This window comes from Amblyomma americanum, chromosome 2 (assembly GCF_052857255.1).
Source record: "Amblyomma americanum isolate KBUSLIRL-KWMA chromosome 2, ASM5285725v1, whole genome shotgun sequence".
In the NCBI taxonomy this organism is placed as follows: Eukaryota; Metazoa; Arthropoda; class Arachnida; order Ixodida; family Ixodidae; genus Amblyomma; species Amblyomma americanum.
This window is the reverse complement of record NC_135498.1, coordinates 64,155,908-64,299,144: the sequence shown is the minus strand read 5'-3', so window position 1 is coordinate 64,299,144 and position 143,237 is coordinate 64,155,908. Positions and strand designations below refer to the sequence as shown.

Below are 143,237 nucleotides of genomic sequence, written 5' to 3'. Positions count from 1 at the left end.
GGCAATTCCAAGGATCGATCGTTTCAAAGTATGAAGATTCGCGTGAGGGATAGATTAAACGTCATCATTCTGAACAGCCTGGTCAGCACCACGCCAAGAAAACTTAATATTGCGCCGCCAGTGAGTTAATCGTGAAAGCAAAACATAGCAGGAAAAAAAACGACGAGATGGACGTTCCCAACATGCGCCTGTCTTGTTCTTTCTGCGTATGTGTTGTTTGCACTGGGATTTCTTCAATCGTTGCTATGTTTTCGCACGAATCATATTAACTGACCGACCAGCCAGGCTATATACTGCTCCATCTTGAGAGCTGCCCTAGATAACTGCTTGGCAGCACGTCAGAAATTACCGCGCAAAAGACGGGAATTGCGATGAAGACGCTACGAAGCTGCAGAAAGCCAGTACTGCACTCACCGAGTAACAACGCGTCTTCATAAGATCAAAAACTTGCAGAAAAGGTGCGTCGTTTAGCTTTGTGACTCCGAACCAGCAGCGCGATATTCTTATTCTCTTCTTCTTCATCTTACTCTCCGCGCACTGGGGAAAAGGATACCGACGGCGTTAAAAGTGCAGAACAGCAAACGTGATAAATTTACCCTGGAAGCTGTTCGCGCAGCTGTTCTAGAGGATATTCAGTTAGCTGATGAGACGCGTTTACCAGTCATTCCATAGCACTGAGATAATTGTGCAGTTCCACAGCACAGTTATATGCATGCACGAGAGGCGAAGACTAAATGTCAACGGGGCATATACCTAACATGCGCCGACACAGGACCTTCTGTTCTGCTCATGCTCAACGGTGCAGCCCATCAAATTCTGGTTCCGTCCTCCGGCTAGTCTCAAAGCTTTTTAAGCGGAAAATTTGGCTTCAAGATATATCAGATTCCAACAAAAAATATAACGCACGTACCAAGGGTGAGGGTAAATGATTTTCGTGCCGCTAATGGTTGTTTTGTGGTGGTGGGAAGACGAGTAAAAACTGATTTGTAGCGAATGGCTTGAGCGGCGATTTTGAGTAAAAAACATCTCAGAAAGCAACATAAAGGGAATCACACTTCCAGGGGAAAATTCAACAACAACGTGTTGGTCGAATGTTCAAGTTAGGAGAATCCCGCAAGGTGCAGTAAATTTGTAAATAGGGAGCTCATTGGCATTTACCCAAGCGCGGCCCCAGGACGAATTTTTCTTTACGAAGTTTCTTTGGAAGCTGTATTGGTTTCCTTGTAGCCGTATGGCTGTGCTTGGGTAGTTGCCAATGAGCAATTTGGTCCCTTAATACAACAGCGTGCTCTTAATGTTTTGTTAAAAAAAACAAGGAAATGTAAAAATATCAGTAAAAAGCGGATTGGAACCTTTATCCCTTCCCTTACGGCGCGGTTCAGGTGTCCAACGATATATGAGACAGATACTGCGCCATTTCCTTTCCCCAAAAAACCAATTATTATTATTATTAACCGCCGTCTTACGGGAGCAAGGTATATGGATGGGTGAGGTGGTTGGCATTTATCATTGTCAGAAAGGCAATGCTGACGGACGACGGACAAGAAGAGGATACAACTGTGGTCACAAAGGGGTTCAGATAGACAACACCAGTTCATGGCGCCACAGGAACATCCTTTTTATTGCGTCATATTCATTACACGCGTTTATGTACAAGTACAGGACAATATACAATGATTGTTTACAAAAGAAAGTTATGTAGTTGCTGCGCTGCACTAGCTTAACCTATATCAGAACCACACACAACTAACGCTACAGAAAGGGCGAAAAGGACGTTCACATACACAATGGAAACCAATCCGGTTGGAGGTCACTTTCCTCACATTCACATGGAGCATCGTTTGACTGAAATGTGTTCCGGGGGAAAAGTGTAAGTTCTTCGTTATAGTGCAACATGTGTGGAGTCCAATTATAAAAATTATAAAAATTCTGTCATAGGGTTCGTAATCATGCCGACTAACCACAAGGTGTCGCACACTGGAAATTTCATTGAAGTTCTTATTTAGTGTCCTTTGCAGCCCGTCTCCAAAATGAAACTGCATCTTTGCAGTTAATGTAGAAGTTTTCGATCGTTTCCGGCACTGTACAAAGGTGAAAGTTCAAGAAGAGGCAAAAATATTCCCTATTTTTCCTATGGAACCACATCTTCATGGGTAGAGCATGGGTGTATATAGTTTGCGGTTTAATACCCACTACACTTAGATTAACCCACTGCAGGAATACATCATCATGATCATCATCAGCCTGACTACGCCCACTGCAGGACAAAGGCCTCTGCCATACCTCTTTAATTAACCCTGTCCTGTTCCAGCTGCGGTTAGATTACGGGAATATGTGAGTTCTCATCAATATCTTGTTCTCATCCATAAACAAGGAACAACACAAGGAGGATTGTCACAAACGAAACCTTTATGTACACTTTTCGTCACCTCACTTGAGAGCGCCCAAGTGCCAGCAGCGATGACGCGCAAGTCAAGAAGGCAGCAGCAAATACCCCTCAAAGGAGGCCTCCAGCCCACGGTGTCGACCAGTCGTCAAGACGTCTCGGTTTATCCCATTTCACGGACTTGCCAGTTACCTGCGACTTCACGCAGGTGCGACTTCACGATTTTACGGTGCAGTGGGGAGTGCGTTGTTCGGACTAAGGGTGCAAAGAGGAGAAGGGGGTAAGTTGGAGAGACGGCCCTTTTCACAAACAGGTCCACGTACAGGCGCCGCCATATTGTTCACTGGACTGTGCTCGTAGTGCTGGAAAGAGTTGAGGATTTAGCTCCCCACGTTCTCCCCACAGCCCGGAAAACCAGCTTTCACGAGGTTCGTGAAAAGGTCTATAGCTGTGGAGCCGACACCTTACCACACGGGGACAAAGAACCGTCTACTTTTCTTGCCTGCCTGACGTCTTGTGCACTGCAGCCGCTACGTCATCAGATCCAGTCGTTGCCATGGGCTGAAGGGCCTCCTTTGAGCAGCATTCGCCGCTGCTCTCTCGACTAATCGTTTTATCGTTATCTTCTTGACTTATTGTTATCGGCGCCTCAGCACAAGCATTTGTTTTTAATTCCGTTTCCTTTCCACTATAGTCGGATATGACTTAAGGACACAGCGGCTTTTCCCCGTCAAAGGACCCCCTTCCAGTCAATGGCGTCGGCCGATTCTCATGACCCTGATAGTGTGTCAAAGCAGGGAGTGGCGCCGCTCCCTGCACTGTCACACTAGCAGGGTCATGAGAATCAGCCAACGCCATTGGTTGGAACGGGGTCCTTTGACGGGGAAAAGCCGCTGCGTTCTTGAGTTGTATCCGACTGTAGCACCTAGCGTGCCAGGTGATATCGGTCTGGCGTATGTAACCCACCATGGTGGATCAGTAGTTAAGGCGCTCAGCTACTGAACCAGAATACCCGGAATCGAACCCGGCCGTGGAGGCCGCGTTTAGATGGGGTCGAAACTCAATTTCTCCGGTGCGCTGTGCGATGTCAGTGCCCAGGAATTGGTCAAGGGGAAGAATAAGTAGACGCCATTGGCTGGAGGGACTTCTTTGAGGGGTCATTGGCCGATTAATTTTAAAGGGAAGCTGAACCACTTTTAGAAAAAATTGAGTTCTATGCGGCGTTTTATAGTTTTTAGTCCGCTGAAACCGAATATCACATTCAAAAAGGGCGGAAATAAACGCAAAAAGGTGATTTTTGGAAGAAAACAGGCACCAGCGCCCCAGGGCGCCGAGCGAACGCCAGCGATTGGCCGGGATCGTCGTGGCGTCATTTACGGGGACCTCCGGCCAGCACCGACTGTGTTGCTGCGTAGCGCGTTGCTTTACCTGGCTTAAGAACTGTGTTTTGCAAATTATGGATGATTCAACATGCGTTGAACAGTTTGGTGTCTCACTATACATGTTCGAGCCATCAGCGTGTCCAGAAAACGGCGGAACCGACGACGCCGTGGAATGCGCCGACAGCGAAAGTGAGGTCGCGACATTTTCCCGTGTTGGAAATCTCAACTGGTACGTATGTTTTGCGTACGTGCGTACATAGCGTTTGAGTAGGTGCATGTGCGTACATAGCGTTTGCGTAGGTGTGTGTGCAAGTGGCAATAAAAAGCAAATCGCGTCAAAACGCTGTGTACTCGCTGCTGCATAAAAGCCGTGGACCACAACTTGTAACACGTGGAAACATGATCGAAATCATATCGCATGCATGCTTACACGAGTCGCACGAGGTAAAGCGTTTGTGTGTTCATTTATTTATAGTGACGTGTCTAATTACACCCGAAGGCCTTTTAGAACTACAAAGCAATGCCAAACTGGATGAGTTCGAGTGGGTTCACTGCTGTACTGCACCGCGAAGGGACGAGACGACGGAGGAAGCTCCAGCCTGCTCTATTCCTTCTGCCGTATGTTCGTGCTACGGTTCAACCACAAAACTTCTGCACTTAACCCTGTACATTTTTTTTTCGCATGCTGAACACGCTTTTGAAAAATAATTATGGCTGCGTTTCGGAGCTCGCAGTGCTGGTCATCAAAACTATAGTGTGCACTGCGAAATACATTTGCTCCAGTTGCGCATCGAGGTAACCAGTACAATTACTTGTGGCAGATATATGCGTACCGCGACTCGGCGAATTTGCCGTTCTAACTCGAAAAACATTTGCATGAATTCTGACGCTATTGCCGATCGTCAGCCATGAACAAGCGCTCATGAATGCAAATGTTTACATTGCTCTGGTATACTAGGTCGATATAATCGTTTTTTTTTTATTTAGGTGCAGCTCCATGTGCTGCGCGCTGATGATGGATGAAAAGGATTGTTTATGCTGCCAGGAAGTGCAAGAAATCGGGAAGAAGCAAAAGGCACACAGTGCGTAACGAGCTCAAAAGAGTTCAAGACTGTGTGCCTCAGTAAGGCAGTGCTGGAAGTGAGTTTAGCTCAGCATGGATGCAAACCAGCTGGAAAAGGCAAAAAATTTACGAACAGGTAAGAAAATAATACAACGAAAAGATAACTATTGATGCAATAACATATTTTTTTACAGGCAGTTTCGGTATGCTGCGTACCGTCAGTTTGGTTAACGTGGAAGAGGCTGGGGGAGAACAACCGACGGATTCTGCCAAGCTGTGTGCTGAGCGCAGTTCGAAAGAAGTATCCGGCTAAGAATGCTATATATATAGGCTTCAAGCATTTCTGGGATTCCATTTAGGTAAGTGCAGAAACATGGTTACGCACAAACAACTGCTGCACAGTATGCATCGGTGGCTCATTTACTACTTTAAACATCTCGAGTTTTGGCACAAGCATGTATTGAAAGTTGTTTTCTTTCAGTTAGCATTCATTACATTACGGCTTTACTTATTGCATAAACGTCATGCAACAACATCAACTGTAGAAACTCGAAATTTCTGTCAGTTGCACTTTGCAAGATGTGCACGGCTTTTTTTTTTCAGCAAGTTGTCCGTGTATCATTCTATTAACGACATGTGGACTAATACTCTTATCTTGCACAAACAGCTTACACATTTTTGCTTTCAATGTAACTAATATAAATAGGCAAATATGTTAATATGCACAGGCTAAACTCTGAAAGCCGATTTTAAAATAGAAATGCAGCTCCAAAGAAAAAAAAACAGGATTTACTTGATATTTATTTTGCAACATATACATGAAGTTGCTTTAAAAAATCAGTATTTTCCACAGGTAAATAAATGAAGACAGCAACATAAGGACGCAAACACTGAAGTTCAGCATAATATTTGCTGGCAGCTCAGCAGAGGAACGTGCGGCACACGGAAATCTTTTTGTATTGCTGAGTGCTAACTCAGTGTTGCGGCTGAAGGCAGCATTCTGAGAGGCGTTGGTTGAAACACACATGGAGTTTATTGTGACATTCGAATGGCATGGCTGCTAGAGTGCGCCTACTTTATGCGTTCCTCACACGCTCCGATTCTTCATGCTTGTTGACGACAGCATTCATATGGATCTTGCACGCGAGAGCCAGGACTCTGAAGACAATACGCACTGATAGGCGGACTGATTTCCTGCTCTCAACAAAGGAGGAGCCTACATTACTTATTGAATCGTGTTTTCCTTTGCTTTACAGCTTTTTCCTTTGGTACCCTTGAAAACTGACTGCTCAGCGGTGGTGGGGTCTGCATGAGTGCAGTCTTCTTGGCCTATGATGTCCTGCTTGCCTCTACCATGACCATGTTCAGAAGTGTCTGTACGTACCCTAAAGAGAAATTTGAGAATGACATGAAGCAATGCTGCTTTGATAACAAGTAAAACCATTTGCACGTACCATACGTTGGTTGTTCCTTTACAGGGCAAGCAGTTGCTTTTCCTCCCGTGGCCTTTGGGTATTTCAAGTTCCAACGGGCTGCACCGTCCAGTCGGCAGGCTTGGCTTCGTGCACATTTTTCATTGTAATGCATGACGGCCAACTGGGTTCTGAAACAATGCTCAGTGATCAAGAGTACAGTAAGTCATTACATGTAACATTGCTTGTCTCTTGCGCAGGTCATATATTAAGGCCTGTACACTGTCGCCCCATAAGGTAACCATATTAGTACAGTGTAGCAAACTATGAATATGTGTGGAGTAGGAATTCTTGTGTATAACTAGTTGCCACCGCAGGTGATTTGTTGTTTGAGAAACACTGTTATTATAATAAGGATGTTGACCTTTTGGTTATTTTTCAAAAATGTGAGAAATTTTGGTGAATGTTTATTTCAGAATGCAGCTACTTTTTTTTCATTGGATCAAATATTCTTTCTTTTTCCGTAGCATAATACAGTATTTCAGTATGCTCACAAGTGGTTCGAAGTATATCTTGACCTTTTTGCAAGCACACACAGTCCATTCTGGTGCATTTAAAAGTATGGTTCTAGTCTTGCAACAAAAACAAAATATGGCACTGTCATTCTGAAATGCAAGCGGTCATATATTTCTAAAAACCTGGCTGCCTAAACACTGTTTACGTACGGCGCTTGGCTAACCAAATGGCTAAGGAATCATGCGGTGTCTCTATTGCTCACAGTGATGGAACTGCTGCTGGCCTCATGCGTAGCCAAAATATATTTTCTTATCCACGGTCATGCATGCCTTCACATCAGTGTGTTTACATGGATATATGTAAACACACAAGCAAATTAAACAGACCTGAGATGTTGAGATTTACCTTGCCTTCATACCAAGGTATTAGTACTGGCAGTTCTTTGGGGCAAAATGCAATAAAAGGCTATGAAACGTTTCCAGACCGTAAGTCTGGTGTTTAGTTGATAGCTTCGGCATGTCTGCCAATAGGACCTTTGAGGTAGCTATGTTGTTTAGCTTTTCAAATGCTTTCGAATCTGAAAAACAGGAGAGAGAGTGAAACAAATCAAAGTTGAGTAAGCAAATTGAGTACTCTTGGTGAATTCCCACTGGGCAGACAAGTCTCACATTGATCAAACAGTGCTCACAGTGATCAAACAGTGAAGACTCGAAGTCAGATTGGAAAGGTTCTGCCTGGCTTTCTGCTCTTGGCAAACAACTTCGTGTCAATAGAGCAAGGATGGTACAATGGCATGGTTTGATGGCATAGAAAGAGTGAAAAAACATTCGTATGCAAAGCATAACATTATGAGAAAAATGCTGGGCTATTTATGTTAACGATCCTGCTTGACTCAGGGCAGTCGCATACTGGTCAGAATAAATCAGTTCAACAATACCATTTCTGCTCAGACAGAAATAAGAGACTTGATATAAAGATTAATGAATTGAGTTAAGAACGTTTACACTATCTGAGCAAACAGCAACACGAACGAGAGAGTGGGTGCAAAAAAATTTTCTGAAATATTACATTTCAGAAAAGGTTGAAATGCTCTTTGTTATCTTTTGATGACACATGTCAGCTCACTATAAGGAAGTCTAGGTGGTCTCCACTATGGTCTTTTTTCACAGATTGAGTTATTTAAAGACTTTAGAGCTCACAGTTAGCAATGTACAAATTTTCTTTGATGGAAGAAATATTGAACACGAAGGAAGCACGTGTACAAGTTTTCATTTTGCCTCGTGTATTTTTACACATAATGAGCATCACCACCTTTCCCAGCTTTCGATTCTAGCAAAGTGTTCAAGCAGAGTGTTCCATTGCTTTCCAACATGTTAAATTTTCCTATATTTTTTTCTGCTAGGCCTCTACTTACCCTTTTTGAGCCACATCCGGCACTCAGGCTTGTCATGGAGGCAGGCCGGAAACAGTGCATCATTGTGCACATGCACATCCCTAATGTGGTTGAGAAGCGATAACCATTTGGGAACAATGTGGTCACTGTGCCCGTGGCTGGATGCAGCTGACCAGTATAGATGGTTCTGAATGGACTTAGCCCAAAGCTGCAGGTCCTTGCAATCACGCCTCTTAGATATGGCAATCACTTTCTTGAAGACACCTAAAAGGCATAATGCAAGAGCTAATAATCAGTGTTCACATTTTATTACAAAACACACTGAACAGAAAACATTGCAAATGACGATATTTTCACCACAAAATGTGCTGCTTCAAAGTACCTTTTGCAACATGCCAAACGTCAAACTTGTGCTGGATGCCTGGTCTTTCTCTTCGCATGTGTGCCTTGATCTGAATATGTCGGTCTGTCACAAGAGCTTTCACAGTGATGCCTTGGTTTTCAAGAAATTGCAGGCCACGTTTGAGGCCTTCTACTTCCATGTAGCAACTGCCTCCTACTTCATTGGACTGCAATATACAACATATAATTGTTTTTCTCATGATAAAAAATGCCAATATAGAGCAGAAACAAAAGTAGTCATAACTTCTGCAGCAGACGGCATTTAGCAGTATGGAGTTAAGAGGCCTTCCCAGAATGCTTAAGTAAAAGGAAAACAAACCTGGACAAGCTCAAAGTTCAGCAATTTGTTGTTTTGGACGTCCAACAAAGAATATGTGCCAAATTTAGCACTGAAGCCAGGTGAATCGGCTTGCCCATCCCCGGCAAGGACGACTTCTTTGCCCCTGGCATCCTTCAACAACTGCTCTTGCTGCTGCCTCCAAACCTTCAAAAAAAGATTTTTGAAAGCAGTAAGCACTTGCCGTGAAATCTTTCAATAAGCATAACTTTTTCAAAACAATTGCTTGCTCTGTCGATTGCAGGCCAAAGATGGATCTTCTGAATGTTGAAGAATATTCTGTCAGTGACTACCTCAACACCAATTGATGACAACATTCTCAAAGATGCAGTGGGGTTATTGCCTGAAAATAAAAGGGCAGCACAAAGTTGCAAGTTTAATCCTGGCTGTTGTCTCACAACATCCTGATTTTTCCAGCACAGTTGGTGCCTTGAAGGACAACAAGCACATATTTCAATCAGAGTTCCTTCGCAGTGAATGCTGCACGTGCAAGGTGCAAGGCACGTGTGGCACACTTCAAACAATGCTTTCAGGTTCTTTTTCTGAACTAAAACTATTCCTCTCTCAGAATCATCTATGGCTGACTGCTGCTGCAAACATAGGTGCCCATCACAATTGTCACACCTGAAAAAAAAAGCAAGATTCTTATAGTGAAAACTTGTGAAGCAGTGGCATGGAGTTTATATTATTTGTGCCATCCCATAAGCTCCATAAAATGGTACCTCAAGCTAAAAGGTATGCAGCAGTAAGAATAGCAAAACATACTCATGCCAGGAGTCACTGTCAGGGCTTTAGTCGTCGTGATGTTCGGGCTCAGGCTCATAATCAGTATGGCTGTCATCCTCTTCGTATGGCTCTACCATAAAATTCACTTGGGTAGCTGCATCCACCAGGAAGCTCCCAACCTGGACACCTTAAAAGAAGGGAACATGTATTCAACTAAATATTTTAGAGCTCATTGTCATAATTTTCATTAAGAATAAAGAAGAGATCAATTCGCTTTAAAATATTTTGAAGCTCACAACTACAACTAAAATATTAAAGTGAACATTCCATATGTGCTCGATATGAAGACATGCACAAAAAACATGACAAGATTACCCCACCGACTGAAACACATTGAGGCTGTGTCTGCGTTTTTCGTGATGTTATCGGTGCTTTCACATTTGCTTGCAATCCTTTGCAGAGTGTTGGTGGCCGCACCACAACTTGGAAGCTTTTGTCAGTAATGTCAGGACCATTATTTGCAACATCATCTGCCTCTGCCACACTTTTTGCTACAAGTGCTTCGCTTGGGGATGGTGGTAGTGATATGGCAACTTCTTGAGGAGCTATGTTTTCGAGCAGCTGTACAAGGACCTGAAAGAGCATGAAATGCGGGCAACACAAATGCAGGTTTATTATGAAAAGACACGCATGCATCAAAATGCATGAAAACCACAGACAAAAGCTTTTCTTTCTTCAGTATTGATGACCTCATTGTCTTAGACCACATCCAAAGAATAGGAGCCTCGCAGAATTTACTATACACAGAAATGCCCCTTTGTGCACTCTGCTCTTTTGCATCCTGAAAGATGCGACACTATATTCAAAAGAAGTTCTAACACTACGTTCAAAAGAAGTCAAATTTATACCAGTTAAACAGCACAGGCTTGAATTGCTTGAATGTAAAGCACAGAGAAAACTACTTCCATTGCACTGATGTGGTGCGATTTAAAGTACTGGAACATGAACATTTCAATAGATATATGGTAAAAGGGTGAATCAAAAACTCTGACGAAAGGTGCCGATTCTATGCTGCACAGCTAAACTTTCATTTACTGCAGTGCTGCTAGCACGTATTCCAAACCAAACAAACAATTTTTTGGTGGACGCCTAGGCTTGAAAAGTGGGAGGAGACAGCGTGTTGCAGCGTTACGAAGGAGTCGACTGAACGCCATCACCTGTACGGCTGTTCGGCGCGACGCCTTGACCGTTGGACAATTTATGGAAAGGAAAGGACGCCTGTCTCACATATCTCGGTGGACACCCGAAAGTAATATTTCCGACGCGCGGTGCCGGCAACTACAACTACTACTACGACGACGCCGACGGCGTTTCGAACGAACGAGAAATACGCTGCTACGTAAAATTGCCCCGCCGCGATAGCTCAGTGGTTATGGTGGTGGTGGTGGTAGTGGTTTTATTAAAAATAATAGTAAAAAGGAAGGAAAAGATTTTTGCTAGCCCCGGCCCCAGGGTGCCGATTTCTAGCACGCTGATTTCGATGAAGGGTGACCTGACCCGGCCGTGGCAGCCGCATTTCAGTTTTGGGAAATGCATGATGTAAAAGCGGGTAGGCGAGCCCTTCGCTACTGCGTCCTTCATATGGCTACACACGGTTCGCAGAACGCTGAACCACAGAAACAAGGAACCGCTAAATACACAAGCGTGCGTTAAAACACTTACCTCACGCCGCTTTCTTTTGGCGAAGGCCGCTCTTGGAGGTGGCGAAGTGCTTCTGTTGTGTGGGAACACTGACGGAACGACTCCGGGTTTCAGTCGCGCCGATTTAATTGAAATACCGAGTGCCCGCATCGTTCCCAAGCTTCGATGATAGTCACTGTCGCGGAAATGGTCGGAGCACAACACAGTTGATTTCGTAGGCACGAAGTTTTTCCTTTTCACGGCAGTGACCCACCGCGCAGAAAGTTTCCTGTCCTTTGGGAACGTGTGGAACACCACGTCGTCTCGGCCGCCAGTGTTCGCGCAACCGAACGCTGCGCAAAACGAAGGCATGACTACGACTAGTCGCTGCACGCACTCGGAACAGACGCCCAAACCAGAGAAAGTAATCGGCACTGGCAGATGATTGCGTTGAACCGTCGTTCACCAAAGCGGGACGGCCGGCCGGCCGACTACCCGTGAATGGCGTCACTTCCGCCAGTTCCCCTTTTCTGCCGTGGCCCCATTCGGCGCTTCCGGAAGCGAAGAGGGCGTGTCGGCGGCGGGTTTTTAATAAGCGATTGCGGCTCATTTTTCGAACACAATCGAGAAAAAATTTACACACATGATTTTCAAGGTCCTTTCTTCCCAACCACAGCATTTCATACGATTTGAAAACTGTTTCAGCTTCCCTTTAAGTTGTATATGTGGGCATTGCTCGGGCTAGGGTTGCGGAGGGGTGAAGGAGAGGGTGGAGCAGGAGATATTGGACAGTGTCGGTAGGGCTGAACTAGTCCACAGCGCGCTGACAAAAGCTCGTCTCCTCCTCTTTCTTGCTTCACAGCGTTGCTAATCGCTTTAAAGTAGTCTAGCAACCTTGGTTCGCCCAGTGCGTCGTCTGCTTTTTTGGTCCGCAACGTGCGCTTCCCAGCATCGGACAGCAGTCCAATTCGTAGTGACGTGTGAACACGTGATGCGTCGGCCGCGAACCTACGGTCCGTTTTGTGAATCAGCCTTCAATGCGCCTTTCATTTCCTCAAAACCTGTTTTCAGTTTTTTAGAGCGCCGCTCTTAAGCGCCTGTTCGTGAGTTGAGCAGCGGCACCATCACCGCCTTTGGTGTAACCTAAGGTCCCTCTATAATTTAGTGCAACCGAGCAAACCAGAGTACTCCCGCTCGCTCATGGATGGCTCTGAGTGGTGAGTCCACTAGTGTTCCTGTGCACTAGTGACTCTAGCGCACTAGACACGTTGCTCTAGCGTGCACTCACTGGATAGGTTTACAGAGCACCGCGAACCTCCTCTCCCCGCCACCGTATTTGGAAGCTTCATGGCTACTCGCCGCTGTGGCTCAGTGGTTAGAGCGCTCGGCTACTGATCCGAAGTACCAGGGTTTGAACCCAACCGCGGCGGCTGCGTTTCGATGGAGGCGAAACGCTCGTGGTCGTGTGCTGTACGTGCGTTGTCAGTGCACGTTAAAGATCCCGAGGTGGTCGAAATTATTCCGAAGCCCTCCACTACGGCACCTCTTTCTTAGTCCCTTTTTATCCCTTCCCTTACGGCGCAGTTCAGGTGTCCGCCGATATATGAGCCAAATACTGCGTCATTTCCATTCCCCAAAAAAAACAATTGTAATTTTTATGGCTAGCCCTGACGTGTTCACAAGCACCTTCGCAGCGTAGTTATAATAAGTGACAAAAGAAACCTCTGCGTAATTGGCACTGCTAACTTCGGAGATAACGTGAACGGACACCCACAATAAACGGGAAACCATTACTTCTGTAAGGCCAGAACTTCGGAAGCCCGCCGCGCTACGGAATTCCCTTGCTAAGTACAGTACTGTGCATTTTTATCGTGAAGACTCAAAAGTTTCCCCGCCTCAAACACTGGCTCATTTGCGGTGAAAGTGCACACAGCGCTTGCGTATTATGGTAACTTTTGTATCTTAGCAAGTCTGACAACTGTACTTACTTAGTTAAGCCGTGCATGATGCGAAAACGTAATCGTCTACGTAGAGATCGGCGAACCAAAACCCGTAAACGAGGATTTTTCGCGAAAGGGCGGTAGTGGCGCCATCTGTTTTCGGTAGTCGAAAGCGTAATGACTAGACACTTTCCTCTGCCGGAAACAGATGGCGCCACTGTCGCCCTTCCGCGGAAAAACCTCGTCTACGGGTTTTGGTTCGCCGATCTCTGCGTAGACTATTACGTTTTCGCATCATGGACGGCTCAACTAAGTAAGTACAGTTGTCAAACTTGCTACGATACAAAAGTTACCATAATATGCAAGCTCTGTGTGCACTTTCACCGCAAATGAGAAAATATATATAACTTTTAAACTTTTTAAAGCCGTCACGATAAAAACGCACAATAATGTATATGTGTGCGTGTTCGGTTTAGAGCACGTCTACGGGCTCTCAACGACCCCACTGCACGTAACACTAGAAGTCCGACATGTTTAGTGTGAGCTAAATATAATGTTTAGTGTGAACTAAATATAATCAAAGTGACAATGCAATCTTTCTTTTGATTCAAATAATAGGCCCCACCCAAACGGGCAGGGCCTCCCAAAAATTCGCCTATAGGCTCATTGGTAAGCCCCTCCACACGGCAATCTTTAGTAAAAGGCGAATCAAGAGAAGTTTACTGTACTGTGAGACAATGGATACAAAACTGACAGGAAATCCAGATGTACCTACTGTACATCCATACAAAGATTGGGACGAGTGTAGTGAAACCTGAGCGCAACATAAGGGATGAAGCGACCGGCACCCCATTATCCGCATGATGCCAAGGGATGCCACTTACTCCCTTTCATTTGAACAAAACTATCAGAATAAAAATGATCAAACCCAGGCCAAATTTGCAGAACCCGGATCACTGAATTCCTTAGCATGAGACCTTTAGTGAAATTTAAATTCCGTTTGCTCTCTTATTTCGTAAGTTAAGTTTTAAGGTTTTGGTGTGTGCTGCGGTTTACTGACACGTCGCGTCCTCCGCAAATCACCGTGCTCTCTATCCTCGACAAAGCGTGACAGAGGCGGGTTCTCGACGCCCAAAAACATGATTCCCCTTTCCTTCTAAGGACAATGTTTCATTTTACCAATGAAGGCATAACTCAGATAACTAATTAATTAATTAATTAAATTGTCTATATCGCCGAAGCCACCATCTTTCACTTTTTTTATGTTCTACTACTTGAGGGAAGCACAAAAGGCTGGGCGTAGCATAGCATCGTCGTATTTTTTTTTTATGCCTATATATTTTCTCGTCCAACGAAGTTCAGTCTTTCGCCTCGTGTCGTGTGTGGCTGAGAACATTGAATCTAAAAGCCTCTAGATTCTATCTCGCGACGTCCACAGCGTACGAATGACGGGGTTGCCGCCGTTTTGAAGTGAATGGCGCTGTAGCGCTGTCTTCAGGAGCGCTGATACTATGCTCTAAGCAGCTCTAAATTCGCCATGCACAATTATGCGAGGGTAGCAGTCAACATATTGGGTAAAACAAAAGATTTAGAACAAGTGAGTTCATATGGGTCGCGGCTCACTCAGGGAACCCTGGTAACGAAGCGGCGCGCATCGAAGCTCCGTTATTCGTCAGCCGAGCAGGGAAGGTGGTAGTTACTGAGAGATTCTCATTACTAATCATTTTAAACTAGAAAGGAGGGTCTTCCCCCAACCAGATGAAACTTTAGATAACGAGCAGGAGACCACCCGGAGGCGACTCCAGACGCGATCCTTCATGACTCCTTACTTACTATCAAAATTCCGTCTCGGTGATTACGACTCGGATTAATGTGCACTATGTGGCCAAATAGCCACTTATGATCACATATTCTGGAACTGTGAAAAGGAGCCGCCACCGAAATCTCTAATACAAATTCCTACTCGCGAGCTGCGCTGTCTCAGGGATTAGGGCGCTCGGCTACTGAGCCGCAGTTCCCGGGTTCGAACCCAACCGAAATGCCAAAAAAAAAATATACAATTGCACTTGTCTGCTTATGAGCGGAAAAGCCAAAGCCTTTAATAGTCCTCTCTTTCTCCCTACAGCCCGCCGCGGTGGCTGTGGTTAAGGCGCTCGTCTACTTAGCCGGATGATCATGAAATAACTGTACTGATTATTATTATTATTGGTTTTTGGAGAAAGGAAATTGCGCAGCATCTGACTCATATGTCGGCTAACACCTGAACCGCGCCATAAGGAAAGGGATTAAATGAGGGATTGAGAGAAGAAAGGAAGAAAGAGGTGCCGTATTGGAAATAATAATAATAATAATTGGTTTTTGGGGAAAGGAAATGGCGCAGTATCTGTCTCATATATCGTTGGACACCTGAACCGCGCCGTAAGGGAAGGGATAAGGGAGGGAGTGAAAGAAGAAAGGAAGAAAAGGTGCCGTAGTGGAGGTCTCCGAAATAATTTCGACCACCTGGGGATCTTTAACGTGCACTGACATCGTACAGCACACGGACGCTTAGCGTTTTTCCTCCATAAAAACGCAGCCTCCGCGGTCGGGTTCGAACCCGGGAACTCCGGATCAGTAGTCGAGCGCCCTAACCACTGAGCCACCGCGGCGGGTACGTATTGGAAATCTCCGGAATAATTTCGACCACCTGGGGATCTTTAAAGTGCTTCCGCAGGGGGTAATCTCCTCCGCGGCCCGAGCCATTCTATGCAAGTGCAAGCCTCCGGGAAGAGCCATAGAGCTCGTTTGGGTCCCGGCTCACTCGCAGGTAGCAGGCAACATCATCGCCGACTACCATGCCCGAGAAATGTCAATCCGGGCAGAGCACGAGCCGAAAGAGCTACCGCACCCGGTTACCAGCTTTCGGGACATTACTCGGATGTACCGCGAGGAAAGGTGCAGACTGCCAGAACCGCACCCAAACTCACCAGGCAACAATAGACGATCCTGCGTCGAGCGCAGGCGGGATCGCTTGCGCATCCCGTTCTGATGAACCGCATGTACCCAGCGGAACACGATATGCTCTGTCCTTTTTCCAAACGAGAAAAGGGCACCCTGCCGCCCGTCTTGGCAGAGTGCACAAAACTCAAGACCCCCCCTCCTCCCCTTCCCGGCGACACCCCCAATCCCCAAGCGCTTGAGCGATGGGAGACCTCAATTGTTATCCAGCCCCGCCCGGCCTACCGACTCAGCTCGCACTAACGGACAGGGGCCAGGAGCTGCTGGAAACATATGGGTCCCGTAACTAGGGAACCACTCCGTCTGGTGCCTGCGTGCACCACCGATTTATTTCGGGCTTAATAAATGTTGATTCATCGTCATTTAACTTGCGCTGACATCGCACAGCACACGGGCGCCTTAACGTTTCGCCTTTATCGAAACGCATCCGCCGCACCCGTCAAGGAATCAGAGGGCGATGAAGACTTGAGCCTTGACCGCCGTAATCTTCCTCCCATTTCAACAGCCTGGGATCCCTTGGGATTAAACGGTATCCAGGGTGTCCAGGAGATAAAGGCGGAAGTAGAGCGGAGATGGTGGTGGTAGTGGTTTTATTAAAAATAATAGTAAAAAGGAAGGAAAAGATTTTTGCTAGCCCCGGCATCTGCCATCGATACTGAAGCACCTGAGCTGGGGCAGCGGAAATAAAGGACAGCAGGCAGAATGGAGAAATGAAATGAAAGAGGTGAGGGGACAGGAATAGAGGACAGGGGGAGAAGTAATATGTACAAACTATTTACACAATAAGTAATGTGTCCAGGTTGTGCGCGTGATTAGTTCATTTTAGAGGAATTAAATCACACACGCGCACAGCACTGTGTAGGCTACAACTGGAGTGGGGCGTCCAGTTATTAATCGTTCAAGGTAGAACTCGCGGAGCGTTCGGTCACTGCGTGTAACTACCTGACGGAGAACAGACGGGACGTCAAGCCCGTGTGTTCGAGGAATGCACAGAGGCTCACCAAAGTTCGCTCACGAGTGCGCGCACTGCCCTGCGGCCACAATAGCGTCTTGATGGAGTCTGGTAGTATGCCCTGCGCCCTATAGGCCGCGCTCATATCGCGACGAGCATCGGCGAACGCGGAGCAGCGAAGGAGCAGATGTTCTAGTGTTTCCACTGCACCGCATCCGTCACACACATCACTCATCGCGATTCCGTGCCGCACCCGTCGTTCCCCGGGCCACACGCAGCCAATGCGCGCACGGAGGATCATTGCACGTTGCGACCGTGTAAGTGCGCGACAGCCGGTGACACTGTCGATGCGCTCACCTCCCGCGATGCGTGGGTCGGGGTGCTGCTTTCGGAGATGGTCGTGAATGGCCGCACGCACGTCCTCCAGCGCAAGGGGCAGATCGCTGGCAGGTAGTTGGTGTGCAGCGGTCGCGAGGTCGTCAGCTTCTTCGTTGCCGGCGATGCCGCAGTGACCGGGCACCCACTGTGCACGCACGGCACAACCTCTCTGCGCGAGGCGCTCGATGCGCGAGCGAATTTCCCGCACTAGTGGGGTACCGCGGCCGTTAGATTGCAGGCGGCTGAGGGCGGCGCGGGAGTCGCACCGTGCAGAGCACTCCTGTAGAGCGGAGGAGAAACGCAAAAGGAGACCGTGTGAGGTGCGATGTCAGTGCACGTTGAAGATGGAAAACGAAAATTGGTTTTGAGGAGAGGTAATGCCGCAGTGACTGTATCACATATCTCGGTGGACACTCGAACCACGCTGTATGCTAGGGGATAAAGGAGGGCTCAGTGAAAGAAGAAAGTAAGCAAGAGGTACCATCTAAGGAATAATAATAATAATAATAAAATAATAATAATATTAATAATTGTATTTGTAAAGGAAATGGTGCAGTATCTGTCTCGTATATCGTTGGACACCTGAACCGCGCCGTAAGGGAAGGGATTAGGAAGGGAGTGAAAGAAGAAAGGAAGAAAGAGGTGCCGTAGTGGAGGTGCTCCGGGATAATTTCGACCACCTGGGGATCTTTAACGTGCACTGACATCGCACAGCACACGGGCGCCTTAGCGTTTTGCCTCCATAAAAACGCAGCCGCCGCGGTCGGGATCGAACCCGGGAACTCCTGATCAGTAGCCGAGCGCTCTAACCACTGAGCCACCGCGGCGTGTTCTTAGGAATAATTCGATCACTCGCCGCACACCACACGGGCGCATTTTGCGCACGGGCGTTAAAGGTCCCTACGTGGTTGAAATTATTTCGGAGACTTCCACTACGGCACCACTTCCTTTCTTCTTTCACTTTCTCCGTTATTCCTTTATTACGGCGCGGTTCGGGTGTCACCGAAATATGTGAGACAGTTACTGCGTCATTTCCTTCCCTCAAAACCAATTTTCAATTTTTCCAGTGGCAAGGAAGGTGCCAGGCAGCTCGAGCTAACACGTGCGCATTACACGCCTTTCCTGAGAGAGCATCTCGTTTGTGAAGCTTTATACCAGGTGTTACCCGCCGCGGTGGCTCAGTGGTTAGGGCGCTCGGCTACTGATCCGGGGTTCCCGGGTTCGAACCCGACCGCGGCGGCTGCGTTTATATGGAGGCAAAACGCTGAGGCACCCGTGTGCGGTGCGGTGTCAGTGCACGTTAAAGATACCCAGGTGGTCAAAATTATTCCGGAGCCTTCATCTACGGCACCTCTTCCTTTCTTCTTTCACTCCCTCCTTTATCCCTTCCCTTACGGCGTAGTTCAGGTGTCCAACGATGTATGAGACAGATACTGCGCCACTTCCTCCCCCCCCCTCAAAAAAATTTAATTATTATTTACGTAGTGTTAAAATTACAATGTTATTTTATTATATTAAGTGACTTAATTTTCAGTTTTTTTTATTCATTGAACAATTTTTATTGCCATCAAAACAGGCGTTTGTTCCCTGCTCCTGGCACGTAAGCCTGGAAGACGGGGAGTTGCGCGTCCGCGGTTAGAGACTGGCTGGCAGTCCTTGACAGTTGATTCCAGTTGATTCCCAGTTGACTGCAACGGCAATTAATTAGCTGGGAACAAACTGGAATCAACTGGTTCTTGGGGAAAGGAAATGGCGCAGTATCTTTCGCACATCTCGGCGGACACCTTTTCCAGATTTTATATATATATACATATATATATATATATATATATATATATATATATATATATATATATATATATATATATATATATATATATATATATATATATATATATATATTATCGCCTCTGTACAGATCCTACGACCCGAATGGCAGGAGGTCCTGGCTGCTTCCGAAGTTCCGTATAACTGGGCCGGTCGGCGGTGTCTATTTCGTGCTGGTCTCATCCTGTAGCAAGGTAACGGTTTTAGGGTGTCACGCTCGCGTTACTTTAACTTTTCATGTTTTCTACTCCGCGCTGGAAAGACCACTGCCGAGTACTTTACAATCATGGTGGCGCTAAATATTCTGTGATTTAGTAGTGAGCTATAATGGAAGTGCTGACTCTATCGAAGGACGCATCTATAGTGATTCGAGCACAGGTGGAGAAGGAAACACGCCCTACTTTTTTCGACAAAAATTTTGGGGATTTGAAAATTGTAAGGTACGTACTGTTATTCTTGTAAACTAAAAAAAAAAACATTTTATGTGGTCAGCACAACGGCGCGCTTACTTTTCGCTTGTATTAATCGTAAAATAAAGCCACAATCAAGTAAATACGCAATTTGTTTTTCTTTGTTCTGAAAAAGCTACTTCCAGTGAAGGAAACACTTGTGCTGTTGTCTTCCATTAATCACTTGGGGTTTTTGGGCTGTCGCGATCGAGTAGGGTTTAGCACCCACTCCAGAGGAAAGTAGTAGTAGTAGTAGTAGTAAGTGTTTATTTAAAAATAATAATAATACTAGAAGTTAAAAGATTTTTGCTAGCCCCGGCATCTGCCATCACTGTGGCGGCGGCACCTGAGCTGGGGCAGCGGAAATAAAGGATAGCAGGCAGTATGAAGAAGTGAAATGAAAGAGATGAGGGGACTGCAAGAAAGGACATAGGGAGTGGTCATATATACACTATTTACAAGGGTAACAATAAAGTTGTCCAGGTTGTGCGCATGTGCAGTCAAGAAAGAAAATATAAAAAATAAAAACGTGCGCAACACTTTGCACACAACAGCTGGGGTGGGGCGCCCAGCTGTTAATACTCTTAGGTAGTGCACGCGGAGCGTTCGGTCACTGCGTGTAACTACCTGGCGGAGAACAGACGGTACGTCAAGCCCGTCTGTTCGAGAAATGCACAGAGGCTCACCAAGGTTCGCTCACGGGTGCGCGCACTGCCCTGCGGCCACAATAGCGTCTTGAGAGGGAGGGCTCTTCAGTGTTTTCGGCATGAACAAAACAACGGCAGCAGTTCGGAAGCAAAGGAGCGCACTAGTACGGAAAGCAAATGATTTCAGGGCCAACCTTGGGGCCAACGCTCTCCTGCAGCTCGTGGACAACCACCTCCCTTTGCACTCATTGCACTACGAGATGGGACCAGACGGTGATCGTGTCTCCACCTGTCGGACCTCGGCGCAGGCTTTTCTGCGTCGTATTGTCATTTTTATAAGGAAGATGGCGCTACGACGCTACAGATCTGTTTGGAGCAAATTTTGAGGGACCATCCTCCATGGGAGGGACCAACGTTTGGAGGGACTACTGGGATCTCGCACCTCAATTCTTTTCTTACAAACAATGCCGAGTGAGAGTGCGATATAAGTATATATTAAGGCTGGAAATTTTAAATCAATACACAACGGCAGGAAGGCGCGTCGGCACTGATCGTCATATACTTAGAGCTGAGAAAATAAAGGACACTTCTCCCTGTCGCATTTTTAAAAAAGAGCCACAAAAGGAAGGATAGAGAAAAGGCTAAAATATGTTTTTCAGCACAATTCGCAGTTGCCAGTTCATATTTATTTGAGCACTTAAAAAAACATTCCGTCGAGCCGGATTCGAACCAGCGACCTATGGATGTCCGTAGTACGAAACCTCTACAGTCCACCGCTCTACCAACTGAGCTATCGACGGAGACGGGACTGCACGCCCATCTTTGCTGGGTGTATGCCGGGGTAGACATGACGGAGACTAGCATGCTCTTTAAATATTGCATAATGCATTCTTTGCCATTTCCGACATCCTGTTTTCTTGACTGACGATCGATGCGTCGCGTGGACATCGTACTGGACCCTGTAACCTGCGTGTTCATTTGATTAAGGGACGGGGGTGTTGATGCATTCCAAAAGTGTTTTTTTTTTTTTTTTTGTAGCCAAGAAGTGCCTCTATGTGCACTTCGCCAAATATATGACCATATTAGAGGCGCTCAATTCCCGCCGGCCGCTCGTAATTATGGTTACCATTTATTAGCATTTTGTGCCAACCGCGGCCGTTACTTCGTACTATTTCCACAGCTCGTCACTCCATCCAACTATCGGCCGCCCTCGCGGTCACGTCTTTCTTTTACTACCCACTCCAACAATTGATAGTTTTACGCTTTACACGTCGTACACGCTTGTACAATTCTTCTTTTTCAACTCGGCTCCAACCTTTTTCTTTTCATCATTCGCTGCGTTATTCTTGGTGTGATTTCTGGCCTTTTTGTTAATTAGCATCCAAATTTTGGCAACATGAGCCAGGATACCTCATGTTGCCAAAATGCTTTTTTGCAGTATGTCTAAGTTTCTTAATATACGTTTCAAATTTTCTGAAAATAAGTATGAAAACTACTATGAACTTCTATTGTGTAGGCATGCACCAAAAATTTTCTTTGCCTACTCTCTCCATTCTCCCTTTTCCTGTTACCTCACATGGTTTGTCAGTGTTTTTAAAGGTTCTTTCTGGCGAAGTAACGATTTTCCAGTGGGTAGAGTTGCTGCACTAGCCATAGTACTTTCCCCTACTCTGCAACAGGCAAGCAGGTATGTTTCCGTCCCTGCCAAGATAGCTTTCCACTCAAACTAGATCCAACAAGGCCCTATGTTTACGTATCCACCAAGCAAGGCTATGCCTTCTTGCTTAATGCGTCAGCTCGTTTCCCTTTTGTGTTCTGCTCCTGTAGTATTTTTTTTTCAAGTGTTGCTTGCACCATCCTTCGCACCAACTCTTCATTTCACATCTCAGTTCTTCCACACTTCTTTAATATATATTTACAAGTTCTTGGAGACTACCACTAAGTCCAAGTTTACTGCCTCTTATGTCAGCAAGCGTAACTAGCAAAAGTTTGCCTGGTTTCCTGTATATAAAGTTTTGACTGTTGACTCTTCATTACTTTTTCTAGTTCTGAGGTGAGCATGTGCATCTGTTCATGCTGTAGATGCCATTGACCAGTGACATACCTCACTGCCAACTGCAGGCTTATTGTTTCATAATATCCTTTTCACCATGGTGCCTGCATGATCTACAATAAACTTGCAATCAAACCCTTGTGGTTGGTTTGTTTTGTTCTGGAGTACATTTTGTAGCTCCTTAATCGTGCAGCATGTCTTTGCCAGCTCTCTAGGGCATTGCTGTATTGCTGCTGTAGACAGCTGAACTTAATCCTCTTCTTGCTGTGAATCGTCAAAAAGCTGGTGGGAAGTGCTGGCAGACATGACTTTGAGAACCTGAAGTGCTAGCAAGCAATAAGTTCCTCCTTCACATGCCTGACACAGCGGATTGTCACATGTACGAACATTGTGGCTCCTTGCTGTAGAAGCTCTCCCTTTACACCATCATTACACCACACCCTGCATGAATTCAACATTATGCAGAGAAAGCAACAAACTATGTATGGTTTGACCATAACACAGCAGTATTACACAAAATACCTACCCAAGTTTGCATAATTCATGTCAAATTTCCAATAATATACAATAAAGAACCCATTTTCATTGAGCCATACTAGAACTGGAAGCATACTGGAAGCATCTAGTACTTTCTGTGACAATTAAGGGTACAATACTATAAAAGCAACCTTTGTAATAACACTTTTATTGGCATTTGTTGGGGTCATGCATAGTTTGCACATTGTATGTTGGCTCCTCTTTTGGCACAGAAATAGTAAAATACACTTCAGTCACTTTGGAGACTTTTCATTTCCAGCAATGCTCATCATCAGCAGCAGTTCAGCTTGCTCCCTCATGATGTTGTCATTGAAGTGCACTGCAGCCAGCTGAACCCTGAGAAGAAGTGATCAAGTCTAGTGTACTAAACATCAAAGCTTATGTACCTTGCTTGAATTCCATCCTTTGAGAAGCCTGACTAGGCAGCAAACTGTATCAGCAGGCAATGACTCAGTGCCTGAACATCAGGAGACAGTTGGAAAATGTCATGTAGCAGCTACAGGCAGTCCATAATTGCCATCAGGTGCAGCAAGGTTTTTGAACCTGGAAGATATGTCATCAGATCAAGGCCAATTATTCTTTCATTACCACAGCCAGGAATTCAACATCCCACAAAAATGCCACCAAACACCATTCAACACCAGTAACATGGCCACTCCCATTGCCAGCTTTCAAAGGGAGCATGTAGGCATTTTTTATAGAGTCCCAATGGCCTTCATGCTTGCACAATTAAGCTATGATTAAGTACTCCACAGACTGACGACAAGTTCCCATTGCCTAAGCTCATAGCAGCCTCCAAATGCAGGTCACTGAGGTTACCATCAATCCATTTTTGAATGATACAGCACTTCCAGCTTCCTTGTTAGGCAGTTGCATCAAATGCCGCTGATCAATGTGGCTCCACTGCTGTCGACTCTCAAAGGCAGCTCTTAAAGGCTACAAACTAACGTTAGAACGTAAAAGCGCAAAAAACACAAGGACACAGACTAAGGCAGACAACACGAGCGCTTTGTTGTCTGCCTCGTGTTGTCTGCCTTAGTCTGTGTCCTTGTGTTTTTTGCGCTTTTACGTTCAGAATGGAAAACCAACTCGCCCAAATGCAGCCATTACTAACGTTAGACTTGAAGACATAGTCAATGAAAATAGCCTTGAACTAGTCTCCCATTCCTGTGTACTCATCTGAATTTTTTCATGCAATATGAAATGGTAGGAATGTTTTCATCTTACTCTTGTTTGAAATATTTGCAGTAGACTGTGTTTGAGTATTTGCAGTAGAATATGTGCAGTAGCACAAAAGGGATATGTCATGAAAATAGAGGGATACACTCCTGGTGACCTGCAGGTATCTACAAGGCCAACAAAGCAAGAGAAGGTCACGAGAATGGCTTTTAGCTCGTAGAGTTCCGCGAAACATAATTAAAAATACATTGAAGCCCTGCTTGAAGTTTTCACTATGCTGCATGCAGTGGAGAACAGTGACCGTTATAAAATCAATGTAATTAGTGAAGTTATCACTGCATTAATTACAAATTTTTGATGTAGCAAAAAGGCACATATAAATAAGTGTGGGGTTGGCAAAAGTTAAAAGTAAATGACATGCCATCTTACACAGAAACGTTACCAGTATTTTATGATACATTTCACAGACATGCCAAAACTTGTCATTTTGGTACATATAGTGTCGCACTGCACAGGTAGCTGCCCATCATCTTCCTTCCGATCAAGACTGTCCTCTGTCTCTAGTGGTTGTAGCGTTGAGGCAGCCAGTGCACTGAATCTAGGTCGTATATGGGGAAACTGGTCACGCGCTCTGTCTGCATGCACCTTGGACGCACCCACAACTTTCGGGTTCAGATGCACCTAGGCGCCATGATTTTGAGCACTTTTTACAATATCCATTTATCACGAGGGTAGTAGCCACTTGCTCTTTTCTCTTGTCCACTACTTACCAAAACACCACAGTATGTGCAGCTGCTCGCTTCAGACCATTGCCTTGCAGTATGCGTTGAGACAGTGTGCCGTACGTGCGGAGAGCGCAAGAACTTATTTAGTCTATCCTAGAAGAAAAGCACATGCAATAATCTAAATGTTGGCAGCTTATGACCCGCTGAATAGTCTGCGATTTCTAAAGAGGAACAACAGGTATGAACATATATAGTTTCTTATGCTGTACTAGAAACACTATAGAATGCCCACATCATTTACCTTCCTACTAGCTAAGAAGCAGCGCTGTCATCCCTTGTACACACCACAGCAAACTTTTTGAATCCACCCAGCATCACCCATGGGTAGGAAACGGGGACCGGCAAAGCTTTTTTAAAGTTCCAGCGACTTCAAGCAATACCACCTAGTTATCACCTAGATAGATAACTAGGTGGTACTGCTTCAAGCGTAGTAGTAGCTCTATGCTTCAAGCCGTTTTGAGAGGCTGCGCCATCTGGGGAGCTGCGAAGCACAGCTCCGAACTCACATTGGTTGCCTTGCAGTACGCTAGATGACGCAGCCTCTCGAACCAGCTGCGTCGCTCGCCGTGACGAAAATTATGCTGCGGTTGGCTGCAATTTTCTTCCGATTCTGGAGAATCCAGAAAAGTTCCGATGTAAAATTGTTTATCTAAAAACGCAGACTATCATAAGCCACCTTGTAGTCACAGGTGAAGCCCAAATAGCCGGTTCAGGAGAGTGGTGTAATTAAATTGTTATTACCACGATGAAGGCTCGTTTCAGCTCCGAATAAACACAAAGTACGCAAATGGCTGCCGGATTTATTCAATACCGCCTTTGAGAGCCACACTTGGCTTTCAGCGGCAATGCACTGGTCGCCTCAAGAGGCCTGAAGCGATGGTGGCAGCGTCTGTCTAAAGAAACCAACCGCAAAGATGCATGCGCGTGGCGACATTTTCGGAATGGGCTCGGAGTCTACACTTTTACCATGATTTTAGGTGCATCAACACCTGCGTGTTGCAGATCTCGCGTGGCGGACGATTCGTTGCGGTCCCTTCCTGCTGTCCTAGCGCTTCAGAAGTGTAAGCAATCGACGAAGTTTGATGGCGCGACTTCCGCTGCTCGCCGATATGAATATGCCCTTCCGCTGTTTCCGCGGCCGCTCAGATTTCCCACCGAGTGTGGGCAGTAGCAGTAAAGCAGATTAGAATTTCATTTTTCGAACGTAGGGGGCGGTTCTGAACAAGGGTGAAACTCGAAGTTGCTTGAGAAGGACCTAACGAGAATTGGATTCGTCGCATTTCGAACGTAGGGGATCCACGGTTCTGAAGTACGGTGAAACTCGAAGTTGCATGAGAAGGACCCAACGAGAATTGGATTCGTCGCATTTCGAAAGAATAAAAAAGCCGATTCTTGATAATTCGCTCTAGAAGGGGACGAAATGTTAATTCGAATTATGCGGAGCCCAAATGAAGAGGGAAGTTTTTATCCACGATATGCTGTTGGGACCAAAACACACCAGCCGTTCAAATTAAGATAGTTTGAATTATCGAAAATCCACCATTTGAAAAGTGCGCACGACCGGAATAAATAAAATGAAACGGAACATCTTGGAAGCGTTTCGTTGAGCTCCGGCGCGGCCTCCGGGCCGCGTCCCATAGAAGTGGCAGGACGGATTCCATCTGTAAACGGACCTTTAAAAAACCGTAGAGACATTTAAGGAATTACAGGAGGTTTGAAGAAAAAAAAAGAGCGAGAGCTAGCTGAAGGTCCCAGGCAACGTAGGCTGGGATGGGTAAATTGTGACCATTGAAGAGATAAATGCCGGGATTTTTGTTTCCACAGTTGTGGGCAAAAAAGTATGTGCCACCAGCGCATTCATTTATCGATGGTCTCGAATAACGTAGCTAGCAGCTACACAATCTCCATCCAAAATAAATAAGTAAAGCGCCCAACGTGGGGCTCGAACCCACGACCCTGAGATTAAGAGTCTCATGCTCTACCGACTGAGCTAGCCGGGCGACACGGGAGATTTGCCTAAAAAGACCACGTGAGGGATGGGAGCAAGAAGTGAAAGGGGAGAGGATGTGTTGTGAGAAAGCGATAGAACGTGATGTTGAAGGGGAGAGGCCAGTGGCGTCACGCATCAAGGCGTCACAGCAGCCGGCCTGCAATCTTCATCCGAACTCTCCATGTGGGAAGCAGTGCGTAGCGTTGCCTCTCGCGTTTTTCACCATTTCATTCTGCCAGCCGTCTGCAGCAAGAAATGTGAGGGCCCGCGGACAGTCTCGCCGGGCGCGTCGTGTCACCGCGCTATGGTGGCCACCACAACCGCGCGTAGGGTACGTGCCGCTGGCCCCAGCGGCACATCTGGTCACGCGGCCTCGCCAGGTCTTGCGCAGGAGTGTTGAAGCGAACAAACTTCGCCAACACATTCGGTTGAAGAGGGCAGGGAAGACGACACACAGGATGTTTGAGAGCTTGCGCTGATGTTTAGCGCACTTTTTTTTTTAAATAACTGAACGGAAGAAAAACACCATTCCCCATTTAGCATCAAAATGTTACACCAGTATATGCTACTATTGTGTTTTGGTCAAAAATAAATTGGCTTTTCTTAATGTCCTTTTTTCTCTCTAATTTTTTTTATGTTTCAGGTAAACGGTGGAACAATGTTTATTACCCTTGTAAACAACATAAATGCAGCCTTCTCAGAAATTGCAAAGCAACCCTGTACGAACATGCAAGCCCGCAGTAAAGTGAACTAGACCCGCCGCAATGCCTTCTAGAACATGCACTGTAACCGCCGGTTGTGAAGGTACACAAAAACTTAATCAACGCTATCAATGGCAAGCACACAAAGTGAACGGATTTAGTTGCAAAATATACTGCTAGTTGAAAAACATTTTTAATATACAGTGGGAAAAGTTCTCGGAGCCAATGCTACTTGAAAAATATTTGTGATGCTGCTTTATAGTTATGATTAAAAACGTTTAGAAGACTATATAATAAAACGATGTTTATTGAAACGTAATATTTGTAAAGCAACATGTAACATTATTTTAAAGTTTCAACATTATAATCACGCTTAAAAGGCAGCATGGCAATAACGATTACTTTCAATGTTAAGCTAATATGTTCTGTATAACATATAACGTTTTATGTCAGTTTTAAAAATCCACCGTTCCAGTTGAAACATATAACGTTTCTGCAGCTTACATAACATTCTTATAACACTATTCTAATAATGGTCGCTACCTTGGCCATGAATTATTCGCTCCAAGATAATCGTCTGTCCGCATCGTAAGCGGCGTAATCGTTAACTAGAGTGGGATCGTTATCGTTAATTGGGTTAAGGATTGTTTGCTGTACGCCCAGGCAGGAATATAACGTCAATTCAGTCTTTGTCCATTCTTGGCTGTCGTCGTTCTCGTCCTCGCGATAAAAGCTCCTTGAACAATGGTTTAAATATTTGTCACTCTACTTCAAAACTTCATTGCTGCTTTTTCAAAACAAACACTTCCTTTCGATTTTCCACGCATGCACAAAGCTATAGCTCATGTCTGCTGCATGCTTAATTGGAACGTATTCTACGTGCCCCTATCTTCAAATCCTTTTTGTGCCCTCACGACGAGCCCTGTGCGCGCTCATCTCGCACGTGGGAAGAATTAAACAGCTTAATGATGGATATTCTTTCATTATTGGCTAGGATACGTTAGCTAGCGCGCGGTAAAATGGCAGGACTGTCAACTACAACGTTGTGCAGAGTCGGAAAAAGTAATAAGTGACGTAATATACCAGAAATGTGCCCCTATACTTTCAAAGTTCCTCCCCACCAGAAACTGTTCATAAACGCCAGGTAGGGTGGGAAGTGAAAGGTGCCGTTAAAAAGAGCAGCGCGCATTAGTCAATTACCATCATTTCCAGCTTTCTCGGGCAAAAATTTTGAAAACTGGAAAATTGTAAGACACTGTTATGGAAATATTGAAGGTACGTAATGGCCCATTATTCTGATATATAACAAAATCTTTCTTCTAAAGTGTTTCCATCGATTGCATCGCACAGTTAAGACTGCCATAGAAAACCAATGGGGAACGCTTTTGACGATAGCAAAAGCGTTAATAGAAAAAAAAAATACAAGACTGCCGTCGGGTGATCTGCGGATATATTGATATTGATACTGACATCTTAAATTATATGAAAAAAGTCCGTTCATAAACGGTTTTCCGCTCAAAAATGATTTTGTCCAGAATTGCTGGGTATGATGGCGGCCTGTATAAACCGTTTGAATAGATGGGTCGAGCTGGAGATGTGTCTGTAACGCTACGCTGCGTTTTACAATTCATTTCTTGGATTCATTGTTGAAGAGATAGAGACACCAATTTTTTTTTATTGTCCCTATTTACCCTGAATTGTGCGTAGTGATGCCATAAGCATGGAACACGGTTGAAAAACCAGGAACACGCATTATATAATTTATCTCAATTGCTCCATCATGAACTAATCACGCGTGCAACCTGTGCACATTTGTTATTGTGTAAACAGTTGTAAATAAATGTAAATCCTCTCTTCCTGTCCCCTCACCTGTTTCATTTCATTTCTCCATTCTGTCCGCTATCCTTTATTTCCGCTGCTCCAGCTCAGGTGCTTGAGTATCGATGGCAGATGCCTGGGCTAGCAAAAATCTTTTACTTCCTTTCTATTATTGTTTTAATAAACCACCACCACTACTACTACTACTACTACTACTACTACTACTACTACTACTACTACTACTACTACTACTACTACTACTACTACTACTACTAATTTATCTTATTGCTTGTGTTAATTAAAACTGCGATTTGGGCGAATTGGTAATGATTCATTGTTAAACAGCGCGGGAAGACGGGACGCAAGAAAGAACGAAGCGTAAAACAAACGTTTATTATAGTTGTAGTTGTGGTACGGCCTGCAGTGTGACTAGTCTGCGACACATTTACCGATCAGGGCCCTCGTTTCGAACCCGGCCATGGGGCCGCGTTTCGACCAAGGCGAAACCCAAAAAGCCGCCCGTGTGCTGTGCGACGTCAGTGCACTTTAAAGATACCCAGGTGGTCGAAACTATTCCGGAGCCCTCCACTACGGCACCTCTTTCTTCCTTTGTTCTTTCACCCCCACCTTCCTTACGGTGCGGTTCGGGTGTCCACCGAGATATGTGAGACAGTTACTGCGTCATTTCCTTTCCTAAAAAATTCAAATTTTCCTTTTTCCCAGCCCCGCAGCGGTGGCTCAGTGGTTAGGGCGCTCGACTACTGATCCGGAGTTCCCGGGTTCGAACCCGACCGCGGCGGCTGCGTTTTTATGGAGGAAAAACGCTAAGGCACCCGTGTGCTGTGCGATGTCAGTGCACGTTAAAGATCCCCAGGAGGTCGAAATTATGCCGGAGCCCTCCACTACGGCACCTATTCTTCCTTTTTTCTTTCACTCCCTCCTTTATCCCATCCCTTACGGCGCGGTTCAGGTGTCCAAAGATATATGAGACAGATACTGCGCCATTTCCTTTCCCCAAAAAAACCAATTATAATTATAATTATTATATACACTAGGGACCTAAGTTTGCTTGGCGTTAGCTTGCAGGTTTGCCGCCGACTGTAGCCTCAAACAAGATTTAGGAACCTGGCTTGAGCCTAGCCCGATTATATTATAGCCACGTTTACATGAATGCGACAGAAGTCGACTCCAGTGCCCATTTTGAAGGAAAGAGCAGGCTTTGAGAAGGAAAGGCTTGACCCGTCCTTGATTTCCTTCCTCCATATTTTTGCACTCCCCCTCAAAAAGGGGACTGGAGTCGACTTCTGTCGCATTCATGTAAACGTGGCTCATGTGAGCCGTTCACTTGCCCACAAACTGCCAGTCTTGCTAATATAAAGTGCCGCATAAAGTTCACATGCTATGTGCTAACGGCTTTCACTCACAGCCGTTTTCAAATCGAACAGAGGCTGTCCGAGTGCACGTGTCCATGCGTACACAGTGCATTGAATGGATGTCAAGTTGTCGATTATAAAGGAAACAGGCATTTTTATCGGGCGCTTAAACGTCCCATATTATTTGATTGTCTTAACGCGTGTCATTCCCCGGAGGCGAAATTTAATCTCCTCCTCCTGTTTGACTCCTGCGCCTTTTCATGAAATTATGGTCACGCTGACGTCTGTCTGATCTTCAAACGGCCAAGTTCGGTTGCATAAGCATGCCCTGCGGTCCTGTAAACGCATTCGAGGTACGTCTTCCTTTGTGGCGAGTTTGGGCGCGAGGCCAAGCTTGGAGGTCCTTGCAAATGCCGGGCAGTTTTCCCGCTAGGTACAAAATTAACAATAAAAACGGAAAAAGATGCAGACAGGAAAATGTGAATGGCGGAAGCTTTATCAGCTCAGAATAATGCCGCGTCGTTTAGGGAAGGGGGGACACTATAGTTTAATAACTGGGACGAGTTTGCGCATCTATCTCAAAAGCTGGCGATTGGCGATTGTCCGGACCCTGTAGAGTATCTGCTACGGGTCCAATTGGACTTATTTTTGGAAATGTGGCGGAGAGTTTGAAGGTTGCTTCACTCTCGCCACCGGTTGGCCCGGTATTGCACTGCCTCCGGGATCGGCCTTGTCTTTAGCGCGTCTTTACTATCCTATGATCCATAACAGCGCGACAGACGGGACAAAGAAGAGGAGACACAACACACAGCGCTGACTCACAACTAAAACGTTTATTGGCTGCCAGCCAGTATAAATACTGGCCTGGTGGCCGGGAAAAAATACAAGCACGCTTGACTTGCGTGATATCAAAACATCGCCAGTTCATCAGGCACGTGTCAACATACAAGAGTCATCAGTGCAAAATATCACCCCTACAGCAGGCACGAGTTTTCATTCACAATCAAGGTAGCGGGTTTCCTTATCCGACAAGGCTACAGAGGGAGTGCTGATACACTGATCTGAAGTCCTAGCTATCAGGTGGGCTTCCATTATTTCCCTAGTTAGCGAGTCGCGGTTCTTACCTAATACAGAGCATTCCTTGTAAAGGGGAAAACAAGTTTTTGAGTCGTCGTTGTCTTCCTCGTCATCGTCATCTTCGTTGTCTTCGCAGTTTCTGCAATGTTTTGCTACGTGGCCTGTGATAGCGACACGAGAGACATTATATTGGTGCTCCTTTAATCTTTCGTTAACACATCGGCCAGTTTGGCCGATGTAACATTTGCCACATGACAGAGGTAGAGAGTAGATGACCCCTTCCCGGCAAGGCACGAATTGTTTCGCGTGCCTTATCAAGCAGCTGCGTGGTTCCCTTCCTACTGAATTTACTTTTTTGACCATGCTAGACAGTCGCTTAGGCGCCGAGAAGACCACTTGAACGCCAGCATGCCTCCCAATTCTTTTCAAGTTATGCGAGACTTGGTGCAGATACGGTACTACGGCAATCTTTCTTTTATTTTCCTTCTGTCTCGCTTCACCTATCTTCACCTATCGTCAGCACCAACTCGCCCAACAACTGGTTTTGTTTACTATCCTGTCTTTCTATCCCATATTTCAACTCTCCTACTATCTGCACGTGGTAGCGATTGTGGCTCGGCTTGGGCCAGTGGGCAGGCCTGTGCACTTTCCTTCTCTTTCTTCCTGGCAACAACTTCTCTCTCTCTCTCTCATCTATCTCAAACGGCTTTACACTTAGCGCCTGTGTTCTTGCCAGCATTGCTCATGCGTCTGACTGAATGTAGGTAAATGTTATATATATATTCTACACGATAGTGGTGACCGCGTTGAAGCGCTCATTGCCATTACGAATACTTACTTTTGAGACGTCCCGGTTTAATTAAAAATTTGATAACTGCGGCTTTTCAGTTTATTTGCATTAATGTTATATTAACGACCGAAGCGTGATTATCATACCCAAAAATTCTGGGCAAGCGCATATTTTCAACCGCGAGTTGTTTCTGAACGATATTTTTTCGCACATCGTGAGACTGCACCTTAACAGTCAATATATATCCGCAGATCCCTACTCGGTACGCTTGCAGGCTTCTGCTTTTTATTGTCAAAAACACACTCCTTTGGTTTTCTACGGTAGCCAACTACTGGGTGCGAGGGAAGGACGAACTTTAAAAGCAAGGTTTTGATACTCAGTCGAAGATATTAGACCACTCCCATCAATGAGTTCATAACAGTATGTTACAACATTCCACAGTTGCCTCACAATTAAAATTGGTGTCCAAGAAAGCTGAACTTCATGGCAGTTTTTGTGCGCCTCGTGTGATCTCAAACGCACCTTTGACGTCACAATCGCATATCACTCGCTATTGAAACCGAAAATTATTGGGAGGAGAAACTCAGATATGAATTATTCAGCGTGGCCGAAATCCACGTGGTGACCCATTTTGTTGCACATATCACACAAATGCAGTTCATGAAAATACATGCATGTCAGCGAGTTTTCCGAGTTTTCCCCTTTTGAAGGTGTGAAAGAGCAACTCATAAACAAATGGAAGAGGCAACTCAAGTGGCTACATTCTTCGCAGTCCAAAATATACAGAGCTGTCAGATTTGGTCTGCATCAGCGTACTTCAGACCACGTGTCTCGACCATCGGCTCCAGATGCTCAGACACTTCAGTCGTTGGAGTGGCTGTTATTTGCAACTCATCTGACGTGTGAAAGACAGTGCACTACTACAAAAATATTCTACTACCTGCCTGTCCCTTCATTTATTTTTTATAGTTCGGGAACCGAGATATTTTTCATGATTGGAATAGATAATCATCGTCAGCAGCCTCAATGTGCCAGTGCAAGTCCATGACAAAGGCCTCCCTTGGCCTGTGCCAACTGCGGTACCCTAATCCCCGCAAACTTTCCAATCTAATCAGTCCACGTTAATCTCGATCGCCACCCCCTGCTCGCTTGAAGAGTGCTTATTAATTATATCAATGCATCCTTCTTCGATGAAATTTCCTGCTCAAAAATATATTCCGTGAGAGATTTAACTCAAATAGACGCTTTTGGATTGTCAGGAATTATGTTTGCTTTCCTTTATTGTAATTTTGCTGAATGAAAAGAGTCCTGCGAAGGTTCCGTGCTTATTTGCGCGTGTTGTGAAGTCTGCCATTAACGGCAAAATTTTGCGGCGTCACAAAAAGCCGGTATTCAGCAGTCTTTTCGCGCCCTACTCTGATGTGCTTATCCGGCGAGCGGCAGCGCACTACGGCGCATGCAAAAAGCAGAGATAACTAGCGCGCGCGAGTGTATCTTGCGCAAAGACGCGAAAACACAAAAGCTGGTGAAGAAGCCATTCCAACATGGCAGCGGTCTATTCTACAAATGATACACTTTCTACGCCTAACTTCGCAGAGCGCATGGGCTTCTCGAAACGTAGGCTTCAGAGCAGATTTCGAATGTTGCGCCAAATCCTTGTCACAACCCGTTCGTGTAAGAACAAACATTGCGGCTTAGCGCAAGTGCATTCCACGTGCGGTGCGCGAGCAGTTGATTTCCGCATCGGATGATTTCGGTGGCAAGATCAAGCAAGCTGTGAAAGAGTTGTATGCCCATATATGTCTTGACTTGTTTACGCTGCGTGTGGGTTATAAATTGCATGACTGATGACGCAACTGAACACGCGTTTCTCCTATTTCCTTCTCAGGTCCGGCACAGTAGAGCAGGCACATGACGAAATGGAAGGAGCGGCGACTGCGGGAGGCGGCAAATTTTATGCGAGTTTCGCTGTCAGCCGAAAACGTAGTCTGTGGAATGGGCCGGCACAACTCACAAGGGTAAAGCTGTCAGCGTCACTTAACGCACGGCGGCGGAGCTACGAGTCGTGTAGCAGGCGACACACTGCTAACCGTACTGGTAACGATGCTAGCGAGATACTAAACCGGATCTCGGGCAGCACTACCAGCTTGTAGGCCCTGTAGAACCGTTCGGGGGTGTAGCTCAGATGGTAGAGCGCTCGCTTAGCATGCGAGAGGTACGGGGATCGATACCCCGCACCTCCACAGATTTTTTTCTTGCGAATTGTTTTCTTTTTTTTTTCATGGTTATTGCCAAATCGGGTATCAACCCGCAGCTCCTTCACGACGACCTATTTTTTTTTGTTCACAAACCTTAACGCACCACTTCGTCTTCTTTTCGCTTATCATGCCAGCTGTAACAAACGGCCTGATCTTGCTCCCGTTAATAGTATTTCATACTTATATTGGCTTGAGAAAGGCAGGAGCAAAGCGTTCCCTGGATCCTATGCCTCGCCATCCAGGACGCGAACTTATTCTGGCCGCCAACCTCTAAACCCGTGATGGCTTGCAAGAAAAAAGATAATGCAACATAGCTGTTAGAGTGGGAAGAACGCGGGCGACGTCGGACACCCTCAGTTGTTGCATTTACATGTGTTACACTTAAAGCAACTGTACGGGCTCGGGCTTCAGGGTAATTCCACGAGTCCGACCCGTGACCGGACCCGACCCGACTGTCCTCCGGCGCGCTCACCCTGACACATGCTTGCTTGCTCCCAGATACCTACCCGATTTGCATGAACACTTGCAGAAAGTGAAGCTCGCTGTGACTTCTCTATAACAGAGTCGACTAGCAAGGCAAGATGCGTGGCTTGAGCCAAGATGTGAGCACGAGGTGGAACTATGAACTTACTACGATAAAGTCAGCCTTGACGCTATTCGAAGTTGTTGAAAGACTTCTTGGCTCCAGAGGCAATTCAGAGATGGAAGGCATCAGTAAAGTAGCCCTGAAATATGGCGTGAACTTTCAATCGTTCAAGGAGGCCAGTGGCTGTATTAGTTCGAGTATATATGCCAGACAAGTAGCCAACGCTGCAACTTGTTCTCTACTACGCAAAGCTGAGAAAACACCTTATGGTGAGTCCAATAAGCCCATTGACGGGCACCACATTGCAGAGGAGAGGATATAATTTTTCGAAACAAATATGCAACTTCACTGCGCACCACTGCAACATTTCTGTGGCGCTTTTCTGCTATAGCTTCGCGCGTTTAGTGAAGCGCACCAAAGCGCAGACTGTCGACGACATTGTGAGGAAAATGACGCTAGAGGTGGCCGAACTTATTCCCAAAGACAAAAACTATGATAACCAGTCCTCTTGCGCGAAAGCGACGAAAGCACAGGCTCGTGAATTAATTCCAAGCCTCACACGACAACGCGGAAACTGAAGGTGATGAAGGCGAGCCAGGCAGCTGTCTTAATTCATGTTGCTGGCGCCTGCCAAAATATTGACATCTTGATACCGTGGTAGATGGTTCATACCAAGAAGTTTCTGCACCTTTTTGTTGTTGTCGAGAAAGTTTCCTACATATACTAGCTTCAAGTGCAAGTAGTGAGAGAAGCTTCAGTGCCCCTGATTACATATTTCAGGGGCAGAAAACCTGTTTCAAGCCAGGATCTTTGGACAACCTTTGGTTCTTGCACAAGAACATGTCGGTTTGTCGCTTTTGAATAAAGACCGCGTGTGGGAGCTATACATGTGTTGTCCTTGCTTGTATCCCGGCATCTGAGGGTTGTAACGTCCAAAATGTTGCATGCGCACTTTGTGCCCCCACAAGATGCTCGCATTTAAGCAACAGCAGGGCCTTGAGTCCTCTGACCAACATTTTAGCACTTCAAGGAGTCAACAACAGGGAGACCACCAAAAATTTGTAATTTTGAATTGCAACCGTGAACAGGTCAGTTCGAGTGCGAGGCCCGGCATCTGCGATCGTGACTAGAATCACCTGAGTTGGGGCCAGCGGAAAGAAAGGGACAGCGAGTTGATAATGAGGGGAAAATAAAGAGGTGGAGGGATAGGGATAAAGGATAGCGGTAATGACTGACTGACTGACTGACTGACTGACTGACTGACTGACTGACTGACTGACTGACTGACTGACAGACAGACAGACAGACAGACAGACAGACAGACAGACAGACAGACAGACAGACAGACAGACAGACAGACAGACAGACAGACACACAGACACACACACACACACACACACACACACACACACACACACACACACACACACACACACACACACACACACACACACACACACACACACACACACACACACACACACACACACACACACACACACACACACACACACACAGCGCGGTGTTTCCACCAGATTGTCTATATCGCACGCGACACGACACCATCAGCGAGAGAAAACATAGAACATGTAAAAATGAACACTTCCATGAGATTACATTTCAGACTTCAAATGGTGTGGCTAGCGTTTTTATTCTTGCGGGAAAGGCCAATACGTCACCAGGAGACAGTGAGCGACACAATCGAAGACATAGAAAACCAGTATGGTGCGTTTTTGACAATAAAAAGCAGAAAATTAGAAGCGTGCCGAGCACGGAACTGGGGAAATATTGATTGCTATGGTGCAATCTTACGATATGCGAAAAATGGCGTTTGTAAACAACTTGCCTTCGAACAAAATGCGCTTTTGAACAATTCCTGAGTATGTTTTGTTTGCAAGTCGACATTGCAAAGCTACGCCATTCCAGATGAGTAGGAACAAGTGGTTCGGGTCACCAGCTGAGTGCCATAACCACTGGCGCTCAGCTGCTGACCCGAAAGACGCGGGTGCCATCCAGGCCACGGTGGCCCGTGTACTGTGCGCTGTCGGTGCATGTTAAAGAACCCGAGGTGGTCGAAATTTCCGGACCCCTTACTTCGCTGTCCCCATAGCCTGAGACGCCTTGGGACGTTAAACCCTCATGAACCAAACCAAACCAGTTAAAGGAAATGAGGGGCCCGCCCGTTTGACAAACTTACGAAGGGAGCCAACAGTCACCGAAACCAAGGTGCATAGGGGAATGCTTTTTTTATGTGTTGTGCTTATCAGTGGGATATTATAGTACTTAGATTAATAAACCGCTTAAAGAAAATTACTTACAAAGCAGCCGAAAAAACAACTATGCCGCCGGTGGGATCCGAACCCACGACCTCCGAATATCGCGTCCGGTGCTCTTACCAACTGAGCTACGGCGACGGCTGTCCAATGTGCTGCTCTCTTGGGTATTTATGTTCATTGGGTGTAAGCGAACCTTGAGAGTGTTCACCAGCGCCACCCTCGACCATAGCGGCGGACGCGGACGTAGCACGTCCTGTAATACCGCGAGCGTGACGTGGAACGTCATCTAACGGCGAGGGCACCTATGGCATCAAGACTGCCAGAACCGAGACCCTCGTTAAGCTATTAGCAGATAAGTTAAAGGAAATGAGGGGCCCGTTTGATAAACTTATGAAGGGAGCCAACAGCCACCGAAACCAAGGTGCATAGGGGAATGTTTTTTTTTCTATATGTTGTGCTTATCAGTGGGATATTATAGTACTTTGATTAATAAATCGCTTAAAGAAAATTACTTACAAAGCAGCAGAAAAAACACTATATATTGCAAGATTTCCCTATAACGAAGAATAAATTCACATATCTCCCCTCGGCAGGCTTGCATTTTAACGCGAAAGCGTTAGGGCTCCGTGTCGCACAAAAGCCGGTGTCGTCGGCGTCGGCGGCGTTGGCCGTGAGCAAAAATCCCTCCTCCTCCTCCTCGCAATGTACGCCACTGCCCCAACAGATAGCGCGCGACGGCAGCGCCTCCTTTAGCGCCTACCGCTCGTCTCGTTCGGGCGCAGTGGGGCCGTGCGGGGACCCAGGAATCATGCGGTGAGCGCCGAACAGCGCAGCTCACATCCAAGGTGCGTTCACCACGAAGCTTGCGGCTTGCTGCCCGTGCGTTAGGCGCTGAAGCTGTGCTGGCGTTCGTGGCATCGGGTTTTTCGAGAACTATATGCCGACGAACTACGACTGCAACTTGATTCCCGCGCGTGTCGGCAAGGCGCCTGGCAGCGCTTCTACGTGGTTTGCCTCTCCGTGCGTTCGTTTCACCGTACGTAGCAGAGCGATTTCTCCAACGGGCATGGCGTAGCGCCGAACGAGCGATGGCGTTCCGTGGACTCCCTGGCAGTGCTGCAACACGCTGTCGCGTTCCACTCTTAAAGGCGAAGCTTAAGCGTCCTCCGATTTTTTTTTCGGCTAACGTTCTTGCTATCCTCAAAAACGTTCACCTTTGGTTTTTTATGGCTGTCTTAACTATTCGATGCGAGCGATGGAAAAACTCTAAAAGAATGATTTCGCTATTTCACAGAAGAATGAACCATAATCTAAACCTTTTCCTTAACAGTACGTTACAATCTTCCTCAGGTGCCTCGCAATAAAAACAAGAACCTGGTCTCCAGGCATTAGGCGTTCTCCGAAGAAATGAGTCAGTACTTTTATCTGTAGCATATGTCCCATGGTGCACTAGCGCGAACAGAGAAAGAAAATATTTTCTTTTCCCCCCTGTTGCGGTAAACTGATGGACGGAGCGTTTTCTCTGATAACACAACACTATCGAGTCTTTTAACACTTACTGCCATATCGTCAAGAAGGACCCTATGACCGGTCCACTTCGTCGCCCGGCTAGCTCAGTCGGTAGAGCATGAGACTCTTAATCTCAGGGTCGTGGGTTCGAGCCCCACGTTGGGCGTAGTTTTTTTTTTCTGCGCGCAGCCTGTGTTTTTTTTACTGTGCATAGATGTGTTCATAACCTTATGGACCGTTGTACAGGACTATTTCAGTGCGCAAAAAGTGACGAGAGGGAAAGGCGCCAAGACGGGTAAATTCAAATTTTGACTACAGATAACGTCAGTTTCCACAAAAAGCATCTTAAAAATTTTTGCTGGAGGATATTTGTGAAGTGGCGTCCTTTAACCATACCGCCACTCTCGGAGCCCCTTCAAGGTTCATTCACACGACGCATGAAATCGGTTTCGTCCGGGCGCGGACACAGCATTACGTGGCTCGCCGTCACTGGCTGCGCCGAGACTGCGCAAGCCACAAACGGGATGCGTGGGTTGCACACTGCTGCTTGAGCTGAAGTCTGCTGCGCTTCGAAGTACAACTCTTGAGAGTGCGCCCTCATAGCCGAGCGAGCTCCACGAAAAGCCTCAATTACTGTAATTTTCGCTTATTCTCTCTTTTACTAGGTTGGGGGCGCTTTTGTGTGATTAGATCGGTGTGGCTGGCGCGGTTCTGTGGCTTGCCCATTTCGTTTGTGCTAGTGCAGTTGTAGAGTGCGGCACTTGCTCGCTCCTGGGAGGGAAGTGCGAGGATGACAGCGGAAATCAACGAGAGGGTGATGGCGCGGGAGAGAGAGGCTTAGCTGTATGGTTTTTGGGGGGATTTGGTGAGAGGGAAGTTGGTAGGAAGAGAGGAGGAGGAGACGGAGGAGGAGGAGGAAAACTGTATTAAAGTGAAGGGGAGTTGGGAATGTGCAGCCCGGTAACTAGGCTTACCACAACTCATTTCCCCGTCCGTCCGCGATGTCGTCTACTCTCGCTGTCCGCCATATGTGACGTCGGGTGACGTGGTGCTGTGTCCGGGGTCGGAATCAGTGATTACATCCGTCGAGTGGATCGGCCTTAACAACAATATTTTCGAACTGAACGCCTTCAGACTTCCTATGTCTTGATGCCGCGCTGCACTTGCGGAGAGCCCCGCGGCACTGTTGCCGCATAAAATGGACGGAGATGTTTCCGGGCACCGTGCTGTTCTTAGCAGCGTTTGCTTTGGGGGGCTAGTTCGCTGAACTAGTAAAAGGAACGACTTCATAGCGCAACACACAGCTCATAAAGGTAGATGGAACTAGCGTTATTACAGCAATATGTCTGACTATATACGAAGACTGAGGGATCGCTATGTATGGATATCAGTATTTTGCCCTCCCCAGTGTATCGCAGCAAAGGTAACCTCGATAGAGCTGCGCAGCTTTCTTTTCCGTCTTCTAACATTAAATAATCTCTCTGTTCTGCTCGCAGCTGCGATGGTGATTGTTGTTGTTGTTGTTGTTGTTGTTGTTGTCCTCAAGAAGATAAGGGCGCATAACCACTGCGGGGGATTTGCCAAAACACAGGCGGCGACTGACAGGTGTTCAAAGCGTTAAAAAACATTTATAAAGTAAAATTAAAAATAAGAATGCATATTTGTTGATTGAAATTAAAAATCAAAGACTGTGAGATGGGTGACTGAAAAAGAGAGCGGGGCTAACCGTGCCGCGTTTAGGAAGCTTCGGAGAACTTTGATAGGAATTGTGAACACGAGTAGCCAGGTGACGAAACTCGAAAAAAATTTAGGATGGCTGCCGTTTCGTGTCTGAAATGTAAGTTTGAATGGCGGAGAGCCGATTCCTGTTGCTGCTCTCAAGGGGGCATGCACCACGAGACAGAATAACCCTAGCAGACAGGCTTAGACCGAGCCGTCGTAACGGGTGCTCTAGCAGGAGCCTCCGTAAAGACAGAAACGGCGGCAGGTCAAGAAGTTATCTATCGTCTCGGGTTTCGCGCAGAGCGGGCGCAATGGGAAGGCCGCCAGACCAGACCTATGTTGGCAGAAGTTGAACTGAGGCACGAGACAACCTAGACGCGTGAAAGAAGCCTCAAGCTTGCGCGATCGCCATCCTTTACTGCACCACCGCGTACGCGCCAGGGGAAACGCGGTCATGGTGAAACCGTGGGAAGCTGCCACTATCAGCTTACGCTGTAAATAACATTCAGTTTATATGACCTTAGCAGGAGGATATATTGAAGACTTAAGACACAGCGGAATAGGGATTCATCTCCCTAAATAAAACAACCTCCTCTGTGCCGCCGTCTTCTGAGGCTAATCCCACGCGGATATTGTGAAAGAAGAAGAACCCGCAGGCTGGTGAGTCCTCGGGTGAAGAAGAAGAAGAATCGTCGTGCTTTCCGTGGGCTGCTGTCCTCGAGCTCCTGTCGTTCTCTCGTTCGGCTGTCCGTCAGAAATTCCCAGCCCCCTTCCATACATCTGCTGTCAGTCTTCGACCACGCGTCATAAAAAAATGTCGCGCAGCCCTCCACGTGTCCTTCCGGACCAGGACTCGAAGATATCGCTCGAAGCGTCGCGCACGTCGCGGGCCTTCCGGGCATCGCGGTCCGTCGTGCGGGCGCTGCGTCAAAGCATCGCCACCGAGCTGACGGTGGCGCTGAGCGAGGCGACCGGCTCGCAACGGCCTTTCTTCCAGGCCGACACCGAAGTGGACAGGGAGCCGCGCAGCTCGGCCACGTTCTCCTGGGACGCCTCGCTGCTGGCGGCCAGCGCCAGCGTCTTCTGGGTGCTGCTGGACGTGCTCGTCAAGCTGAACCCGTCCATCCCGACGCCCAAGCTGCTGTTCCACTTCTCGGAGGGCATCTTCGTGGGCAGCATGACGCTCATGTCTGGCGTCGCCGAGCCGTACGGCCCGCTGTCGGCGCAGCCGCTGCTGTTCATACGAAGCATGGGCGTTTCTGGTGCCCTGTTTGCGCGCATCTTCTCGCTGCGCTTCCTCACCGTGTTGGACGCGTTCACCGTCAGCAGCCTGGGGCCCGTGCTCTCCGTGTTGCCGAAGTGCGTGTCCCGAGAGGGCGCCACCGTGGGACGCGTCCTGCCACTGTGCATGGGCGTCCTGGCGCTGACTCTGCTGGGCTACGCGCCGCACTACGGCAGTGCTGCCGACGTGATGGCGGCGCGTCGCTTCATGGCTGGCTGCGTGCTCACTATGACGGCGTCGGTGCTGCGCGCCACGGTGCGTCAGTTCAACGACGCCGTGTCGGAGGTGCCGAGCGTGGTGCAGGCGTTCCACTTCTCATTCGTCAGCCTGATCGCGTCGTGCGTGCTCGTCGTCATGTTCGACAGAATGAGTAGTCTGTACGACGACATCGACATGGGCACCATGGTATTCCTGGCGCAGGTGAGTCGAAGCTCTGCTCCGTCACTGGCTTGGAGCGATTCGCGGGTCATTGGTGCACTCAGCGAGGTGTTCCCTATTGCGCTCTTTCTGCCTTACCGGCTACCTGCAGCTCTCTTGATTATACGGTATAAGGCGCCAGCTAAGACCCTATTATTTACTCTCACATTAGGCGGCCGGCAGTAGGCTTCTGCGTGACAATCCTGTACCGCTCCAGCCGCCATACGCAAAGTTCTCGAGTTCCAGAAGACGATGCACAAAGGGTAATATAGGTAGAGAGCGGATAGCGAACCCCGCTTCTCTACTATGTGTACCGACGGGCGCTGGCAAAAGTCCCCCCAACCAAGCTAGGCTTGGGGCGTGGGTCATTATCGTATTTGTCGGGAAACAGGATTGCGTCGCTCGTGTGGCCGTGACGCGATGTGACCTCCATGTTGCTGCCCGCCATGGTTGCCTACATATGCGCGCCGAACAACTGCCACCACATGAATAAGGTCTATGCGGCATATGTTGGTATACTCAGTATATAGTGCACGATATGCGATATATGGTGCAGACGACGACGACGAAGCTGTTTACACTGGAAAAAATTTCCGCGTACAATTATCAGTGCAAAGCAGTGTGATATCTTGCTCTAATAAACAGGGCATTGAAATGCTGGAGCCTGCAAGAATACTGTCTGCGACTATTGACTTTGTAAATGAAAAAAAAATTAATATATGCCGAGTACACACTAAACAATTTCTCACCCTTTAGGGTGTAAATCAGCTGTCCCAAGAATACCCTTTTCCGATTGTTCGGTGCTAAAGAAGGGTGCAGAGATCAGCACCCTTAAAGAAGGGTCACCTAATGATACTTTAGAGGATGTAATGGTTGCACCCTGATTAAAGGGTACTATTTTTCCATAACACCTCTATGAATGCATGTTGGAAGGGTGCTCCACATTGATCCACCCATGAAGAAAAAGTCTAAGACTGATGCGCGCTCTCTAAACTTTCATGCTGTGCACCATTCCTGAAGGGTTCTGATCTCTGCACGCTTTTTAGCCCCCAAAAGGGTGCTCGTCTGGGGACAGCTGATTTGCACCCTTAAGTGTGAGAATTTGTTTAGTGTGTAACCATAAGCCTATAATATTGCAATCCACCGGGTGTTTTTTTTTTTCTTTTTAACAGTCAAGAACACAGCACATTTGAAGACGCGTGGTGTAGACACACTATGCCGGTGCTTGTCCCATTTCTCTCTGTACACCATCGGGCACCGTGTGCTCTGGGCGCAGGTGAGCTTCGCGTACCTCTTCTCGATGACCAAGGCGCGTAACCTGGAGAACTACGACATGGTGAATGTGTTCATGTACGTCCTGGACGCCTTCCTCTCCATGGTCGCGTCGCACATCGTGCTCGAGGAGGGGCCCAGTCGCTACAGCTACTACGCCGCCCTGCTCGTCATGGCCGCTGTGGTGATCGTCGAGGCCTGCAGGTTGGGGCAGCTGCACCTCGACGTCTGCAAGCGCCACAGCTGGTGGAACCTGCTCAACATGCCCATTCTGCCCCGCCCGCGACCGCCGCCCTTCCGCGGCATGGCCAGGGCTGCCACCTAGGTGTGACGTCAGGTGCCACTCACGACAGGCAGGACCCCTGAAGACTCAGTTGGGTGAAACGTCGCCTGCTTCACATGCCAGTCACCATTTTACTCGAACAAATTTTTCATTACTGCTAGCGGTCATGTTTTCTGCATCACTACGCTGCCGTTTTGTCTGCTCCGTCTGAACGATTTTCTGTTGCAGTGAACTCCCAGATGAAGCCGAGTGCACGAACAGTTGCAGATGAACTGATTTACTCGCTATCGATTCTGTATCGAAGCTTCGATCTCAACGCGTATTTATATCTTTTCCAGGAATACAGGACAAGCATTTCTAGTTCCTTTGGCTGCCACCATGGGGCGCATGTCATTGAACATTTAAAGCTAGCGCGTTGACACTACCCGTTATGTAAGAAAACAAGGGAATGACTGAGTGGCTGAAAAGCAAAAACCTGATAGGCGACCATGTTTAAAGGCACTGGCTAGGAGCTGCCCCAAATTCCTGATAATGGTATACCGTCAACAGTAATATGGGTGTTCAGGGTAGATGACAACGAAGTTTGTCGAACGTGGTTGGTTTCACTGACTATCAGTGCGCGGCGAAGTGGCGTCCGCGTGTCTAGAGGATAAAAGCTTCAGGAGGAAGAGGAGAGACTATTATAAGAAAATAACAAAGCATCCTCAAGGGTGGGCTCCTTTGTCCAAGGGTCTACGGGCCTGGGCTTCACGGAGAGCTCTGTCCACTCGCCATGTTTGGACAACTGGTTGAACAGCTCGCAGGGCAACCTCCCATGAGGAGGGGGATGTGCTGGGTATGGGGGAACTGTCATGGGTTCGGGGAATTCCCATAGGTAGCGCATGAATGTACGGTGCCTAGGGGAGTGCACATGCTTGTGCATGAGACTGGGTGAGCGGAAGCTCACAGCTTTCGTTTGCAAATGAGCGATCCTGCACACCTTCTGAAGGCTCCAGTATAGTTCCAGTACTTCCAGGGACGAGTGCGAACCCAAATATTTCGCAGTTCATCGCACATTGTTGGAACGGAGGCTGCTGGGATCGACAAACAAGCTGTCCACCAGCAGACGCGAGGTGTTGACGAAGGTAACGCTCCATCACCATTTGGCGGCTCGCCATCGCCAGTAGATTTCATGAACATGTTGAAGGAGGTGATTGAAAGTGAACTGTAGGAGGGGTTGGAAGGCGGCAGCATCATTCAACACCCGCAGGTATACTGTTTGTCACTGTTTTGTTATGTTCTATTCTTCATGATTTTCAGATATTTTTCACAAACGCCATATAAGCATCTTAGATAAGTGTCCAACATAGCAAGACACTGAAACGGAATCACTGCGATCACCGCAACTACTGCATTGTGGTTTAATTTTAGGTTGTGAATTTTAATCATGCGGCTTAACTCTACAGCTTTGTGTAATGTTGAAACACGTGGTCTTCTTTATTTTTTCGCCAGGAACCACTCCTTGGCAGTGTGAACAGATGGGAGGAGGCGGGATGAATGCATAGCCTTACTGCTGTGAAATTGCTTATGCAGTTGGGTCGGCTCTCGTTTAAACGCGATGCTCCCGTATATAGTTTGCAGTGTGTGCTGCGCAAGAGAAATTGTTGAAAAGGCAACAGATTTTTGCATATTAATAGTCGCGCTACAGTGCTTTTATTTGTATCGTGAAAAACTGATTACACCTGTTTTAACTGCAGTGACCTGAGATAAGCCACTGTATAGAAATGAACCGAACGCGTTTGATTATGCACTTGTAGAACAGCTTGTGTGGCGCCTCTGCCATGGGCTCAGCATTCAGGCTTCTTGGGCGGCTGCACCTTGAGCGAGAAGTCGACAGTTGGATAGCCCTGGATGAGCAAACTCGAGGATATGATGTCGATGCCCGGCACAGCGTACTGGGTCACGTTCTCGGGCGTGATGCCCCCCGATGCCTCGACCAGCACGCCCGGGAACTCGGTCTTGAGCTTCTGCGCGGCCGGTGCCAGGTCCTGCAAAAGAATGTGAGCGGCGTTTACTGCGCGTGGGACTGCGACACGGTGGCGCAGCCGCTGACTACATCAGTGAGGGATCGAGCGTGTTAAATCCAAACACACCCGAATAGCTGACTGTGCATTGCACAACAGGATGCCTCCGCCTCGTATGGCGTCGGCTATGACGTCTGTGTATCTGATAGTCGGGGCAGTCTCGAAATATCGCGTAGGCCTGCCGGGCCCATACCAGCGCCGGTGTTGCATCCGGACAACTCATCAGAACCTCTTCAAACATGAGGTTCAGCCTTGGTCAAAAGTGCTTGGGCGCATGGTCAGCTTTTCAGCCGCATATTGGAGCACTCAAGGTACCCGTAAGCCTACAAAGGCTCCTTTTGCCTTAGAGAAGTTGTCTGGAACCTTGAACGCTCCGCTATCCAACTGAAAAGCAAGCCCTGTGGCCCAATGACTTTTGATGGCGGGTGTGCATGACGAAGTAAAGGGAAACGTTTCGTAAGTATAGCGTCATGCGGTTCATATATTGTGGATTCTACAAGAATCGGCGGTCGTGGCAGAGCTTTCCGCAAACTGCGTGTATTGGAAGTAAAGCGTTATATAGTCGCCATGAAAGCTTTGCTGCAGCCCTGTTTCGGTTACGCGGTAAACCAAGCAGCTGGGCTTTTACACAAGCTGCACTCCAGCGAGAGTGCGGTGCATTAACGACCGTACGTATACGGCTTGAAAGGCCAGTATACATCGAGTTGTTGTTGTTGTTGCCTGAAAGATGATGGCACATACCCACGGTGGGGGATTGGCCAGGATACATACATTCTCTCATACATCGAGTGAGAGAATATATGACCGCGAGAGATGCGGCACGTTCAGTGTGAGGTGAAAAGAAAAAATAAGCGCATGATAAAAGACGGGACTGGCGTCGCTTTCTTTCCGGCCTCTCATGCTGCGGCTCATCGTTCCTTGCAAAGTTCTGATTTACTCTTCGTAGCAATGCACTGTGATGTTGGCATTTTTTAGTCCGAAAGCACTATTGCCCTCATAACCTGGAAAATGCCGGTGATGCGTGATCACACGATGCGGGAAATGGCAAGAGGTAAACAAGATTTGAATGCGGCTGACTTGGCCAACGTGGAGAATTAAAATAACTGCCACGACTGGGTTTAGAACCCGCGGTGGCGCGAACAGATCAGCTACGCCGGCCGCTGCATGCACGCGAGCACTCTGCCAGCGCCTCCTCTATTTTTACAAAGAGGAGGCGCTGACTCTGCTATCGCTGCAGCTGATCACGCATCGAGTTAAACTGCGACACCCTATCGCAACGCACGTCGTCGACTTTATCAACTTCCATCTATGCGCAAGTCACGAAAGGAAAGGAAACGCGCTTTCAATCGCTCTTTCAGGTACGTGGTGTTGGTATCCACCTGGAAAAACCTGGTTTCGCACAGTGTTGCATGGTTAGCAATGCTAAACCACCAGCAATTTTTTAACGCAAAGACCACGGTGCTGCAGGACGTCAGCAAGACGAGCGCTAGCATTCTGCTGCAGACGTGCGCAGTAGCGCTCTTTATCATTACGCAGTTCGTGATGCCTGGTAAGACGCTGGAACAATGATGCCGCACCGAGTGCCTTTAGAAAAACGTCTAATTGAAAATGAGGGAGGGTTGGTCATTGCGGGTGTATTTGACGGGTGGTGCGCAGAAAAATTCGACCCTTGTCTGCCGTCGCCGGTATACCACTGACTGCAATCGTATACATCGTCAAGTTAATTTCACCGCATACTGACCTTTGCCTCAAAGTTGTCCAGCATGATGATGTCTCCTCCGGCTCGCGCGGCCTGCTGGGCTTCTTCAACCGAGCGGCACTCGACCTCCACCTTGCGGGTGAAGCCGCCCATCTTCTTGGCGATGCGGACAGCCTGCGACGCATACACGCCGCATGTCTCAATCCTCCGGGCTTCTGAGTGCGGTCAAATAGCTTGCAGGGTTAGAAAACATCCTTCAAGTAACACCGAGTCTGGTGTATCAAGCCAGGACAGCTTTCAGTCAGAGCAGAATCCCAGTATGTGCAAAGAAGCTGAGGCGGTGCAGTCAGCCAGTCCGCGCATGAAATAGTGCGGCTCCGAGGTGGGGCAAGAGACAGGGCGGTTTGAATCTGTGGTCAGTTCAAGGATGCATGAGTGAATTAATAGTTCGAGTAACCAACTGCGGCGACACCAGACGTTCGCAAGAAGCAGATGGAAGCTTCTGGTGCTCAAACTGCTTCTTGAACAGGCACGTTGATGTTACGACCGTCGATATCTCATTGTCGACATTCTAAAGGTACACTAAAGGCGTCGGTCGCCGAAAGAAAATGTTGGCAGAATGTATGAGCAATTCGTTCAAAGCAATTCGTCCAATCGCAGCAAACAGTCCAGAGCTCAAAGCTAGAGTGGCGTACGGGCACGCTCCGTCTACGGTACCTCCTCTCTCTTCCTTTAGTATCCGCATTCGGTTAAAGTCCTCCTGAACAATGGTTTGGCCGGGAAGCGCCATTTTGTTCAAAAGGATTGCGCAAAATTTTCTTCTCCAGCTTTCTGTCTGAAACCGTACTACTATGCAGTATAACGGAGAGTTGAGCTAGTTCGTACATTGTTTGAACTTGCCGCGGTGCTGTGTTTGTAGTCCAATTTCTATGCCTGGCAGCTGCTTGGACTACATCTCATCAACCAGACAGCCGAACCGCGGCCATTCAGAATAATAAAACAGGGACTCAAAATTGAGTCCTGACTTAGAATGACCTAGTCTTTGTCATCGCCTTAAAAAGCGGATCTCAGCATCGCGAGGCTCCGTCAAGAACCAAGAGCCTCGCACAGCGCGCGTACCTTCTCGATGGATCCGACGGCGGTCAGGTGGTTGTCCTTGAGCATGATCATGGAGGCGACGTCGTAGCGGTGCGTGTCGGCACCGCCCACCAGCAGCGCGTACTTCTCCACCAGGCGGAATCCAGGCGTCGTCTTGCGTGTGCCGGCCAGCACGCCGTCCCAGTGGATGTCGTTGAGCGCCTCGCGCATGCGCCTGGCGGCCGACGCCACGCCGCTGGCCCGCGCCAGGCAGTTCAGCACCACGCGCTCCGCCAGCAGCACGCGCCGAGCCTGCCCGGTCACCTACGTTGCGAAGCGACGACCACTCACCTGGACCACTCAGTTTTCAATACCAGTCGCTTTACGTCGTCATCTCAGTCTGAAGACAACATATTCTAAGCTCAGACTCCGGTGTAGTCGCAGCTCAGACGGGAGACTGAGCTAAGAATACATCAGGACTCCAGCCTCAGCCTGGTCAGTGCACCGATACCTTGGGATAATGCGATAACGATACGAGGTGGCACGCGTAGCTGCTGCGCGGCACACAGGAAACAGGTCATACGCTCTCTTCGAAAATTCCACATACACATGGGGTTTTCACGAGCCGAGATTACATGAATGCAACAGCAGCGCATCGTATCAACATTCTGGCGTATCGCACTCATGTATAAACAGGGAAAATGCTCCAGGTACGCACGTCGTGCTATTCCACGAGGCAGGGGGAGATACAGAGGCAACTCGACTTTCGCGATGAATGGAAACAGGTTTGGAGGTGCCCCTCCTTCTACCAAAGCAGACTTCGCTCAAGATGGGAGCGGCTGGACCCATCCCTCGCGTGAACTGGGCGAGGGGTCACCGTCGCGACAGACTTGATGTCGTGCATGTAAACAGCGGCGTGTCGGTTCCGCGAGGTGCGCTTGGAAACACGACGCGCCACAGTCGTATTCATGTAAACGCTGCAGAAAGCACGTGCCCCGTGTCTCGCGTGCTGCGCAGGTGCGTCACAGACGTACCTCAGCCACCTTAGCGACGGGATGCAGCCACTCGCCCTCGTTACGCAGCCACTTGATGTCGCAGTCGAGCTGCGAGAGTACTGCGTTGGCGAATGGCACCCCGGCCAGCACGCCGGGGCTCTTGCACCAAAGGTAGGCGGTGGTGTCGGCCTCGCCCACCACGTACAGACCCACGTCCAGGCTGGGCTGGTCCTCGCGCAGCCAGCTCAGCGCCAGCTCCTGCAGCACGGCCGGGTTCAGCAGGGAAGCAGCCATAGCGTGTCTCCTGGGCTCCTGTAAGGTTTCTGATGCTGCCTTTTGCTCACTCTGGGGTGTCTCCCTGCGCAGTTGAGGGAATGGAGGATGGAAGACTTTTCCGGAGAGCCAGCAACGAGGGAATAGAAGAGTGCCAAGACAGCAGAGGTGACGAAATGGCACAGGCGCATAGCGATCGCTGTCTTCCAGCCCTACTTCTTTTGTCACGCTTTATACCAGCTGTTTCAGGGAAGACGGTTTGGTTTATGGGGGTTTAACGTCCTACAGCGACTCTGGCTATGAGACGCCGTAGTGAAGGGCTCCGAGAATTTCGACCACCTGGGGTTCTTTAACGTGCACTGACATCGCACAGTACACGGGCCTCTAGAATTTCGCCTCCATCGAAATTCGGCCGCCGCGGCCGGGATCGAACCCGCGTCTTTCGGGCCAGCAGCCGAGCGCCATAACCACTCAGCCACCGCGGCGGCTGTTTCAGGGAAGACAAAGTTATTTTCGAACGTAGTGTTTTTGGGGTAAAAATAATAGCTTTTCCGGCATAGTATTACCAGTGTTGGCGGACGCCAGGAAACTGGTGAATCGCTTTAAATAGTAAGCTGGTTAACTATTTTTAATAATTCACTATTTAACTGTTAGACTTAGGCGCCTAGCAGCAATTAGAGATTTGTAGCCGGTCGTTAGTAATAGGCATATCAGTTCTTAGAATTTCAAAAAACGCGATTACCCTCGGGGTTGTGGCTGGACAAAATTTGCCTGCATCGTGCCAAAATACATGCGCTTTCGGAAAGAACTCTGGCAAGGCAACCTTTTCAATGCACGTAACTAGTAAAAAAAAAAAGCCCAATTTTGTCGAGCCACAACGCCAAGGCTATAATCGTGTTTTTTTAGATTTTAAAAACTGATATGACTATTACTAACGACTGGCTATAAATCTCAAATTGAAAGTAGTCGCCTAACTCTTACAGTTAAACAAATAACTATTAAAAATTATTCAACCAGCTTACTACTTACAGCTATTCACCGGCTTTCTGGTTTCAGCCAACACTGGATATACTATACCGCAAAAGCCATATATTTTTACCCAAAAATCCTCTTTTTGAAAATTACTTAGTCTTCTTTGAAACACCTGGTATGTACGCACATATGTACGCATGTATACAATGTATACAACATACACACTTGAGGCGCCGTCAAAAAATGTATAATAGTAAAAAAAAACGGGAATTCAAAGAGAGCGCACTCATTTCCTTATGACGGCCACGCCGCGATCTAAATAGGAAATTGATGTTCTTTCTTAGTGGTACCTTTTCCAATCATCCATTTTCATTTTTTTTTCTTTTTGGTGGCGCTTCGTGTGCATGTATACCCTGTAATATGGAAACAATGTAGAATAGGAAGTAAACGCTACGTAATTGCTCTTCCCTGCATGACTTACACGTGAAGTCGCGGCCACCATGATGGCACACCGTGCACAGCTTGTACCAAGGTTCCATGTGCAAGTGCTTACTAGAAAAACGCGCATAATTTCGCTTGCTGGACGTTGGTGCTAGTCACCTATGCAGTGTTAAAGGGATTTAAGACAAACCCCGACGGGAGCATGCAGGAAGGTTGAATTGTGCGAAGCGCATTGGCTCACGTGCAATGATGGTATAACCACGCCGTTTGTTACGTCTACGGCTACAATTCACGCAAACTAACTCAGCTGAAGCGCAAGCCGTTGAGAATGGCAGAAACTGGCTTTTACGACACTTCAATTTTCTATAGTGGTCATGCCGAAAATTTCTTCGTGGCGCTATCCTGATATTTGCTCGACGCCAGGAGGGATCGCGCTGCTGTGGCGAATCGACAGGTAACGTGGTACCCCGTTCGTTATATGCGGAAAGGTTTGGTTTATGGTGGTTTAACGTCCCAAAGCGACTCAGGCTATGAGAGACGCCGTAGTGAAGGGCTCCGGAAATTTGACCACCTGGGGTTCTTTTACGTGCACTGACATCGCACAGTACACGGGCCTCAAGAATTTCGCCTCCATCGAAATTCCACCGCCGCGGCCGGGATCAGATCCGCGTCTTTCGGGCCAGCAGCCGAGCGCCATAACTACTCAGCCACCGTGGCGGCTTCAGTTGCAAGATGAACTCCCCGGGTAATCAGTGGGTGTTACATGGTCAACAGTGCAGTCTCTGCTAAAGTATGAGCAGCAATGCATCATTTTGTAGAAAAAAGATTATTGCTCCGATCTTTCATTTGTGGCCATCAAACAGATTGCATATCAAGCCGAAATACCATTTAATTCATGCTGTAAAATAATGCCATGAGCCCAATTAATGGAATAGGTACATGACAGCCACTGGCAAACAGGGGTTTGAGTTTTAAGTCATTAAGTAGATAAGAAGACATAAGATTTAATGAAATATTGCTACTTTTCAGCTGAGGTCGCATTTGTTTCTTGGTTTCTTACACTTGCCACCATGACACTGCTACCACTTAACACTTGTCAGCACTAGAATACATAAAAATGGGCCTGTCCACTGATAGGAAACTTCTCCTCAAATACAATTTAGTACTTCTGATGCTACCGCTGTGGGATCAGGAAGCTCGGAAACTTTACGCTGCTCTAGCACAATGTAAGCCCTCAAAGCTCAGCTGTTGGTCCCTTGAACCCCATGCGTCAAAAGGAAAGTGACAACAGCAGCATACAAAGAAACTAATAACAAATATAGGCAGATACAGTTGACATTACATGACTGTTAGCTATCGCGTACAATATATATATATATATATATATATATATATATATATATATATATATATATATATATATATATATATATATATATATATATATATATATATATATATATATATATATATATTGTTCGCGACAGCTAACAATGCCGTTTCGGCTTTGTAATAGCAGTAGCTAGAAGATTAAAAAAAATTGAGTAAAACTCTTGTTTGAGCTGCTGATTCATGATGAATGTAACATGAAGACGGTGCGGACAACGAGAACAGACAGGACGCGCACATACAAAGGACGCTGGTCCTGTCGTTTGCGTGTCTTTATCCCCGTTGGTGGCGTATTCTTCATATATACTTCTAAAAAAATAAGTGCTAGCGTACTAAAAATCTTTGCTTCTGTATGCTGCACAGGACACGCTGTATGATACAAAACGAATTACACGGACAGGTTTATCGTTTAACTCTTCCACGTTCTTTACACTGGCGGCATCTTCTTCCAGCACTAAGGCAGCACTTAATATTCTGGCTCCGTCTGTTGATAAGCCCTCGGTCGAATATCCAGTCACATGGTAATCCGAATTGGATCGCAGGCAGATCTAAAGGGGACTGGTGGTGACCGCCTTAGTGTCTTTTTTTTGTTCAGTTAAACTCGTTTCTTTCCCATGATGGACAAGGGAAAAAGATACAAATCGGAAGGAATAAAGGATGGACTGAAAGAAGAAAGGAATAGGTGCCGTAGTGGAGGGCTCTGGAATAATTTCGACCACCTGCAGAGAGAGAGAGAGAAATAACATTTATTCAGGGATCTTTAACGTGCACTGACTCAGGCTCAGGTTCAAAATTTTAAAATAAGCATGTGAAGTCGTGACATACCTGGGAAACATCGTTTCCCACGCGTCCGTAAAGGTCGAAGCATGAAATGTGAAGAATACCACGCAACAGAAAAAAAAAACCGAAAGTCGCGCTTTGGCAGTCGTCAACCATTACTAGCATAGATAGAGCCAACGGAACCACTGCCCGGCTAGCTCAGTCGGTAGAGCATGAGACTCTTAATCTCAGGGTCGTGGGTTCGAGCCCCACGTTGGGCGTTCCTTTTTTTTTCTTTTAAGCCCATGTGTTGAGTGTTAACGTCTTTTGTGCTGGGAGACAGCTGGAGTGATTTGGGCGACATTTTAAAGCACCAGCCGGGCGTGCACGCACGCTCCTGGGATCTGCGCTAGCACGTTTTTTCTATGCCTATGTTAAAACTTCCGATAGACATCTCAGGCCTGCTCATCATGTCATAAAGTTAAGCTGCGCAGTATCCAGTTATTTTCAATGAAATATAGTTCAATCTCGGCGAATTCCACGCACAGCGGTTGTTGCGACAGCTGTAATCCAGCCATATTCCTAGCCACATTTCTTTGCTTTGTCTGTTTCTTAGTGATAAGATATCGCTTGACCAGCCGAAAACTCGTCGCCCGGCTAGCTCAGTCGGTAGAGCATGAGACTCTTAATCTCAGGGTCGTGGGTTCGAGCCCCACGTTGGGCGGTGTTTTCTTTTTTGCTTTCTTTTTTGACAATGATCCTTATCAACAGAATAGGGGCACGAAGTAAGAGCGATGGTATATATGTAGCCCTCAGCACAGTCATGTAGAGAATGTGTAGGATGTTTACCATATAATTTGTGCTTTATTATACCTTATTATAATTATGCATTAATTACCGTGTAAAGCAGTGACTGAAAAGAAAAATTAACAGCGTGAGAATATAAAGAATTGAACTATATCCCCGTTGAGCTCTACAATAAAAACGCCGTTGAATCGGTTTAGCGCATAACTGTTTCACTTACAATAGATAAACTTTTTTTTTTCTCATCTGTTGAAAAAAGGGGAAAGTCAGCCATCTCGTGCTGCGTGTTTGTGCTGAAACGCTCTTCGGCCGTGCTTCGATGCGGCCTTTGAAATTTTGACCAAGACCGCAGTTTGTGAGAAGCGCACAACATACTGCCTGGAAATACGAAGCTGACGTCAAGTTGAAGAACATAGACAAGCGGGAAAAACACACTGATAACGGAATGCTTTTGCGTCCGTTTTAGCACGTCCATGTTGCTTGCAGCACATCAGGGAGCCTCACGCGCAGGCGCGCGTTTAACCGAATTTGGACAATTAAGGTCGGCGCGGAGAAGACGGTATATATTTGCATAGCATTACACTGTGTTTTAGCACACCACATAGCTGACAGCTTTACTCTCCGTCATCACCGTCAATCCAGCTTCATCATCTGCTGGACAAAGGCCTTTACCACTGACATGAAATCAATCCACGTCCACTATGTGCGCGAGACGCAGCCACCGTAACCCAAGCCGCGCCTACCTACATCTCTGTAAACTGCTCATTGTGGGTTTTTGCCGGTATTGGACTTTTGCTTACAACTGCTGTGCGCATTACATGATCTGCTCAAGTTCATTTCTTCCCCTCGATTTCGGCTAGCTATAGGACATCACTGAAACGAGTTTTGTTTTCATCTGCACCGACCGCGGCTGCTGCATTTTTATGGAGGAAAAACACTAAGGCGCCCGCGTGCTGTGCGATGTCAGTGCACGTTAAAGATCCCCAGGTGGTCGAAATTATTCCGGAGCCCTCCACTACGGCACTTCTCTCTTCCTTTCTTCTTTCACTCCTTCCTTTATCGCCTCCCTTACGGCGCGGTTCAGCTGCCCAACGATATATGAGACAGATACTGCGCAATTTCCTTTCCCCCAAAAAAACAATTATTATTATTATTATTATTATTATTATTCATCTGCACTCTTCACCTCGTGAAGTATTTTTCGTATAGTCGGTGAGCCACACTAAATACGAGCTGCTACCGGAGGAAGCGCTTCGTTCCTGTTGTTCCATTTGCACTTGAAGCAGTTTTCGCAATTCAAACCTTCAAAACTACCGAATAATGTCGCACTGCTGGCGCCAGCGTACATGAACACTGCCTATGAAGATTAACTGTAATATATGTAACAATATAAATGGCTACGATTCTGTTCCTGGTACCGTGGGCAGCCGTGTCTATATCTACATATTCGGTACGGTCGCAGTTACCGTAGTTGCTGTGTCTGCCGCACGGCGGTGCTAAAACTCTCTATTGAGTCGACTCGACCGGTTCAAAATGAAAGATAACAGTGTGCAGAGGGCAAACGTTAACAAAAGGGACCCAAGTGCACGCTCATAATCACGGGCTCCTGGCCCGCGTCGTCGTCCAGCCACGTGCATCACTAATCAAGCGTTGGCTGCAATCAGCCGGCGAGTTCGTCGGCAGCCACGCAAGATAGCCAGAGAGAAGAGAAAAAGAGAGCCCCTCCGGGGTCTGACCCGTCCTTCGTCTCGTTCGCTGCTTTCTCCGATTAGATAAGTTTGTCTGGCAGGGCTAGTGAGGCAAGAACCCGGCGATAATGCTTATATACAGTCGAGGCACAGAGTTGCCGAGTCACTGCCACGTCTAGACTACTCGACATAGGTAAGAGGAACAGCTCACCAGATAAGAAGATAGGGTGAACAAGATGGAACAGCCCAGGGTCTCGCTGCCGGAGAAGTGAATTAAACGTAAGAAGCTTCGGCAACTGGGGAAGGTGTCCCGATGCTTTTTTTCTTTGCCTTGAAGAGTTATCGCTGACGTCTTCTCCGTTTGCCGGGGCGAACAGCGCGGGTCAGGCGAGTGATGTCTAACTGCTGGGACGCTAGCTTCGTGAAACGATGAGGGACTCCCGCTGCGCTGCGGACCGGACTGAAGGGGCGCGAACTGTGAAGAACCGTGCGTTGGAGCGAAAGGGGGCGTTAATGCGCTGCTTCCGCTGCCACTTCCGGTGCGGCTCATTGAGACTTCCGCTTTTTTTGATCGGACGCGGGCCACCCGGAATGACCTCGTGCGACCTTTGTTTTCAACGTGAGGGCACGCGCTCCTCGGTGACAAGGCGTCTAGGGGTCAACGAGCTTTTATCGGCTGCTTTTGTTTTTGTATACATGGTTATCGACACTTGCCAGGAGCAGAGACGACGACTTGCTCTCGTAATTGACGTTTGTATTTTTTACGTGAAAATAGGGAATCATGACACTGTTTGGGGCCATATCATAGAGTAATAAGCAAGTCTGTATATTTAGCAAAGCGTAGATATAGAGGCCAGAGCTTTCAAATTTCCATCCTCATAACAATTCGGTAACAAAGAACAAGTGAGATAAAAAAAGCGGTTCTTCGTACTGCTACGTTATGGAGGCAAAACGCCAAGGCGCCCGTGTGCTGTGCGATGTCAGTGCACGTTAAAAATCTCCAGGTGGTCAAATTTTTTTCCGGAGCCGTCCACTACGGCACCTCTTTCTTCCTTTCTTCTTTCACTCTCTCCTTTATTCCTTCCATTACGGCGCGGTTCAGGTGTCCAACCATATATGAGACAGATAATGCGCCATTTCCTTTCCTCAAAAACCAATTATAAAACCAATTATGTATACTACGTTGTGCATGCTTTGGTTTCAATGCAAATAGTGGTTTTTGAGGAAAGGAAATGGCGCAATAATTGTCGCACTTCTCGGGGGACACCTCAACCGCGCCGTGAGGGAAGAAGGGAAGGTGGGAGTGAAAGAAGAGAGAAATAGGTGCCGTAGTACAGGGCTCTGGAATAATCTCGACCAACTGGGGATGTCCAACGCGCACTGGCATCGCACAGCCCACAGTGCCTTTGCGTTTCGCCTTCATCGAAACGCGGCTGTTGGCTACTAGGTTCGAACCTGGGCAAAAGTAGCCGAGCGCCCTGACCAGTGAGCCACCGCGGCGGGTATATAACATATCCATAGCCCCCCACTACGGCAATACTTCTCTTTTCCTTGTTTCATTCCATCCCTTCCCTAGGGCGCGGTAAACCATAACCACGCGTCTACCGAGAAGTGACACTACGCCCTTTCCTTTCCTCAAAACCAATTACGTGACCAGCAAAAGAGGCTCACTTGAGGTAGGGGATAATAATAATAATAATAATAATAATAATAATAATAATAATAATAATAATAATAATAATAATTGGTTTTGAGGGAAAGGAAATGGCGCAGTATCTGTCTCATATATCGGCGGACACCTGAACCGCGCCGTAAGGGTAGGGATAAAGGATGGAGCGAAAGAAGAAAGGAAGAAGAGGTGCTGTAGTGAAAGGCTCCGGAATAATTTCGACCACCTGGGGATATTTGCAAAAAAGAGTGTTGGCTTCTTTGAGAAATCTGACGAGCCTCGTTAACCAATGCGTGTGACGTTCGTTCCGCCTTCTTCCCGCGTTCCCTTCGTATTCGCTGCTGCGGTATATATAGGCTGTATGTGAACGTGCACGTTCGCAGAGTTGCATGTCTGAAAACCTGAGCTTGTGCACATTTCTTTTCTTATTGAGTGCATGGATCTCCTGCGTTACACATACCGTCTTTGACACCCTTTACAGTTGTTTTATGGCGGCTAAGGAGACTGTATAGATAGCGAAAGCTACTTTCACGGTGACTTAGACAGGGCTTCAAGATCTAGCTGTCGCGCTAAATGGGCCATCGTGGGCAAGAGACCACATACCAGGTGTTTCGGTGAAGCTGCCAATATTTCTACAAATAGGTTTTCTTAGGCGCAAAGATGGTTTTTGCGTCGTACCGCTGTCATTAGTGGTGGACGTCAGAAAAGAGGTGAACAGGTTCCGTCAAGCCCTGGACTTCAACAGGTGAACTATTACGATTATCGACTCATTGTTGTGATTGAAGATATGCAGCAGGCCGCTGCCCGTTAGTAAGAGCACCGGTATTAAGAGTTCGGAAAGCATGATTACGCCAGGCGCAGTGGCGCCACAGATTTTAGACACTCGAAAAACGCGCGCTTGTGGAGTTCAGACGGGAACGCCTACTAGTACACGTCGCAATGTGACTAACTTGTCACGTGATCCTCTATATTCCGCCCGGGCTAGTGAACTGGAACAGCGAGCAGAGCCAACGAAGCTTGGCAGGCTTCGAATTAAATAACATTTCGATATACGACGATAAAACCGCCGGCTTCACACACAGCTAGGGCATGTCAGCGCAACTCGGCGCGTTGCGGGAGCGCCATGCCAACGACTACAACGCGATCAAGTTGGCACCACTTTCAAAAGCACGCCCTTCTTGCATGTGCACTCTATTAAGGAAGAGAAACAAATCTATCAAGCAGAATGGTATAGAGTAAATAACTATCAACTTAATTATTTTCTTTAAAAAAGAAAGTATGTATTCGGAACTTCCTATTCCTTTAGAGGTACTGTTAGATAATTTATCTGGGTTGGCAGCTGCAATGGTACAGTGTCGTGCAATTTGCCGGATTAATACGGGCGCACCAACAATACGAAGTGTGCAGCACATCATCCCCAAATCAATTCATTTATCCTCAAGAAAATAACAGTTCTGCGTTTTTTTTTCAATGCGATATGATTAAAAGCCCCGTCGAAAAAAAAGCGTCGGCCCTAAATTTCACCCATTGGCTGGAGGGAATCGGCATCATCAGAGTGTATAATTCCAACTGGTTGGAGGGAAGTTACGTCACCAGACCTGACGTGACGCCACTTCCGGCAAAGGCATTAACGACTTCGAATGCTATCTCATTTCCAACACATAAGGTAATTAGGTTTCCCTGCCAATTGTTTTACTAAGGGGACTGTTCAAGTCGCTATAATAACGGGAAATAACTGGGATGCGTCCGGTAATGTTCAGCATCATTTAGAAGTTTAGACAGAGTCCCTCTGGTTTAGATTTATGCTGTGCGTGAAGCCCTACATCCACGTTCAGTCGTGTACGGAATAAAAGATGGGAAAGCAGGATCCTGCAATCTCAGTCCCGCAGGTTCAGCTAGTCTCACAGCGCTGCGCTGGTTGCTATACTAGAACACGTATTAAGATAACACGCACCTGGGGCTTAACACAGACGTGCAATCTTTTTTTTTTTCGCATAGTATTATTTGAGAGGTGTGTTCCACAGGTTTTGTCTCCTGGATTATGGATTGTATTTTTTTTTTTTTTTGCATCGGCAGCTGTTAAGCGCTCGTTCCTGGGCTTCGTGTCGTAGTAGGATGTCGCTGTCTGTCGTCGTCGGCGTAACCGGGGGGGGGGGGGGGGGGGGTGCGTTGCCATGAAAACCACTGGGAGGGCGGTTACCGTGCAAAGAGGAAGCTATCACATGAGCGGAGAAATGCGTAACCGGTGGGTGGTTGCCACAGGAACTATCCGGAGGGTAGTTACCGTGGAAGGAGGAGGGTACGGCGGAGCGTGAGAAGGCGCAATTTGCACGTGGTTGCCATAGGAACAAACCAGAAGGGAGTTACCCTAGATGGTGAAGGACGGTTTTCCGTGGATGGAGGGCACGGCTAGGGGAGGCATGGTGAGAGTGTGGGAAGGCATATCAAGGTGGTTACCGTGAGAAATCGGTTACCGTGGAAGGAAGAGGAAGGGTAGAGTGGAGGAATGTTGCACGGTACATATGCGGCAGCTGCTGCAAAACGCGCCGCCCGAGGAGAGGATTGTCGGCGGCGCTGCGCTAAAAACGACTGTGGGAAAAAGTAAAAAGAGCGCCCTAGAACCAGACAGATGCAATGATAGTGCAAAGTACAAATACCTTAACAGCTGTTGCTGAATCTCGCGTTAACCAGTGACAACCGTCCTGTAATTTTTTTTTTACTAAACGATGGAATTCAATGATGTTCAGTTGCGATTAATTTTGAATGTCCTCTTTCTGACATCGAAGAAGTCGCGCTTCGTGTTCGGCGAACACGAAGCGCGAACCTTGATGAACTTTGAAAGTTAGTATAGAAGGAAAAGTTTGTTTGTTTATGGGGTTTAACGTCCCAAAGCGGCTAAGGCTATGCGGGCAGTAACCGGCCCAATTCTCGGTGTACACCCAAAACACGCAGCCGGGAAAGGGATGAAGGAGGGAGTGAAAGAAGAAAAATAGTGTGCCTATATATATGCTCCCGCAGGGAAGAGCTCTAAATGAGAAAAGGTTCGCAACCTAAATAAACCGCACACAGAAGACCAGGTACAAAAAAAAAAAAAGACAAGACGGTGCTGCAAAAATGTGTTCTTGCCAGGGATCGAACCTGGGACCTTCCGCGTGTTAGGCGGATGTGATAACCACTACACCACAAGAACAGCTGAAGCAGTGGGCCGTGCAAATGCAACACAGTCCTGTCTTGTTTGTTTTGGTCTTCTCTGTGTGTGTTATTTATGCTGCGAATCTTTCCTGCATTATGGATAGCAACCAACTGGCCCAAACCGCCGTACCACCGAAACTCATTTTACTGAGATCTTTTTTACTTGTTCAAGCAAGGCGTTTTTCCAAGCTGTTCTTGTGGTGTAGTGGTTATCACATCCGCCTAACACGCGGAAGGTCCCAGGTTCGATCCCTGGCAAGAACATGTTTTTGCAGCACCATATTTTTGTCTTTTTTTTAAATCCTGGTCTACTGTGTGCGTTTTATTTATGCTGCGAATCTCTTAAGCATAATGGATAGCAACCAACTTGCCCAAGCCACCGTGCTACTGAAACTCTGGAGGAAGAGAGAAAGGGGCGCACCGGAATAATTCGGACACTTTGGGTTCTTTAAGAGGGAGCACCGTGGACAATTTAATTCATGTATTTTTCTCAATAAAAATTGATTCTGTGACACTGTGTGGCTATGTTGACGATTTTCGGGTATCGAAAGACGCATTTATCGACAAGAAAATTGCCTTTTAAAAGTCTTACCGCCAATCGATTCAATCTCGTGACGTTTTTACCAAAATGTACGGATTGCCTCCGTTTTGATTTGAATGGCGGAGAAGCGTAGCCTCCGGGATCCGCTAAGACATTTTACTTCTAAAATCGACCGGTGATGGCGACACCTGTATTTCGCTTTTTGGTTGTGAAAAAAACTGTTTTCGGTGAGAGTTGGCTCTTGGTCGCTGCGGTTGCCTGTCGCCTGTCGACACGGGACAACTTCTATTTTACCCTCCGTGTCCATTTAACGTGCACTGCCGTCGCACTGCACACGGGCGCATTTTACGTTTCGTAGTCATCAAAACGCGGCCGGTCACCGAAAGGTCACATGCAAAGCCAGAGAAAACTCTCCTTGTGACACGCCGAGAAGTTGTAACTACTGCCTTTTTTCAACTTGCTCGTAGCGTTCAGAAAGACTCGAAGTTAACGTTTAAAAAGAACGAAAACAACCACATGCGATCAATCTCTCGTCACCGCGTCGAATATTCTTTCGACGATGTTTTTTTTTTTTGTAGCATTTTTCTTTGGACAGCTGGATCGACATGACCGGCACTCAGCACAAAACAAACACATTTCCGGGCGCAAAACGATGGCTATCCTAACCGTCAAATGGTTTCGGCTTTCATTCTGTGTTCGCCTATGCGCTGCACTAAAGGTTTTAGCCGCGCCTATTCGCTTATTGCCTGCTCTATACCTTTGCAAGGACTCTCGTTCAAAGGTTGTTGAACGTCCGACGCCCGCGTTTTATGTTCTTTTCCCGCGAAGCGCGAGAATTCGCGCTCGCCAGTGTCGGCGAAGGACCGACTGCCTGCACTCGACTCACAGGATTGCCGCTGACGACGGCTATCGCCTCTCGCCCTCCTCTCCGCCGCCCGCTGCACCACGCGAAGGCATCAGGCGACCTCCGAGCGCGCGTGGCCTGAGGGTCCGTATACCGAACGATTAGATAAGCAGCTCGCTCCCGTCGAGACTCAGCCCTGGAGCGAAGAAATGCTTGCGCGAGTAGGGCCGCCCGCCCGCCCGGCCGGGGTAACGAGAAACTTTCCTCGTCGCACCCGATAATGTCGCTCGGCTGTGCGAATCTGGCTTCCTCGGTCCGACGTCACACTTGCGCGAGAATACGAAGCCGAGACGAAAACCGGAATGCTCGCTCGACGATTCGCTCGGGACCATTTCTCGGGACGCACGCACGGTGAATGTAAACACCTTCGAGGATGTGTTGCAACGAACATCGGGTACCTATTTCCTGGGCGCCTGAGGTCGTCGCTTAAGCCAGTGAGGAAGGAATGTTGGCGGGCAGAACTTTAGTGAGCAGTTTATGCCTGTCCGCTTAAGGTCGTCGAGGTACTTGTGCGCCTTTTCAGTCATCGACCAGGTGTTATGAAACGAAGGCTCAGAAAATAAATAGTAGTGCAGCTTTTTGAACAGCCCACGGTGCTTAGCGGCTGAGACTGTGGAACCGTGGCCGAGACAACAACAAAAAATCGTGTGCCCATTTGCGGGCACCTGAATAGCTGTTGGTCATCAGAAATTAACTAGGAGTTGAGTTATAACGGATTACATAGGCACTACCTCATAATCCAAAGAAATACCATGGAACACAACTGCACGTAGCACTATACGATAATTTTTTGCTGCGAAGACACTGCATGTGCTGAATTTGTTGCATTGAAGTGCGCGAAGAACTGAACGGCAAGGCAACTGCTGAGCGGTGCTCCCTATTGCATATTAACGGTTTCATATCGGTAAACCGAAGAGAAACTCATTCTTCAACAGGTAAAAAAAAGCACACAAAGTTCATATGCGAGCAACATTTTTCTGAAGCACTAAGGGTGATTTACATGCGATTAAAAAGCGCGGGCAAATTTAGGACACAGCAGTTTCGTTTTCGGTTTTGATGTCCGACGCGGTACACTGTTTACTTTTCAGTGTAAGTTTTCATTTCTCTCAACGTCCCCAAAACTCAAGGACATTCGCTGAGCTGAATGCGCCGCTTACGCCCTCGCAACACTTGCGATAACGCTGGTCTCGCCGTGAGAAGCGCGCAGAAGCGAGCAAGACGCAATAAACGAGCGCCAATTTCGCAACTTGGAAAGTACGACTTGCGACCGCTTGGAGCGTCGCCCTCTGCGCACGCGCTTTATCTGTCCGGAACAGTAGTGATTACTGTCCCGTCCTCACTACTTGACAAAATCTCTCTGCTAACGGTGAGTGAATGCAACCTGCTCTCGCAGTACTGAGGCATGACTGAGGTGACTTGGATGTGTGTGCACCTACCTCGGACTTAGCCTTCCCGATCACCAACTAAAGAAACTCCCATAGCCCGCGTTGGCTGCGGCCGACGCTGCTGTCTCTTTACCTGCACCCGACTGGTCCGTCTAGGACCCGCCGAAGTTCTTGCATCGGTTTGCATTGAAGATTCTCAGATCTTCGGCAAATTTCGTGCGAGCGCTTCTCGTTCCTAGGCTGCGAAGGTCAGCCGCGCCTAACGCCCTCGCGGTCAAGAACTTCGAGGTGAGCCGTTGACGCGCGAGCCGTAAATGAGCAGCAGCGCTGTACCCACTTGCTTTCAGAATGCACTGCGGCCGGTTATTTTCGCTCGCTCACCTCCGCGCGCTGCGCTCCTTGGGTCGCGTGTGCATTGGGTTGCGTACGCACTTACTGTTTTCCTTTGGCGCGTCGATAACTCGTGTGCAGTAGCTGCGTAGGCGGGCCTGTCAATACCGTCACGCTTTTTCTGGTGCTTGTGAATTTCTTAGGCTTAGTTTGAATTGGAATTGGCTGACTCTGGAAGCCGGCTAGGTCTTTCTTACCTCCGTGTGCACTGCGCGGCGCTCGATCCTAGGCTGTGCTTGCGCTTGCCTGGCACTAATTTTTTTAACATCAGTTAGGAAAGGAAAATGTGCGACGGATGTCGCTGTCACAGCTGCTACCATCCGCTTTACGAGCTGACAGATGCGGTGGATCGGGTTCACGCGATGCAGATCGTCGGATTATGTGACGTGCGCGGCTCACGTGTGCATTACTTTCTGTCTTCGTTACTAATGGAAGCAGTTGGTACGGACGCTAAATATTGATGCAGAGAAATGCAACAATGACGAATGTTTGAATGCAGTTTTTTTTTTCCGCCGTACACTTCACGCATCGGTGACCCCTCCGCTATGTTAATAGCCTCAAACGCGAGAGAAATGACACTGCTTACTACAGCTGTCGTGCTGCCATTGACGTCAAGTGCATACTGCTGCTGTTGCACAGTCTTGGCACTGCGCCATTCCTTTAACGCATCAAGTCGCGCCACTCGGGTCACAGACAGTGATCAGGCGATCGCTTGGTGTTCTTGAGGAATGCTGCAGCCTAGCGTGCTCACCACAGATCGCAATAAATTGTTCACACTTTGCGTCAGGCTTATTGCATAGGCTGAATCTTCAGACAATTTGCTAATACCTGTGTAGCTCGAATAATTTGCTCATGGATTTATATGCTGTTCCCGGGTCCATGATCATGCATGTTTAAATATAAATTTCTATTAAATTCAGTTTTGATTTGGTGTGTACTGTGTAATAACAGCTGCAGGCTCTTTCAAAATGAATGTCTCAGCTGGGAACAGCAGTTTATCGTACTTTACTCGAAACCATCTTATCGCTCCAGCAGTAAATTCTTGGACATTATTGGAAAGTAAAAGTTAGTTTGTGCTGCTTAAAATCTTGATGCATGAAATCAGTGAGCTTTCAGGACATGTTTAGAAAATTGGAGGCTACACAGGGGTGTGAATTCTCTGTTACAGCTGGCAGTTTTGCAGTGATATGGCTTGTATGTCAGCTACAACTTGAGTTAAAGCATAGTTAATTTGTTCAGTGACCTCAGTGTCGTGTAGTGCATGTTCATGTTATTCAATGCCCGAGGGGAAAAAAAATGTGCTGTGTCATTCCTTATGTGGAAAAAGTTGCAGGGGAGAAACAACCTACGTAAATGCAGCTGATTCAGGGGCTGTAGTGGAATCTGTTTGCCAATGACCTTCACTGTCTGCAGAGTGGCTATGACTTTTGAGTGACATACAAATTCCATCCGCAGTGTCATGACCCCGAAATACTCTGTACTGCAGGTTCATTATTCAGTATGTTTCTCGCATGGTCTTGAAAAGTGGAGGAATTTTTTCAATGTATAAAACATTTGGGAATGACCTTAGTTGACCTCTGAGATCAAACAAAAATGTAAAAATTTGATTTGTTGCACACTTAGCCGCTGTCTATTTGATGTGGGTTGGAATTCTTCACTTCCGCTCATCAGAAACATTTGTCATGCAGATTCTGCAGGCCATTACGGTCCGTTCTTTTTTTTATTTCACAGCAGCATTCTGTCATTACACTGCACTTGTTTATTATATTAAACATTCAAACATTGGGGAAAAACCTAAGTGGCCTGGTATTGATTGACTACTGCATTCTAATGACATAAACTCTACTCTCACTGCAAATGGTATTTTTATAATCTAGACAAGACCGAAAAATGGAGTGTTGTATTATTGCCAAAGGTAGTTTTAATTTGAGGACTGCTATTACATCAAGCAGTTTTTGTCTGGATGTCTGAGGCCAGACCACACTGCCAACCACTTCAATGTCATCAGCATCGTCACTGCTGACATCATGAGTTTGAATGGAGTGGCAGACCCAAAGACCCAAACATGCATTGTAACGGAGAAACAAAGCAACAGACTTGCTCAGCTATTGCTTAAAGTCTGGTGCCATAATATAGATCTGTTGGCAATCTCTGAATGGACTTTGTAGACTCCTTGCCAGCATTTCATTGAATGTCAGTGAGGGCTCAGGCAAAGGGTTTTATTTCTACAAGCATTGTTGTGTTTCTCGAAGCTTTGTTTTTTTTTTTTAGAGAGCACTTGTAAAGCCGGCTCAGTGGGTGTGGCATTCTGCTTTTAGACATAGACTTGCAGGTTTGATTTCTGGCCATGGTGGCTGCATTCTATGCAAGTAAAATATAGATGTACCTATTGCTGAGGTTTTTGGTGCCCTATAAAGGCCCCTAGGGTGTTGAAATTAACCTGGAGCCCTTCATTCATATCTTGAAACCTAGCTGTTGCTTTGGGATATATTTTATTTATTTATTTATTTATTTATTTATTTATTTATTTATTTATTTACCTTCAGGGCCTAAAGGCATTACAGAGGGGAGTGGGAGGGCATACATACATACGCACGTACATACATACATGCATACATACATGCACACACACATACATACATACAGTGCAGCAAGAACAACAACTGGTGTAAGGCGGCAAAAAAAGACGAAGAAAAAAAAAACTTGAGGTAAAAAAAATTGACAGCAATAACAAATGCAAGGGAAGTCAACAGAATTTGTAAGGAGAGATTACATACGGTAGTCTTAAAGTACTAAAGTTAGTAATGCCGCGGTGGCTCAGTAGTTATGGCGCTCGGCTGCTAACCCGAAAGACGCGGGTTCGATCCCGGCCGTGTAGGTCGAATTTCGATGGAGGTGAAATTCTAGAGGCCCGTGTGCTGTGCGATGTCAGTGCACGTTAAAGAACCCCAGCTGGTCGAAATTTGCGGTGCCCTTCACTACGGCGTCCCTCATAGCCTGAGTCGCTTTGGGACGTTAAACCCCCATAAACCAAACAGTCCCTTTGGGACGTTAAACCCCCATAAACCAAACCAAACCTAAAGTTAGTAATGTCAGCTACAAAACTGGGTAGGCAGTTCCAACTCTCAGAAGTGCTTGGGACAAATGAATAAAAATGTTTAGTATGACATGAAGGAACACCTACTTTATGACTATGATCAGTGCAGCCTGAAATACATCTAGGAATCTTTTTTTTTTATCTGCCAGTGTGCTGAAAGCTGAGTGCATCTGCGTGGCGGCGTTTAAAATTTGTGAAGCATTGTCTATAAACGTTTGGTTGTTTTATCAAGCAATTAATGGCAGGTTCTTAGATCATCCCTCATGAGGATGGTTGTGTCATTTAACCTGCAGGCTTTCCTGGTATCGGGATTTACTGATGTAACTAGATAGCAATATTCTGTGACGCTTGTTCTTGTGTATAACAAAGTGCGGTGTTCTAACCAGTGCTTCAATTTCTAGTTGGCGCAGTGTTGTGTGCATCTTTCTTTCCCTGTGTCTCAATCTGTCAGTGCTTTTTCCTTGTGATGTTGAGTGCCATGTCCCTATTGTAGCATAGGCCTGCCGTGACCTGTTGTGTGTTGTGGGTGCAGTGCTGCTGTGGGACGAAGCGCGGGATGCACGACACGGGTCAGAGCGAGGGCCACCTCAATGGGGTGCTCCACAGCGAGCGGGTGGCCATCCTGGACGCGGGCGCCCAGTATGGCAAGGTCATTGACAGGCGCATCCGTGAGCTCTGTGTCGAGTCGTTATGCTGCCGCTGTCCACCAGCGCCAAGTCGCTTGTCAGCCAGGGCTACAAGTGAGTTCCCCTGTGTGCTGAAATCAATCAGTATACACATGTGCAATGTGCTTGTGCTGTATGAAGGGACGCCAGCAGTCTTTGAAAACCAAGGAAGATTAATGAAAGTATTTGTTGCTGCTGCCAATTTTTTTTTGTTAAAGGGATGTTATTGGGTAATCATTTTAGATAGGGGATAATTTGACAAAATAGAAGAAAAAATGACAAGGTTCCAATGGGAGCTATGAGTTCCATTGCTTTCTTCTGCCAAATTATCTCCGACCTAAAATGATTAGCCATTTAGTTTTCCTTTCTAACAATTAAAAAAAGAAAATGAGTAATGTTTTCCTTTGCTTACCTTGTTTCCAAAAGACTAGTATTGGCCTCTTTTATACCTAGTTAAGTTTGGCGTGTATGCGTGTCGGTGAAAAGACTATTGTAAGTAAGAAGGCGTTGTGTGATCCGTTCAGTAAATCTGCCTCCATCCTATGTACTGCAAAATGTTAGGGCTGTGTAGTGTGCCGAAACTGTGTATGGAAACAATTGCCTTGCTGGCAACTCCGGTTCTTCTTGCACAAAATTTAAGGACTAGAAAAAAATGGCAGCTGCAGGGAAGATCACAAACGGGTATTTGTTGGTGTGCTAGACATAAAGCTGAGTCTGTATTCCTTTCATATATATAGGTCTTGCATGCATTTTTGCTCTCTTTGTGAGAGTACTTTCAGGCCTCTGCTGTTTTTAATTTATTTTCACATCGTCTGATTTTCTTCCCCCCATTGCACACACCAGGGCCATCGTCATCTCTGGTGGTCCTGGGTCGGTGTATGCGCCCGATGCTCCCAAATATGACCCAGAGATATTCCAGTGTGGCCTTCCTGTGCTGGGCATCTGCTATGGAATGCAGGTATGCTGTCATTTGGGGGACATTGCTTCAATATACCATATTAACTTGTATAATGAGCAGACTTTAGTTCTGCCCAAAGAGCATGAAGATTTCGGGAGGTGTATTCCTGTTTAATACATACGGTAGTATTTAGAAAAGCTTTATATTTTGGCAACAAAAATAATGGGTGCATTCAGTGTGTACGCAGATATATTATGCATTTGGCCGTGTCAGTTCCTGTTTTGGCGTCCACAAGCTCTGTGGCGATATTTGAGTAATATTTTTGAGTGCGAAGCTCTAATCGACTTTCCAGTATTTCAGCAGATTATTGTTTGTTTTGTCTACTGTTGACCACAGAATATGTTGATTATTCTAGCGGAATTGTGAACTTTAAAAGCTTTGAGTAGAACATGTTGGGCTAGTTGGTGTAATTCTTCAGACATGGCAAAGCTGCATGAAAAGAACACACTCAAGATGCAAGTTGCACTCTCCTGTCTCGTGTGTGTGTGTTCTTTTCACACAGCTTGGCCATGTCTGAACAAACTTTATCAGAAGAGAGTGATGTTTTCTAATGGTACAGAGAACTGCACCTCTGCTTCTGCCAGATTTTTGTGATGAAAGAAGCCAGAGTGCATAGCGTGTTAATCATTCCTTTCATTATTTTTATAGTTGTTCCCACTAGCACTTCTCTAATTAGGTAGGCTTACCATAAACTTGTGAGGTCATTGAGGTTCATGGACGATCTATAATTTTAATATTCCTTTCTTTGACATTATTTATGGACACTTGCACTTGTATACAAAAACTTTAGCCCACATGTGTGCCAGATTGTTTGCTTGGGCATGGTGAACTCTTTTTGCAGTGCATCAACAGTCGAGGAGCATGCAAAATTTCATGCCGTTGATTTGCATAAATATTGCTGCATCATTGTTGACGGGCAGTAGCTGTTTTCCGCACCTTTGTTCCGGTTGGTTGCCACATCTCTTGTATGTAGATGTGTCCTTTCTAAACTTCATTTCTTTTTAACCCTAATCTTCTGTTGTGCCCCACCCAGATGATCAACCGGGAGTTTGGTGGCACAGTGACGCAAAAAGACTCTAGAGAAGATGGACAGTTCAAGATCCAGGTTGATCAGAAGTCCCCGTTATTCAAGTGAGCTGGTGGTGTTTTGTCATTATTTTGACACGTGCATTTTTGCAAGGCAGTTGCAATATTATCGTCTGTGGTATCATTCCTTGTAATGCTCCAACAGTCGTGTAATGTCAACTGTATCTGCCTATATTTGTTATTAGTTTCTGTTTATGCTGCTGTTGTCACTTTCCTTTTGACGCATGGGGTTCAAGGGACCAACAGCTGAGTTTTGAGGGCCTGCATTGTGCTAGAGCAGTGTAAAGTTTCCGAGCTTCCTGATCCCACAGCGGTAGCATCAGAAATACTAAATTGTATTTGAGGAGAAGTTTCCTATCAGTGGACAGGCCCATCTTTATGTATTCTGGTGCTGACAAGTGTTAAGTGGTAGCAGTGTCATGGTGGCAAGTGTGAGAAACCAAGAAACAAATGCGACCTCAGCTGCAAAGTAGCAATATTTCATTAAATCTTATGTCTTCTTATCTACTTAATGACTTAAAACTCAAACCCCTGTTTACCAGTGGCTGTCATGTACCTATTTCATTAATTGGGCCCATGGCATTATTTTACAGGACGAATTCAATGGTATTTCGGCTTGATGTGCAAGCTGTTTGACGACCACAAATGAAAGATCGGAGCAATAATCTTTTTCTACAAAATGATGCATTGCTGCTCATACTTTAGCAGAGACGGCACTGTTGGCCATGTAACACCCACTGATTATCCGGGGAGTTCATCTTGCAACTGGCCGCACATGGAATGTCTGCGTTCAATATACTGCTATTAAAGCTACTGAAACATTAGCCTTTAATGTTATAGCTTATAGCATTAGCCACCTTGGGGGATTTTCATCAAATATATTGAAACATTAGCCATTGTGGATCATATTCTGCTCTAATAACGCCGAAGCAGAACTATGCCTATCAGGTCTCTGCCTGAATTTTACATCAGTCATCTGGCACTCGCAAGAGACTTGCTTGGCAGTCTTCATTGAATCACTTCAAAATAAAGGAGCTCATTTATTACCCATGATTATTCATACCTAACTCAGTCAGTGGGCAGTGAAGAATCCTAGGTGGTCAGAATTAATCCAGGGCCTTTGGCTATGGCCTCTGTCGTAGCCCAGGTGTAGCTTGTAGACAATAAACTGCACATACCATAACTTAGCATTTCTGCCATCACCTCTCACAAAATTTTGCTCTGCCTTCAGCCTCTTTTCTTGGGCCCGTATTTGTTGTGTGGATATCATTAATGATTAGCGATTGCCCAGCGCATTCTTGAGGGTTGTGTTCTCAGTGTGCTGCATGCATCTTGTTTTTGTTCACCCCACAGAGGCATGGACAAGGAGGAAGAGGCACTCCTGACCCATGGTGACAGCGTCGACAAGCCGGCCGAGAACTTTAAGGTCATCGCCACATCGGGTTCTACGATTGCAGGTGGGCTGTGGGGCTTCTTTGTTTCTGCACGTTTCCCTGCAAATTGTATTTCACCCTCTGTTGCTTCACCGAGCCCAGCACAATTAGTGTTTGCCTGTACTTTTGTTTGTCCAAGAATGTGCATTAAAACATTCAAGTACGTTCTGGCAACTGCTTTCTAATGGGCAGTGAAAATGCCTTTGTGCCAGTCTTTGGGTGTATGCTGAAAGAACTGCAGGCAGTCGAGGTTAATTCAGAGTTGCAATTGGGTGTCTTTTGTAGTCACTCATGTACCTTGTGGGCAATATGAAATTTGAGTTGAACGATGGTGAAAAATTAATCAATCTGCTCAGTACTCCCCCCCCCCCCCCCCCCCTTTTTTTTCACATGCAAAGCACTGTTGCAGTTTTCTTCTCTACGGTTTATTTAGTAAAATCAGTTTTAATTGTCATAGCATCTCTCACAATCGGTGCTGTTACAGGACATTGAAGACATGCACTGGGATGTTACAATAATGGTCACCAGAAAGTGCGTCTTTCCAGCTTGTAGCTGAGCTGAAAGCAGTTAAATTGCATTTCCGGTTACTAATTACCACATTTTTTTCACATCCGTTTCCTGTTGGTGCACAACGGTTGATCCTTTGTTTTTTCTTTGCTACTGTTGCATATTGTGTACATGAACCCATTGCTGCAAAAGCAATAAATGGCCATTTTCTGGTGCACTTCAGTGCTACATACAGACATATGTTTAATACATTACATTTAAACACACCTTGTGTTCCTTGTTAGCATTGGCGTTGAAAGAGCTGAAAAGTATGCGATGAGAGAGGAAAGCACAGCCCTGGGTTTTTGCTGTGTACTGTATAACTTTTCTGTCCATGAAATTCTGGTAGCAGTAAGTGCCACAGCTCATGCCAAAGGAGGCTCTCGTTTGATGGTCGTCTTATATGAAGTGATGGGTAGAACCTCGATTATATGACTTTCAGGGGACACCTTGCCAAACTGTCATAAAATCCGGGTGTTGTGTAATTCGAAATCTCTCACAATTGGTGCATTCGAATAGGAATACACCCTGCTATTCTGGCTCTCTAAACGAATATTTATTTTCCTCATGCCTTATAAAAACTGCCCTGTTTTCGTTCTGCAGTAATTAGTTCTTAGACCGCCTAGCAGGAAGGCCTTTCGGCATCAACGAGAAGTGCATGCGCTTACGGCACTGCGCGTTAAGTAGGCATCACATGCACCTCGAAAAACGGATGATTCGGATGACGCACCAGAATTGCAGCTGCTTTGACTCATCAAAGATGTTCTGCAACGCACGACATGACCATGCCGACGGCAATAGAATCTATGTCACTTGCTTATTTAAGCAGCTGTGCCTGTATACTAAAAGCTTGTTTATTTGACCCCCATTATTTCGATAATTCGAACAGCTGGCTCTGTCTCGGCCAGCACACATGCAAGTCTATGGCGTTGGACGCTTGCTTATTAATGGTGAACAGTTTCGATTTTTCTTCATTGACTTTGCAAATCTCCTTAGATGCTCGTGTGGGCAGGAAAGCTTCTCTCCAGGCTTTTCGCCATACGTATGACTGTGTGTAGGGCACAGAGTTTGATGAAGTCCACCTCGTTTTGTTGCTTCCCCAGGCTTGTTAACTCAACTTCCTAGCTTCCTTATTCGGCTGTTCTTTAAGTTTTTACTTGAACTTAAACTGTTTTATACCTGCATTTTTTTTTTCATAGTGGAACTATCGGGAATCAATAGAAACAAGCAGTTTACACGAGTAATCATGCTGCGACTTACTCTCAGAAAGTTGGGGGGGGGTTTCATGTAAAGCATAAAAGTGAAACGGCTGAATACAAAGCTGAACGGTGTGCAGAACGAGCAGCTGTACTGAAAGTGATAGCTCAAATTGCTAACTTGTGGACCAGGTGTTGTTAATTTGAGATAATGGCGGCAGTGTAGGTCCGGCATGATGTCCTCTTGTTCTCGGTCTCAGGTTGCCTGAAGTCAGTGGATTATCCTGGCATAGGCACAGTGACTAGTTGTGTTATTTGATGTGATATGCATTATTAACTTTAGGGACTGCAGGAAGTCTACAAATTAACTGGGATTGCTAATATGTAGACTCATATTATCAGGTTTTGCTGCAATATGATGTGCTCTCGGCAGATAGTCAGAACAGAGCAGGGAAAGCCATACTGGGATGCATTGTGGGCTATAATAGCTGGGTTTGTTCCAGTCTCTGATTTTTTAATCTATGCTGGAGGAACCAGGCCAGAGCTATTAGAATACAATATATTTGGGAAAGTATTTGCATCAGACAAATTGCCAGGGTTTACTCTTTTGTCTGAGGTGGATAGCCTGTAACATCCACATCCAGTTGACCTTCCTCCTCTTTCTGCTATGCCGTGCGGAGGCTATCGACCTCAGACTTTTGCATATGTGAAATTTTATAAGTTCACGAAAGCAGCTGGCCTTGTGAGCATTGCGTGGCAAGTAATCTCATTCATTTGTTAGATTGGGAAGTCTTCCAGCTTGAGATCCTGGTACTTTGGCAGTAGCGAACTTTGTTTGCTTAATTTGTTTTTTCTCTCTCTACATGTGCAGCGTTGGCAAACGACAAGATGAAGGTGTATGGTGTCCAGTTTCACCCTGAGGTGGACCTGACCCCCAAGGGAAAAGCCATGTTCTCCAACTTCCTGTATGACATTGCGGGCCTCTCGGGCAACTTCACCCTCCAGAGCAGGGAGCTTGAGTGCATCGAGTACATCCGGCGCACTGTTGGTCAGAGCAAGGTCTTGGTGAGTGGGGCTGTTCCTGTCATGGGGTCTGTGGCAGCGACAAGGTGGCTTAGATGATGCCATTTCGGGAAGACGGGGTAGGAAGAGCTGAAGGAGAACCTACCGTGGGCCATGTAACCTGACATACCTGGGTAATTGCCAGGTGGGAATTCAGTGCAGCTGCTGGTATGTCATATTCATGGTAGGTGGAATAAGCTGCCACAGATGCGGTGCTATTTCTTGAAGAAGCCTGGGATTTTGTGCTTCATGGCGTGTGCTTGCTTAGTTCACTAAAACAAATCAAAATTGGTTTTGACGAAAGGAAATGAGGCAGTAATTGTCTAAAAAATCTTGGTGGACACCCGAACTGCACCGTAAGGGGAAGGAATAAAGGAAAGAGTGAAGAAAGGAAGAAGGATGAGCCATAGTGGTAGAGGTCTCTGGAATAAATTCGACCACCTGGGGATCTTTAATGCGCTCTGACATCGCGCAGCACACAGGCTCCATCGAAATGCGGCCGCCAAGGTCGGGTTCGAACCCAGGTACTCCGACTCAGTAGATGAGCACTTTAACCACTGATGGGTAGCACTAAAGGTAGTAGTGAGTGGTTTATTAAAATAATAATAAAAAGGAAGGAAAAGATTTTTGCTACTGAAGCACACCTGAGCTAGGGCAGCGGAAATAAAGGATAGCAGGCAGAATGGAGAAATGAAATGAAAGGTGAGGGAACAGAGAGAGAGGATATGGGGGAGAGGTAATATACACAAAAACTATTTACACAATAATAAATATGTACAGGAAGCACTAAAAGCCCCAATCTCAGATTTTGCCGATGTTTGACTGTCTGTAGAGAAAGTAGGGAATGACCAATTCTGCATTAATGATAGCGCATGATGTACATAAAGCGGAGCTTAAGTGCAATTTCGCCAATCTTTGCTTGACCTTGAAAACTGAGCCAAAACCGATGGGAAAACTGAAGTACCAGCGCATCTAATTTGCTTTTGATTGCCTATGAAAATCACCTGCCATTTTTTTTTCTGGTGCAGTGAGTATTTTTTTTTTTTGCTTGTTTCAGTATAAAGTGGGTAGAACTGGTGCTTTACTGTAAGCTTTACAGGGCAGCATACAAAACGGGACTCTAAGTGGTAGCAAACAGAAGGTGCTGAAGATCCCCCCCTTCTCCCCAGTTACGTTAATTGAAGTGAACTAAAGTTCAGCTTTGGGAATAAATTGCACGGCTGGCTTACAAATTTGAATTGGGTTTTCCTCGTAACAGCCTTAATTTTATTTGGTGCTTGTGAAACAACTACTGAACATTTGTCTCGTTGCTACTTAGTCCGCTGTGCTGTACAAGAATCTGTGCAAATGGCATGGCTGATGTTTGACGTTCCCGTGGTGCAGATGTTGGTGAGCGGAGGCGTGGACTCGACCGTGTGTGCTGCCCTCCTGCACAAGTCCCTGCGGGAGGACCAAGTAATTGCGCTGCACATAGACAACGGCTTCATGCGCAAGGACGAGAGTATGCAGGTGGGTTGATGTACTTACGTTGGCTGTCACTGACAACAGAGGGCGCAGCATAGGCAGTACAGTTACTCTGCTTGGTGGAGGTCAAACCTAGACTTGCAGCACGGTGTGGTGTGGTGTGGAGTGTGAGTTTTGCTTTTTCACGAGGTTGGTAAAGCACCAGGGTACCTTTGATCTGGGAATTGTCGCATAAATACCTAATAGATTAAGAACCATAATTATATGCAGACGTGCTTGTTGCAGATGTCAGAAGAAAGCTCAAATTTTTTTTAAAGAGGGATGGTATTGTGCAAACTGTGGTTAGAGATTTTTTCGTGTTTCTCAGCTTCCGTTACGGCAGAAAACTCGAAATTTCCTGGGTGTTTGATTTATAAGTTTTCCTGAAGCACACCATGTTATATTGAAAAATATTGCGCAGATTTGAACTTACAGGAAAAACAATATTAGTGCTGTGGAACTTTGAGAAGGGCACATTTACAGAATAACTGTTGCCATCAGAACGACGAAAATTTACATAAATATTTTGCGAAAAAAATTGTTTAGAATTTTGACATTCAGTTTGTCACCCCCCCCTTCAGTGATACAAAAATTAATCTAAAAGATACGTTTGTTCAAATCCTTCTTTTTCTAGTTCAGTAGTTGGAAAAGGCTTACATTTAAACATCCTTAGAGTTTCATTTAATGTTTTCAAAACTCTGATGAGAAAGTGTTCCTTACATGCACAAAAACTGCATTTTCAGAAATTGCCGTTTAAGCCTTGGTTGCACTGTACCAATCCTATTTTGTGCCTAGTGCCTATCGTTCAGCATTGTTTCCTTGAAGCTGTTTATAAAGCCATTCCGTGCACTTATCTTCATCTTTTACGTCGTCTTCGGCAAAGCCACGAAAATATGCCTTCGATGCCAGGTTGTTGTTCATATGGTTCACTAACACGCTACAAAATACATCTTATGTAGCACACTGGTTTGCTGCGTACACTTCCCTCGTGAATTGGAAGAGAAATGAGGCATCGTTGTCTTAGCATTGTATTCAGGAAGCAGCAAGCAGCCTTCAGGTTTAGCAAACTCTTCAAAACTAAGGCTGCTCGACTGACAAAGCAACTGATGGCAGTTCAACTCTAACAGACTGCTCCAGTGCACCAGAAACAGAACTATTTAAGCATAGAATCTCTTTTTCCACTATATTAAGTCTAGTTTATGAAAAAGACACTCTCTTTTGGAGGTATTCTTTATTTCCAACCAAAACAAGCAGTGTGAATGCATCCTGCCTCAAGTCACGCTCCATTTAAGCACTGAATAGGTGTCGTTGGAACCCTTTTAAAATATCGTCCTACGCTTTTACGAACATGCTTCTTGGAGGGCATGTTCTTTAGGAATCGTGGAATTTCTAAAGTGCAAAATCAAAAAATCGTTTTTTGGACAACTTTGCCTACCATCCCCCTTATTAAAGCAGAGCAGCACGATGTGTTCTTTCGAGCATTATTCTTTTAGTGGGACTAGTCTTAAAAAAATAGTTGTCTTAATGGGTGTTGTTTGAACTGAATACTAAGATTGAGTTGCCTGTTCACAGCTGGTTGTTTTCCAGTAACATTGCTCGCTGTTTGGTGCAAATTGTGAAGAACTGATTTTAAATTGTCAATCCAAACTGAAATTCCGGGACCAGGGAAATCGGCAAAGGTGATAACATGAAATGAAGAGGAATATACCGTTTTTTGCTACAGAAGTGCGCTTACAGCCAACCTTGCGTTCTTTAAACTTGGGTGTTTTGAATTGATACTGTAGTATTATCAAGTACGCGTGATAAGTTATCAAGCACGCAGGCTGATGTATAGCTTGAGCCAAGACTGTGTCACACGTGCCGCGTATCATGCCAGTCATGTGGCATGTGACCTTTCCGGTCTTTATAAGCCAGCAACACCCGGCAATAAACGTTCATTGTTCTGCCACTACCCACCGGCTACGTTCAGTTACTTCAGTGGCGACGAGGATGGGATAGCTGCACGATGACAGCCAGGCCACCCGAGTTCGACGATACGACAGGTAGCTGGAGCAGTTACCGTGTTCGTTTGGAGGCCTTTTTTGAGGGCCACGGCATCACAGATCCGGGAAAAAAGCGTGCGCTTCTGGTGTCGGCCCTGAGCGACAACGTGGTTCGCGTGCTTCAAGGCCAGTGCCAGTCGGAATCGGTGAACAGCTTGAGCTACGAAGTCGTCATACAGCACCTGGACAACCACTTCGATCCAAAAGCCAATGAGATTGCAGCAAGCTACGCATTCTTTATGCGGAACCAAGCGGAAGGCGAAAAGGTACGGGACTACATCACCGACTTGAGACGTCTCGCAAAGGACTGCAGTTTCGAAAAGTTTTTGGACCGCATGCTGCGGGATAGGATTGTCTGCGGAATCCGTGATGAACAAGCTCGACGACACATGTTGTCGCAGCAGAAGTTAAGCCTGGCGGAGGTAGAAGCGTTTTCTCAAGCAGCGGAAGCCGCAGAAACGAATGTCCGGGCAATGCAAGAGAGGAGCTTCAACGACAACGGTGCTGCCAACTTCGTACAGAAGCACAGGAGGAATCCGCAGAAGTCCGAACGCGGGCATGGATCCATGACAGAGTCCACGCAGTGCGGAAGGTGTGGCTCGAACCATGGTTCGGAAGTGTGCAGACACAAGAAAGCGACGTGTCACAAGTGCGGCATGAAGGGTCACCTGGCAAGGATGTGCTCCAGCGGTCGCACTAACCGCTCAGGCACCTTTGCGGTGAAGGAGCTAGACGGCAGTGACGGAAGTAGCGAGGATATTCTCTACGCTTTGGAGGCTCACAACAACAGTAGGAACTTGTCCGCACGGCCATTTGAAAGGGATTTCATCTGGGAAGGCCGGAACCTGCGCATGCTGGTAGATACAGGGTCCACTATCAGCGTCATTCCAAGAAGGGTATTCGATAATAACCGCGAATGGTGGCCGCCACTGGAGAAGACTTCACTGCGCCTGACGTGCTTCCTGGGGCCGCTGCCGGTTCTTGGCCGAGTAGCCATGAAAGTCGAATGCAGTAACACGCAAGTGGACAGCTCGCTGGTTGTAGTGGATTGCAACGGGCCTCTTTTGTGCGGCCAGAACACCATACAGGCCTTCCGTAAGGCTGGCCTGGCACTACTGGAAGAATGCGCGTCGCAGAACATACATGTAGTACACAGTGACGCCACGACGGCGAAACTTTTGACGGAATTTCCAGAAGTTTTCGAGCAGAGTTTGGGTTGCTGTAAGGGACCACCCGTGAAACTACACAAAAAAGATGCCGCTCTACCACGCTTCCTCAAGGCTCGACCGGTGCCATACGCGCTTCGGGAAAAGGTGTCTGCAGAAATCGACCGCCAAGTACAGGAAGGAGTGCTTTCACCAGTGAGAGTTTCTGAGTGGGCTACGCCCGTCGTGCCCGTAGTGAAGCGAAACGGGGATATTAGGCTGTGTGGAGACTTCAAGTTAACCGTGAATCTGGCGACACACCTGGAACAGTATCCGTTGCCAAAAATTGAGGACATCTTCGCATCTCTGTACGGCGGAGAGGTGTTCACTACTTTGGATTTACGACACGCGTACAATCAACTTCCACTGGACGACGAAGCACACGAAAAATGGCCGTGTTGAACACACACAAAGGGTTGTTTGCATACAACCGCCTCGCTTTCGGCATCGCATCTGCTCCAGCTTTGCTTCCAGCGCCGCCTCGAATCCGTTCTGCAAGGTCTTCCTCGTGTCAAGGTGTACTTGGACGACATCATTATTGCTGAAAAGGAGAACGACGATTCAACTCTCCGGCAAGTCTTCGAGCGACTGCGCGACAACGGACTCAAGTTGAACCTTGGCAAATGCAGGTTCCGCGAGAAGCAAGTTACGTTTTTGGGCCACAAGATCGACGCAACTGGCTTGCACCCCCCTCAGAATATGGAAGCCATCACCGCCGCACCAAGACCAGAGACGGTGAGCCAGCTAAAATCCTTTTTGGGTTTGATCACATATTACGCAAAGTTTTTGCCGAATCTTGCAACCACGTTGGCTCCACTCTATAGGCTGTTGGCGAAAGGAGCATGGTGGCAATGGGCAGCCGAGCACGAAAAATCATTTCAGGCAGCCAAGCGCGCTATGGGGGAAGCGGAACTTCTCGTCCACTACGACCCCAAAAAGCCGTCGCGGCTTGAATGCGACGCTTCACCAGTGGGGGTCGGCGCGGTGCTGTCACACCGAATCGGGAACAAGGACCACCCCATATTGTTCCGTTCGAGAGCTCTGACGCCGGCTGAGCGGAATTATTCGCAACTGGAAAAAGAAGCGTTGGCCTTGGTGTTCGGCGTTACCAAGTTTCGAGATTACTTGTTGGCAAATCATTTCACTCTCGTGACGGATCACAAGCCACTGACCGGGCTGTTTCACCGGGAACGGCCAATTCCGCACATGGCCGCGGGAAGAATCCAGCGCTGGGCCCTGTTGCTGTCGGCTTACCATTATGATCTCGAGTACCGCCCAGGACACCTAAATGCTAACGCAGACGCGCTCAGTCGCCTACCCTTGCCGGGCTTGGGTGAACGAGAAGGGCAAGAATCAATGGAATACGTGCTTTATACACAGGGCCTAAATTCCATGGCCCTTTCCGCTCGGCAACTAGCGGACCTAAGCCGCTCGGACGATAAGCTTCAGCGGATCAGGGGGTGGATCTCACGCGGCTGGCCACGGCACTTATCGGCAGCACAGCAACACCTGATGCCGTACTTTTCTCGCCGTAACGAGCTCGCCGCCAGCCACGACCTGGTATACTGGGGCCATCGAGTAGTGTTGCCGGAGGCGGCGCAGCGATGCATGCTAAAGGAACTGCACAACAGTCACCCCGGTATTACAGCCATGAAGCGCACAGCTCGAGCGCTATTTTGGTATCCTGGACTAGATAGGGACATCGAATTGTTAGTTCAAAGTTGCCCTCAATGTGTTCAATGCTGGCCCATGCCAGCTGCTGAGGTTCCGTCTCCATGGCCAGCGAGCAACAAACCATGGTACAGGTTGCATGTGGATTTTGCAGGCCCCATCAATGGCTACCAAATTTTCGTTTTGGTTGACGCCGAGACAAAGTGGATGGAGGCCATACCTTTAAAGACCGCCACAGCAGAGACCACCATTCAAGTACTTGAGGGTATTTTCGCACGGTTTGGCCTACCATACTGCTTGGTATCTGATAACGGACCACAGTTCACAAGTGCCACCATGTCTAGTTTCTTGCAGGAAAGCCATGTGAAACACGTCCGAACAGCCCCATACCATCCTCAGTCAAATGGGTTGGCGGAGCGGGCCGTGCGGACGGTAAAAGAAGGGCTTCGAAAAAATTCAGCAGGGACATTGCAAGAACGACTAATCAAGTTTTTATTCCGTTATAGAACGACACCTTTGGAGCGAGGGAAATCGCCAGCGGAACTGCTGTTTGGTTTCAGTCCCAGAACCAGGCTGACGACTTCACTCACGGACATCAAGGTCACAGAAAATGATTCCGGTGAACCTGTGCCAGCAGTGACAAAATCACCAACACGTTATCAACCAGGAAAGCCTGTATGGTCGCGCCAGTTTCGGTCTGCTCGGAAATGGATGCCTGCGACTGTGGTGTCCACGACGGGAGCGCGCATGGTTACTCTAGAAACACCGGAGGGATCACAGCGCCGCCACGTGGACCAACTCAGGCCTCGGCTCGACGTGGGGTCGTCCCCTAGCAAGCCGAGCCCAGTCCGGACCCCTGACGAAGCTCAAAGTAGCTCTGAGGAGGCAGAAGATCATCAAGGTACGGAGACACGGGAAGTCCGCTCTCAAGCTGAAGACCAACCACCACGTCGCTCGACACGCCCACGGAAGCCACCGGATCGTCTCACTTACTCCAGCTTAGGGGGAAGGGATGTAGTATTATCAAGTACGCGTGATAAGTTATCAAGCACGCAGGCTGATGTATAGCTTGAGCCAAGACTGTGTCACACGTGCCGCGTATCATGCCAGTCATGTGGCATGTGACCTTTCCGGTCTTTATAAGCCAGCAACACCCGGCAATAAACGTTCATTGTTCTGCCACTACCCACCGGCTACGTTCAGTTACTTCAGATACGATGAACAGTTGTAACACCTCCTTGAAAGCGCAGTTTAGAATTATGGGAATGTATTGTACATTCACTAACAACGTAACTTGAAATGATGGAATGATGACCAAAACTACGTGTGGCTCTGTACAGCTGTGAGACCATGCAAAGCAACTTGTGCAAAACATAATATAAAATCCTTGCAAAAATAGAAGGTGCTCAGGAACAGACTGTACAAATGGTGCAGTAAGGCGCAACAGAAACACACCCATTTGTTCACCTGATGCCTGTCCTGCGTATTGAGGCACACTTGTTTACATGGCATTGTGATATTCTTGTGGCTCTATAGCACAAATGGAAATTTTTTGTTGCCACATTTGCTTTTTCTGGTTAGCTTCTCTGTGTACATCTGTGTCAGATTTGTGTTTGCAGCTTGTACAGCTGTGTGCTACTCGTGCCCCTGTGCAGTTGGCTTTTTCTGAACACTCTTATGCCACTCTCATGATTGCTGTTCTTTTGTGGAGGCTTGCTTCAATGTCTTAGTTGCTCATGCAGTCACATTGGTTCAAGTGTTTTCACATCGGCTCTGTTGCACTTGAAATGCATGTGTGCACTCGGCTTTGAAATGCATGTGTGCACTCGGCCTACAAGGGCCCATTTTCTGGCTATAGGAACAAGCAGCTGAAGGCTGCATCGTGTGGGTACCGTGTTGGACTTAGACAAGAGACACTGCAAGGACGACAACAGACGAAGTGCGAACTTTCAACTGGCACTGTCATACTATGTAGAGCTGAAAGTTTGCGCTTCGTCTGCCGTCGTCCTTGCAGTGTCTCTTGTCTAAGTCCAGCGCGGTTCCCACACAATGAACCACCAACTAGCTCCTGTAATCAATCGCTCCCTTGAAGGCTGTAGTTGATTGTGGCCCAGGCAAAAACCAGTCCTGACAATTCTACGTTAATGTTGGTCGTGCATTGCTTCTAACAGGATGCTTCGTTTGTTGAATAATGACCACTAGTAGCTAGTAAGCTGCTGCATGCTTCATGGTCTTATCAGGACGTTATGCATCTGCATTTAGGATCCCATGATCTAGATTGTGCATACGGTGCATTTGCACATCTTATTGTGGTCTTTAATTGACTGACACTGTCAAACTAGTGCGGTATGCAAAGATGCCGCACCACTAGAATGCATGAGCACTGATAAATGAGTTCGCTTTACTGGTCTCGGGTGTGACAGTTGACATGCATCCAAGTGCAGTGAAGATGGGAAATGGCCATTGTTGTACGGAGGCTTCAGCAGTATGTATATGCATTGTCACACATTGAATTTTCTTGCAGTTATTCTTGTGACTGATATATCTTGTTTCCATCTGATGCCATACAGAAAAATGATGGCAGTGTTGTATGCTTGAAAGAATAGTGTATAAGCAGCTCACCAGGCTGAGCGCAAATAAAGTATGCCGAAGAAAAACATGTGGAAATGCACGACATTGCCTCTATTGCCTCTTTGCTCATTCAGGCTAATAAATTTTGCAATCTATTGCTGCCTTAATTCCTTCGAGATGGATGCTCATGAAAAGGGCACTCGAAAGGGTGATAACACTCATGACAGGTTATCTTTTTAAGAGTGCTGCTCAAGAAATCAATCAGTATGCCAAAGTGTTGATGGCCGCTTGAATGACGCACCGTCGGTGTCCTTTGCATGTTGTGGCAGGTGGAGCAGTCCCTGAAGCACCTGGGCCTGCGGCTGCGGGTGGTGGACGCGTCGCACCAGTTCTACAATGGCACCACCACGGTGCCCATTGACCCCAAGGACCCCCAGCGCAAGCGCACCACCAAGATGCTCTGCCAGACAGCGCATCCCGAGGAGAAGCGCAAGATCATCGGGGACACCTTCATGCGGGTGCGTTGCATGATTGGCTGGAATGGGCCAGCATTATGGAGTGCGAAGGAATGGGTGTAGGAGTTCCACGTTATGAGTGGGCACAAAGTTGGCCATATTTGGTGTTAGCCTGCTTTTCATGAGCCACAACAGTCTGTGTTCTGTCATTCATTTGGCAAGACACTCATTAGTTCATGCCCACAAATAAGTCTTATTGTTGGGAAAAACAGCTGCTCTGGTCAGGGGCTTGTCTGTTGTTAGAGCACTGGCTCACGAGCACACTAAGCGAGTTTAAATGGCACCAGTTTATAATGAGAAGGCTATGTTAAGAGTTAGCAAAGTTGTTTTTGGATTAGTCGATGCAGCACGCGAAGTTTTGAAAGCGCAGAAAAAAATCCTGCTGCGACTGCGCAGGTGGGCTGTTTACTGAAAAAGTTCCCGAATGAACCTAGTTGTGAGTAGCACTTCTGCCTTTCAGTTCTATTGTCCCGTGTCTTTTTTTATTTTTTATTTATTTATTGATACTGCGATCTTTTACAAGACCTTCGCAGGGGTGGGCACACAATACATAAATTCTGGAAACAACAAAAACGACCTCAGGAACAAGCAAACAATCAAGAACAATTGATCAACAATTTAAGATCAAGAAACAATGAAACAAAGAAATGTAGCGGTACGACATTATAAAAAAAGTTAAAGGTGGCTTTCAAACCTTTTCAGTGAAGTTTGGGTTACTGCATCATTAGTTAGATTATTCCAGTCTGTAATCGTTCTGGGGAAAAAAGAGTACTTAAAGGTGTTATTTCGTGCGTTTAGTGGTGTTACTGTAAAATCATGGCGTTGTCTTGTGTTGTACCCTGAGGAGAACGATATAATATTGGGTGTGTCAATATTGTACTGACCTTTGATTAACTGAAATAAAAATTTTAGACGACAGATGCGATTTCTATGAGAGACTGGAAGCAAACCACTTTGATTAAGAAGTGCAGTGATAGATGTGCGGTTATATGAATTGTAAATAAACCGTGCTGCTTTCTTTCGGACTCTGTCTAATTTAGCAATGTTAGATTTAGTGAAAGGATCCCAGATTATGACGGCATATTCTAACATAGGGCGAATAATAGTGTTATACGAAAGTGAACGTACACTGGGGGGGCCGAGCTTCAGAGCACGTCGGAGGAAAAATAGTTTGCGTAGGGCATTAGCTGTAACGTTGTCAATGTGCTCTGTCCAGGAGAGGTTATTGCAGATCCGCAGACCTAGGTATTTGTAAGTATTCACTTGAGAGAGAACTTTGTTTTTAGCAGTATAGTTAAACAAAAGAGGCTTCTTTTTCTGGGTTATACGCATGAACACTGTTTTATCATAATTAACGCACATTTGCCATTGGTCACACCATGTTATTATCTTAGTGAAATCGTTATTTAACCGTACTTGGTCCTCAGTAGTAGTAATCTTTTCATATAACACACAATCGTCAGCATATAATCTAACAGAAACTGAGATGTTATCGACAATGTCATTAATAAAAATCAAGAAGAGGAGTGGCCCAAGAACAGATCCTTGGGGAACGCCGGAATCAACAGGAACTGGAGGGGAAGGGGAATTATTTACTACTACAAACTGACGACGGTTTCTTAAGTAGGCTGTAATCCATGCAAGTAATTTGTCATTTTTTAGTACATTACCTAATTTGCGAAGAAGTTTGTTATGCGAAACTTTATCAAATGCTTTTTTAAAGTCCATAAATATAGCGTCAGTCTGCTTTCCTTCATTTATTGCCTGCGCAAAATCATGTATAGTTTGTACTAGCTGAGTGGCAGTGGAAAATCCTCGTCTGAAGCCATGCTGTGCATTAGTTAGAAAATTGTTTTGTTCAAGAAAATCTGCTATATGTTTATGAATGATGTGTTCCAAGACCTTGCATGCTGTAGATGTTAACGATATCGGACGGTAATTCTGAATAGATGCTTTGTCTCCAGTTTTGTGAATTGGTTTGATTCTTGCCGTTCTCCAGTCATCCGGTAATGATCCTTCATTTAGTGATTTGTTAAATAAGATGCATAAGTACTTGGCACACCATTCTGCATAACGCTTCAGGAATGCGTTGGGAATGTCATCTGGTCCGGGAGATTTTTTTACATCAAGCTTCAATAATAAATTGAGAACACCTGCCTCGGAAATCACAACATCAGGAATTGAAGGCAAATTCACGGAATAGCAGGGAAGAGAGCTGACATCCTGCGTAAACACCGATTTGAAGTAGTCATTGAAAGCCGTGGACACCAAAGCATCATCACGCTCACATATTCCATTTACTTTGAAAGTATCATGAGATCGTGAAGCTGGAGTTATCTGCCTCCAGAATTTCTCAGGGCATGTTTTAATGAAGGTAGGTAGCTGAGTAGAAAAGTACTTTTCCTTGTCATGGGCAATCAGCTGTTTGAGTTTTTCTGTTTGTTCATCAATGATCGTTTGGGAATAGTTTCCTGCTTTTAACCTTTTTTTTATTCTTTTTAGCTTTCGTTGTGAGCGTAATGTCTCTCGTGTTATCCAAGGGTTACATTTTGGGGACTTTTTTGCAATTTTTGGAACGAAGCGTTCAATACACTGAAAGACAACACTTTTGAAAAATAGCCATAAGTCATTCACATTTCCATTAAAATTCATAAAGCGGTCATAATGAAAGTCGAGCATATCAAGAATAGATTCATCATGTGCACGAGAAAAATTAGGAAAGAAACCGACAGTATTTCGGCGATCAAAGTTTGCATTTATCAATGTCAGTACAACAGCTTTGTGATCAGAAATACCGGTCGTTACATAGCATTCGACATTTTCTTTGACAGTACCATTTACAAAAAATAGATCAAGAATTGAATATGAACCATTGTGGACTCTAGTAGGATCTTTAACTACCTGAAGCAGGTCAAAGGCAATAGAAATATCAAGCATAGTTTGCTCAATGATGTTATTAGAATGCGAAAAGGCAGTCCAGTCTATGTTTGGTAAATTAAAATCGCCAGTCAACATTAGCCTATCATTCTGTTTTATATGGCGCTCAATATATTTTTTTAGATTCACTAGGAGTGCTACAGAGGAATTGGGTGGCCTGTACACGGCTCCTAAAACGTAACGAACATTGTTTTTGTAAAATTTACAAAAGATGCCTTCTACATCGTCAATATCTGGCATTCTAAAGACTTGCAGTGAAGATTTGAACAGTATGGCCACTCCACCGCCCCTTCCATCTCGGTCTTTGCGAAAAACTTTGTAGTTTTGTGGTACGAATTCGCTGTCAAAAATATTTTTTCCCAACCAGGTTTCAGTGAGTGCAGCGATTTCTACATCATACGTCAACAGCAGGCCCTCAAGTTGCGTAGCTTTGCAGACAATACTTCGACAGTTGACGTTTATCAGTGTGAACCTTTTGTTCATAATATGCGTCTGTCATTCCCTCTTTTTAGATATACGATAGGGCTCATTCTTCACTTCGTCCCATCCGAACATAGCACCGTCGATAACCAGCTTATCAAATATCAGTTTGGCTTTAGCGCCGTTAGCCTTCTCCACTGCACAGCTTTGCCACAGCTTTTTTCTAATTTCACGAACTCGGCTGGAAAAGTCTTCAGCCACAGAGAATTTGGTTCCTTTCAGCCCCGAACAAGCCTGTAACACCGAAAGTTTTTCTCTGTAGTCCTGAAACTTCATAATTACGGGGCGGCTTTGATCTTTCTTCTTTTTTCCCAGCCTGTGACACCTCTCTATGCTATTGATTTCAACTTTCAATTTTTCTTCAAAGAGTTCTTTCCGGATCGCATTCTGAAGACTGGTAGGAGTTTCTTCGTCACCCTCCTCCAAACCATAAACAATCAAGTTATTTCTCCTACTCCTGTTTTCTAAATCATCAATTTTTTTTAGCATGTATGAATTATCTTGCTCAAGTTGAGCTACCGTTTCTTTTAGATCACTGACCACTTTGCTTATAGATGCCAGACAGGATAGTTTGTCTTCCAGGTTGGTAATGCGAACAGATAAACCTCCGATTTTATCCTCCAGCGTAGTCTGTTTTTCCAGCAACTGGTTAATAGAGGCAGTCATATTGGTTTGGCCTGAAACAAGCTGAAGCAACAAATCCTCCTGTGTTGGACCGGGGTTAGATTCAATGTCACCGCATGACAATAGATCTTCTGTGAATGACCGGACATCAGATAAAAAGTACGCAATGCATAGTGGGCAAGGCAGCAGCAATAGGCAGCGGTTATCGCTGCGGAAGCATTTAGTAGGCATATAAGAACAAACCTGAAGAATGAAGCAAAAATGGCTCCTGAACATCGTTTCCGATGCGCTGCTGCCGAGCCCACTGAAGATGAACGCAGATGCAGGGCTCCTTTTAAAGGCTTGGTGAACCACGTGCTCTGCCGTCCCAGACGTCGGGGCATGCGCAGAAATCCTGGCTGCCGGTTCGATGATTCTGTGCTTTCAGTATTCATTTATGTTAGGATGTGTTCATGTAAAGGCTGATAGTAATGAGATGAAGCATGGGCAACTGGTGACATTTTGAGGGGAAATATTTGATTAAAGTTTTGGTTTGGGCTATAGTTGGTTCGTGTTAAACTTTTAGAAACAGCGCAAAAAAATGAGGATGACCGAAAGGCACATTTACAGACAAGACAAATGCTGGTCTTGTCTGCAAAATGTGCCTTTCTGTCATCCTCGTTTTTTTTCATGCTATTTTTACAAGTTGAATATTTGATCTTAGGCATAAAATAGGCAAAAAATTCAGACATATGAAGGTGGCAGACTAAGCGCACTTCCAACTAACCTGGGGTCACTCCCTCCCGCCCGGGTCTTCGCCATTTGGAACATCTGGCGAAGGCCAACTTGGGCGACCTATTTGAACTCGGCCACCCGCCATAGCTCGGATCATGGTTCTCAGCGCCCTTTGCACTCAGCCAATCTTCAGTTTTCTTGATATCTGTGTATCATTTTGTACCTACCACTTCTTCCACGTAATTAACAGGTTGATACTTGAGAGATTGCTGCTGTTTTCGCATGTTGTGGATGGCTGACTGTCGGCCTACTGGCGTGTCCATTCAGGTGGCCAACGAGGTCATTACCGAGCTGCAGCTCAACCCAGACGATGTGTTCCTGGGGCAGGGCACTCTGAGGCCTGACTTGATTGAGAGTGCCTCACACCTGGCCAGTGGGCAGGCGGATGCCATCAAGACGCACCACAATGACACCGACCTGGTGCGGCAGCTGCGGGCGCGTGGTCGTGTGGTTGAGCCCCTCAAGGACTTCCACAAGGACGAGGTGCGCGCCCTGGGACGGGACCTGGGTCTTGCTGCCGAACTCGTCCAGAGGCACCCCTTCCCTGGTGAGTCTTCTGGGTTGGGAGGGTACAATGGCCATCATAAGGGTTGTACAGATCCCAAGATGTTTTGTGTTTTCTTGTGAATTTTTTTGTGTTTTCTTGTGCATGGGTATTTTTGATGAGGATAATTTTAGTAAATCTACCAGTTTTCCTATTGATGGTACCATGAAAAGGCGCAGCTGACCATCAATAATTCGGAATTGTAGAGGACTGAAAATTTGTTTGAATTGTGCAGAGTTCGAGTGAAAAGGGGCCCTTTAATCCACTTTATATAAATAGGACTGAAGCCTCATTGCAAATAAACTGGTGGTTCGAAATAAGGAAGCTGAAGTTAATCAGAGTCTATTAAGAGTCCATTTTGTATGTGGGAAGTTACATTCAGACAAGCCTGTATTTAAGCAAGATTTTTTAGTTCTATTTTTTATGTAAAGGCTTTTATAGAGTGGGCTGTCATTATAATACGGGAGTAATTACTCATTGGCATCCACTCAAGCGTAGCCATACGGCTACAAAGGAAAGCTATACAGCTTTCTCAGAAACTTAGTAGTTAAAGAAAAATTCGTCCTGGTCCGGATTTCGACCTTAGGACCACCGCTTCACCGGAGCAGTCTCTCTACCAACTGAGCTAATCGGGACAGCAAGCTTATTGTAGGGCGAGAGCGAATTGATCAATAACTCGAAGTGGGTACAGTGTTGGTCAAATGTTTAGGGGAATCCCCCAAGGTGGAGTAAATTTGGAATAAGGGAGTAACTACTCATTGGCATCCATCCGAGCGCAGCCAGACGGCTACGAAGGAAAGCTATAGATCTTTTTCAGAAACTTCGTAGTTAAAGAACAATTTGTCCTTGTCCGGAGTTCAAACCTGGGACCACTCCACCTTGGGGTATTCCACTGAAACATTTGACCATGACTTGGCTGTCATTAGTTTGAACTTGCCTTTTTGAGCAGCTGATTTGTTCAAACTGATACTTTTGACACATCAACAACAAGTATGCTAAAAAGCCTCCCCTTAATTTGAGCTATGTGTAATTAAAATACTTTCGCTGTCCCTTTTAAGCTTGAATTATTAAGATTTGACTATATCGCAATATTTCTATTATATGTTGTGTCAAGTCCGTGTAAGTTGTTTTGCCATTACTGATTAGCAGCAGTGCTGATTTTTCATATTTTCATGATCCTGAGTACGCTTTCTTTGGCATTTATGATCATCAGAAACCTCGGTGTAAGAAAGTGAGGAATTTGAGAAAGCTAGGGGGTTAAAAACTTCTGTTTTACCTGTTAAGAAGTATTGCTTTCCTACATTTCAGTGTTTATTGTTAGCTTTGAACACGTGCTTATGGGTGGTTGTCTGTTGTGGTTTCAGGCCCCGGACTTGCCGTGAGGGTACTATGTGGTGACGAACCTTACATGGAGAAGGACTTTTCGGAAACTAGTGTATTAGTCAAGATCATCATAGACTACTCCAGCTCACTAAAGAAGGTGGGCTCTTGATTTTACTTGAATGCATTAAGCGTCCACTTTTTTGTGTCTGCCTGTTGCCCAGAACATGCATTATTTAGTGAAACTGGATGCAAGTATGAACCTAGTTCTCATTCTTAGAGAATAGGTTTTTGGAAGCATATTTTATACCAGTATCCTTGCATTATGCCTGTTTGACTATTGTTGAGGCTGTCACACATTTTGGGTATTTGAGCATTGGTTGTGTAGATGTGCCTGAGAGGAGCTTGGTTTGCACACTGTCTTTGCAATAATTATTTTGAAAATTGTGCACGGTGGTAGCTGTTGTCTACATTTAAGGAAGGCGACTTCTTGTCTTTCATGCAAAAAAAAACTGCTCGCTTCTAAGTGTCAGCACCATCTCGTTTTGTAGAAGCACTCCCTCATCAACCGGGTCCAGAACGGTGCAACGGAGGAAGAGTGTGAATTCCTCAGCCGCGTCTCACAGCAGTACAAGCTCACGTCCACCCTACTGCCCATCAAGAGTGTCGGTGTCCAGGTACGTGTGGCTGTCGTGCCACTTTTAGGCGCCATTCTGGTTTGTATTGGTACTTGTTAGTTGTTGTTAGTTGTAACACTGTTCATCTGTGCTTGTATTTTGCTATACGTTTGATGTTATTATTCATCTGGGCACTTAAAAACTTTGTCGTGCCTTATGCAGTGGGATAAGCTCTATTAATAATAATAATAATAATAATTATGAACACGGTCGATACACATTTCAGGACGACGCGAATTCATATAATTCCCTGGAGTGTATTTTGTAGAATATGAAGAATATTGGATATTCCAAACTCTCTCTTGCGTCACTATGGATGATTTGAACACGTGAGCGATGGCCGTACCCTTGAGCACTAAGCGCTGCCTGTACACCTCTGGCGCCACTATTGTTAGTCGTGCAGTGCGCACCGCGAGCTGTGAGCGGCAGCGGACACATCGTTGACGTTGCCCTCGCCATTCATGCTTTACACACCACAAGTAGTGCTGTGGTCGTGTGGCCTTACATAACTCCTGTTGGCCGTGAATAGGTCTGTGTGAATTCATTTCCCATGCTTCTGCATACGGATTTTGTTTTGGATGATATGAAGTTTCAGATGCGAATTTTTTCATGGCCTCTGAGGTAAGTATCATCGAGATTCTACTGTAATCAAAATAACAGTAATAAATTAATGATGATGAAGGAGGAGCGAGCAGAACAGGAAATTGGACTATTGCTCACTGCTTCTTCCACAAAATGCTGGCGCTGTCGGCTGGATCCCTAGACTGAATATGTTAACAGGTCCAGTTTAAAGTGCCGGCGCAAGGCAAACAGCTGGAGTGTACATGTTATGCCACAATGAAAATGACTCCTAATGGAGGCCATGCATGAGATAGTTTCCTAAAGCAAGCAGGGTATGGAAATTCATAATGGAAAGTTCAGTATTTTTCAGCAGTAACTTTATATATTACAATACCTACAGCACCCATAGTTGGACGTTATAATAATGTCCCCCCTCCCAGTAATATTGGGAGGGGGGAATTGTACATGTGAGTTTTCGGACAGTCATCAGGTAGAAGGTATGGAGATTTACTGAGTGATGTATGCGGCAGAAAACCAAAACAAAGCAGGACAACCACGTCGGTAAGAAATTTGCCATCAGGAGCACAAAATAAAACTCAGTTATGAAAACAAAACAGTTATGAACAAAAAATTCTACTAGGCAGAGAAAAAAAGATGCAGGTGGTACAGTAACAGTGCTTTTTATTCTGCTTAACAAATATCAGTGTAAACATAAAAAAGCCAATTAATTTGTTCAAGAATGAAAATTACATGGAGTTCTCCTCAGTATCCTTTGAGGGAGGATGTGGCTTTTGAAATTGTGAAAAATGGCTGAAAGGTAATTCGTCTTTTAATCATTGTATCCACTCGTATGCCTCGTTTTGTGTGCTGTCCCGAAGTTTCATTGGTGGAGTCTTCTGGGAAGTACTCTTAATGGATTGTTTCATGCACTGTGGGGGCACTGCATATCTGGGAAATGCTCGAAAAATCGTTTTTCTCCATTGCAATTTTCTGACTAGATACCCACCTTGTGTAGCAGATTTCTTCACGATTGTTTCGTCTATTTTGATCCTCTTTGTTTTGTTGCACTCTCAGAACTTCGCTTTATATGATGACATTCTTGTTTTTTCATTTTGATGAACTGTACATTTTTCGTTTGACATCTTTCTTTAGTTCAGACATGTATTCCAACTGCTTTGTAAAAAAAGAAAAAAAGTGTAATCGAAAAAAATCTAAGAATGTCATCACGTGTAGCAAACATTCAGAAACGCAATGAATGTTGAGCCAGTCTTCCACCATGTTTTGTCTAGTCTGTACATGTTTCACACGGTGTAGGAGAGAAAATATTGGTGCAATTAAATGCATTACTAACATGTAGAAGTTTTATCAAAATCCGCCAAAAAATAAAATTGCTTTTGAAAGCTGTGTCCCTCCGACGACCCATATGATATGTGCTACGCTGATGCTTGAAGTTAGTTCTGGCTTTTTCAGTGTTCTCTGTGTGGCATGTCTTATGTTAGGTGTGTTTTGCTTCTGGTGGCGTTGTTTGTGAACAAAAAAATTTTCTCTGGTGTTGTTGGTAGGGTGACCGGCGGACATACAGCTACGTGGTGGGCCTCTCGTCAACGGAGGAGCCCACGGACTGGGAGGACATTATGCGCCTGGCCAAGCTCATCCCCAAGATCTGTCACAACATCAACAGGTATGCTACACCATGCTGGGCATAGTGGCATATGGCTTTGTTCTGCTCATCGTGAGCCATTTAATTCGTAGCCAAAAGTCAAAATAGGGGTGTTACTATTGAAATTTCAGTTCTAAATCCATTTTTTTGATAAAAACTGCTGACAGTGGCCTGAAATGGATATGTTTGCTCAAGAAAATTGTTGGCTTAGTGCTGTAGTATACTGAGAATGAAGCTATGGTGCTTGCTATGGAGTCTTATTTATTCCTTATAAATATATCCTTCCTGTTCCTTTTTTATTGAGCAGGTGACATTGTACCTCTTCTGGTGGCTGCTGCTAACCTGTTGCTTTTTCCTTTTTCATTTTATTTGGCCCATTTCTTATTGTCAACATGGTTGATAATTGTAGCAAAATATTAAAAATTGTGAGTGGATAATAATTCCTGCCATGCAATGGACAGATCATTAGAGGCACAAGGAAAAGTATGTGAAGCTTCTTAATTATGGTAACACCACTCAGGTCAAACAAGACGCACGAGAGCAACAGCCAAGTGTCTCTTTCTCCTGCCTTGTTCCTCCCTCACTGTGTAACCCTTACTATGTTTCACCAACAGCTAGTTCAAACTGCTGCCTTAATCAATGCTCATTTTAGCCGCTGTGGAGGCTCATTGGTTACGGTGCTCAGCTGCTGACCCAAAAGGTGTGGGTTCGATCCCGGCCACAACGGTCACATTTTGATGAAGGCGACATGCTAGAGGCCTGTGTACTGTGCAGTGTCTGTGCACGATAAAGAACCCCAGGTGGTTCGAACTTATCGGGAGCTGTCGACTATGGCATTCCTCTTAGCCTGATTTGCTTTGAAATGTTAAACCGTAAGCCATATCAAATGAAGGTTCATTTTATGCGTATTGCTGGTGTTGCTGTCTTGCTTCTTCAACGTGCACGGCACCCTCGTCCAGCAGCATTTGGTTCCCTGTTCGATCCTTCGGCTTGATTGACAGGTGCTTGCAAGGTTGTGTTGTTACCCAACAACTGCTGGTTGACTGTGCTTCACTTGTTTGGTGAGAGGTGCGGAACCGCTGGGAGAAAATGGGAGAGATTCGAGAATCTTTGAGAGCAATATGGAGACTGCAGACACATGGTTGAGCATATTGTGCTGAATAGTTGTACAGCTGCCATGCACACTCCTGCGAGCCTTGCAAGGGTGCTGGCCTTTGCTTTTCTTGATGAGGCATTTCGTTGCTACTTGTGCAGGGTGGTGTACATCTTTGGTGGGCCTGTGGCGTTCCCCGTGCAAGACGTGACGCCCACGTACCTGACCCCGCTGGTGCTGAGCACGCTGCGGCAATGTGACTTTATTGCCCAGCGGGCACTGCGGGCATCGGGCTACACGCCGGCCCTGTCGCAGATGCCTGTCATCCTGTTGCCCCTGCACCTGGACCGGGACGTGGTGAGCCGGCAGCCCTCATGCCAGCACTCAGTGGTGGTGCGCACCTTCATCACCCAGGACTTCATGACGGGCATCCCCGCCACGCCCAACAGACACCTCCCCCTTGATGTGAGTGGGTGCCTTGCAGGGTTTTCTTTTTAAGTATTATTTGTCTGGAAGGTTGGGGCGGGGTGCCGTGTGTATCGAAGTGTGCGCCATAGTAACACCCAACTGAGCATTGCTTCTGAAGTCTTGTTATTTACATATTAGCAGTTTACATCCTTTGCTTTTATGTTTTTACATTTTTCTCTTTCATGCCCGTTTTTACGCTCATTTTGCATTCTTTGTTTTCGCATTTTTTTACATTAGAGAAGCAGAGCTTCTGAGCAAGTTATGACATATAAAAAGTGACATCTTAGTTCTGTGCCGCAAAAGCAGGCATATTTAACCTTGCGTTTGGTGCATGACAACCTTAGTTGCTTTTGCACCGTGAATAGCAGTACAATTCGGGACGCATCTGGAGGCGACACCTGCCCATCCTTGGAGTGGTCAGTGTTGCAGTGAAATGAGCTTGGAGGGGTCTGCACAGTAGACTGTGGTCATGAAATGGTTGGGCTATGACTGAGATGAACTGTAGCAATGATGTCAGATCAATGCAGCTAAGCTTGCTTTGCATAACACCAGGCAACACGCTCTCTACTGAAAAACATTTTCATTCTTTCACCTACACTCGTGATGGGGTTTTAGGACTTGAGGTGTAAATGTTTGGGCTGCCTAGGGTTCTGCCGTATTTATTCGAATCTAGGCGTATAGTTTTTGTAAAAACACGAGATATGAAACTCTTAGGTCAGCTTAAATTCCAGTGTTTTGTCCTTGTACTCTATAAACGCTTGTAAGGGCCGCACCCGTGTATGGGCTGCACCCCATTTTCACCAAGGAAATATTACTGAAAAATAATATCCAAGTAAGGGCTGCACCCAAACTTTTCAAGACTCGCGCAGGAATAGCCTTCGAAATGCATGCGCCTTGGCCTTCGCGATCAGCTCCGGCTGCGAGCAACGGCGCACTTGATCGCGGAGGCAACGCATGCACACAGGAGCTTTCAGGTGCCGCCCACGGATGGCGCCCGAGGTGGCAGCTTATCATCATCATCAACTTTTTCCTCCGTTGCGAGCTCCCACTATCCATATCGGCATCAGTATCACCAGCTCCACTCTTTTGTGGCTGTCAAAGGCATGGGAGTTGTGGTAGCGTGGTAGTTCGCTGTCGTTGTGGCTTTCGTGTGCTGTCGCCGAGTGTTGCAGTTTTAGCACGATAAGGCAAGCACCTTAATAGCTACATGGCTGAGAGTTTGCTGTCGGAACACGGTAAGCGTGCGGCGGGCAGGAAATTAGACGTGGCCGAGAAGTGCGTCCGGCAATGGTGCAACCAAAAGGATGCACTAACAAACACAAGCTGTAAAAAGCGCGCTTTCCGAGGCAAGCCGTGCAAGTTTCCTGAACTGGAAGAAGAGCTGCTCTGCTAAGTGATGGAAGCGCGGAACGACTACACGTTGACAGCGGAAATGCTGCGCCACTTGTTGTAGGATGAGCGTGCACCAGAGCACAGCACCAGCTTGGAGTCGAAATACTCCGCGAGTGACTATTGAACATAGAATAAATGCCACTCATTCCCTGATTGTTGTGTTTTTACTAAAAATTTTTTTTTTCCCGCACATCGCGTGTATGGGCCGCACCCCGAAAATTGGCCCTCAAATCTGGAAAAAAAAGTGCGGCCCTTACACGCGTTTACACGGCATTCGTGATGAACCTTTTGCTTAAGCCGCAGCGAGGAGGGCCTTCACGGCCCCGAAGGAAGGCCGCCACCCCGAAATTGAATCAGCACTGGCAGAGTTCGTGAAATAGCGGAGGCCAGTGGCATTTCCAGTGATCACAGAAGTGCTACAGGCCAAAGTGAGAGAGCTGGCTAGAGAGCGAGGCATTCTACGGGACCTGTGAAATGCATGAGCTAACTCCAGTAGGCAGCATCAGGCGTGTGTCGCTAGGAGTTGTAACTAACTGAAGCGCTGCAGCCTTGGTTGACATATCTCGGAAAGCTTGGTTGCTCGCTCATTCGGAAAGTGCAGCATTTCGAGTGCACTTGGCGGCACAGAAGATTGTGCCCTGTGTGAAAAAGACGGTGATAATGAGGTTAGCGATGATGAAGGCGAGTGAGTGGGAGCAGGTTTGTGGAAATAAATGCCGTTTGCATGCTGTCCCTTCTGTCATTCTCATTTGTTTCTCCTGCCGGCTTACATTCGAGGAAAGCTTTTTTTTTTATTTGGTCTTTCGGGTGCCAGCCTGGAATCGAGGCTGGCCTAGATTCGAATAAACGTGGTAGTAGTTCGCATTGCTGAACTGAAATGTCATTGAACTGAACACAGTTGGGGTAAAACTGAACAGAACACAGCTATGTCTGAATTCACTTGCGCTATGTATATTTGTGTCCCAGTACTAGCGTGCAGTTATACAAGAAGAGCTGCAAGCCCATGTTCATAACTAAGCGTTACGGGCTTCCTGATTTGTCAAGTGGCAACCCATGTTGGGGCAGTAATGCTGCCGGGGTATGCTGCACGTACTGTACACTAATGTAACTCGTTTTCTTCTGAGTTTATTTATTTATTTATCATCATACCCACAGTGCCATTATCTGGCATTACAGTGGGGGGGGATTGAAAAAGAAAAAGTACACAAATACCACTGCGTGTAGGTGGTTAAAAAAAAATAACATTGAGATAGAAAGAACATGAAATTATTATGCATAAAAAATGAAGAAAAAAAAACTGTCACAGCATGGAGGAAAATGAATCATTGGATAGTATAGACACTACATCCTCGGGCAGCTTGTTCTATTCCGAAATTGTTTTTGGGAAAAATGACATATATTAAAAAGGTCAGTCCGGCATCTGTATTCAACTTGAAGTGAATGATCTATCCGTAAAGACACATAACAAGGGTTGACTATATATTTGGTTCTCTCTGTTCCAGTTCTTGAATGAAATATATTATGAAATAATTTTAAACGCAGAACTTTCTTACGTTTTTGAAGTGTGTCCCAACCCAAAGCTTTTTTAGCGCTCGTTACACTGAAATATCACCCATAGTTATTAAAAACAAAATGAACGGCCTAATTCTAAACTCTTTCTAGCTTTTGAACGTCGAGCAAGGATTTCGGTCCCAGACAGTGCAAGCGTACTTAATTATGCTTCTAACATTTGTATTGTATTATACAGCAGTTCTTTTGTCTTTAAAAGGAAAAGTTTTGCGTTACGTCGTAGGAACCCCAAAACAAAGCAGGCTTTGGCTGTAACAAAATCCACAGTTCTTCGGTTTTAGAATGCATCTCATGTTATATTCGGAACCGAGGAACGAATATGACGCGATTATTTTCTTCTCACTGCTCCTCAGGATAGCTACAGCAGCTTTCACCACAAAACTTCCAACCTGCTAGGAGAAGCCAACTTTTCGACGATCTTGGGACCTCGTGGAGCGCGCGAGCAGAAAAGGGGGTGGCTGTGCGAATGGAAAGAAGAAAATGTGGATCGTTGAGGAAGAGAAGACATAGAAAGAGTTGAGTGGAGCAGAGAAATGAAGGAAGGATAAATGGGTACCGGACTGGACAGCACGAAATACAAAGCAGCTGTGGGATAGCATTGGTGGGATCCACTGCTGTATTGGTATCGGAGGCTTTGCTGCGCTTGATGATGTCACGCGTATCTCTGAAGCAATGCACCTCAAGCAAATTTATGTATTCGTTGCTTCTGTATTTTAGTGTGCCATTTCCATTTTTCCCGGAATCCTTGACTTAGTAGGGATACCAGGTTGATAGTGCATTATAATATTATTCAATACTTCTTTTTTTTAAAATTTCATGCGGTCTCATATTCCTCCATCATTTTGTATTTGTGGTCGCATTGTATTAATGTGGCTGAAATGGGAATGAATTCCACATTTGAATTCATACGTGCAGAATGGGGGATATTCAGCAATTAATAACTTCTGAATATCACCACTGGCAAGGACATATAATTGCCAATTACATGTCCTTGCCAGTGTTGGGCATTGCACTCCAGTTGTGAAGTTTGAAGGAGCTGTAAACCCTTTTGTTGGCCCCCTTATGTTATCTTCTTTCCCTGTGTAGCTGCTGGGAGTACAAGATGTTCAATTGACTATTGTCATTGAAGACTGCTTTCCGCCATTCGAATTGTTTGCCCTGTTTTACTGCATACTTTTGTTTTAATAGCAGTTGTCTGTGGGACTGCTCCCAGAAAGCTTGTTCACGACAGCACTGTGGCTACAAAGATATGGACACTACTTTCTGCTCTTTTAAGGCAAAAGCCGTTAATGGCACATGCTCCCGATCGACATCCTTTCCATCTATTACGTCACCATCCGGAAGTCATGACAACGGAAGTGACGTCATACCCTCCGTTTGTCCGTTACGCTCTTCAACTTGATAAGAAAAAAAAAATCTTCGTGCACATTTGGATTCAAACCACCATCCTTCCGTTCCGCAGCCGAGCGTGCTAACGACTGCGCTACTTCCTGCCAAAGCATATGTAGTTTTCTTTTTCTAGGACACTGGAGAGTGTTTGCAGAAAGGCGTTGAATCAGACGGATGCCTCCCAAGCGCCCTCCTGTGTCTCCAGCATTTAAGATTCGCAAACAGTTGTGTACTTAATTAACATCTTAACCACACATCAGCGATACAAGCAGCAACACCGCGCTAAAGGCTTTTGCCTCACCGCACTTTAGGTCAACAAAGTTCCCCCTTGAATTTTTTATTGGAAATGTAGTTTTGAAAATTTTCTGCATCACTAGTGGCATTAACAGGCCTTTATAACTTTTGCAGAGCCCTTAGCTACAGTTAAGTCTGCTTTTTAATTGTTTCACCTTATGTGTGTGTGCTTGTGCATGCGTGCATGTGCACACTCTTGAGCCTTATGTTCCCCAGTCTCCAAAAGGTGTACGTCGCAACTCGCCCACTTATTGTGCTGTTCCGTGCAGGTGATCAAGAAGATGGTGAACGAAATCCAGGGAGTCCCCGGCATCTCTCGGGTCATGTATGACCTCACGCCCAAGCCGCCGGGAACGACAGAGTGGGAGTAGAGAGAGAGACGATGCACGCTTGTGACAGCATTGACTCCATTGTGCTCCACCGCGTCTACAATGGCCCAGGAACCCGACTTAATTTTTTTCGGCAGTTTTTTTTTTGTTCCTACCCCATAGCATTCACACGTCGCTGCAGTGAAATGTCGCCGCGTGACATTGCATGCCGGTCGTTTATTTTTGATCCCGATTTGAACTCCTGCCGTTATTGTTTCCCGTTTTTCACCATATTCTCATAATTGTTGTAGCTCTTCAGAAGCTTTTTTTATTTTTTTAGTTAAACAAGCCACTTTTGTGGTATAGTCAAATATGGGATATTAGAGCGGACCGACCCAGGAGCAAAGTTACGTTAGCCTTGTTTCGAAAACTTCCGATGTGCAGCTAATTTTCAGATATTACTTTTTACTCCTTGCATTCGTTGCCCTCTTGTTTTCTGGAAGAGCTGTGCGTACGTGACGAGAAGTTGAAGTGCTACAAACTCGTACTGTTTTCTACTATGCCGTGCGGGCAGTAAGGCGTCTGGTATGATGTGTATACTGTTGACAGTTTAGTCTGATTTTGTCTGATTCGTGTTGCAAAGTTTTTGCTTGATTTTAATATACGTTAATAGATACTGAAATAAACACTAGCCATTGCTCCTTGTCTTTTACCTTGAAAGCGTGTTGATGCGGAGGGACATTTTCTGCTCCTAAACAAATTGAACCAGGGGGTTGATACAGGCATAATACAGCTCCTCTTTTTTTTTTTTTTTACTGCAACCTCTCTATTATTTTCTAGGAGTGCATTGGGGTCCCAAGAAGGCTGTCTGAAGCCCTGCGTTGCAGTACAAAATTTGTGCACCTAGGAGATACGTCTGCGTTTTTGATGAACTCTTGCGGCACGAGCAGAGAGATTTTGTTGAGTGGGTGATGCGCGACTAGTAATTGAGGTGAACTGTGTCCCTGTGTAGATTGTGGTTAGCTGGAAGACATTAAAAGAAGAAATTTTGGCAACTGTATCGGAAGCCTGTGTTTCTTAGCACTTTGTCACACATTGCTGTCATGCTTTAAATATTGTGCCAGATGTGAATGCCTTTTTCTGTGTATGAGAAACATAGAATTGTAGTGGGTGATCTATTGCACCCCTGATCAATTACTACTGTGGTGGAAAGGAGAAGGTGGCTGAAATGGGCCGCATTTTCCTCTGTGAGGCTATAGCTAGAGGAGTTTCATTCTTGCAACTGTTAGAAATTCTCTTATGCCCCTGTCACATGGCATTCCTCAAAGACCTTTCCAGCAAAGGCAGTTCTTTTCACTAAAGGACCGAAAGCTCAAAGGAGCAGTGGTGCTGCTACACGGTGCAGCCCAAACGTGAAACAGTCGTTGAGGCTTGGCACCTGCTGCTGTGCTTGAGGCGGCTGAAGTAAGTGTGTTAAAATTGAAGTGGGGAAGTCTGTTCATTCGTTGAGCTCAGACAATTTTTTATTCTAATTGCTTCCTTAAAAGAACTGCAATGCTTACGCTCATCAGCAGCAGCAGGTTTTGTGTATTGCCTTGGCCATCAGGGGCGCTCGGTGTTGCTGCAACACTTTTACTGTTTTGAAAGCTGGGCATAAAATATAAACACCCGTACAAAAAGCAAAGCCAGACACACCTTTTATATTTTTTAAACTACGTTTTCAAACATTATTGGCTGCATCTATCTTTTTTCATTGCTTTTACTTTTGTAGCAATAGCTACACTACGCCAGCCACTTCGCGAGGTCAGCGTGGCTGCGCGCTGAGCCGTGGCACCGCCGCTCCAGCAGCTGTGCGCATGTGCGAAGTGATGTTATAGCCCGCAGCTGGTGTGTGTGCCGCGTGCCTTGCCGCTGCGCCGACGGCGGAGCAGACGCCGCCCGCCTCGTCAGTTGTGCGCATGCGCGGAGTGACGTCTGAGCAAGCAGCTGGTGCGCGCGCCGCACGCCTACATTACGCTAGCATTTCGAGCTTTCAGTGTGGCGGCGCCGTGGCCACCGTGGCAGCTGCTGGTGGTGCGGCGCTCTGGCGAAACCGAGTGGGGGAGGAGTGGAGAGAAAAAGAGAGTGAATCCACGTCCAGAGACGAAGGTGGAGAAGGAATGCCCAGCGAAACGCAGCGGCGAAAGACTGACTTTGGGTTTGGGCACTCGGCTACTAAGCCGGAGTACTTGGGTTCGAACCTGCCGCAGCGGCTGCGTTTTTATGGAGGAAAAACGCTAAGGCACCCGCGTGCTGTGAGATGTCAGTGCATGTTAAAGATCCCGAGGGGGTTGAAATTTTTCTAGAGCCCTCCACTACGGCACTTTTCTTCCTTTCTTCTTTCAGTCCCTCCTTTATCCCTTTCCTCACGATGCATTTCCTTTCCCCAACAACTAATTTTCAATTTTTTCATGCAGTCTGGGTGCCACAAAGTTTGAACTTCATAGTCAGCTTCACAGTTTTTCTGAAAATTCGAATTCTTGTGTGAAATGAGATCTGTGCCACTGATTAAAATGCAAACAGTAGCAATCCTACAGTTATAAATTCCTAAACACTGGTGAAGGTTTTCAATTAGACAGCAAGGCAAACCTTGGGGATGCTTCTACGCAGTTGGCAGAGTATGGTGAAAAGACCAAGTCGTCTAGATTTCAGTGTACTTAAAATTGATCACACATGTGGAAAACTGCAATTACTGTGAACTTCAGCATTCGATCAAAGGGCACCGCTTGCCTTCTTGTAAGCGATTCTTTGCATGCCATTGTACTGCAAGAAATCCAGTTGTTATTGTCGTTCCTCATGCAATATGTCTGTTGCTGTAACACCGAGTGAAATGCAATCAAGCACTTTAATACAGGATTTATAGCAAAAACCTTTATGATCTTAGTATATCTGATGCTCAGTATTTATGCAGTGAAGGAAAGAATATACATCACATACTTTTTTTTTTCCTTGTAACGAATGGACACCACAATGTGACATTTATTCCTTGCAATATGGAAGGAATTAAACGGGGTGTCAAAGTTATCGCACAAGAGGGGGCATCGTCCCCCCTTTTTTACTGCACTGGACGCTCAAATACATGTCCAGAGATAGAATAAATGCAGACCATTCAGAAGGATTCATCTTATACAATGATACTGCAGCTGTTAGTGAAGGATGCCTTCGAATTCTGAGACGTGCTTTCGTGTGCGCAGGGCTCAGCCTTTTTAGATGGTTCTGAAACGTAAATAAGCAGACAGAAGACACAAACGTGATGATGTTAAAGGCAGCATGAAAATTTTATTTAGTGCAATCAACATGGAGTTGTCCAATCGATGCTACAGACTGTCATTGACAAAATCATAATTGGTTATCCTTATTTAATTATCTCTCTTCTGATTGGCTGCCCTCCTCTGACTCGCTTCCTTCCTCTGACTCGCTGCCTTCCTCTGACTGGCTGCCTTCTTCCGACTGGCTGCCTTCTTCCGACTGGCTGCCTTCTTCTGACTGGCTGCCCTCCTCTGACTGACTTCCTTCTTCCGACTGGCTGCCTTCTTCGGACTGGCTGCCCTCCTCGGACTGACTTCCTTCCTCCGATTGGCTACCTGCCTCTGACTGGCTGCCTTCTTCCGACTGGCTGCCCTCTTCCGACTGGCTGCCCGCTTCCGACTGGCTGCCCTCTTCCGACTGGCTGGCTTCCTCCGACTGGCTGCCCTCTTCTGACTGGCTGCCTTCTTCCGACAGGCTGCCCTCCTCCGACTGGCTGCCCTCCTCCGACTGGCTGCCTTCCTCCGACTGGCTGCCTTCTTCTGACTGGCTGCCCTCCTCTGACTGACTTCCTTCCTCTGATTGGCTACCTTCCTTTGACTGGCTTCCCTCTTCCGATTGTCTGCCTTCTTCCGACTGGCTGCCTTCTTCGGACTGGCTGCCCTCTTTGGACTGACTTCCTTCCTCCGATTGGCTACCTTCCTCTGACTGGCTGCCCTCTTCTGACTGGCTGCCTTCTTCCGACTGGCTGCCCTCTTCCGACTGGCTGCCCTCCTCCGACTGGCTGCCTTCTGACTGGCTGCCTTCTTCCGACCCGCTTCCCTCTTCCGATTCGCTGCCTTCTTCCGACTGGCTGCCCTCCCCCGACTGGCTGCCTTCCTCCGATTGGCTACCTTCTTCTGACTGGCTGCCCTCCTCTGACTGACTTCCTTCCTCCGATTGGCTACCTTCTTCTGACTGGCTGTCCTCCTCTGACTGACTACCTTCCTCTGACTGGCTGCCCTCCTCTGACTGACTTCCTTCCTCCGATAGGCTACCTTCTTCTGACTGGCTGCCCTCCTCTGACTGACTACCTTCTTCTGACTGGCTGCCCACCTCTGACTGATTTCCTTCCTCTGATTGGCTACCTTCCTCTGACTGGTTGCCCTCTTCTGACTGGCTGCCCTCTTCTGACTGGCTGCCTTCTTCCGACCCGCTTCCCTCTTCCGATTCGCTGCCCTCCTCCGACTGGCTGCCTTCCTCCGATTGGCTACCTTCTGACTGGCTGCCCTCCTCTGACTGACTTCCTTCCTCCGATTGGCTACCTTCCTCTGACTGGCTGCCCTCCTCTGACTGACTTCTTTCCTCCGATTGGCTACCTTCTTCTGAATGGCTGCCCTCCTCTGACTGACTACCTTCCTCTGACTGGCTGCCCTCTTCCGATTTGCTGCCTTCTTCCGACTGGCTGCCCTCCTCCGACTGGCTGCCCTCCTCCGACTGGCTGCCTTCCTCCGATTGGCTGCCCTCTTCAGACCGGCTGCCCTCTTCCGATCCGCTTCCCTCTTCCGATTGGCTGCCTTCTTCCGACTGGCTGCCTTCTTCAGACTGGCTGCCATCCTCTGACTGACTTCCTTCCTCCGATTGGCTACCTTCCTCTGACTGGCTGCCCTCTTCCGACTGGCTGCCTTCCTCCGACTGGCTGCCCTCCTCTGACTGGCTGCCTTCTTCCGATCCACTTCCCTCTTCCGATTGGCTGCCTTCTTCCGACTGGCTGCCTTCCTCCGACTGGCTGCCCTCTTCAGACCGGCTGCCCTCTTCCGATCCGCTTCCTTCTTCCGACTGGCTGCCTTCTTCAGACTGGCTGCCTTCTGACTGGCTGCCATCCTCTGACTGACTTCCTTCTTGCGATTGGCTACCTTCCTCTGACTGGCTGCCCTCTTCCGACTGGCTGCCTTCCTCCGACTGGCTGCCCTCCTCTGACTGACTGCCTTCTTCCGATCCACTTCCCTCTTCCGATTGGCTGCCTTCTTCCGATTGGCTGCCCTCCTCCGACTGGCTGCCTTCCTCCGACTGGCTGCCCTCTTCCGATCCGCTTCCCTCTTCCGATTGGCTGCCTTCTTCCGACTGGCTGCCTTCTTCTGACTGGCTGCCCTCCTCTGACTGACTTCCTTCCTCCGATTGGCTACCTTCCTCTGACTGGCTGCCCTCTTCCGACTGGCTGCCTTCTTCCGATCCACTTCCCTCTTCCGATTGGCTGCCTTCTTCCGACTGACTGCCTTCATGAGACTGACTGCCCTCCTCGGACTGACTTCCTTCCTCTGATTGGCTACCTTCCTCTGACTGGCTGCCCTCTTCCGACTGGCTGCCTTCTTCCGACTGACTGCCCTCTTCCGACTGGCTGCCTTCTTCCGACTGGCTGCCTTCTTCCGACTGGCTGCCCTCTTCCGACTGACTGCCTTCTTCCGACTGGCTGCCCTCTTCTGATTTGCTGCCGATACTGCTTTCGTATGAATCATTTTCGTAGCTCACATCTCTTTCAGTCAGAGATGGGCGAACATCTGTTGCTTGCAGTCGTCTGGCAGCATCTTCATTATGAGTTACGGATGTAATAGGCGCTGCGAAGGTAATGCTAAATAGAGGAAAGTTGAGAGGATGTAATTAAAACCACTGCAAGAGCCTCAGAATACACCTGACCTCTTCAAGAAATAATAGACAAACATTTTTGAATTGCGGGCTTTTGAAAGTTTTGTACACAGATTATTGTAAGCTGGACAAAACATTGGTTACTTTATCTTGATTATCCTTGCTGCCCTTAAATCCGCTGAAGGTGGTGCAGTAGTGGTTTTTCACTGTCTCACAGAACCAACTATGAAATGGGAGTTTTTTTGTCAATCACTTCAAAATATAATTCAATTTTTTTAATGCAAGTTGCATTGCAATCCCTATTATTATTATTTATTATTATTATTATTTACAAATACTGCGGCCTGAAGGAGACCAAGCAGGTGGGTGTGTCGTACATTTTCTTCCGATTAACATCAATTATACATATGCTCTTGCGTTTAACATGTGAAAGATAACAAAAGTGAACAAGCACGCATTTCAGTTTTGTAGAATGATCTTCACGTGCTCTCCACAGAAATGAACTTGCATACGCCACCCGTCAGAATAATGATAACCTGATGAAAGTACGGAAGAAACTGCACAGAATGTTACTACGCAAAATACAGCAGCGCCTGGTCAAAATTGTCAGTGGAAAAAATTTGAGAGGGGAGATCATTCCACTGACTAACTGTATGAGGAAAAAAATTTTTATACAAGTTAGTGCGGGCATGGAAAGGGAGAAAATTGTGAGCGTGACGCTGCCTTGACGCGCGTGGTAGGTAACATTGAATGTATGGCCGTCCGCTAAATTCCAGCTACTTATCATACGTCGCGAAAAGAAATTTAAGTCGTGCTATAGTTCTTCGCGATTCTAAGGCAGGGATACGGTTTTCAGCAATGAGTTGTGACGGGGAATCAATGGGCCTGAACTTGTTGAAAATTAACCTCACTGCTCGCCTCTTAACCATTTCAAGTTTATGTTTATGCTTAAGATGAAAGGGATCCCATTCTATGGCTGCATACTCTAATTTCGGCAATATGTAAGTTCTGTAGGCTAGCAGTTTTAAATCAGGAGGTGCTGTTTTCAGCTTATGACGCAGAAAGCCGAGTTTTCGAGAGACGGATGCGTAAATGTTATCAATGTGTTTGGACAATGAAAGAGCGTTTGTAAACGTAACGCCTAGGTATTTGTGTTCTGTGACTTCCTTTATTTGAGTATTATTGATGCAATATGAAGATGAAATTGGCTGTTTTTTGTTCGTGACGCGAAGTAAGACCGTTTTTTCAGTGTTTATGGTCATAGACCAAGCTGTGCACCATTCATTTTGTATTGATCTGGCATTTACGTTGAGAATGAATGCAGTTTTAAGAGGAAATTGTTGACATTGTAATTGTAGCAATTGAAGCTACTTTTAGGTGGCTGGCCTGGGAAGCTACTAAACCGGACACACAAACTGTAGCACAATGCATATAGACTGCGCAGGTGGGCGCATATTATCGACTGACCTTTTGAAAAAGTGAAACTGTACGGGAAAAGTAATAGAGACATGGCCACACTGAGATTGATATTGCTACCGAACACAAACACGTGAATACAATATCACACGGTATACTTCTTCATTATTTAAAGTTCTTTGGCGCTGAGCGTTGCAAATGGTGCGCTGACGCACACACTGTAATATACTGATACTATGTAGAAAACTAATTTCCACTCCAATGTTCTGACGTTTTGTGAGAGGCATAATTAATACTGACAAATTACGTATAACAAGAGCAGCTCGAGCAATATCTAGCCAGATTTTCTAACTAAGGGGTCTTTTTTCATGCGTATTGTTCTTTAATCATCGTTCACAGATTGCCCAATATGTCTGACATACGCGTTGTCACAATATTGCGCAGCATTATGTATATGTTTTTCCATACACTCAACAAATTTACATGCGGCACGTTAATCACGGCAGTGTGATGATTAACACCTTATCGACGCCCTGTGTTGCACAGAAAGCTGCTTTCGTGCTGCGGAAAAACGATTCCCTTCTGCTTACCTATCCCCGCACCGCAGCCTGACACACGTGCGAAAAGCTGAGAGTTTTCTGATCGGAAGGTTGCAAGAAATCTCTTTTCTACTCAGGGAGGCGGACTGAATCGTTCAGTGAACACATTCCATTTACAGAGAGCGCAAAGCCCTCGCTTGCCAGTCGACACCACAATTGTAGTCTCTGTTGATCTGTACGAACAAAGGAAGGCGCGTTTCAGGCTAATAAGCGTGTCATTTAAACCAGCTGCCTCGAGGGCATCATAACTACGGGCGTGTTGAATGAGCAGGTGCACCTAATGAGGCCCGGTGCCAAAGATGTATTTGAGAAAGCGTGAGGGAAATTTGGCCGCGGGGGCTGTTTCTGCTAGCCTTGCACCCTCAACACACGGCCCACGCCGTCTCACAGTTTTAACGCGGTAGCGTGAAGGGTCCCGATCAGCGAAGAAGCCGGCTTCCTAGTTGGCATTGGTGTGTCAAGAAAATAGGGATTGGTCAAGAGGGTCGTTCCATCACACGACTTCGCGCGGGTAATTTAAACACCCTACAACGATTGAAAGAAAAATGGTCGAGGTGGGACTTTAACCATTGCCCCTTGGGTCGTAGACCGGACGCGCTACCCCTCGATCACTGAGGAACGCTCGTTCGACTTGGTTAAAGGGAGGCTTGTGTTTCTTGTGATAAAGTAAAAATAAAGACAAATATAAAATGAAAATTTAAAAAGTAAGACAATAAAACAAAATAGAGAACGGTGTCCGTGCCTGCAGAGTGATACGTAAAGAGGACGCCATGCCGCTTAAGGGACCAATTAACGCTGTCGCGTCATACTATAAAGGCGGAGCTTAATGTCCCCTCAATTTCGCTTCCGCATCGCGCCGATGGATGGCGCCTCTGTGTTCGCGGCAGAGTTGTGCGCCGCCGTCAATCGAATTACGTAACGGCGGGCGCTCGCCCTGCTCCACATGTGACCCCGACGGCGCGTGGCAGGTGGGTGAGGAGTACAGCCAGCTCTATGCGGGATGAGGCAGACAGCATCGCAGTGAAGGCGAAGTGCTGCCCTAGCTGCGCTGAACGAGACGGTGGAGGCGGAGTCGCCGAGCGGATTAGGAAAAACACGGGAGAGCTACGGGTAACGGGACTATTTCTACTCGACTCTGGTGAGGGTGCAGCACAGCAGAGGTTCATACCGATGGACCAACCGATGGTGCGCGTGCCGTTTTGAGGATCCCCTGCTCGCACTTACTTTCGCACTTTACGCAGCCTATAGGGTATACATTAGACAATTTTCGTATCTCGGCCCTGACGGTCGCCAACTTTTAATTACCATTATGCCGTGGCGCAGGCGGCGGTTGCATTACTTAATGCGTGCCACTATCCGGGGCGATTGGTAAATAGAGGTGAAGAATTGGGGTTTGGGTTCTTGCATTTCAGTGAATTTGACTCCGACATCAGGGAAGCAACCATGCCTGGGCCGTACGCGCGTGTTCTCGCTCCCGCCACGCGAGAATGTATTCTCATGAACGCGCCTTATATTCGCCCTTAAGGCGCCATTTCTCGTTCCCAATGGGCGAGCAGCTCCTAACTTCCCTTTGTCGTGAGTCGAGGATCTTCTATTTTTATGGACGGACCGCATGTTGATTACAAGAAAAAATAGATTCTGTTCGTGTGAGGGATATCTCGTAAGATCTCCTAGGGATGCCACATTCCTTTGCCTACTGCCCAAACTGATCGAAGTGATGCGTCCACATTGCCATTCGGTTGGCCAAATCGCAATTCACGTCTCCTACATATATACCTAAGGTCTGAACGTCTATCCGGCAGAACTCAGTTTGCCAGCCGCCGCGGTGGCTCAGTGGATATGGTGCTCTGCTGTCGAGCCGAAAGACACGGGTTATTTCCCGGCCGCGGCGGTCGCATTTCGATGGAGGCGAAATGCTTTATGATTTATGAGGGTTTAACGTCCCAAAGCGACTCAGGCTATGACGGACCTCAGGGGGTAGACTTTATCCAGAGCCCTCCACTACGGCGTTCCTCATAGCCTGAGTCGCTTTGGGGCGTTAAACACTATAAAACCAAGCCAAACACACGCTTAACCCTTCTGGGTTGCTACGAGCTATGAAGCGCTGGAATGCTCTTTCAGAGCACATTGCTAACATGCGCTACCCAATGAAATATACAGAAAAGTTCAGCGCTTTCTTGCACTCGTGATGCATCGCCGTATAAATGTTTCATCATGTGCTAGGTGATCTAAATGCATTGCCACTAACCATTGTATAATGTTCTGATCTTTTTGTGTCAGTATATTTTCTTATGCGCTTTGCTATTTCTTGGGAGTTCAAAAGTCATAATATTGTTTATTCTTGCATTCTGAGGTCTCGCACTATATGTTTCAAGTTTCGGACTTATGAGGTATATGACTACATAAAAAATGAATAAAAATCCACAGGCGGTCATACGGGGCGATGCGACCAGATACGCCAAATCTGGATTTGGACTTTGGTTGTTTCACGTTTAACTTTGATCTCCTTCCCACTGCGCCTTTCAATTTTCCTGCTCTCACCAGTCTCTGGTGGCAGGAAGCTCCTGGAGGGTTGAGGGGGGTGGGTGAAGCTTTTGAATGTGGAGGTGGACAGAGGCTTGTAGGTGGGAGATGAATTTTTACCTGTGGGCACCCGGACGTATACTGACAGGCAGGATGCTTCCTCCAATGGGTGGAGGCTTCACACATACACGCGTGCACACCCACACGGATATTTGGGGAAAGTGGAATATACTGCTAACGCAGTTAACCAAACAGATAAACGCACACTTTTATTTTGCATCCACGGCTACAGCGCACAGCCTCCCATATTTGAAACCCATTCGTGAACCCATATGTGAACTGCCAGACTAGGTGAGTGTATGGCTTAAATTCGCGTTCCTGCAGCTATGAGCATTTCACGCTGAAAAGAAGAAAACTTGCCACCTGACATATTGCGTTTCTTATTCATCGACGAATACTTGAGAAAGCTAGCTCCCAGAAGAGGTATTTTAGACAGATGCTGGCGCTGTAGCAACATCAGTAAAGCTAGGAAAGCTGCATTATATGACGTGCCTGATAACTAAGCGAAAATTTTTCTTAAAGGTTTCATTGAGAATTTTGTTTTCAGTTTGCACTCTCTTATCGGCATTACAGTTTGGAGAACTGGAGAGCAGTTTCTTTTCAGATGATACTTTGATGGCCAGGACATTTCTGTGGAGCAACTCAAGCACGCAGGCATGACTGCTTACAATGCTAGGAGGCCCCTACACCCCTCTCTCACCCATACTTTTATAAGCAGAATGGCGTAGCAGTGACCTGAGAAAATTTCCTGTGCTCCAGTTAACTAGCGCAAGCAGTGGATCATGTGTGGCAGATTACTAAAGCTAGGGGCTCGTAAAAATCATGCTGAAAAGTCCCCGATATTGCCGAATTTGAAGCATCACCTGTCGGCAGAAGGTTGCATCTGTACTGGAGCTGAGCCGGCTAGAAAAGGCTATAAAGCTTCTCACTGATACTTTAAAATGGGCAACCTTCAAAGCGGTTATGTGATAAACATGTGTGATGGGATAAAAATATACGATTATATTCAATGACCATTTCGGTTTAGGTTTATGGGGGTTTAACGTCCCAAAGCAACTCAGGCTAGCTATGAGAGACGCCGTAGTGAAGGGCTCCGGAAATTTCGACCACCTGGGGTTCTTTAACGTGCACTGACATCGCACAGTACACGGGCCTCTAGAATTTCGCCTCCATCGAAATTCGACCTCCGCGGCCAGGATCGAACCCGCGTCTTTCGGGCCAGCAGCCGAGTACCATAACCACTCAGCCACCGCGGCGGCTCAATGTCCATTTCAAATAAAGTCAATTCGAAGAGGAGGGTGACGAAGAGGGTAAGATGCTGAGCAGTCCTAGAACACAGTAGGTCCTGCGATTGAGGTGAGCGTTACTCTGTGCGCATTCTATGAGGTGCACTGAAAGTACTGCGTATTTACCGATTTACTGCGATGGAAGTGTGATAAGTTAGCGGCCTTGTCTGAATATGAAGCGCGCTAGAAGCGGCAGTGGGGTATAACTACCTAAAAGTGAGGTTAGTTAAATTTTGACGTGGTTAGACGAACTAGCTGAGCATTAGGAGTATCAACTTGATCAAAACGCTGGTTAGCGTGGTGGGGGCTGCCATGACATGCAGAATAGGGCGAATAGGAATGATTTCGAAAAGTCTGAACCAACACTACTTAGCAAGCGTTAACGGCCGTGGCTTACATGCAGAGGGCAAATTTGAACTCGATTTTTGTGTGCTTTGTGATTATTGTCTCATATTAGGTCTCATTCGTTCTTAACTTTAGCACTTAGTGGCGTTCACGTGGGATATCGCTCGCTATGCACCACACTGGCTGTGCAGTTTCTGATGTGGTGCAGAAAAAATTACAAGTGCCACGAATTTTTTCACTGCTCGGTAAGATAGGTTTGAATCTTCGCATGAGCGTGCTGCAGGTCAAGGAGTGTAATCTCTTTAGGCCAAGAGGCTAGGGGAAGGGCTATTGAAATCGGTGCTAGGTCTTGGTGCTTTACAAGAGCTGACATGTTTCTTCATGGCGAGCTTTTTAAATATCTGTACCAATCGCTTAATATATCTACCAATCTTTACCAATAAATATCTGTACCATGTAATCATAGCGCCTCGTATTAACATATATGTTTTTGAAATTATGTTTCTCTTCTTATTCGTAACATTTTTAACAGCGCTAGCAGATGCGCTCCCGTGATCACTAACTTCTGCGAGATTAAGTGCGCTGCAAGATGAAGACCTGTTTTATGGTCGCCAGTCAGCCCTTTCCACGGAAGCCAAGGTCACTGTATCCTAAGCAAATTTCCTTATGCTCCCAGCTTAATACCGCCTTCTACCACTGCCTACGCTTCATTTTACTTGGTAGTTACGATGTTACCCACAAGGATGCAGGCTGGTTCGTCGTCCCATTAAATGTCTTGTTTAAGTCCTTCCCTCGTCTTGATATAAGCTGGCATACCGTTATTTCACTTTTGTTCTCTAACCTGCCATGTTACATTTGTACCCCTTAGAGTAAACCTTATGTATCCTGCTTTCCATTGCTCGCTGCGCTGTCGTCATTGTTAGTGCCTAAGCTTCGAGCCCTTTGGGGAAGACTCGCGGGTGCCTGCCGTGTTGTTTAAAAGATTCTAACATGTACAATTACCTACTTTGGACTCGCGGTTGTACTGTGACCGAATCCGTAGTTGAAATATGTTATTCGTTGACGATAATACAGCACACCCAGTGAGTGCACTCCTGTTTACTTAGCACTTGTTTGGCAATTTCCGGTCTGTTCTTGCAGATTGTAAAAAGGAAATGTATATAACAGTTGGGCAAACGATGTCCATATAGATCACCAGATACCTCCTTTTGCTGAAACTTTCTGAAAGTGAGTGGTCAAAGGGACAGTCATCTCTTGCGCCTCTAACAGTACGAATAAAATCCGCTCTGGCGCAACTTCTTACTTCTTCCACCCTCATCGATTTCTGCATCTCATTAGTCCGAGGAGAGAGAGAGAGCGATCTTTGTAAACCCGATTACGTCCAATTTAAATGCTGCGAAACATTCCTCGAGAGAGCCTCACAAGAAGAAGCGCAAAGCGAAATTACAGCCGCACCTTATACAAACCGCGGCAGTAAGCAATCCCAGGAGTGGGTGGAAGTTGGCCATCCTCATTCTTGGATCTTCAAGCCTGCTGTCCAAGAAGATGATGTCTCTGCTGGCCGTCTAGTCACCGCCGATCATATGGTGCGCTTTTCATGCGTTACAAGAGCAAAAAAGCTAACAAGAAACATTTCGCCTCAAATGCAAAGTTCTTGCAGAAGGTCTGCGAGGCAACCTTTCGACTCTGGCCTGTGATCGCTCACGTTATGGCGAGCCACGGTTCGTGTTGTACGTCACACGCAGCTGGTGCGTTGCCTTATGAAGCTGGGGTCAGACTATTTTGATAGGACTAGGCCGCGGGCAAATATGGTGGTAGGTCGTGGTCTTGACCTAATGTAAGGATCTGCAGGAGCAAAGCCCTCTGGAACAAGGGCCAGAGAAAGACCACCATGACTTTCCAACGCGATTCAGAAAGAAAAACCTTTTAGTGCTTGTTAGTGCATGTTTAGCCTAATATGAGCACATTGCTTAAGTGCTATAATTTTCTTCAGATTATTTTCATGATTTATTGTGCGCGGAATATAATGAGCATAAAGCCGCCTACTGCATTTACCATACAAAGGCTGCTTGGGCCCACACCGCACAAGTAGTAGCGTAAGCAGCCTGGATAATTCAATAAGCAGTAACCTGTTCTCTTCGTTACAAGCTCCACACAAGTACTCTTATACTTGCTAATTATCTCTGCTAAGCTAGAGTGAACACGATCGAGTTCGTTTTCTAGTGCTCGCCGAAGAGTTTGTCTTCATGTTATCCGTATCATTATTGCTGCTTCTTCGCTTCGTTTTCTCATTTTAATGCGAAGGGTTTTTTTTAGCCTCCAGGCTTCAGCTCCGTAAATGACAACTGGCAAGGCCCAACTGTTGCACGTTTTTATTGGGGGGTATTGATAATTTCCCATTCATAATATGAGAGATCCTGCCAAGAAAGCCAATTCAAATGTGTTCCAGCGACACTGAGGGCAAATGGAAGTTGGCCTGGATCAATGGGGTACTGCGTTCCTATCATAAAGAGACCACTCTCACTGAAGAAGGACCTTTTATAAGCTTGGAAAGACTAAGAAACGAACTATAGGTGTCGCCGCCGCCGACCGATTTCGGAAGTAAAATGCATGCGTCAGCATCAATTTGTGGCGCGGATTCTGGAGGCTATGATGCACTGCCATTCCATCTAAAATGGTGGCAACCCGTCTTTTTGGTGAGGACGTCGAGTTTTAATCGTCTGGCGGGAACATCATTAAACCAATTTTTCTCGCTTATAGATACAACTTTTATGGTCGGAGAGACGTAGACATAGGCAGAAAAAGCCAGCGAATCCGCTTTTACGGAGGGCAATAACTGCACGAAGTATTCCTTAGTGCCCTTATAAATTGATTGTTTGTAAAAAGAAATTGTACGTGAACAGTTTTGTGAGCCTTAGGTTTACTGCGAAATTGCCGCACATCCTATGAAAAGAGAAAGGTTACAGAATTTAAAATTTCCGCTAGATGGCCTCGTGTTTCGATCTTCCTACGGCTGCCAGCACTCCCTAAGAGGCTGCAGCTGTGGAGCATCCCAATGAACGCAAACAGTGAGTCAGTCAGCTGTCACGGCGAGCACAGTTTTTTGCTCTTCCGAAGTTTCGAGTGGTCTCCTAAGAGCACGAGAAAAAAACGCGGAGAACAATGCTATATGTCAATAAATTCCGCCTTTTTGGGTGTACTTTTTTTGCCATTTACAGTTCTCAACAAAAACGTTTTCTTTTTATTAAATTTTAAAAAGAACGACTGACCTAAACGTTTCGTGAGATTAAGCTGCAAATTAAGAGAGCGTACTTCATATTAAAATAGGCCAGCACGTTAATATCGAAGAAACGAAGACTTACAATTTGAATTTCGCTTTGAAAATCGCATAAACCGAGCTAAATGGATATTCCGCAGTGACACTTTGGTGTATCCCCATTATCGGTGTATCCCCATACGGGTCTACATGTCGGTAAAACTTGACCTGTGTCGTTAAGCGCACATGTTTGTTTCATTCATGAGTGTTCGCCATATTTTGTTCTGGCGTACACTCTCTTCACTGTGCCCTTCAATGAAAAGCAACGCTCCTTTCGCGTCGCTGATTAAGTTCTTTGACTTTGGGTCGTTGTTACTATAGTCGTCGCAGTGCTTTTTCACTTGTTAGTTGAAGCGTTATCCATGATCCCCTAAAACTGCCGCCAACGAGGCGTGCGCCACTGTGTCGTAACAAAGTTTAGTGTACAAACTAATGTCGACGCTTAACTAAGCCATTGATTTTCAATTACTGTCAACTACATTAGTTTTTAGTTCATCGCTTTCTGCTGGCGTGTAACCGAGCTGAACAAAGTTGTCTATTAGGCTAGGTTTCCAGCCGAAAAATATGACAGAGCCGATCGCAAAATACAACAGGAATTTTCGTCGTCCTGTTGTTACAACAAATTTTTCTGTAGTATTGCGAAGTTTTCTATTGTTGCGACTGAAGTACCTCTGTCGTTACTGCAGGAGACTGCTGAATACATCAGCAAATCCTGTTGTTACTACAAGTATTCCTGTTGCGAAGTCCCAAAGTGCAACAGGAAAATCTGTTGTGACAAGAGAAAATTTTCCGGTTGTGTTTTTCGACAGAGTTTTTTTATAGCGTACCGAGTTTTGAAAGTGTACTTCAAGACAAGGGACGACAAAAAAAAAAAAAAGGGATACGGCAAGGTGTCTACTGCAGTCGTCGCTTGTCTTCGTCTGCGCTTTCAAAATTCGACGTGCCGTGGCGCTCGCTGATTATAGTTTCCAGTGTGACGATCCATAAAAAGTGGCGCATTGATTTATAATAACAATCTCGGTAAAAATCTTTTACGACATTTCTGACAAAACCTCTGTGGAATCACGAAACTTGGACACGAAGTTTTGCTTTGCGTCAAAAAATTTGTCCTCAAGTTTAAGTTGTAGGTCCCTTTAGACGTGGTAATTAGAGGCAGATCTCTGCCGTAATGTTCACGTTCTAATCAAAGGGATACTGCACCCGAAATTGTAACTTTCGGAGAAATTGCTGAAATAAAACTGAGAAAGTGAGGTTATACCAAGTTACAGTATTTATTTCACAGTTTTTCACGAGTGGGTTTATTTTCCTTTTCTTGAGCGTGCGCCAGACCGCTTCTCCGAGGCCCGAGAGTAACGCCACACTGTGGCCACCGCGGTTGCCGCGGCCAGGCAGCTGCTGTTCGCCTGCGGCAGTGGCAGGAGCAGCGAGGATAACGACTGGGAAGCCGTACTAACATCGAAGAGACGCCGCGCTATACAGCCGCACAGTTATGACTCCGCCACGTCGTTCATACGACCAACAACAGGCACCCGGGCAGTCCAACAAGGCGTGTGAGACCAGCAACATATGGGAAGCGTGCACAATCAATGAAAAATCTAATCAAGTGTCAAAATTTGTTTTGCAGTGGCGCGGTAGGGGTGTGCGCTTCTGACATATCCGCGGAGGTTTCAGAGAAGCGCCTGCAATCTTATTGATAGATGCAGCACGCACAACACTGTGCTGCTTAATTACGTGGTCTCCACCGCCAATTTGGTTGGTGACTGATATGGAATCATCAAGTTAATTTTGGTGCCTATCAAACACTACAAGCGCGTCATGTAGTTCGCAATAAAAGCTGATGTGATCAGCTTCAGGAGAGTTGATGCGAAAGTAGGCTCTAATTTTTGGTTGTCAACATGAGTTACAAGACGTGGTACTGGTTCCGGCTACGGCAGCAGCATTTCGATGTAGGCGAACAGCAAAAAACGACCGTATCAGTGGACGTCACAGAGCAGCAGGAGTTAGAAATTATTGCCGACAAATACAAATATGAAAATATTTGGGTGCATATTTGTTATTTTGAATAATTTAAAACACTATTCTAGTGAATGATTTTAAAAATGCTTTGTGTACATTTGGTTGGAAAATACAGCGCCTGTTTTATAAAAAAAATATTTAGTTTCGCATTCTCTCGCAGCACAGGCCAGCGGCTCTTATGCCACCTAGCTCGACCAAGGTCAGTTGGTTTTGCCGCTAGCTGCCGGTCTTAATTAGCTGGCCTGTGTAGGTCTCGTTGTCTCGTGACTCCGTTGCGTGCGGTTCTCGCCTTTCATTCGGCGTCAGTTTTAGATGCTTGGTTGCTTTTCGCCGTCCTGCTACGTTCTATCTTGTTTATTTTTTTTTCCATGCTGGCCACACTTCCAATCCTAGGCTTTGGCGCTGCTGCCTTCAGAAAGACGATGTGGTTCGGGTCGAAGAGCGCAAAGCACGCGAAGAACTGATGCTCCGTTGGAACGTGTAAAGTGCGAACTGCTCCACAGGCCTCACACTGCAGCGATAGGGTGTTACAATAACTTTGGTACGGCGTTGCCAATGGGTGCCTATAAGAACAAGAACAGTGTCTTAGAATGCCTGTGTAGGAGGCATCAGATGTCACTGTCGGATAATCGCTTGATAGTTTGCATGAGAGCCTGCTAGTTTGAATCAGGACTGCTAATTTCCTTTTACTGCAGTAGGACTGCAGGATTGAGCTTGGTGTTGACTGTACTGAGGGAAATAATGCATAAGAACTATTTTTGCTCGTGGTGAAAAAACGCTGTGATCAGCGTGCATTTGGCAGTAATTTGAAGTATACATTTGCTCCATATCCCTCTATGTCTTGCGCACTGCTTTCATAATATAGAAATTTTTAGGGCTACCTCCTGCGAATACGAGGCGAATGATGCTTTGAACGCTTGCGCTGCTTACACGCTTCTGGCTACTAAATACTGTGACTGAAAATGACTGCGTACACATTGAGTTTTGTAGATATTATGGTGATCTGATAGTGCCCTCTTAATATTATAGATCAGAGAAGAGAGTGCTGTACGTCACATGTCATGGCCTCATCCCTCCACGAAATATCGCATGCTGAGATGTTATTTCTATTTGTGTGTTGGGCACAAAGTAGTCTTTAATGAGCTCAGCTGTTTTATTGAAATCTTCCTGGGTAATCTCTTGGAGGAAATGCTTGCTTGAACAATTTCTATTACTCCAAGATCACTATTCATATTTGTTCGTTCTACCGTACCTTGTCTAGCTTTCTCACTTTGTGAGCGCTTCATTTTATGTTTGATTTGGTCTGCGTAGCTTTTACTGTATTGACGAAAATGTCGGTCCTCCGTGTGCTCTAAAAGGTAGCCCTAATTTCACTGGTAAAGTGCGGCGGTATTTACAGCACTTTATGCCATTTATGCTCAGGAGGGAACTAGCTCGTTTTCTTCGCGCGCATGTTGGGTTAGTTCAGCAACCGGTTGTGTCACTATTCCGAGTCCCGTGTGTTGTCAGGTCCTCGAGTTTTTGGTTGGTTGTTTATTTATTGCATGTTTTATTTAAATTTTTAAACAATTTTATTTACTTCCTGTGTATATTTTTCATACTTCTCCGTTCAAAAGTGTATAGTAGCTATAGAGAGCGCCCAGTAGCTATAGAGACCAGTAGCTATAGAGAGCGCCCCTTCTGTGTTATGGGTTCGTCCACGACCAGAAGGTCTTCAGCGCGTTCCTCAAGAACGGAGGACGTGCATTCGTGGGATCTTGAGAACGGACAGGCCACACGTCCGGTGCCGACCACGCCTGAACCTCGTAAGTATTAGTGGCTCCTCCCACATCCCGTATAATCACCAGACAATGTGGCGAGCGAAGACAGGCGCCTCGGCTGTGCCTGGTAGGCGGTGGGAGGCTTCAGGAGGCGAAAGGAGGAAGAGAGAATGAAGGAAGAGCAGCTGGTCGTTGCGATGGGCGCGTAACAACTTCGCCGCGACACCCCAACGCCGGAGGGAGTGTGCGTCGAGCCCCGGTTGGCCCCGTGGCGGGCACGTACACCCGCATGGAGAACCCACTGGGAGGGTAGAAAAGGGAGAAATAGGAATGACGTGGGGCCTAAAGGAGGGTACAACTCAATAATGAAAGGCATACGCCCCTTCGTTCTTACTTGTACCCTATATACTATAGGTGAATTTTCCTGGCGTGGCATGCGTCGCAGCTGTGTCGGGGCCGTGGAACTCCGAATTATTTACGTCGCAGTCCCTCTTTTTTTGCGCATTAGCCTTATTTCGCTCTGCGGCCCGGATGACAAAGCAATTTCGCCCTTAGGCTGGGGAACAGAACTGACAGCAGTAACTTGCCCCCGACCTATACCGAAACACATGGGCGCACATTTCAGGTTTTTTTTTAGACTGCGCCCACTCCTTGTGTCTCTGCACCTATACTTAAATCGCATCTTACTGCAAAAGCTGTTTCTAGGCCATTTTAGCTCCGGAACACGCGTCGTCCCATCCAGTTTAGTTCGCTTAATGCAAGATGGCGCTGATAGTCTGCTTAAACTAAAGTAGCTTAAACACAGATAGCGCTGTCCCATTCTCCAGAACAAATCAAATCTTTGTTTTCATGCTCACCGGAACATGGGGCAATTAGAAAAGAAAAAAAAGCTACTGCTGTAAGTAGTTGAAAGGGTTCCCGTCCCCCTTGATTGCCAGGGCAAGAGAGGTGTTATTACCTCTCCCCCTATCCTCTCTTCCTGTCGACTCACCTCTTTCATTTCATTTCTCTATTCTGCCTGCTATCCTTTATTTCCGCTGCCCCAGCTCAGGTGCTTCAGTATCGATTGCAGATGTGAGAAGTTACCGGTTTGTGAGAAGTTTGTGAGAAGTTACCGGTAGAGATACAAATATTAAACACACAGATAAGCGAAATCGTGATTTTAACAGCTACAAACTCTCTGACACATCTGAATATTAATGGTATCACAGCTGCTGCTATTCGTTAATTGTGAAACTAGATGGAATTTCCGGCTCTGTTAACGGGCTTAAGTATATTGAGTGTATACTACCGACTGTCGTATACTGAGGGTGGTCTCCTGACGACAGCAAAAAGGACATCTTGGCTAGATGTTTGCTGAAAGTATTTGCTAGTTCATTACCCCGCGGGCTTCGGTTCCACCGCTGTTTTTCACGTTCTTCGTACATTTGCCTTAGGGACCACATCTCTTTCTTTGAGAACGGTATAGAGAGAGTGCTCGCACAATAATTTTTCAATTTTGAGCAGGTGTCTGTGTATTACATTCCATTAATTGAAAATCCGACTGCGATCAAGTGGCTTGCGAACCTCACAGTGTTTTGAATGGTTTCCTTTAACCTATTCAAGCACCACACGGTTTGGCTTGTGCAGAATTTACCACACGACAACGGCAAAGCGCAGGGACTCCGGAACTTTTTTTGTTTGATTGGGGGAGGGGAGGGGCAAAACTTCGAGCTCATTTTGTTATTTATTTGTTTAATGCTCATTTAAATAATAAATTTTATACTTTATTGTTCTTTATTTTTCAATGTTCAAAGGTTGGCGCAAGCTGTCACATTGTGGTGATGACACTCCAGCAGTCAGGAAGACAATGAAAGGGCTTCTAAAAGAAACTGTCTAAGGGGCTGACTCGCGCCCACTAAGAACTGAATGACTCGGCGGCGGCGATCGCCTCAAGTGTGCACGGAGGTCATCGGACTTAATGCCTGCAGTTCTTGGCCGCGCTCAATTAAAGCTGGCAAGAAACGTTCCCTTCGAGATAAAGAACCAAAAGTGACTGCTACAATCTGGAAAAATGTGGAAGCAATTGCACGTGGCCAGGATCAATGGAGATAAGTCTGGTCGCATCTCGCATTACAAAACAAAATGATACCGTCACGAAGTGGTGACTGCAGTCCGGAGAGCAGAAAGGCTGCGAAAATGGTGTCTAAGCAAAACTCTTCATTTAGGCTGACTTGCGCCCACAATGGACTGAATCACTTGGCGGCGGTGTAGCAACAAGCGTGCTCGACGGTCGTCGAACAGAATGCCCGCCACTGTCGGCCGTGCTAAATTTAAAGCTGATAGCGAACTTTCGAGATAAAGCGTGAAAAGTTACTAGAACATTCCGGAACAACGTAGAATCGGCTCTGCCTGGATGCGATCAATCGAGATAAATCTAGTCGCGTCTTGCATCGCAAACAAAGCGATAAAGTGGCGTGGCGGCAGATTTGAAAAAGCAACAAACGCTGCAAGGATTCGCGGCAATAAAGTCGCGTGCCGGCGGTTTTGAGTGCGAACGAACAAACGGCGCAAAGGTTCACGGCAATATAAAACGAATTGAAATGGGAAACTTTACAGATGGGAAGCTTTACGCACTAGGAATGATCAATTCCATTAAAAAGTTTGTGCATTGTTTGTTTAAATTCTGCTAATCATGACCATGCACACGGGTCGGACAGTCGCTTCTGTTGGGACATGACTGGTTTAGGTCACTCACATACGAAATGTTTTACAACTGGCTACGAAGTCATAAGATTTGCCGGGCCAGTTGGTTCATACTGAATGAAAAGGGTAAACTGCGCGAAAGGGTTAAGGCGAAGAGAAAGGAACACACACGACACTGCGTTAGTAAGTGTCGAATGTGTTTCTTTCTCTTTGTCTTAACCCTTTCGCGCAGTTTACCCTTTTCGTTTTTACGAAGCCAAGTAGCTCAGCCCCACTGTGCTTCTCATTAAAATAGTCATAGAACTGAAGTGCTTCAATTGTCAGAAATCTGACCCAAGTGCAAGCAGTTGAAAGTGCAAGCAGTTGAAAGTGCAAGCAGTAGGGGGGGGGGGGGGGGGAGGGGGGGGCTAGCTTCCTCTGGAAAAATGTTGGGGGGGGGGGGGGCGACCGCCTTCCTTGCCCCCCCCCCCCCCCCCCCCCTCTTCCGGTGTCCCTGGCTGACCCGAAAGACGGGGGTTCAATACAGGCCGCGGCGGTCGAATTTCGATGGAGGGGATATTCTACAGGCCCATGTATTATGCGTTGTCAGGGCACGTTAAAGAGCCCCAGGTGGTCGAAATTTCAGAAGCCCTTCACTACGGTGTGCCTCAGAGCCTGAGTAGCTTTGGGATGTTAAACCCCCATAAACTATAAACTATTAAAGGAACTGCGATAACACGAATAAAGCTGACAGCACGTGCCACAACGCACACGCAGCGAAAACAAGGAACCAAATAACTGAGCGCAATATGAAACAAAAACGCGTCCTTTTGTTATTTCTCGGCTGATGTTCACAGCGGTCGCCAATTTTATATTTCGGTCGGACACCAGCGCCACTGGTGCTATGATGAGGAGACTTCCGAGTTGCTCAATCGACGTCATCATCATCACCACATCTCCAGTGCCCCAAGTTCTTCCGAATTAATGAAAATTTCACGCCATAGGTTAGTACATATGTTTGACAGGTTCAGGTGAGAGGCCCGAATTATCACGTTTTTCCAAATAACGAGATTTTATTGAATTTCTCATTCGGCCTTTTCATAGCCGATGCTTCGCGATAACTTCGTCGTTATCATGTAAAGAGCGTGCTTGCAAGATGGCGCCAAACACTTTCAAACGCCGTTCATGACACTGCATGGCGACGGCACTGCATGACGCCGCAGACTGCGCGCCTGCGCAGTAACAGCTGCATCAATTATGGTAATGTGGTTAGCGGCGCGTCAGTCATGTCCTCGGGAGGGCCATGAATACAATCGAGGGAGGGCGTCGTGTCCTGGACTCTGCATGCATGCTGAAGACGAACGACTGACTGCAAACGTGATGCACCACAAAGTGCTCAAGTCCGTGCCAAGAAGCATCGCACATCATAAGGCGCTGGTTGGGAACCTCCAAAAAGAGAAACACAATCGTCACACACTCATGTGTGGCAACAGCATCCAAAGCAAATTCAAGAAAAGCAAAAGCACAATAACAGTAGCTAGCCCGATCATCTGCATTACCAGAGAGGTGTTCTTTTTTTTTGTTCTTTTTGACGTGGTCATCAGTATTTGCATGCCAGGCAACCTCCTTTGCACACGTGCTGGGGACTTTAAATGCAGAGAGTAAAAATTTGAGGAAAGCCGAGAGGGTGCCTGTGCATACTGCCAGTTAGATGCTCAATGCACAAGGGGTCCTGATAAGGCGACCAAGTTATTCAAGCGAGAATGTCCTTTAGGTTTCTGGGGGGAGGGTAGAGAGAGAGATACCTACTATAGATGCCCTCGCTACTGGTAAAACTTGTTCAAAGAAAGCAGCTTCAAGTGATACATTTAATTATGTAGAGAACTATGTTACAAAGAATTGATAACACGCGGACAGTCGGTAGTAAACTTATGTCCTGATACCTAGCACACAAGAAAGGTTGCATAAGAAAGACGAAACATTTTTAACCAGCGTAACTTTGAAGTCGCCAGCACAAATGTTTTATTTTTCGCCACCAATTATGGTGTTTTACTTACCAATTGCTTTGCTTTATAGGAGACATTTTATTTTTCGCCTTGCATAGTAAATCAGGGTAGCAGTCTAGATGGCGAGGCCGAAGCTGATTTTGTTAATGCTTTCCGCGCCCTCTGGACACGGTAGAGAGAGCGACTTTTCAAGGCAGCACTGCCATTATGTGGCATTAAGCAATTCACAGGTCGGCCTGCAAAGATCGTGAAGCGGAATTTTCTTTTTTTTGTTTGAATTCAGTGACCACAAAGATCATTAAAGCCTATGCAAAAATTATTTCTAGAAGCAGAACGGAAAGGAAATTTGTTTAGATATAACCGGTTACAGTAAATGATTTAATTTCATCTTCGCTCCATCGCAGATCGTTTTCAAGCGACAGCTATTAAGCGTCCGTTCCTGGCTATCGCGTAGTAGTAGTAGTATGTCATAGTAATAGTAGTATTATACTAGTAGTAGTAACATGTCATAGTACATCGTCGGTGTAACCGGCGGGTGCGTTGCCATGGGAACCACCCGTAGATACTCTGCAAGGATGAGGAGGTCTATCGTGGAAGAAGGAGGGTACGGAGAGGGCGTAGGAAGGCGTAACCGCAGGGTGGTTGTCACTAAGGTCCCTCTATAGTTTTAGTTGCCACAGGAAGCACCCGGAGGGTAGTTACCCTGGTAGTAGGAAGAGGATTACCGTTAAAGAAGGAGGGTGCGGCGATAGTGTAGGAAGGCGCGCTCGGTAGGTGCTTTCAATTGGAAACACCCGGAGGGAAGTTACGCTGGAAGGACGAGGGTATAGCGAGAGCGTAGGAATGCTTAACCGGAGAGTGGCTACCACTGGAACCATCCGGAGGGGCGGTTACAATGAAAGAAGGAGGGAGAGCATGGAAAGAGCGGAGGAATGTAGCACGGTTCATTTGCGGGGGCTGCTTCTAAAGGCGCCGCCCGAGCAGAGGGCTATGGTGGCGTTGCGCACCGATATCTGGAGAGGATAGCTAGTTGAAAAAGGAGCGTGTGTGGAAACTAAAAAGAGCTCTGTAGAACTATACATATTGAAATGGCTCTCATATTCTTTACCTCAACCGATCGTAAAATATAAATACCTTAAAAGCTATCGCTGAATCCCCGCAATAAACAGTGCTAACCGTCCTGTCAATATATTTGTATCATTTTCAACGTGGCCAAATGTGGGAGGATTTCGGTCGCTTTTTGCTGTTCACGGAGCACATCGTACACATACAAAACCGTTGAACGCTGCTATAGGTGCGTGCAAACTTTCAAAGATGCTTCTTTTATTCTCCAATTCTATTCATTTAAATTCATAATAGATACCTTGAAATATAAAATAATTTTTTTGTTTACTCAATTGAAAATACCAGCCCTACAGGGCGGTGCTCTAAGCCCGTGCGCTCTGTGCCATTCTCTTTTATGCCTATAGGCTGAAAACAGCAAAAACGAGCAAGTTTTCTTTCACATTCTCAGAATATTGCATAAATTTGGAAGAAATGTCACTGCATGCTCTGAGCTCCAACCGCTAACTTTCACAGGTCCTCGAGTTTACCGATCGCTGACCGCACTGTCGTGCTATTTAGGGAGGATAGCGTCTGTGGGCTTCAGCCTACGTGTTCAGTGCCGTAGGGCACCTCTACATTTCGGTAATGTCGCCGTTAATGTTAACGCCCATTTGCAAGGCATGTTCGTACGCACATTCTGTGCTCGTATAAGGCGATTGGCAAATATCACATTTTATGTGTACGTGTCTTCCACTTATATGACCGACCTCTCTCTAGCTTCAAATGACCGATGATTTCGGTCAGTTCAGTGCACGAGCCTCCGTGCTCTTGTTGTGGTCAAGTTACTGACGTCAGCAAGAATTAGCAAATGTCATAAAGACTCCAGTAAAGCTTTTGCTTCTGCAAAGTTCTGTTGTTACGCCTGTTATCACGGTGCTTTTGTCTCTCATGGGAAGGTCTCTTAGCATAAACCCGATGATGTTTCGGTATCCCCGTTCCGTCCGACCAGAAAGCTCTTGCGCACTTTTGAGTCTTATGCAAATTTTTTATTGTAGGCATAAAACAGCTTGATTCTTATCTCTGCGTCGTCCTCCACAACTTCTGAAATAAATAATAATAATAATAATAATAATAATATTAATATTAATAATTGGTTTTTTTGGAGAAAGGAAATGGCGCAGTATCTGTCTCATATATCATTGGACACCTGAACCTCGCCATAAGGGAAGGGGAAAGGAGGGAGTGAAAGAAGAAAGGAAGAAAGAGGTGCCGTAGTGGAGGGCTCCGGGATAATTTCGACCACCTGGGGATCTTTAACGTGCACACTCGCACATTAAAGATCCCCAGGTGGTCGAAATTATCCCGGAGCCCTCCACTACGGCCCCTCTTTCTTCCTTTCTTCTTTCACTCCCTCCTTTCCCCTTCCCTTATGAAACTTTGCCATTATCTCGTTTAAAACGCGCAGTTTCTTTCTCGTGCAAACACGCCTTACGGAGAACATTTTGCTACCACTTGCGGGTTTTTGAAGTAAAATTTTACTTATGTTTTAGCGCTCCTGTAGTTAAGTGTAAAAATAGTCGGTAGATGGTAACTATATGGCAATGTTCGAGAAAGGTATATTAAATGATGCGATTAGCAAACAATCATTCGATAAAATATTGGACTTTTAGCACTCATGCAAATAAATGTTAGGCAGTCAAAAGCTTAAAACAAATGGTAACTGTTTGCTTCTCTTTTTGGTCCAGGAGCTCCAATGCAAGGACAACGAAGAAAGTGAAAATGACGGATTGAAATCCACCACGAGAGGTTCTTTAACGGGCACCCAAATCTTATCGCAAGAATATTTTTGAATTTCATCTCAATGCAAATGCGGCCACCTCTGCGGTGAAAAATAACCGCATGTTTACATCTATGGGAACGCGAATAGCAATGTCAGCGGGGGGATAATAATAATAATTGCTTTTTTTTGGGGGGGGGGGGGAAGGAAATGGCGCAGTATCTGTCTCATATCGGCGGACACCTGAACCGCGCCGTAAGGGAAGGGATAAAGGAGGGAGTGAAAGAAGAAAGGAAGAGAGAGGTGCCGTAGTGGAGGGCTCCGGAATAATTTCGACCACCTGGGGATCTTTAACGTGCACTGACATCGCACAGCACACGGGCGCCTTAGCGTTTTGCCTCCATCGAAACGCTGCCGCCGCGGTCGCGTTCGAACCCGGGAACTCCGGATCAGCAGCCAAGCGCCCTAACCACTGAGCCACCGCGGCGGGTCATCAGCTGGGGGAATTATGTAGAATACGTGTACTGCAGGAAGTCGGAGTGTTAGGTAATTCTGAGCTAGATGTGGGGTTGGGGTCTATGGTAGGTACACGTCACGCACGGTCACTCGTCCAGCCATAGAAAAGGACATCCGGCGTGACAAACGTATATATGGAAACAGTAGAGGGAGAGAACAAATCAGCGTGAGTCGCTGCAGCTGCAGTGTCTTTCGTCGCTTCCCATTTACATCACTAGTGGCCAGAGTATTCACAGTGTGGCGCGCAGCACCTATTGTTTCTCTCCTTTTTCTGCTCCTCCTCGCACTTCTTCGTGTTAGGATGGCGCCACGATGCCGGGAAACGTTGCCTTATCAGGCGTCACTGCAAAGGGAAGAACAGCAAACGAATATCACGACACTAATAGGCTGTCACCCGGAATTTAGGAGATGAGTTAAAATTCTAGGTATGACAAGTACGAGTAAAATGTTTTCCGGATGCGAAATGCGCATTGAAGCGCGAGGTTTGATTCTAAAACGCCACTCTATTCTCATTCTTGTTATCTCGCATATTAAGTGGCCTTTTTGCACTGCCTAGAACAACTCTAGGTAGCCAAATCTGCGCGGTATTATTTTTCAGTTCTGTTTATGTATATACACAACACACGCACGCACCCACATATATTGCATGTGGGTCTGCGCGTGTATTGTTTACACATCAATAAACAAAAAATGAAACGTCATACTACGTAGATTTAGCTACCAAGAACTATACATACAGTATATCAACGAACGCTAACAGCCACTGAGAGCGAGGAAAGCAAGATGGAATGTTCTTTTTTTAAATCATATTGTGTCAGTCAATGAAAAATAAAGTGTAATTATTTTATGACTGAAAGATAATTGATTATTAAGTTGAACAAGAAAGAGCCACATGCTACAGGTGGGATCCGTGACCGCCGTATGTCGCATGTGATGCTCGACCGATTGAGCTACGGCGGCTGGCAAATCTTATACTTTCGGGAGTATTTGTGTTCAATGTAACATAACTCTGAGAGTGTTCACCAGTGCCATCCTCGACCATAGCAGCAGACTTTGGAATGTCGTGTTGCACTGAAGTGCCACCTGGAACGATGCAACGGTGAAGGAGGCAGCCGTGGGGGAACCCTGTTATGCTCCCAATGGCATCAAAACCGCCAGAACCGGGGATCTCGTTAAACGATTAGCACACAAGCATTGGGAACGGAGGGGTTCGTTGCGATATACATATCAAGTAAGCTAACAGTCACTGCAACCGAAGAAAGCACAGGTGAATGTTTTTTTTTAATTTGTGGTTTTAATCAAAGGGAAAGCTGTAGCGTAACAATGATTTATATGAAAGATAAACGATTAGAAGGTAAAAAAAAACACCGCATGCTGCCGGTGGTGTTCGAACCCACAATTTCCGCATGTCGCGTGAGATGATGGTTATTAATATATATATATATATATATATATATATATATATATATATATATATATATATATATATATATATATATATATATATATATATATATATTGGCTGACCGACACCGGCCTGTAGCTTAATCTGAAGAAGTGCCACTTTGGAGCCAGGCGTTTCACCATCTTAGGCCATACTGTCGCTAAGCAAGTCATTCTCCCTGACCCCGGCAAGCTTCATGATGTTGCGGAGTTTCCTAAACTGATTTCCATTAAGCAACTTCAGCAGCTTCATAGGTTTGTGCTCCGACTTTCGGCGCGTCGTCTAGAATTTCTCGTTCGTAAGTGTGCCCATCAAAAAGCTGCTCGGCAACAGCACCCACTTGTCCACTTGTTCGACCGAGTGCACGCAGCGTTCACTACCTTGCGTCGTCTTCGTATATACTTCACCGCCAATACTCCGACACTACGACCCAACAGCGCCCATCGAAGTGCATACAGATGCAAGTGGCGTCGGCCTCGGCACTGTCTTGGTTGAGCACAAAGATGGTTTTCAAGAATCCGTCGTTGAGTATGCGAGTCGCGTGCGCACCAAAACTGAGTGTTAGGCTACTCTGTTACGGAGAGGAAGTGTTTAGCTATCGTCTGGGCTCTAAGGAAACTCTGGCCCTGCTTGTAAGGCGCCCAGTTTGATGACGTAACGGATCATCATGTGCTCTGATAGCTGCTGTCTCTTAAATACCCATCCAAGCGCTTCGCCGGGTGGGCCCTCCGGCTTCAGGAGTGCGACATGCGCGTCATCTAGCGATCTGGTTGCAGACACTGTCATCGTCGCTGCATACTCCTCGGCGGCTGATCCGTTCTTTCGCCTCTTACAGCCACTGATATGCCTGATATGCGGAGCAGCGGAAAGACCCGTGGCTTGCGTCCATCATCGACGTCTTGCCCACCTCACCAACCGTTGTAAATTCGCGTGCGCTACGCCGTCAAGCACCGCATTTCACCCTCCGGGATGGCCTCCTCTACCGCCGTAACTACATGCCTGATGGCCGGCGGTGGATCTTCGTAATTCCTCGCCTCGATCAGAAATTTGTCTCTTTTTCACGCCGGCCGTCAGTGTGCACACACCGGTGCATATGCTCAAGACTTTCAACAGAATTTCTCGGCGTTACTATTGGCGCGGAACGTGCCGCTATATTCGCAGATACATACGGTCCTGCATCGCCTTTCAGAAGCGCAAGTCACCCTCACCCCGTTTAACCAACCCTTTCAGCCACTTCTGTGCCTGGCCGCCTTTTAAGTAGTGCTGGCGTCGACCTTTACGGCTCGCCTCCCTGTACGGTCCCTGCGAAGCGCTGAATTATCGTCGCCGTCGACCACCTCACCCGGTATGCTGATACGACCTCCCTGCCCGCTGCTACCGCCCGCGAGGTCCCTACCTTGCTCCCCAATAATTTGTCGTTCGCCACGGCTCGCCATGCGAGCTGTCAAGTGACAGAAGTCGAGTATTTCTTTCTCACGTTGTTGAAGCACTCCCTGCCGAATGTCGCATCGTTCATCGGTCAGCCACTGCCTGCCATCCTCAAACTAACGGGCTGACCGAGCACTTTAATCGCACTCTCGGAGGATGCTCACCATGTACGTCACATCGGATCAGACGAACTTGGATGCTTTTCTTCCTTTTGTGACGTACGCCTACAACACTGCCGCACAGACGACCACTGGAGTTTTTCCTTTCTTCCTACTGTATGGGAGTGAGTCGTCCTCCTTGATGGACACGATAATACCTCACTCTCCCGACGTTTCCGAGTGCCCGCCCCTTCCGGAAGTGGCAAAGCACTAAAGAAAGAAATTTCGATTAATTGAAGCGCTGAACTAAATGTTTTAGACAAAGCGGAGATAAAAAAGAATCGTGAGCATCTTTGCACGATAATATTTATGATGTTATCATGGAACTGCCTTGGCGATAAGAACACACGTATTTCAGGCTAGATTTTCAGCGTAACAAAAATATCACACCATAAAATATAACGTAGTCCTTTAGATTCGAGTTACACCTGAAGGCCAGTGCAATCACAGAGCCCAGTATACTCACGAAATAACAGGGGAAAGCAGCCATATAGGTGACAACAAGAAAATTAACTTCCTTCTTAGCATAACACTGGGCCCAGTGTGTTTGCATTACCCAGTCTCTGTATCTGTGGGAGAGGGTAAGGCTGCTACTGTCAGTAAAATATGTGAATAAAAGACTAAAAAAAAAAACGAAGATGCATAACAATTTCAATATTTTAAAGAACAAAAAGCTCGGCTATTGTTGACGGCTGTGATATATCATAAGTGTGCTGACAGAGTACCAAAGAGGCTTCAAAGGGCTCATCAACAAAAAAACAGCGAATGCTGGGAAGGCCGATTTGCATGCGACGCAAGTGATGTCTGTGTTCAGCAGTATTGCACTGAATTATTTTCCTTCCAATAAAAGGTCGCAGTCAGAAGCACGGATGGTATGGTTCAAATGTTATAATAGTGATGCAGTTTTCGCAGCAGATTCACATGCGAATAAGTAGCTACATTCTGACACATTGCCTAGGCGTGGTTATGTTTGCGAGGAGTTTCTCAGAAGAACATACACACTGCAAGCTGCTATGAGATTACTACGAATTACTGCTTGGCCAGTTTGTTTAGCGAGGCATGTTCTTCTCGATATTGAAGCACCATAGAGCTAGAAAACCTTCGGCTGATTTTTCTTGTTATTCAAGCAGTACACATGAAAATGAGCAAAATCACACCATTAAGACTGGCAGTAAGCCTTTTATAGTTCCCGTTGTTAGAACGCTTACTGAAAGCTCAAAATTTGTTCAGGGCAGCTGTGCTTGTTTTTCGTAGTTCTACTGACACTTGTTGACCGCAACAATTTTCTAGAAATATTAAGAACTTTACTTAATGGACGTGCGGGAAAAAGGTAGTCATTTGTCACTGCGATGAATTTTGGCGTACCCAAAGGCTCCATTTTCACTTCTGGTATATTTGCTGACATCATTCCGGGAAAATAAAAACACAAATTAAAACACTGTTAGCGTGCAGGTGCGGGTGGAAAAGAATGCAGATTTGTATATATGGTTTCCGAATTGTTCTAGCATCTTAATTTTGCAACTATGCTGTCGGCATGCATGACAGGTTTAGTGGTGAAGTAACATTTATATTTTGGTACGTATATGTATTTAAATGCACTGATTTTGTCACTGCTGTATCTAAAGGAGTAAGGATTGCATTTCTTGGGATTCCTTGGCAATTGAGAAAGAGTTGCGACTTCTAAAAGGGTACATTTCGTTCACTTGTCGAGAAAACTCATGGCTCGGAATTACAGAGATGTTTGTACAATACTTATTGGGCTGCCATTTGTGTAGCTAACATAAAACAGTTCACAGCACAGTGTTCAGTCGATGTGCCGGGACAGTGCTCGAGCAATGATATTCACACACGGGGCGAAGATACACACTTGCATTAATGAGTAAGGCAAGCTGTTTGTAGAGGTAGCTTCCCACATCCAACATTCTAGGACAAAAATATTGAAAATTGGAAAATTGTAAGATACTCTTATGAAATTGAAGTTATAATGGTCCATTCTTCTGACATGCAGCAAAATATTTCTTTTAACGTGTTTCCATCAATCGCACATAACAGTTAAGAGCCCCATAGAAAAGCAATAGGGAACGCTTTTGACGATAGCAAAAATGTTAGTAGAAAAAAAATTCCAAGACTGCCATCAGGCGACATGCGGATATATTGATTGTTGTAGTGAAATCTTACATTATATGAAACAATTGATGTTTATAAACTCTTCCCTGTTCAAAAATGCTTTTGTCCAGAATTGTTGGGTATGGTTGCACCTAAAAAAAACGCCTACAGAAATATCACGTCGATAGCACTGCCGTTGTATCGTTGACCGTTAAGGGGGGACGCAGCAATTAATCCTATTTCAGCAATTGTGCATGGAGTGTAGCCAAATTTGGCGCTAATATGGAACTGCTTATGTTGATTTCAGAACAGCAATTTATTTTAGCACATATTGTGCAGTTGTTGAGTAATTACACCTAACACTCCATAAAGTCATCCCCGGGGCGTTAAATATCTTATGTTCGAAAAGCTTCGTTGTGTGCAGTAGAGTTGCGCGTAGGTCTGCAATATTTCTACGAAGGATCCAAATTAACACGGAAAGCTGCAACTCTTGTATGCAGGAAGCAGACTTGATGCAGCGGTTAGAGCGAGTGAGCGTTCAATCCGTTTCGTTTTGTCCGCGGAACTTGCTTTATATTCGAGATACAATACTGTTTCAGATTGGCACAGCTTGCAAGTAATGCGTCAGCTGCACGAAGACCTACTTCAACGAGTTACGAACGAAATTCTCCGCATTTGGATGGGTAGCACCATCTGCTTTCAAGACAAGTCCACAAGATGTGTAATCGGAGAAGTTCCCTCGCGTGCCGCGGGGCGGCGCTGTGCTCAAATCAAGAGAAGAGTAAAATTTCATAAGTCATGGCTAGGTGGCTTGAGCCACCGCCCGATTTAAAGGGTTCAGCCGTATCCATCCATCCATCCATCCATCCATGCCATCCATGCATGGCAAATGCTTGGAGAAGCGCATACATCGGAGGGTGCACGTGTACAATATGGCGTCAGCTTCGCTCTAAAATGTGTTGACAGCCAGAGGAAACCGCAAGGAAATCAAGGTACGTCTCTGTATATCCTGAAATCAGGTTTACACAGTGCACGTTGTTTTTTGTAGCATAATACGATCGAGACGCAGCTAAGGCTGCGGTGATGCATGGCTTGATGTGCCGCATTGCACGTGTCTTGAAATATCTATTCTGGCGAGTGAGCTGCCGCTGTGCCTAAACGATGCCCCTACAACGCTCGTCTTCCTTTCTTTTTATCTCTCTTTTCCCTTGAAAAAAAAAAAAAGCGTTACTGTTCCCGAGCTTTCCTTTCAACGTGGCCCCTGACTGTCTTCTGGGTCTGTCTTTTGAGGTACACTTTCTCTAGCCTCGTGCTGAACAAATTATATACTCGGGACCCTTCCACGCATGAATTTTTTTTTACATTGTGTAGCTTCAAGCGAACTTGAGTGGTGTTGGTAGTAGGCTTTCCAGTCCTCAAGTGTTGCTGATGAAGGGGCTCTGCTACTATCACCCGTGTGTTATGTATTATCGCGTTGTTCGAGTCATTTCGATTCACACAAAACATTATTTTGATAATCAGGGACATTGACCTCATGAATAATTTCCTGTGTTTTCAGGAACATGCCACATTGCTGCGTGCCATGCTGCAAATCCAGCACAAAAAAAAAAAAAACAGCTTGGCTTAAGCTTCCACGAATTCCCAGCTGATGAAACTCTCCGGCACGCATGGCTGAAAGCTATATCGAGGAAAGATTTTACTCCGAATGATAAGTCCGCCAGCAGTGTCGTCTGCTCTTTGCTCTTCTTGGGCAATGACTATCGTTCTGAATCCGCAAAGATCCGGCGTCTAAAACGGACTGCTGTACCCAGTATATTTCCTGAATACCCGAGCTATATCCAGCCGCAGATAACCAAAAAAGCGGCGAAAGTTGGAGCGGGAACAACCACCTTGCGCAGTTCCTAAAACAAATGACGCTTTCAGTCCAATGAACTGCATTAGTGAGAAAAATTGGAAAACAACCGAGGGCCATGAAGAAAGCAGCCATCTGCTCTTACCTGCTGTAAACAGCCAAACACTGAATTCTGTTCTTCAGGCTAATCCTCAAGACTGAAAATCATCGCCCAGCTACTTCAATAGTTGAATGTGTTACTCAAACAAGTGGTGATATTGTCCCCCATAAACATTCAGATGTAAGAGAAATAAAGAGGTAGAGGGTGCAACTTTGCAGGAAAAATAAAGCAATTCGAAAACTTCGCACAGAAAATGACAGGTTGAAGAAAAAACTCAGTGATTTTAAGTCCAGTACAGTGCAATCTGCATTGAGCAAATGCTTTCAAAAAGTGGGCACAGCAAAGCTTTGCCTGGAAGACTGTATAGTTGAGCAGCTAGCAAACTCTTCAAGGCAGCGTCCTTCTTGGTCACCGGATTTTGTGAAAAAGTGTGTTGTAATATACTACCTATCGCCAAATACCTACCGTTACATATATACGTAACCGAGGCCTTCTAAAGCTACCCTCAAAAAACACTTTGCTCCAGTATGTTGGGAAGTCCGGCAATAAAAGTTGAGCCACACCGCTGATGAAAGAGCGTCTCGTGCAAGAAGTCAGGCAGCTAAAAGAGCAAGGAAAGATGTGTTCAATAATTATTGACGAAATAACCATAAGCTCAAAATACATATATGACAGCAAAATGGACTGTTTCTTTGGTCATGAAACAACAAAGCCTGACACGTTCGCCAAGAAAATGTAAGCAATTTTGTAGTTCCTAATAAGGTGTTGTGCTTTGTGGCTGCAGGGCTGTCAACATCTTACAAATTTCAATGCGGCTTCTTCTTCACGAACCGGCTAAGTGGTAAAATGCTGCACAAACTGACAAAGCATGTGATCGAAGAAGTTGAAAAGTTTGGTCTTCATGTGGTACGAATCGTTACATAGCAAAAAAGAAAACGCAACCGAAACAGGCTTCAATAAATGCTCGAGGAAACGAGAAAAGGTTATAGTTGCACTAGAGTTCACCGTTATTTTTGCCAAGTGCAATATAAGTGATGCACAAGTTCCCCAGTCTCTCGATATTTTGTGCTTGGGTATGTGTTTGCGTGTGTCTATAACGTAACACAGTAACGTGTCATGCAGTCGCGTAGGCAATCTACAGTAAGTGCAGTGGCCAGATATTGCTTTCGAACTCTTTAGAAATTGTATGCACTCGACCAAGGACCGCTCCCCTCAACATGAGAGCCAACAAGAAAACCCCAAAAAGAGCAAGAGCGTTTCCCGTGTATACAAAATTCCTTACATGGCAGAATTCCCAAGTAGCTGCCAGATGGCGACAGTTATCTGCTGCTGTCGACATTTTCATATTATAGCTTGCCGCGCTGTGCAGTTGTGTGTTAAGTTTTTAGAGATGTTATCCTTTGCTATGATACATGTAATGCCAACCTGCTAAGGTCTCAACCAGAGACCGGCAATATTCCACATAAATAAAAAATGTTTTAGAGCGCAATTCGCCTGTATTTGAGGCGTACGGCTGAGAAGCACTTCCCTGGAGCTCGCCTGCTCATAGATTTCGAAATCGAGGAGTACGGTGGCCACAGGCATTGTAAAAAAAAAGTTTTAAAGTTACAGGAATTTCGAACTGAATGGATGCAGTCAAAGATGGCTTCATTTACGAGGGTGGCGAGGAACCAGTCTCGAGCAGCGGGACCGAGGCGGCTGCGTTTTTATGGAGGAAAAACGCTAAGGCGCTCGTGTGCTGTGCGATGCCAGTGCACGTTAAAGATCCCCAGGTGGTCGAAATTATTCCGGAGCCCTCCACTACGGCACCTCCTCCTTCCTTTCTTCTTTCCCTCCCTCCCTTATCCCTTCCCTTACGGCGCGGTTCAGGTGTCCAACGATATATGAGACAGATACTGCGCCATTTTCCTTTCCCCAAAAACCAATTATTATTAATATTAATATTATTATTATTATTAAGCAGCGGGAACATCAGTAGCGCAGAAAAAGCTTGAAGGTATGGGCGCAGCGTCAGACCGTATGGCACAAGGAAGTAGTTTTAGCTGAACACAGATGCAAAGCTGAGATTTGGGTGAGTTGGTAAGCATTCATGTTAAGTGAACAGCGCAACAGATGCAAAATTTAATTGAAATAATGGTTTTTATGTAAGAGCCGCACCCAGCCGAAATCTTGAAAAAAAGTGCGGCTCCTAGTCGAGTGCATACGATGTATTCTCTTTAGCGGTCACTATAAATGCGAATGGTCTTCCCAATAATGGCTGTGAATAAAATAACGAATGCTCTGCGCTTTGACCATTAATGAAGTCATAGATTAGAACTTTACACCTTCTGTTCCTCTAATCCAAGAACATATATTCCCTTTAACCGAGGGCGGCATTAATTTTCAAGCCATGCATGATAATTAACAAATAATTTAGCAGAGCTCGCAGTACAAGTGGCGCTAGGGTAACTAGGCAAAATACTGGCAGGCTACTTCGGGCGACGAAATATTTGATGAAAAAACACCAAAACAAGGACGCCCTTAACCTCATAAATTGAACTGAACTGAAAAAGAACTTAAGCAAATATTATAAGGAAGTGATAAAGCATACTTTAAAGAAGAAAGGTAGCCTAAATACTATCTGGAGGAAATTAAACCGCACCGAAAGTCAGATATACGCACTATGAGACAACGAAGAGGCAAGAAGGGCAATGTCATTACAAACACACATTTGAATAAATTCCACACAAATCAATACAATAGTCGAAATAATCATGGTGCTATTGACTTAGGTGGTCATGTGAAAGGGGAAAGCAGGACGTGAGAATGAAATAATTACATATTCAAATACGGTGTGGACATCGCTTTGGGAAAACTTCCTACCCTCTAAATTAAGTGCTTTGTGACCTCTAATGCATCGGAATATCAGAAAAATTCTAACAATGTTAGGGAGAGTTAGGGATGAAAATATACAAAGAATACTTTTGTAAAGGGGGGGGGGGGGCATCCTAATATCGTGGCCAAACCTCTCGCGCGATCAAGGTAGAAGTGGACGACCCCTTACTTAGGGCAGGCAGTGACCACAGATTAGGGCCACGATAGTGAAATAACACGGACAAGACGAATGGTGTGGAGTACATTTGTCATGAGTAGCAAGCAGCTTGCCAGTATCTCTCAAAATAAATATGTAAATAAGTTTGATTTTGCAAGCAATGAGTGGTCACAGATATGGGGCAGAAACGTGGTGGCTAATGAAGAGGCTCGAACTTAAATTTGGGACAGCGCAACGAGGTATAAAAAGGAAGTTTATAGCTGCAACGTTAAAAGACAGGGAATGGGCACAATGGTTCAGTGAAGAAACGTAAGGTAAATATATACAAGTTGAAATCAAGAAGAAGAAATGGCCATGGGCAGGGCATGCTATGTAAATGAATACAGCATAAGTTCCCTTAAAGTAATAGAATGAACTGCAAGAGAAGGTAAGCGTAGGAGGCGCCGGTAGAAAGTCAAGTAAGGGGATGAGATCAGAAAGTTTGTAGGGATAAAGTGGCATCATCTGGCAGAAGAAAGGGTTAATTGGAGTGACATCAGATATGCCTTTCTCTTGCAGTGGACGTATTAGAGTAATGATCCGGCTGATGAAGAGTCTACATTTGTATTTCAGGTCTTTTGAAGAAATATGCTTGAAAGGTGGCGAATCGAAAAGCGTAAACGCATTCATTGAGAAATAAACCCGCCTTCTTTGAGCTGACAGGTAGAGAACAACGAAAGCGTAGCTTTATGCGAGCTGTTATTTTGTTTAGTGAAGTAAGTAACGTGTAAGAACAGGTGCAAGGACGGTGACGAAAGCCGCGCACCTTATTAACGTCGACACTCGGAAGACAATTCTTTACCGTTTCATTGCCTATGCGCAGTAAAGAATGGCGCTGGAAAAACGCAAGATGAAATAACTGCGCGAAATCGAGAGCTGAACAAACCACTGCTTTTTGGGCGCAATTTTTAAAATTTCTTACCACCTACTTGAGCTGACTCGCATCGTATGTGACTCTTATTATTCTCTATCTCACCTGACAGAACGTTGCTGTGCTGTGTAACTTACAATTAATTTAATGAGCGGCAGGTGCGCTGAGCATAATGCCGTCTTTGCTAAGGAAGCTTTTTCTTCATGGCAGAACTCACAGGAACGTCAACCACCAACGTGCTTATTTCTCGATAGTTCTTTGATGAACCGCTGCGATCGGTGTGCGCCCGTCAAGAGTAACTGCGCTTTCAAGGGAGCAAGAATGTGCCATGTTAAAAACATGAAGATGTTGGGTGGAAATATGAATTCATCGACAACAAAAGGGCTGACTCCTCATATACTTCAATAGCCGTCTTACTGATACAACCACAAGATGTAGGGCGAGAAATAGGCTGACTAAGTTTGCATATGCGCCCTCATTCATAAAAAAAAAATATATTTCTTATTCACCTTACCTAGAGTATCATTCACCTGTACTCTCACGTAAGTACAGACACACCCAGTCAATTGATTTAGTACCGAGTAGCATGTTAAATATTTATCACCTCTCGCAAACTATCACTATGTGCGACTGTTTACCACAAGTGGTTATTCGTAAGACAAATCATAATAAGGTCTTATGCTGTTGTATACTCTAGTGTCCAGCATGAGTTTCATGGGAAGATAATACCACACGTTTTACACCACAGAAAACAATATTTATTATCATAATATGGCACAGTTTGTTCCCACACCAAAAATTTTGAAGAAATGCTTTCTGAAGTGCATAAAGGCATCGGCGATAATATGACTTTTTATTACTAATTGAGACTACAGTTTCAAGACAGCTTTTCACAATAACTGAATGCCGTCCCTACATCGCAAGCAAGCCTTTTGCGCGATGACTGCTTGACACCGTCGAGGCAAGGAGTGCAGCATGCTCTCATTGAACTTATATTCTGCTTTCCTCACTTTCGCAGCAGATGGTAGAATTTCACGTCGAAGAAGCTGGCTTTTCTACCCTTCGGACGGTGCGCTAAGACTATCCAAAGATGTTCAATTCAATTGATGTCCACAGACAGGCTTGGCCATTCTACTTGAAAAAAAAAACGAACAAAAAGCAAGCAGTTATGTTCCCAACTTCTACCGGAAGAAGAGGACATTATTGCATCAAAATACACGCAGGAAAAGCAAATAGGTAATGTCTTTCCCGGAAATGTTGAATTTATACGAAAAAAACTGAAAATGTCTTTTTTTTTTAACTGCCGCGGCGGCTCAGTGGTTAGGGGCTCGGCTACTAAGCAGGTGTACCCAGGTTCGAATCCAACCACGGCGACCGCGTTTCGATGGAGGAGAAACGGAAAGGCGCCCGTGCGCTGTGCGGTGTCAGTGCACGTTAAACATCCCCAAGCGGGCGAAATTAATCCGGAGACCTCTTCAATGGCACCTCTTTCTCTCTCACTTCTTTCACTCCCACCTTCCTCCCTTCTCTTGCGGCGCGGTTCGGGTGTCCACCGAGATATGTGAGACAGTCTCTGCGTCATTTCTTTTACTCAAAAAACTTTTTAAAAATCTTTTTGTTCAGTGTTATAGTTGTCTCTGCATTTAATTACATTTTTCGCTTTGGAGAAACAGTGGCTACAAGGAAGCAGCACAGACAGCAACTACCACAGGCCTGCTATATCAGGTAAGCAGGAATGTTCTAATTTTTTTTCTTGTGTCTATTTCACCGCCTATACTAAAGCCGAAATGAGTTGAAAGTGCGTTCTCAAATTCATAGTGCACATTTCTTGGTCAAAGTACAGGGGGGGGGGGGGGGGGGGGGATCCCGATGCTCTTTGCTACGTCGACAAACGACACAGTACTCGACTTTCGCTAACGGCGTACCCGAAATGGAATTAGTGTTCCTGGCGCGTATCGCAGGTCGAAAGCTGGTTGTGTTTTTGTCTTTAGGATTTTGCACTGTGGGATCTTTGCCGAATGGCTACGCACGGGAATGGCCGAACGCTGAAGTAGGGGCGCAAAAAAGAAGTTAGCAATTCTAATACAAGATTGCTGGCTAATCTACGCCAAGATTACAAGAAAAAAATGTTTGGAATTGAATAAAATGAGGTACTACTGTAACTACTTTCAGGTAGCGTGCTCATCGCTTTAATTTTAGTGAGAAGGATCCCAGTCGTCGAAGAAAAAGTCTGCTTTCATTATTTTCTTGTAATCTGCAGGGTGTCGGCCTATTATTAGGGGCGGAAAGGGTGGACGAAAAAGACAGACGCCCAGCACAAAGTTTAAAAAAACTAAAAGCCACTTTTGATAGTTGTTTTGACGTCCTATAGTTTTGAATTGTATTTAAATAGGACAAGAAACAAGCCTCCTGTTATTTGTGCATTCATTGCCCGAGCTGCAGACGTGCGAGGCACTACCTATAGGAGGGGTTGTTAACACCACGGGCAGTGGACTTTTTCGACGAAGAATCTAGCAAAGTCTTTACAAAGAGCAGATTGAATTCCTGCGAAATACCACGGAGCTCAAAATGTCGTGATTTTAGCTATTAAATATGTATCATAAAACAATATATAACGAAACCGGTGGCTGAACGAAAGACGTCGATATAGTAACGCGTGATCGTGAATAATACACGCGTGCCGACTGTTTTATTTGAGTAATTTTTAAAAATAATTTTATAGCATGAGTGCGTGCGCAGTTTTGCATAAATTTAATGACACAGGTGTCAACAAAGACGTCATAGGCTTTGGCACTGAGGCAGTAAAATATTTCTATTTTTATTTTGCCTTACTCTTTAGGCAGCTTTCACATCAAACTAAACATCGGCTTGATAGAAACTTTGGGATATGTATGAGCACTACTTCAAGCTATTGTAGCTTGTTAAAAACCTTAACGCAAAAAATATTTTGTAAATACGACCGAGCGCTTCAGAAAAAAAAAATAAGCAGGGAGGTTTCAGTAACCGAAACTGAAAAAATAGTAGCCATTTCCGGTCACTGCAAGTGACGAGAGGAAACAGAATTGGTCCGGCGGGGTGAGGCGCATTTGATAGCTGCGTGTCCATGCGCCGGCGATATTTTCCGCACTTTAGCACTAATAAGTGCCCAGTCATCGCACAAAATAAGATAGTTGTGTACGTTCACAAATTCCCTATTCATTTGAACCGAGGAGCCGCAGCTATTTAAACATGTAAACACCCCCCCCCCCCAAAAAAAAAGAGCTGTACTTGTTGCCGGTCATGCTTGTACAACTTTATAATTTTTCCGACATAAGGGTGCACTTTTCTGCCAGTTGCAGCTTCGCATACTTAGACCAGGCAGTCTGCAGCGTTGTAAATTTGGAATACTAATAAATTAGGCGCTATTAATTTCAGCTTGCGCAATGTAATATTCTAGCCTGCATGACTGTTTTTGCTTGTGTTCAATACTGGAAAGGAGGGGAGTGAAGTATATGATCAACGCTGAACAATAAAAGAAATCAAAATCAGGGGAGACTCGGGGGTCTCTTGAGACACTGAAACAGAAAGAGAATGAAACAAAACTTTTCGATGACTTGGAAGATGTGACATGGGCCGAGGGAACTGGCTGCCTTCGATGTGTGAACCGACCATCTTCCGCGAAGTAGCAGGGCGATTGCGCGCAAATATATATTTTTGGCAAAAAACAGAACGAGCAGTGAGAGGTTAGCGGCAAGACGATTAGTGCTGCAATGCTGCTCGTAGGTGAGCAAAATCTTTAATTATTGCTTTAGCGCGTCCGTGGCCTGACGGTTCGAGCATCCATTTCGTGTGCGGAAGGTACGGAGTTCAACCCCCAGTGCCACTGGTACCCATTGATTTTACAATGGGTTAAACCTTTTTCCTGACACGGTGGACGGCTTCTCTGAAGTGAAATTCTTGGGCGACGGGTCTTAATTCCTACTTCGGGCACACTGAACAGATCAGCCACGGAACTTTGTGATCGAGCTACCTTTGCGTCGTTGAAATAAAATCACCATCAATGTAATGGAGGCTTTTTTTGCGAAGTGAACCAAATACAGAAACCGAAACAAAGTGAAATTTTCCTGTAATTATTATATCCATAGACCTAACGCAAAAGGGGGAACGAAAGGTTGCCAGTAAGGCTTAGCAAAACTGCGTGAAAATCCTATGTCAAATAAAAAATGAGCCAGATCCACTCGTGAGAGCGTTCTTTGTCAGGTTCAGTCTCATAGGTCAGACTGCTTCGAGCGTGGTTTCATCATTTCCTTCTCCAGCGATACTTTCTCATCATCGACTAAGAAGATGTGAAGAGATCGGCGGAAGATCTGAATCCTAGAAGACGACGATAATAGTGGGGCCACTAGCTCCGTGGTCCACCACCATTCCTGGCGCAGTGGTGCAGCGTTTAAGCGATGCGCCACTGCCCTGCGATGGCAGGTGCTGACCCAGGTTGTTCAGCCCGGAGCAACCTCTCGCGATCTATCATTACTTAACTGGCACCTGCCACAATGGGCAGTGTTCTCACATTCTGGAGGGCAGGGCTTCACTCCTGTAGGGCTTCACTTTGTTTATCGCGACATGTCCTCTCTAATTTTCACGCATTAATGAATATGCAATCGATCTGTGTCAATGGTTCTCATGCGACTTGCATACTGAAATAAATATCTGGCTGCTTT

The 143,237-nt window shown here is 46.1% G+C and overlaps 4 protein-coding genes, 8 non-coding genes and 2 pseudogenes across 14 annotated transcripts; 8 read left to right on the top strand and 6 right to left on the bottom strand.

Moving 5' to 3' along the window:
• Positions 1-5,845: 5,845 nt before the first annotated feature.
• Positions 5,846-9,732, bottom strand: LOC144119722 (uncharacterized; annotated as a pseudogene). The gene is made up of 7 exons (XR_013312407.1): positions 9,673-9,732; positions 8,874-9,083; positions 8,535-8,721; positions 8,174-8,416; positions 7,165-7,336; positions 6,286-6,434; positions 5,846-6,216 (listed from the first exon to the last, which is right to left on the bottom strand). The product of XR_013312407.1 is annotated as an uncharacterized LOC144119722 (transcript).
• An 11,464-nt stretch (positions 9,733-21,196) lies between these two features.
• On the bottom strand, positions 21,197-21,287 carry TRNAY-GUA (transfer RNA tyrosine (anticodon GUA)). Its single transcript is given in 2 exon segments — positions 21,197-21,232; positions 21,251-21,287. It is a non-coding gene; the product is annotated as a tRNA-Tyr (tRNA).
• A 5,681-nt stretch (positions 21,288-26,968) lies between these two features.
• TRNAK-CUU (transfer RNA lysine (anticodon CUU)) lies at positions 26,969-27,041 on the bottom strand. Its single transcript has one exon. It is a non-coding gene; the product is annotated as a tRNA-Lys (tRNA).
• A 7,919-nt stretch (positions 27,042-34,960) lies between these two features.
• TRNAA-AGC (transfer RNA alanine (anticodon AGC)) lies at positions 34,961-35,033 on the top strand. Its single transcript has one exon. It is a non-coding gene; the product is annotated as a tRNA-Ala (tRNA).
• Positions 35,034-39,512: 4,479 nt separating this feature from the next.
• TRNAK-CUU (transfer RNA lysine (anticodon CUU)) lies at positions 39,513-39,585 on the top strand. Its single transcript has one exon. It is a non-coding gene; the product is annotated as a tRNA-Lys (tRNA).
• Positions 39,586-41,955: 2,370 nt separating this feature from the next.
• On the top strand, positions 41,956-45,055 carry LOC144119721 (uncharacterized). Its single transcript, XM_077652273.1, has 2 exons — positions 41,956-42,843; positions 44,117-45,055. Exons 1-2 carry the CDS (start codon positions 41,956-41,958, stop codon positions 44,435-44,437), a joined length of 1,209 nt encoding a protein of 402 aa, XP_077508399.1. The 3' UTR covers positions 44,438-45,055.
• A 999-nt stretch (positions 45,056-46,054) lies between these two features.
• Positions 46,055-65,137, bottom strand: LOC144121331 (nicotinate-nucleotide pyrophosphorylase [carboxylating]-like). Of its 2 annotated transcripts, none has more exons than XM_077654498.1 (5): positions 64,834-65,137; positions 50,269-50,587; positions 49,277-49,558; positions 48,200-48,331; positions 46,055-46,422 (listed from the first exon to the last, which is right to left on the bottom strand). In XM_077654498.1, exons 1-5 carry the CDS (start codon positions 64,902-64,904, stop codon positions 46,222-46,224), a joined length of 1,005 nt encoding a protein of 334 aa, XP_077510624.1. In that variant the 5' UTR covers positions 64,905-65,137; the 3' UTR covers positions 46,055-46,221. The 2 variants fall into 2 exon arrangements, with proteins under 2 accessions (XP_077510624.1, XP_077510625.1); XM_077654499.1 differs by lacking the exon at positions 64,834-65,137 and adding an exon at positions 56,767-57,037.
• Positions 54,272-54,344, top strand: TRNAK-CUU (transfer RNA lysine (anticodon CUU)). The gene has a single exon. It is a non-coding gene; the product is annotated as a tRNA-Lys (tRNA).
• On the top strand, positions 54,715-54,787 carry TRNAK-CUU (transfer RNA lysine (anticodon CUU)). The gene has a single exon. It is a non-coding gene; the product is annotated as a tRNA-Lys (tRNA).
• On the bottom strand, positions 61,342-61,414 carry TRNAV-AAC (transfer RNA valine (anticodon AAC)). Its single transcript has one exon. It is a non-coding gene; the product is annotated as a tRNA-Val (tRNA).
• TRNAV-AAC (transfer RNA valine (anticodon AAC)) lies at positions 61,608-61,680 on the top strand. The gene has a single exon. It is a non-coding gene; the product is annotated as a tRNA-Val (tRNA).
• On the top strand, positions 64,076-101,336 carry LOC144121330 (GMP synthase [glutamine-hydrolyzing]-like). Its single transcript, XM_077654497.1, is given in 15 exon segments — positions 64,076-64,227; positions 68,266-68,416; positions 68,419-68,473; positions 69,242-69,356; positions 70,390-70,487; positions 71,796-71,899; positions 74,489-74,682; positions 76,063-76,188; positions 84,001-84,189; positions 89,269-89,548; positions 90,910-91,025; positions 91,417-91,542; positions 93,666-93,784; positions 95,018-95,321; positions 100,238-101,336. Coding segments are annotated over 14 exon segments (2,055 nt in total). The 5' UTR covers positions 64,076-64,227; positions 68,266-68,289; the 3' UTR covers positions 100,340-101,336.
• LOC144121332 (uncharacterized) lies at positions 79,819-82,355 on the top strand (annotated as a pseudogene).
• Positions 101,337-103,566: 2,230 nt separating the features above from the next.
• Positions 103,567-114,019, bottom strand: LOC144121329 (uncharacterized). Its single transcript, XM_077654496.1, has 2 exons — positions 113,868-114,019; positions 103,567-106,169 (listed from the first exon to the last, which is right to left on the bottom strand). The coding sequence occupies exons 1-2, from the start codon at positions 113,924-113,926 to the stop codon at positions 103,679-103,681; spliced, it is 2,550 nt and encodes an 849-aa protein (XP_077510622.1). The 5' UTR covers positions 113,927-114,019; the 3' UTR covers positions 103,567-103,678.
• Between the last annotated feature and the right edge of the window lie 29,218 nt (positions 114,020-143,237).

Bases quoted from the DNA above. Each gene is read 5' to 3' on its own strand.
- LOC144121329 (XM_077654496.1), bottom strand. From the start codon at position 113,926: ATGAGGATGGCCAACTTCCACCCACTCCTGGGATTGCTTACTGCCGCG. The intron at 106,170-113,867 runs GTGCGGCTGTAA...TCCTCTATTTAG, and splicing joins ACTGCCGCGGTTTGTATAAG to CATTACCTTCGCAGCGCCTA.
- LOC144121331 (XM_077654498.1), bottom strand. From the start codon at position 64,904: ATGTTAAAAAAATTAGTGCCAGGCAAGCGCAAGCACAGCCTAGGATCG. The intron at 48,332-49,276 runs GTACGCGCGCTG...TATGCGTCGCAG, and splicing joins CCGTCGGATCCATCGAGAAG to GCTGTCCGCATCGCCAAGAA. The intron at 46,423-48,199 runs GTCAGTATGCGG...ATTCTTTTGCAG, and splicing joins TGGACAACTTTGAGGCAAAG to GACCTGGCACCGGCCGCGCA.
- LOC144119721 (XM_077652273.1), top strand. From the start codon at position 41,956: ATGTCGCGCAGCCCTCCACGTGTCCTTCCGGACCAGGACTCGAAGATA. The intron at 42,844-44,116 runs GTGAGTCGAAGC...CTCTGGGCGCAG, and splicing joins CCATGGTATTCCTGGCGCAG to GTGAGCTTCGCGTACCTCTT.